Source organism: Hyperolius riggenbachi, chromosome 1 (genome assembly GCF_040937935.1).
Source record: "Hyperolius riggenbachi isolate aHypRig1 chromosome 1, aHypRig1.pri, whole genome shotgun sequence".
In the NCBI taxonomy this organism is placed as follows: domain Eukaryota; kingdom Metazoa; phylum Chordata; class Amphibia; order Anura; family Hyperoliidae; genus Hyperolius; species Hyperolius riggenbachi.
Genome location: NC_090646.1, coordinates 488,825,036 through 488,969,214, shown reverse-complemented (window position 1 = coordinate 488,969,214; position 144,179 = coordinate 488,825,036). Strand labels below are relative to the sequence as shown.

Below are 144,179 nucleotides of genomic sequence, written 5' to 3'. Positions count from 1 at the left end.
GAGTCATCGCCCCCGCCTCCAACTGGGGCAAGGGAGGCGGGGAAGAGGCCCTTGTCCATGGATTGGACAAGGGCTCCGGGGGAGAGGGGGAGGCTTGGCCGCCCCTCCCCCCAGAGCCCCCCCATACCATGGACCATGCAGGCTGGTATAGCTCAGGGTTTGAATCCCCATGCGGCAGGGGCTCCGCATTCTTGCTATCCCAGCATGCATGGGGGACAAGGGGTTAAAAATGCTCAAAAGGGGGGACCCCACATTTTTCTTTTTTTTTATTTCAAACAATAAAACACATGTATTAATATATATATATATATATATATATATATATATATATATATATATATATATATATATATACACATATATACACACACACACACTCATATATGCACACATATGTGTATATATATATATATATATATATATATATATATATATATATATATATATATATACTGTATATATATGTTAATATTTATTACTTTATTGTTTATGCATGTGCATATAACAAATGGTACACGGAGCCGCCGCTAAAATGTTCCAAATGCTATTTTGCATTTTAATGTTAAAATATTAAATAGCGTTTTAACATTGAAATACTATTTAATGTTTAACATTAAAATGCAAATTAGGGTTTTAAACACACGCGCCAGAAAGTTAAAGTTAACAACGGTAAATAGTGATTTAAAGTGAACCTCCAGACTAAAAATCGACTCAGCAGCACTGAAAAGGTCTGGTGTTTCTTTAACAGTTTCAGAACATCAGAACTTTGTTTCTCTTATAAAAGCCTCATTTTTAGCTGCACAGAAGAAAACTGCCCGGGCATTTTTCCCCTGATGCTGTGCAAAGCATGATGGGATTTCTGATGTTGTTGTTCTCGTTCTGCTGTTTTGGTGCAATTTTTTTTTACATTTTGAATTTGACATTTGAAGCCTAGCGCATGCAGCTGGGAGGGGTTATCAGGACAAAGGACAATTGGAACTGTGTCTTATGCTCCCTGTCACCTCCTTTCAATCAAAAAGATGGCTGCCCCCATGACAAAGATGGCAGTCCCCATGACAAAGATGGCAGTCCCCATGAATCAAAAACATTTGCCTGTTCTTTTAAAACGGTGGGTAAAAAATTATATTACCTATCTATTCTAATTAACATAACTAATGTAACTTAATGACAGTATGTTTGTTTAGGCTGAAGTTCCCCTTTAACGTTGTTCTGTATGGCGAGCCAGAATGTTACACTGGCTCCATGCGCCATTTTTTCCTGTCCCGCTCTATATGTGCACTGCATAGTGGTAACAAGCTGTTTGGCCACTCTACATCTCTCTGACACTGCAGCTGCCCTTGGTAGGTTTTAGGGCTCCATATCAATAGAGTGCCCCATGTAAAACTTGCACTTGGCCCTCAAGCTCCTTGTTATGATCTTGTCTGCAGCGTTTACTGCTGGCTGCAGTGGTATTGTAACCCAAGCAGTTCTGATGTCATTACATGCATTTTCTTGCATAGTTTGGTTTGCACTTAAACTAGTTGCTGATTCCATCTGCAGTCACTCTGAAATTAATGACAGTTTAACCACTTCGCCACTGAGGGGTTTTACCCCTTGACCACCAGAGCAATTTTCACCTTTCAGCGCTCCTTCCATTCATTCGTCTATAACTTTATTATTACTTATCGCAATGAAATGAACTATATCTTGTTTTTTTCGCCACCAATTAGGCTTTCTTTAGGTGGGACATTATGCCAAGAATTATTTTTTTCTAAATGTGTTTTAATGGGAAAATAGGAAAAATGTGGGGAAAAAAATAATTATTTTTCAGTTTTCGGCCATTATAGTTTTTAAATAATGCATGCTACTGTAATTAAAACCCATGAAACATATTTGCCCTTTTGTCCCGGTTATAAAACCATTTAAATTATGTCCCTATCACAATGTTTGGCGCCAATATTTTATTTGGAAATAAAGGTGCATTTTTTTCAGTTTTGCGTCCATCCCTAATTACAAGCCCATAGTTTATAAAGTAACAGTGTTATACCCTCTTGACATAAATATTTAAAAAGTTCAGTCCCTAAGGTAACTATTTATGTATTTTTTTTAATTGTAAATTTTTTAATTTTTTTTTAATTACAAAAAAAAAAAAAAAATGGGGAGTGTGGGAGGTAATGAGTTAATTTTATGTGTAAAAGTCATTTATTTGTATGTGAAAAATGTGTAGGGTGTAGTTTACTATTTGGCCACAAGATGGCCACAGTAACTTTTTGTTTTAATGCGACCTCCAAGCTTCCTTCCGGAAGCTTGGAGGAAGATTAAGGAGGCTGGACACGTGAGTTTTTTCTCACAATGATCGCGCTGCCCATAGGAGAGCAGCTGATCATTGCGGGGCTTAGATCAACGAACGGGAATGGATTTTCCCGTTCATTGATCTCTGGGCGAGCGGGCGGCGGCGGTTTTACTAGCGGCGGGCGGCGTGTTTACGAGCGGGAGCGCGGGCAGCGTCGGGAACGCGGAAAGTACGTGTTTCTCCGTCCATGGTTTTTAAAGGATGGAAAAAGGGGCGGAGAAATACGTACGCGCGGGGGTAAAGTGGTTAACATGCTCTTGTGTAAACAAACATTGTCTGCTGCAGTGGAGGGGCAGTCCCTTTCTTGCAGGCTGCATATCATTGTCTGCCTTTTCCTGCTATCAGCCTGTGATTAATTACCATTCACTTGTGTGGGAATCTGCAGGTCTGCTCCCATTGGATGACCTCAGTATAAAGAACTGCTTCCTGCAATGTCTCATGGGCTACCATAGTCTCAGATCCTGTCTGTTACTCTGCCCGTGCCCCACCTCGTTCCTAGTCCGTGTGGACTGCGCTGACTCCTGCGAAGGGGTCAGCGAGTCCTCCTAGTTCTGCTCTTGTTTCTAGAAGTTTACTTTGCTTGTCTTGTGTCATATATTGGTTCATCGCCAATATATACGCATACTTGCACGTTTATTATTTTCCTTGTATTCGTGTTACGTTGATACATCAGTGTCGCTGATATATACGTACACGAACTGTTTATATCCTGTATTCCGTTAGTCAGCGTTCCAGCACGCTGAGCTAGTTATCCTGTTCCTGGTCCTGTTTGTGGATTGCGTTCATCTCTGCGAAGAGATAGCGAATCCTTCTGAGTCCTGTTCCCTGTATTACTCTAGTCTTAGTCAGAGTTCCTGCTTATGTCATATATCGGTTCATTGCCGATATATACATATGTTAGTCAGACGTTACAAATAGTTTCATTGATAGCTGTAATTGTAATACGCTAGGAAATCATACTTATTGTATATTTATCTGTGTTACGTTCATCTATCTTGATCCTGCTATTTTCTGACTATCCTGTCCTGTCTTTGTGAGGCACGCCATCGCCGCAACGCATTGGCTGCCTCATTCCAGTCTGTGTTTTTGTGGACGCTTGCTGTCACTAAGTAGTGGCTAGTTTAGCAAGCGTTCATTCTGTTTACCTGTCCTGATCTCCTCAGTTCTGGTTTGTGCGCTCAGCGCTACTTTGCGCTGAGACGTTATAGCGAAAGCACTGGCTCTGTGCGCCACAATCTCCTGTTGGAGTCAGTCCTCCCCTCCACTAAACTGGGGATATCCTGATTCCTTGTGCTGGTGTGTGTACCTCCTTCACGTCAGCTTATGCATCACGAGCTGACCGTGGAGAATACACCTCCAAGCGTGACATTATGGTAGCCCCATTACCAATCCCTATTGTGGGGGGAATTTCCAGAAATTATGACACTGTTTGTCAGGGGTCCTGCTCCTTTAAAAAATTTGAAAAGCTTGGTCCTGAAGTTACAGACAAATTTATATCAGAATTGGTTAAAGTTCTGGCCAATCCCGACTTTCGGGCTTCTGCAATTTCTACCTGGTCTGATTGGATCGTTTGTGCTCTTTTTAAGGGCAAACTTTTCGATTGGGCAATCGATGTCTTAGATCACACTCAGTTTAGACAAAGTCCTTTGCAATTTATAGCTTTTGTAATTCACAATTGGTTGCGCATAGATCCATTGCCTTTTCCTCTTAATGAACTCCTGGCAGCAGGCCAATCAGCTGCTCCTTCAATTGCTTGCAAGAATGAGCAGCAAGCAGAAAGTGTTACTGATAATTTTCCTGCAGCTTTGAATAAATCACCAAAAACAGCAAGGTCAAAGGCAAAACGCAAACGTTCTAAGAAACGTGTTCAATCTGCAGAATCGTTATGTTTAGCGACTGCGCATCAGACCTGCAATGAGATTCTGCCATTAACAGATAATGAAATGCAATTGTCTTTCAGGGGAGTTAAATGGACTTATGAAACTACTAATGAACTTTCATCACTGGCTAGGGAAAATAAAGATTTTTGTTTAAAAGAATTATCTGAGTATGATTATGAGGATATATTACAGAGTATTGAACAAATCAATCTATTCGTGCAGCAAGAAAAATTTGCATACACTACAGTCCAAAACTTGCTACAGGTATTGGAAATCCTTAGGAATAAGAAATCTGCCAATCGCCTGTTAAATAATCCAATGTATGTTTCCGCCAAAACCACATTTGCAAACTGTGATCTGCCTGTTAAGTATGCTTGGAATCCTCCATTTGAGAAAGGAGAGATGGAAGCTCTGGTCGATGAATGGAAGAATGATTCAAGTTCATTTTGTCAATTTTACAGTGCAAAAAGTGAATTAGTATTGAATGCATGCATTAAGTCTGCCTATAACCTAATAAAAACTGGTGTGTGTGGGTATGACCTTGTGGCTCCATTGATCGATGTGTGGAAAATGATTTTGGACGATTTTTATGCGATTCAATCTGTTGATACCAGGGAAGACACACTGTCAATTGGAGACTGTCCCACTTCTCCAGTTACTGAGTCACTGCCATGTCTTGTGAATGTTCCTGTAACTCCACCCTGTACCATGGATAACTCAGTGTTACTTCCCAGTAAAACAAAAGCCACTGATACTTTCTTAACTTTGCCCTGCACAAATTTCTCAGCAGAGAATCCAGAGGTCCTGCTGACTTCTGAGTCCAGCCTAGCCAGTACTCATGAGTCTTTGTTCAGTGAAACAGACACCAGAAAAATCTTGCCTATCTCTGCAAAGACTTCTGCAGAAATTACCTGTGTTAATAAAGTTCAACTCCTGTCTGATCCAGCAGATGCCAATAGATGCACTACATCAGTTTCCGAGTCCCAGCAATCCTGTCCAGAAACCTCAGAACCCCAGCATCTGAATTTTCCAATTTCACAATTGAATGGTGATTCAGATGCGCAAACATTGTGTTTTGATCTTCCTGTTTCTACACCTCACTCTAGTTTCATGAATAACTCAGAGCGTATGCTATGTGAATCCGAAATCGCAGAATTATTACCGTGTTCAGAAAATGTTCCAGTGAACTTGCCCTGTACCATGAATTGTGCAGTAGATCTCTCCAATGAAACTCAGGTCACAGAATCATTATGCTGTCCAGCAGGTGCTTCCATGGTTTTGCCCTGCAATATGGACTGTTCAGTGATCCTGTCCAGTGAAGCTGTGGTCACAGAGTCTTATGCTTCACCCAGTACTTTGGATACTTCAAACCCTCTAGCAGAGGAGTCTGAGGCACTGCTTACCTCAGTTGGTGTTGCAGTAATATTCACTTGTCTAGCAGCTGTTTTGGAATTACAGTCTGCTCTAATAAAACTTGATGAATTTCTGCCCAGCGAAGCAGAAGCCATTGAAATATTGTCCTCGTCAGCAAGTGTGTTAGATACCTTGCCCTGTACACAGTCTGATTTAACCAATGTTGTTGAGTACCTCTCCAGTGTTGTAACAACCGAGGAACTCCAGCCCTGTCCTCTGAATGTTTTAAAAGTCTTGCCCTGTAACATGGATAATTCTGACTCGCTGGAAAAAATAATAGAAATCTCAGAATTTCAGTCCGGGTTAATGAGTGTTTCTGAAACCCAGCCCTGTATCCTGGAAAATTCTGGTTCTCTGGCCGGTGTGGCAGAAGTTCCAGTGTCCCCTTTCTGTCCAGTGAGTTACTCAGTTTTGCCTAGTTCAGTGGGGATTGCTGCACTACTGACTTGTTTTGCAGCCCTTCATGAGCTCCAATCCAGTGTATTTGATGAGTCTCTGTCTAGTCCAGAAGAAGTTATGGGAACCCTGTCTAGTTCGGTGCATACATCAGAAGATTTGTCCTGTCTTGTAAATGCCCCTGAACATGATTTGTTAATAACCTTGCTGGAATCAGAGACATCTAAGTCTGATCCTGCATTTTTTAGTGAGAATCCAGTAACTGTGAAGTCTAGTCATGATGATTTTTTTTTGCCCAGTCCTGGTTTCGGTCCTGCCTTGACTGACTTTGAGGTTCGCAGTTCCTTGACATGCCCAGAAGTCTCTCTTGTGCCGGTGTGCCCAGATGTGCTTCGTATGCCAGAGTGCCCAAGTGTGTCTGTGTTGGCGTGCTCACACGCTTCCCTAGTGGAGACATGTTCTGATGTTGCCGGTTGGCCTGCATGCCCGGAGATGGTTCTGGTCCCTAAAAACCCTGATCTTGATGTTTGTCCTTGTGACCCTGACTCTAGAGTTGCCCTGGGTTCCATAGGGGTTCTTGATGGTTCTCCATGTGAGCCTAAGGGGCGTTCTGACCTGTGGGGATCTCTTTGGAGCTTCCAAGTGTTCTGGGAGATCTCTGAGGAAACTTGTCCTGGTACCTTGGACTGGTTTTGTGTTGGTAGGGACAGTTCCGGTGGGCATTGCAAAGGCTTTGGCGTTTTTGGACAGTCCCGGGAAGGCAGTGGGTATCGCTCAGAGAGTTTCTGGGGGCTTTTTTCTGGAAGTCGTGGTTCTGATGGGTATCACACTGAGGCTTGTAGTGCTGACGGGCATGGTTCTGTAGGTTCTGGTTCTGATGGGTCCAGTCTTGTGGGGCCTGATTCTGGAATTTGGTCTTGCCGGGCTGTCCCGGTCATCATGAATTATCAGTCAGATTGTTTTGTCGGGAATTTCAGTTTTGAAAAGCGTCTGGTATCCGCTTTTAAGGGGGGGGGGTTATGTTATGATCTTGTCTGCAGCGTTTACTGCTGGCTGCAGTGGTATTGTAACCCAAGCAGTTCTGATGTCATTACATGCATTTTCTTGCATAGTTTGGTTTGCACTTAAACTAGTTGCTGATTCCATCTGCAGTCACTCTGAAATTAATGACAGTTTAACATGCTCTTGTGTAAACAAACATTGTCTGCTGCAGTGGAGGGGCAGTCCCTTTCCTGCAGGCTGCATATCATTGTCTGCCTTTTCCTGCTATCAGCCTGTGATTAATTACCATTCACTTGTGTGGGAATCTGCAGGTCTGCTCCCATTGGATGACCTCAGTATAAAGAACTGCTTCCTGCAATGTCTCATGGGCTACCATAGTCTCAGATCCTGTCTGTTACTCTGCCCGTGCCCCACCTCGTTCCTAGTCCGTGTAGACTGCGCTGACTCCTGCGAAGGGGTCAGCGAGTCCTCCTAGTTCTGCTCTTGTTTCTAGAAGTTTACTTTGCTTGTCTTGTGTCATATATTGGTTCATCGCCAATATATACGCATACTTGCACGTTTATTATTTTCCTTGTATTCGTGTTACGTTGATACATCAGTGTCGCTGATATATACGTACACGAACTGTTTATATCCTGTATTCCGTTAGTCAGCGTTCCAGCACGCTGAGCTAGTTATCCTGTTCCTGGTCCTGTTTGTGGATTGCGTTCATCTCTGCGAAGAGATAGCGAATCCTTCTGAGTCCTGTTCCCTGTATTACTCTAGTCTTAGTCAGAGTTCCTGCTTATGTCATATATCGGTTCATTGCCGATATATACATATGTTAGTCAGACGTTACAAATAGTTTCATTGATAGCTGTAATTGTAATACGCTAGGAAATCATACTTATTGTATATTTATCTGTGTTACGTTCATCTATCTTGATCCTGCTATTTTCTGACTATCCTGTCCTGTCTTTGTGAGGCACGCCATCGCCGCAACGCATTGGCTGCCTCATTCCAGTCTGTGTTTTTGTGGACGCTTGCTGTCACTAAGTAGTGGCTAGTTTAGCAAGCGTTCATTCTGTTTACCTGTCCTGATCTCCTCAGTTCTGGTTTGTGCGCTCAGCGCTACTTTGCGCTGAGACGTTATAGCGAAAGCATTGTTTGTGGCTGTCAGATCTGCACCGGCTCTGTGCGCCACAATCTCCTGTTGGAGTCAGTCCTCCCCTCCACTAAACTGGGGATATCCTGATTCCTTGTGCTGGTGTGTGTACCTCCTTCACGTCAGCTTATGCATCACGAGCTGACCGTGGAGAATACACCTCCAAGCGTGACACTCCTTAGTTACGCCACTGGGACTCAAGAGAAGTGGCCATGAGTACAAATCCTAGAGCTTCATAGAAAATTCTTATTCCACCCCAACCACATGCTTGATGCATCAGATCAACATAGATTTCATACCGACTACTGTTTGTAATAGTAAGAAGTAAAGGCACTATAGGCACACAGTCGATTGATTAAACTTATGAGCTGCTGGATGGTAACATATAGAAGCTATCAAATCAATTCATCAGCACTGCATCAACTATATTTTCCTACACTTTGATAAGATATTTCCTGCACACAAAAGTGTCCACCACCACAGAGATAAATGATGGGATTTGCCCCTGATAGAGGCGGAAGGCTGAACCCAGGTCGGGGGTGGAGAGAGTGCAATTGTGGTGTAACTTTACTGAGCACTTTCCTGTGATGATTTGCACATAAATGCAATATGATCCTGTGTAAAAGGACCTGAAATGTAAGTTTTTACGCTATGCTTTTACCAATGGAAATGAAAGGACAACTGTGGTGAGAGGTATATGGAGGCTGCCATATTTATTTCCCATTAAACAATACTAGTTGCCTGGCAGACCTGCTGATCTATTTGGCCCAGAAACAAGCATGCAGCTAATCTTGTCAGACCTGAAAATAATGTCAGAAACACCTGATCTTCTGCATACTTGTTCAGGGTCTATGGTTAAAGCATTAGAGGCAGAGGATCAACAGGACAGCCAGGCAACTAATATTGCTTAAAAGGACAAAAACATGGCAGCCTCCATCTCCCTCTCACTACAGTTGTCCTTTAAATGCTTCTTACTTTGAGACATACTGACTAGTCCCATGCAAGCGTCTGAATTCAACCACTTTACTATGCGCAGTGCTGCTAGATTACAATAGTAAAGATCCGGCAGCTACAGTTATGCCATAGTTAACACATAGAGTAACCCGCCCCCCCCCCCCCCCCCACAATAAATACTTGGTAGGGCCCCCTCACTGCCCCAGGCCAGGGTGATAGTTACGCTACTGGATAGTGCTCATTATATTTGTGCTCCTTTTTATACTTAGGCCTACTATAACGTCCTTTATAATACTGCCTCTATATCCTTTTTAGTGTAATGTCCCCCAGTCCTCCACATAACCCCTGTACCAGTGTACAAGTACGAAGGTACAAAGAGGTTGAGCAGTGAAGAGGAGCCAAGGAGATATTTTTTAACTTTCTCACTATGCAAGCCAAGCCAGCACCTGAGTCTTCAAAGATTCCTGGAACCCCTGCAGGGGCCCCAAGGAACCCTGGGGATCCAGCTGTGCTAAGCCGTGGGAGTGCAGCAAGTTTCTTCTTAGACTCCCTGCTATGTTTATCTATTGCAATGTACATCCTATTTGCAGGATGCTAGAGTAGGTCCCACGGGCTCCACCAGAAAGTGGTCATACTCCTTGAGCGTCTGGTTCACAAACGCCTGACCCAGTACCTCAATGCCAACTCACTGCTAGACTCACTGCAATCTGGATTTCGGCCTGCCCACTCAACCGAAACTGCTCTCACCAAAGTGGTCAACGACCTTGCCTTAGCTAAAGCTGAAGGTAAATACTCCATTCTCCTCCTCCTTACTCCTGTCAGCAGCTTTTGACACAGTAGATCATCCCCTACTCCTCCAGTCCCTCCAGTCTCGCCCTGTCCTGGCTTTCATCCTACCTCTCCAACCGCTCCTTCATGACCGCCTGCAATGAGTCCTCATCCACCCCCAACCACCTCTCGGTGGGAGTCCCCCAAGGTTCGGTCCTTGGCCCTCTACTGTTCACCCTATACACATCCTCCATTGGCAAGGTTATCTCCTCCATGGGTTTTAACTATTTTAACTATCATCTGTATGCAGATGACACCCAGATCTACCTCCACACCCTTGACATATCCACCACTACCATGGACAAGGTCTCCTCCTGCCTATCAGCCATCTCCTCCTGGATGTCTGCTAGGTTACTGAAACTAAATCTAGACAAAACGGAATTTATGATCTTCCCACCCCGGCCATCCACGAACCTCCCAGATGTGCATGTCACTGTTAACCACACTACCATTCGCCATACCTCTCAAGCCCGCTGTCTGGGTGTCACCCTGGACTCCGCACTCTCCTTTACTTCCCACATCCAAAACCTCACAAAGTCCTACAACTTCCACCTTCGTAACATCTGTAAGATTCGCCCTTTCCTGACCTCTGCCACCACCAAACTCCTCATCCACTCATCCATGCCCTCATAATTTCCCGCCTTGACTACTGCAATGCCCTGCTGTCTGGTCTCCCTATGACCCGAACAGCCCCACTGCAGTCCATCATGAATGCGGCAGCCAGAATTATCCACTGCTTCCATCGCTCCACCACGGCAGATCCCCTCCTAGAATCCCTCCACTGGCTTTCTATCCAGTCCAGAATCAGATTCAAGATACTGTGTCTGACCTACAAATCTGTCCACAAAACCTGTCAACCTACATTTCCACTCTTACTCAGAGGTACACACCTAGCCACTCACTCCGCTCTTCCAATGAACTTCGCCTAACCGCCCCCCGCATCACCCAGTCCCATGAACGCCTCCAGGACTTCTCAAGAGCTGTTCCAAAACTATGGAACTCCCTACCTCCACCCATTAGGGCAGCCCCCTCCTTCAGCATCTTCAAAAAAGCCCTCAAAACTCACCTTTTCACTCTGGCCTACTACCCCTCACAAGTGCTCTAAACCCACAGCTGAACTCTGGTCCCTACCTTTCGTGTCCTTACCTCTCCCTCTAGATTGTAAGCCTTTGGGCAGGGTCCTCCTCCTTTTGTGTCCTACCTGATTATGCACCTCCATTACTGTGAACCCATGCTATGCATCTGAGTGAACCTAACTTGCCTAATCTCCATGCTCCATCCAGTGACTGACTAAGCATTACCTGGTACTCATACTGTGGTTTTGGTTCTGATTTTCTTGTATTCCTGTATTGTCATATTGCTGTATGTCACCCCTAAATATTGTCTGTAACCTAAATTAATGTCCAGCGCTGCGTAATATGTTGGCACTTTATAAATACAATAAATAAATAAATAAATATGTTTGCAAATACATGCAACTAATGCCTTTTATTAATGACAATTAGACACAGAGGTCCATATGCAATTAACTTTTTCTTCTGAGTTTTCTCCTAAGTATTTTTTCAAACTTGTCAATGAAATGCCATTTCATTCACCAACAAGCAAAAGAAAGTCGTTTTGATAGGACTTTTTCACCTACCTTTTGGTACTTTTTCAATTGCTAAGTGCTGAAAAGTTATTCTAAATAGGAGATGAAAAATGATCTCCTAGAAGAAAACTCAGGAGAAAAGTTAATTGCAGATGGGCCAGAGACCTTTTTATAGACCTATTGGAGGTGAATGATCTTCCTTTCTGGAATGAAAGTAATGGTGAAGGTCTAACCACCATACAAACATGTGCTGTATTCTTCTCTGCACAGGGCCTTGTTTAAGAGCAGCTGGGACAAGAGAGAGAAGAACTGTTATAAAATCCCTGGCATTGATGTGGACATGATGCAGCAGATAATTGAATATGCCTACACTAGAGTTGTATCCATAACTCCTGACAATGCAGAAAGACTCTTCATCGCAGCGGATCAGTTTAATGTTCTAGGTATAATCCGTCTGTGCACTGAGTTCCTCATCGGCCAGTTGTGTGAGGAGAACTGTCTTGGACTCTACAAGTTCACAGACCATTACTGCTGCCCAGATCTGCGTCAAAAGTCCCACAAATACATCCTTCACAACTTCAAAGACATTGTGAGCGCCTCTCAGGAGTTTCTGGAGTTGTCCCCAATGGAGCTCCGTGATATAATTGGCAGCGATGAGCTTAACGTCAAGGATGAAGAGACCGTCTTTGAAGCCATCATAAAATGGATTGCGCACAACCCAACAGAGCGCCAGCAGTGTATCTCAGAGCTGCTTCCACAGGTAGCACACAAGAGATAGCTATGCAGGTTCTTTTGTTTATTTAAAACTGTAGTTGCAATTTACCATATTTGCTGCTGTATAAGACACACTTTTTCTCCCCCCCAAAAATGGGGAGAAAAAGTCCCTGCATCTTACACAGCGAATACAGGGAGTCCCGACTTACGGACACCCGCCGATACAAACCGCCGACGTGCCGCGACGTTGGGGACTCACTGCATTGTCCCCCCTGTGTGTCTCCCGTTCCCCCATCTAGCTCCCGTGTGTAAGTAGGAGAATTGGCAGCTTGTCTCACCACTTCAATAGCTCCAGCGGGGATCACAGAACTCTCTTTCCTGCGCGGCTCCCCAGTGACGGATTCTGCTGATCACATTATCAGCAAAAGTCATCACTAGGGGGAGCCACGCAGGAGCCAAGAGGTCTGTGTTCCCTGCTGGAGCTATTGGTGAGGTGAGCAGCACTGGCTGGGTGGCATTAGGTGAAATCAGAGAGCCCCCTTAAATAATAATGGTACTTTCAGATGTCCACTGCCTTCCAGATATATAATAAGAAGCCATCAATAGCACATCATTTTTTTTATCTGTACACTTCTGTATTCTCCCCTATAACCTTACAACTTTTCTGTATACTGTACAAGTATCCAGTGGCATCACCTTCTTCTAAAAACTTCTATCTTCTTCCAGCATTTATACCTCTAAACGTCTTTCTTCTCCTTTAAAAAAAACAAAAAAAACACCTCAAATTCTTCCAGTCTTTTTTCCTCTATTCTTCTTACTTCTTTCCTCTTAAACCTTGTCCCTTTCCTGCAGCCACCACCCCATATCATGCATTATTTGAACTGGTACTATATAGGACTATACAGGAGGTGGAGCCTCCTCATTTACTAACAATGGAGCATCTGTGTGATCTTGCAGACTGTGGATGGACTCTGAAACATTTTCTGCTGTTAAAGTGCCCATTAGCAGTACAATTCCACGGCCGATCCTATTGTTCCCGATTATGGCAGTTATCAATCAGAAAATATTGGTCATGCCCATTAATTAATGGAATCCACAGTCAAGTGTAGGTTCAGGTTAACACACCAGCTTCAGGATGCAAACAATTCTGTTTATTGCTTCATCAGCACATATATATGACAATTGTTTTGGGGCCGTGGCAGGTCCCCTTCTTCAGATAGTGTCTGCACTAGGGTAAGGTGTGCCACCTCTGCGACTCACTTGCTTTGTAATTAATGGAATTGATCAGTCTTTTGGATCAATTCCATGGGCATGACCGATTGTTTGCGATTGATTACCACGATTAATCTGCTGCAGAATTGTACTGTCAACTGTCACCTGATCATTGTAAGGAACGCCAAATGGTAAATTAAATAATGGTTAAAAAATTGAAGCAGCACCATGCTGCACTTGCAGTGCAATCTTTTTCACTATCTATACAAAACAAGTGCAGTTAGTGTTTCCCTTGAGGCCCCCTCACATTTGCTACTTGCTGGTATGATGCGATTGTTCTTTTATTGCACTGCAGTGGTCCCGGAAAGTTTCACCACAAGTTAACGGTGCATTGCAGCCATACAGTGAGGCATACGGTACCATTCCAGTATTCCCCACTTCCGGGGGAAATATGCATGTCGTACTGTTAGCGCACTGAATGCAGTGTTGTATTTCCTGGGTACCACAGCGATCAATGTAATTGCTTCTGCGCCGCAATGCACTGATTTTGTGCAACACAATGGTGGAAGTGCGAAAGAGGCCTTAACACAAAGACATCTATAGGCATTTCTGTGTTTCCGCATCCATATGCCATGGACATCTAATGGTGTTTCAGTACAAGATACGTCTACAATCGTTTTTGTTTCCCCATATTTCTGTGTCGCAGACATCTAAAGGCATCTAAAGGCATTTACTACAAAGTTTTGGCTCAGAGACAACTTTCTACTTGGCTTAAGATATGCAAATTATATAAACACAGATCAACCTTGAAAGAGGAAAAATAAACTATAATTTTTAATGAAAGATCGTCATTCATTAGTATCACCTTCCACTATTTTGTCATCAAACTAGTATGTGTTAGCAGTGCTACTACATTTTTATTTTTGATCTTTCATTAAAGGTTATGTTTTATTTTTATTTTTCTTCTTTGAAGGCTAATCTGTGTTTAAATATTTAAATCAGGTGTGTGTTCTGTATGCAAATTATACAAAGTTGATGCAGAATTATGCAGATGTTACTACTAATCTTTGCAGTGTAAGGTCATATTCACAGTGGGACGTTGCATTGTAATGCGACGTTAAAGTCGCAACGCAGCATTACAACGCAACACAAAAAAAAGGTGGTAACGCACATTAACGCTGCATTCCCGTGGCATGCAATAGATACAGTGAAGCATACAGGCAATTAAAAGTATGCCTCTCTGTATCTGTTAACGTCTGCGTTTAGAGGTAACAGACTGCAAGCAGTGAGTTACCATAACACAACATTTACAACGCGACGATAACATCACACTGTGAATGTTGCATAGGCTTAACATTACATTGCGTTATCCTGCGTTATAATTACTTTATAACGCAGGACAATAACATCCCTCTGTGAATGCGACCTAAAAAGTGACCAATCAAATGCTTTTACTGCAAGGTTTGATTGGTCCCTTTACATATTAGATTTTTATAATTAAACAGTAGAATAATTGACTGTTGTGGGCTTTGGTACATGTAAATTTGGGAAAGACATTTAATAAACACAATGCACACATAGCTGGAATTGGATTGTAGCTTCTTAAAAAATATACTGGCAGTCTAAGGGTTAAAGAGTACATGTAGGGTAACATCAAATATTACAGTGACAACATTTTTGTAACCCCAAAGGGAAACCTGAAGAAAAACATATATCCAGGCACATCACCTCTAGTTAGGACATTAAATAAGTTATCAAGGAAAGGGAGGTGCCGAAGGGGGTGTGGACAGAAAACTAGCAAAAATCAGTAACCCTTCGCACACTCGCATGCAAATGTTCAAACAAATGCATTCACAAATTCACTCATCCAGGCACCACTGTTATCCCTACAGCTAAGTTAAAAGCCGGTGTCTTAGTTCACAGAAGAATGCATTCTTATGCTTAGTCACCTATACTGCGCAGAAGTACCCAGGTAAACATAGGTGTCCTAACTCTGGCCCTGTAACATGCATAGTGCAGACATGCAAACACATTCATTGCATCAAACCTATCAATGGATTAGGAGCACAGATCCTGACGTCCTCTCCTGGGACAGATAGTGCATCTTATTTTTTTCTTGTTACTGACCCCTGTGGCTAGGGTCTAATTAAGTGCACTCCCTCCTTCCCCTGTATGTGTTTGTCAGCATGCACACAGCTTATGCTGGTGTATGTGCATGGTGCACATGGATACATTACGTTAGCTCCCTTGTGCGATTGGTAAGATGCACTATCTGTCCCAGGAGAGCACATCAGGATCTGTGCTCCTAATCCATTGATAGGTTTGATGCAATGAATGTGTTTGCATGTCTGCACTATGCATGTTACAGTGCCAGAGTTAGGACACCTATGTTTATCTGGGTACTTCTGCACAGTATAGGTGTGTAAGCATAAGAATGCATTTTTCTGTGAACTAAGACCCCGGCTTTTAACTTAGCTGTAGGGACAACAGTTGTGCCTGGATGAGTGAATTTGTGAATGCATTTGTTTGAACATTTGCATGCGAGAGTGCGAAGGGTTACTGATTTTTGCCAAAGGGAAACCTGTCTATCCACTCTAAAGTAATAAACAGGTGTTTCTACTAATCTAAAGGCCCTCCAGCGAAATGCCTATGGTGATCCCCAACATTCTTCTATTTTTCACCCTTGTGAGGTCTTATATCAAGTGTGGCCTCAATGATCCCTTCCCATAATAGTGCAGCCACCATGAGTACCTCCACCCATTTTAAGTGAAGCTCCAAAAACATTTACTATGGCAGGAGGCCCCTGTATCAGAGGGAGAGGGAGTGGCTGGGACCTCCTACAGTCTTAGGCCCCCCACCTAGTAGTGACATCTCTGGGTATAAATAATGGACTGGCAACATGACCAGAGCACAAGGAAGGACACAGGATGGGTTTGGATTGTTACTCTGAGCTCAGTTTTAATCATAAAGTTCCAGAGCTATAAGATATACTATTTTCTATTCATCTTGTATGATATTTTATATTGTTCTTTACTAGGTTCGACTTGCTTTGATGCCTATTGAGTATTTTATGAACAACGTAAAGTCCCACAACTATGTACAGAACAACGATGGATGCAAGAATATCATTATTGAGGCATTGAAAGTGATATATGATCTGAACGTGAATGTTGATTTCAGCAATCCATTCAAAAGGCCACGTCTTCCCTTCTCCGTTCTTTTTGCTACTGGTGGATGGAGCGGTGGAAGCCCCACAAATGCCATAGAGTGCTATGACTCTAGAGCTAAACGCTGGAAAAATGTGACCTATGATGATGAAAGTCCCAGAGCCTATCATGGAGCTGCATATTTAAAGGGTTACCTGTACCTGATTGGTGGGTTTGACAGCATTGACTACTTCAGCAGCGTGAAGCGATTTGACCCGGTCAAGAAAATATGGCAGCCTGCAGCTCCAATGCACTATAGAAGGTGCTATGTCAGCGTTACTGTCCTGGATGACCACATTTATGCGATGGGGGGCTTTGACGGCCATGTTCGCCTTGACACCGCTGAACGGTACGATCCAGAGACCAACCAGTGGAATATGATTACACCAATGAACGAACAAAGGAGTGATGCAAGTGCCACTGCATTGCATAATAAGGTAATATCTTACTTAAAGGAGAACTGTCATGAATACATAAATAAAAATAAAGTTTTTTTTTAAGTAGTATAAAAATAGTATAATGAATAATTTTATTTTTTTTAAAAACATACTCTGTGTCATAAAATGTATTGTAACATTGGCGTTTGCTGGGCTAGAGCTAAACTAAGTAAATAAGGAGAGTTAGGTAAATAGGGAGGCCCCATTTAATGTTGATGCTTTTCTGAATGGTCCTGAACATGGCGCTATGTACATATTAAGGAATATATTAGCAAGTTCATTACTTAATTTATTTCTGCAGGTTTACATATGTGGCGGATTCAATGGCAATGATTGCTTATTCACTGCAGAGGTCTTCAACCCCGTCACAGGCCAATGGACACTGATTGCACGCATGGGCATCAGACGCAGCGGTGTTGGAGTAATCGCCTATAAAGACAAAGTCTATGCGGTATGTTCATGCATGAATCAAGAATGTTGGTTTCACGCTCCTCTCTTCTCATAAGCATGCATGCTGAACAATTTACCCAGTAATGTTTATGCAGCAGTCTATTGGAGCACTACAGAAATGGCCACCTTAGCAGTGCATTGCCTTCCAACTATTTTTGGCATCATTGGGCTTCAGGTGTAATGGTTTGAGATTAATTATGTTCTGAATGACAAACTAAACTCTGTTACCCCTAAATGATTCTAATCATCCTTTTCACATCTAGCTGTAACCTCATTGCCTGGCCTGGGCCTATTCCCAACCTCCTACTGTGTCTACTACCGCTAACTCTAAGTACATGATTACTGCTTTCCGATTGTACACGGCTTTCACTATTTCCTGCCAAGGGACTAATCTTAGCCCGTTATCTATTTTATATTTTACCTCCAGTCTTTAGGCAATGCTTAACCCTAACCTATTTAACAAAGTAGTACATTTGGAACTTTCCCCACCCTTATCCAGAAAATAATTGCTTAACCATAAGGTTGGCTTTAATTAAAAAGCCTTATTGTTGTTTCATTATTTCTATTTATAAATTGTAGTGATGATTGACCACAGTATGGTCAGATCTGCAGCACATCCCAGTCTCTCTGCTACCTTCCTTCTCGATAGGACATGCCGCCTGCAGCTATGGATGTGAAGAGACAAGACAGCAGCACTGTGTGTTCAGTGTACTCTCAGAGTGGGGTTAACATGTTAGTAAGTAGTACGTCACAGCGCTGATGATCATTGCCTGCAGGCACAGAATAGATCCATTCCATACCAACTCCAGTGATCCCTCCTATAGATCCTCAGACCTGATATTACACTCAGTGCACCAAAAGGAAAAAAAACTGCTACAGAGCTGTCATTGCTGAGATGATCCGGGGGAGTAAAATGGCTATTTTTTGGTTTCTTGATATTTTGGGGAATTTGTGTAGACTCTGAGACAGAAGTCAAGTACAGCAGCGTATTTGGAGCACTGTGTTATGTCAACTGTGCATCAATCAAAGCTGACTTTATAACAGTCTTGTATTATAGGGGTGGGTGGCTGCATTAAGTCCATCAGATAGATTGTTCATACTCTTTCTTTCCTTTACAGATCGGTGGCTTTGATGGTAGCAACAGGCTGCGCAGTGGAGAGGCATACAGCCCAGCCACTGATACATGGAGACCAATATTAGCCATGAACACTACACGCAGCAACTTTGGCATTGAGGTGGTGGATGATCTCCTTTTTGTTGCTGGGGGATTTAATGGCTTCAACACCACCTCCAACGTGGAGTATTATGATGAGGAGAAGGATGAGTGGCAGGACGCACAGGAGATGGAGATCCACCGCAGCGCCCTCAGCTGTAGTATTATTCCAGGACTTTCCAACATTCGGGATTATGTGGCTGACCGTAACAGCGCATCCATACTGGAAGCCTTTTCATCTTCATCTGATGATATGCAAATGTAACAACGCCACTCTCCAGAAATGCCAAAAACTGGGCTTTTACATGTTTATTGAAATAGAAAATAGAACATGGTACAGAAAATACTGGCAATGTCCTTATACAGAAGAGTAGAATAGACGATTAGCATTAGTTTAAACCAAAGTCTCAGGAATTGCAAGACATTGAAGGAAATGTTCCCTGGCATACCTACAATAACTCTGGTATGCATCAGAAAACCTGAGAAACTGGCATTTCTGACAATAAAAAAAATCAGTTACAGAATCATAATCATTAGTTTGTTTTCCTATCTCTGAATTGAAAAACTATTTTGACACTGCTAGGATGAGTCTCACCATGCAGTCCTAAAGCGCCATACACACGCTCAACAGCAGTCTTTTATGCAGCACAACTATCAAACAGTTTTTGTTGTGAAACAAGTTGAAACAACCAAAAAAAGTTGCTTGCTTTTGTTCACACAACTGATAAGACTGATAAGACGTCAGTCCAACTGTTGGATTGACGTCTTATCAGTTGTGTGAACAATAGCAGGCAACTTTTTTTAGTTGTTTCACAACAAGTTGTTGTTTGATAATTGTGCTGCATAAAAGACCACTGTTGAGCATGTGTATGAGGCTTAAGATGTCTCAGTTGTGGTAGAATGGGATTGTAGGGTTGATGTGTAAGGAAACGCGGAAATGCCGCCATCTCTCAAGGTGAGGCGGCTGTTTCCGCGTCCAGCATGGCGTCACAACGCGGAAAAAACGCTGCATGCCGCATAGGCAGTGCGGCGGAATCCGCATCAGAGGCGGCCCCCGCACTAGATACATTGCATGACAGTACTGGTGTGGCTGGGACTGATAGTCCACCAAGATTCAGACTTACACGCGCGCGAGCAGAAAGGCAGAGTTTAAATAGCAGTTAGAAGGGTGTCGGCTGACCAGCTGGGTCAGCTGACAAATTCCACTGCTCTCATTGGACCAGCAATTAGGGAGGTCCTGGAAAGGTCCTAGAGTATATATACTGCTGGTTGTTCACTTGCTCTTTGTCTGGCGTGCGATCACATACGTGGGAGCACCCAGATCCGTAGTCAGATCCTGAAGTGTGCCGGGACCAGCTGGAGCTGTAATCCTACACTTAGCTAGATATTTGATAGCTAAAGTACTAGTTTGATTGTGATTATATGTTATGACTTTTGCCTGCCTCGACTATCCTCCTGAACTCTGACCTTGTACCTCGATATTTCTGATACTCTGTTGCCGAACCTCGGCTCGTTCCTAGACTCTGTTTCTGCCTCCTGATTTTGTACCCCGATATATCTGATACCCCGTTGCCGAACCCTGCCTGTACTTTGACTCCGCCTTTGCCTACTGTATTTGTACTTTATCTGTCCGTGTGTGTACGACCTGGCTTGTCTGACCTCGAGAACCGACCTCACGATTGGAGGCGGTTCCCAGTCCTGTTAGTGACACTTCTTCCTGAGTGTCACTCTCGGACTTTCCTTCCTACTGTCAGTCTGACTCCTCCCGTCTTGGAGAGCTCAGGTCTGCGGAAGGAATCCGTGCAGTTCTCCTTGCTGCACTGAGGCCTAGGCCTCCTAGTGTTACTGTTACTCCAAAACACTACACTCTACTCAGGCGAACAGAGGTTAGTTTGTATATCGGATTATCGGTGAGACTGCAGATCACTTATAATCTGGTATATATCTGTATTTCCGGCGATACTGCAGATCACCGGTAATCAGATACTCTCTGCGCCCACCGATCGTTACAGAACGCCAGACCTAAAAAATGCAAATGGACGCACATACTGACCGTCTGGGCGCACTTGCCACTTCGGTGGAAAACATCAACCAAGTGCTGGGTAGCCACAAGACTATGATTGATGTCCTGTCAGGCTCTGTGCAAACCCTCCAGACGTCAGTTGATTCAGTGCGATCCTCTCCTAGTACTGACATACGTATGCCTGTACCTGATAAATTTTCCGGCCACAAGTCTGACTTCCGGAATTTCAGGAGTAGAGTGTTATCGTATTTCGAGTTGAGACCCCGATCCTCGGGGACTGAGACCCAACGGGTCACCTTTATTAAAACTTTGCTGTCTGGTGACTCCCAGTCATGGGCATACAACCTGCCTTCTACCGATACTGCTCTGACCTCGGTAGAGGAATTTTTTAAGGCCATGGCCGTAATCTACGACGACCCTGACCTTGCTGCATCCTCTGAGCGGAAGCTCAAACTTTTACGGCAAGGCAGGGGTCCAGTCGAGGATTACGCGGCCGAATTTCGTAGGTGGTCAGTTACGGCCAGGTTTGGCACTTATGCCCTGTTAGATTACTTCCTGTCTGGGTTGTCAGATGAGGTCTCCGACCTAATGTTAAGCCAACCCGAACCCAAAACAGTCGACGAGGCCATCTCATCGGCCATTCGAATCGACCGTAGGCTACGCCATCAGAGACAGACTAGGGGCAGTCATCGGCTTAGGCCGACCTCTTACACAGTGCCTCCCGCTGCACCCCTAGTAACTCCGTCTCCTTCTGTCTCATCATCTCCGGTCTTGCCTCCACCTGAGCCGATGCAGATCGGTCGGTCTAAATTGACCCAAGTGGAGAGAAGACGGAGATTGTCGGAACAACTATGTTTATACTGTGGTGAAGGGGGGCATAGGGTACGAGACTGTCTCATTAAGCCTAATAAGGATAAGCCGGGAAACGCTACCGCCTAGGAGTGATAAGGGGTGACACCCTAGGCGCCCAGCTCGCACCCCTGAAAGAAAGACGATTGCTCCTCCCCTGTACGATTACATGGGGGGACAAATCTGAAGCCACAGAGGCCTTTATTGATTCAGGCTCCGCGGCTAACTTCATGAGTTCCGAATTTGCAGAGAAGTTGGACATTCCTCTCACCCCAGTAAAACCACCTATCCAGGTTACTGCCGTGGACGACTCCCCGTTACAAAGGGACCGTCCGCTGTCCCAGACACCAGAGGTGGAAGTCATTACTGGGGTACTGCACAGGGAGAGTTTACGTTTTTTTTGTGTTACATATGACCACCTCCACCATTGTCCTAGGTATGCCTTGGCTGCAGCTTCATTCGCCACAGATCAATTGGGCGACAGGACAATTAACCAGTTGGTCAGACTTCTGTTCCCAACAGTGCCTAGGAAAAGTGGTATTAGGTCAGACCAAGGTACATGTGGAGGGTGTTCCCGAGCAATACTCCGAGTTCTCGGATGTATTCTGTCCCAGGGCTGCTGATAGGTTACCTCCTCATCGCCCTTTCGATTGCCCCATCGATCTCCGTGCCGGTTGTATGCCCCCTAGGGGTCACCTGTATAATTTGTCTGGACCAGAGAAGGTGGCTATGCAGGAGTACATCCGTGACAATCTGGCCAAGGGGTTCATTCGCCCCTCCCGCTCGCCTGCAGGGGCCGGTTTCTTTTTTGTTAAGAAAAAAGACGGAGGTCTTCGACCTTGCATCGATTATCGGGGCCTAAATAAAATCACGGTGAAGAATCGTTATCCGTTGCCATTAATAGACGATTTATTCACGCAGGTCACAGACGCTAAGATCTTTTCGAAATTGGATCTGAGGGGTGCATACAACCTGATCCGCATTAGAGAGGGCGATGAATGGAAGACGGCCTTCAACACACCCGATGGGCATTACGAGTACTTAGTGATGCCCTTCGGGTTGTGCAATGCGCCAGCCGTCTTCCAGGAATTGATTAACGAGGTATTCAGGGAGGTGTTGGGTAGGTTTGTGCTTGTATACCTTGACGATATACTAATTTACTCCAACAACCTCTCCGAGCACAGGGTCCATGTCAGATTTGTGCTAAACAAGTTGAGACAAAATCTGCTGTACGCCAAGTTGGAAAAATGTATTTTTGAAGTTACATCTGTCGCCTTTCTGGGGTACATAATCTCCACCTCGGGCCTGTCTATGGACCCTGCCAAGGTATCCGCTGTTCTGGAGTGGCCTCAGCCGGTGGGGTTAAAGTCATTGCAACGTTTTCTGGGTTTTGCAAACTATTATAGGAGGTTCATAAAGGGGTACTCCACCGTTATTGCACCTCTCACCAGTCTCACTAGGAAAGGGGCGGATACTACTCACTGGTCGCCTGAGGCCCTACAGGCATTTTCGACCTTGAAGGAGCTGTTCTGCACAGCACCCATACTAAGACATGTAGACACTTCCTTCCCTTTTATTGTTGAGGTAGACGCCTCAGAAGTCGGGGTGGGGGCTGTGCTGTCTCAACGTTCAGGTTTACAGGGTAGATTGCACCCATGTGCCTATTTTTCTCGGAGATTCTCTCCAGCAGAGAGAAACTACGATATAGGCAACAGGGAACTCTTAGCCATTAAACTAGCCTTTGAAGAATGGCGTCATTGGTTAGAAGGAGCGGAGCATACTATCACGGTTTTTACCGACCACAAGAATCTAGAATACATCGAGGGGGCTAAGAGGTTAAGCCCTCGTCAGGCTCGATGGTCCCTGTTTTTTTCAAGGTTCACATTCGTGATTACGTACACCCCGGGCAGTAAGAATACTAAGGCAGATGCGCTATCCAGGTGCTTTGAGCCAGAAACAGCACAGGCCTCCGTCCCTGAGACGATTGTTCCGCGAAAATTGGTGCTGGCTGCAATTGATACTTGGGAAGACTGGAAGGAGACGTTGAGCCCCTTCCAGCAGGACATCCCGGAAGGGAAGCCTGAAGGGGTCATGTTTATTCCCTTGCCCTTTCGTCTTCAGATCCTTGAAATGTTCCACGCACATAAAAATGCTGGACATCCTGGAGTTGCCAGAACACAGGATCTTGTAGCCAGGTGTGCCTGGTGGCCTTCCCTGTCTGTTGATTGCAGGGAATTTGTTAGGGAATGCGCAGTATGTGCTAAGAGTAAACCCTCCCGGCTGGTACCTTACAGCCTTTGCCCGCCCCAAGTGAGCCATGGACCCACTTGTCCATGGATTTCGTGGGTGAGCTCCCCAGGTCTGAAGGCATGTCGGTCATTTGGGTGGTAGTCGACCGCTTCAGCAAGATGGCCCATTTCGTGCCCTTAAAAGGACTCCCCTCGGCTCAGGAATTGGCCGACCTGTTCATCATCCACATTTTCCGGCTGCATGGCATTCCGGAAAACATAGTGTCGGATAGGGGAGTCCAATTCATTTCTAGATTCTGGAGGGCATTTTGCCACCAAATGGGCATGAAGCTGTCTTTCTCGTCCGGCTACCACCCACAGACTAATGGCCAGACTGAAAGGATAAATCAGTCTCTAGAACAATTTTTGAGATGTTATGTTGCGGAGGCACAAGACGACTGGGTCAGATTTTTGCCCTTCGCAGAATTTGCTCAAAATAACTTGAGAAATTCCTCCTCCGGATTTTCGCCTTTTCAGGTGGTAACGGGGAGATCGCCCAAGTTTTCCCCCTTGCCAGTTGCCTCCTCTCCGTTTCCAACCCTGGAAGCCTGGCACAGGGCATTTAAAGTCATCTGGGGGAAGGTGAAGAGTAATCTGGAAAGGGCATTCCAGAGTCAAAAGGGTCAGGCTGACAAAAGACGCTCATTGGAGTGGAAGTTCCAGCCAGGAGACTTGGTCTGGGTGTCCACACGTCACTTAACCCTGAGACAGCCCTCAGATAAACTGGGCCCCAGGTTTGTGGGTCCATTTTCAGTGGCCAAGAAGATCAACAACGTTACGTATTCCGTTGATCTTCCCGCCAGCATGCGTGGGGTAAAGTCCTTCCACGTATCCCTGCTTAAACCAGCAGTCCATGTGGGTCCCACTCCTCCTCCTCCTGTGGTGGTGGACGACCAACCTGAGTACGAGGTAGAAAAGATATTGGATTCACGCATGGTACAGAATTCGGTACAGTACCTCGTACATTGGAAAGGGTACGGCATTGAGGAGAGACAGTGGGTACCGGGTTCACGCATGCATGCAGACGAGTTAAGGAGGGAGTTTCATGCCTTACATCCCAAGAAACCTGGTAGGAGTTGTCCGGAGTCCACTCCTCGGGGGGGGGGGGGGGGGTACTGTAAGGAAACGCGGAAATGCCGCCGTCTCTCAAGGTGAGGCGGCTGTTTCCGCGTCCAGCATGGCGTCACAACGCGGAAAAAACGCTGCATGCCGCATAGGCAGTGCGGCGGAATCCGCATCAGAGGCGGCCCCCGCACTAGATACATTGCATGACAGTACTGGTGTGGCTGGGACTGATAGTCCACCAAGATTCAGACTTACACGCGCGCGAGCAGAAAGGCAGAGTTTAAATAGCAGTTAGAAGGGTGTCGGCTGACCAGCTGGGTCAGCTGACAAATTCCACTGCTCTCATTGGACCAGCAATTAGGGAGGTCCTGGAAAGGTCCTAGAGTATATATACTGCTGGTTGTTCACTTGCTCTTTGTCTGGCGTGCGATCACATACGTGGGAGCACCCAGATCCGTAGTCAGATCCTGAAGTGTGCCGGGACCAGCTGGAGCTGTAATCCTACACTTAGCTAGATATTTGATAGCTAAAGTACTAGTTTGATTGTGATTATATGTTATGACTTTTGCCTGCCTCGACTATCCTCCTGAACTCTGACCTTGTACCTCGATATTTCTGATACTCTGTTGCCGAACCTCGGCTCGTTCCTAGACTCTGTTTCTGCCTCCTGATTTTGTACCCCGATATATCTGATACCCCGTTGCCGAACCCTGCCTGTACTTTGACTCCGCCTTTGCCTACTGTATTTGTACTTTATCTGTCCGTGTGTGTACGACCTGGCTTGTCTGACCTCGAGAACCGACCTCACGATTGGAGGCGGTTCCCAGTCCTGTTAGTGACACTTCTTCCTGAGTGTCACTCTCGGACTTTCCTTCCTACTGTCAGTCTGACTCCTCCCGTCTTGGAGAGCTCAGGTCTGCGGAAGGAATCCGTGCAGTTCTCCTTGCTGCACTGAGGCCTAGGCCTCCTAGTGTTACTGTTACACCAAAACACTACACTCTACTCAGGCGAACAGAGGTTAGTTTGTATATCGGATTATCGGTGAGACTGCAGATCACTTATAATCTGGTATATATCTGTATTTCCGGCGATACTGCAGATCACCGGTAATCAGATACTCTCTGCGCCCACCGATCGTTACATGATGTACTCCATATGGTCACCCTGGGATTCAAGGTGTGTGCTCAGACCATGGCACTGGATAGACAAGCTAAGATACTACAAGGTGCCTGGCTCTTCTACTGACCACATATGAAATCTATAGAAGACTGAGTTATATGAACAAATAATGCGAGGAGGGATGACCCTTCATTGGAGTAGAATCGAATTAAAACTGTATCACGGAAAAACACTGAGTTCTAAGAGAGCCCTGTGACTTTAAGGAAAGGACAGAGGGAGGAGCTTGTGTACTATATGAGGATGATGTCTGGGACTTCTTGACCAATTCCAATCATTCTGATGAAGACACACGCTTAGTGTCGAAACATGTTAATGAGGTTTTAGTGGGGCGCCCCATTAGATCTATTGGAACTAGCTGCTACCGAACCGACAGTTTCCTCACAGGACCAGTGGATATCGTATGACTGGTGGAGGTTGGAGCGCAGGGAAGCAGCGGTGAGACGCACGGAAGTGACGTCTCTGGTCAGAACCCTGACCTAGGAAGTGCTATTGGCGTCTGCCGCGGAGTACGAGGAGTGACGAGCGGCTTCTGGATAGGACCCACTACCTTCACCTGGCTATTGCTACGGCGGGTGGATACGGACGGGAAAATCGATGATAGTCCCCCTCCTCTTGGATTACTGCTGCGGGAGACCCGGGTCAGAACCATTATCGTCAAGACGTATAGGAGCGGACTGAGGAATATATTTCACCTACCAGTAAGCGCCTTTATGGTTATTAGGAATAAGCTGGCGTATTGTGACTGGATATCCTTATGTGGACATTTGTGGGTTCAATTTGCAAACCTTATGTATATATATTTATTTTTATTTTTTATATACACTAAAACTTTTTTGATTTTAGATTTTTGATTACTTTTTTATGGGTGCACCTATACTTTTTTGAGAACTCATCAGCAAACTCTCAGGTTGTATGAAAAAGTGAGTGCAGAGAGATTGTGTGTGTCATATGTATTCCACCAACTCAATTTATTCATTTTATAATTCATTTATTTTAATTGATCAATAAAAGTTAAATATAAAAAGATACGTTAATTACTGTGGAAAGTGTCAGCGCTTCTTACATATTGTTTGAAAACTTTTTTTAGTTGTTTCACAACAAGTTGTTGTTTGATAATTGTGCTGCATAAAAGACCACTGTTGAGCATGTGTATGAGGCTTAAGATGTCTCAGTTGTGGTAGAATGGGATTGTAGGGTTGATGTACTCCATATGGTCACCCTGGGATTCAAGGTGTGTGCTCAGACTATGGCACTGGATAGACAAGCTAAGATACTACAAAAGTAAGGAGGTCAGCACTACAAGCAAGATCAGCACTACAAGCAACACATTTTCTTTATCAGGAAAAAGTCACTCATCACTGGGTAAAGAAGTGAAAGTGGGAATGTTACTAACAGTATACACATTTCTCAGTGCGCTCGGTGTTACAGCCTCTAAAACCTTCTCATATCAAAAGTAAGCTATGCAGGCCCAGATTTACATCATAGGAGCCTATAGACACAAATGTCCTGGCACCCTAGACTTCGCCCCCCTTGAACCTACAAAGCCCCACCAAACTGCACCACAAGTGTGCTGACTGGCCCAGCTGTCACTTCTTTCTTATGTCCCTTGCCTGTCTTATCTAGCTACAGGTGCCCCTTATTATTGAGGGTACTTCTGGCTACCTAATACTAAGTATCTATAGGTGCCCCCAAGTAAGTAGCTAGAGCACCCTCAGTATTAAGTAGCTAGAGGTGCCACCGAAGGAGATCTTGTCGGTGGAATGCCCAGAGCAGGGTGAGTAACCCCTCCTCTACACTCTCATTAGGACTTTGCATAGGTAAGATGAGAGCAGGGCACTTGGGGACGGGAAGGTGCTGCCTTCCATCATCTCCCTTTCCATCATCTGGTGCCTGTAGGCACATGACTACAGTGCCTTATAGTCAAACCGTCCCAGAAGCTATGCAAAGTATATCAGACAGTTGGTAGAGGGTTATAAAGCATGCTGGCTGAAAAGGGAAGAAAAATGTTCTCTTTTTTACATATTAACACAGGAACAGACTGTCAGGTTTTAGAGGCATTATAACACTTAAAGGGTACTGTATTTGAAGTGACATGATACGATAAACATGTATGTACAGTCCAATTGCTACATAGAACTAGACAGTGTTCCTTTTTTATTTTAAGAATTAAGAATTCAGGTTAACAATTCAGGTATGCAAATGATAATTTGTCTTCACTGAGAGTTGAGTCTTACGACTATATCGTAGCTCTCACTAATAACTAATTACACGCCATAACACCAGTGGCGGCTTCAGCTGCAAATTTTTTTTAGGGGGGTGGCACAAAGGAGGCACGATGGCTGGCTAGTGGAGCTTATTTGGATGATCAAAATAGATGTGTATATTGTGAGCTTTAGCAATTGTTTGCCTAACTGGGTGATAAAATTAAAGCTAGCTAGTTTAGCAATGATGGGGACCAAATGTAAACATCACAAACAGAACTCAGGTTTTTCAGCAGAACAGTTGTCCATATGATGGTGCTATTATTGAAGATACGTTCTCTGCAGATGTATTTGGCTAGTTGCCTGGCATGCCTTAAAGGACACCCGTGGCGAAAATAAACTAATGAAATAAGTAATTGTATCTATCTTCCTTCTACTAAGCCATGATGTGCGGTACATTGCGGTATCTTTCAGCATAGTAGAAGCAGTAAAGTGTTGTACCGTGTTAGCCAATGACTTTTTAAGATATTCCACAGTTTTATTTTATGTTTAAATCTATTTTTAAGTTGTTAAGTGTTTTATTGTTTTTGCTCAATGACACATTCATTGAAGTATGCCAGAGCTAAAATTTATGAACTATTGACCATTTATATCTCTTTTCTGCTCTCAGACGCCATTTTCTGCTAGGAAAGTGTTTTATAGTTGGAATTTCTTGTCAGTGAGGGTCACACTGTAGAGTCAGGACTGAGTCAGCCACTTACATACCTAGGGCTTGATTCACAAAGCAGTGCTAACTGTTAGCACGCTTGTGAAAAGTCCCTCTTCACTCAGTTTAGGCGTGTAAAAATTAACTCGCGCGCAAAGTACCGCGTGCAAAACTATGACGTTTTCGTCGCTACCCATGCAACCTTATAGTCGCATCGGGTGCGCCATGTTTGTCGCACCGTGATGTGAAATTGCGCGCACACCGCTTTTTGCGCGCGGGACTGCACGCGCGAGTTCATTTTAAAAACGGTGCTAACCTAGTTAGCACCCTACTTTACACGCCCAAAGTCTTCAGGCGTGCTAACTAGGTTAGCACCGCTTTGTGAATCAAGCCCCTGATATTTAACTCTTTCAGGCAGAGAAAGAAAAAAAGGAACACAGCATAGTCACATGTCACCTCGGGTATCCTTTAATCCTTACTTGCTAGCAAGCTACTCCTCTGTGGACAGATCACAGACAATTCCTAGCAGCCCCCAGCCTGTGTCTCATGACTCTAGGGACAAAATCCACTGGGGTTAGGGGGTCTGGATGCTCCACTGGGGGTGGGGGTCTGTGGGGACACTCCACTGGGGGTGGGGTCTGTGAGGACTGGGGATGCTAGACTACTGAGCGTGCAGGTGAGTGAGGGAGAGAGAGAGGGAGGGTTTCTTACCCAGGCTTCGGTCTCTACCCATTCACGTCATGTGACTACAGGGGAGGACTGGGACCTTTTGGCCTGGGGGGACAACACAAACTAGAGGCCCGTTTCACGGCATCCCCAGCCCAAAGCCATATCTTTCTTGTGTGCAAATCTTCAAATTGTGATGACTAACAGCCCCACACACACTATGTACCTGATGCCTAACCCCATTTCTCCACACAATCTACCTGTCTGTGTCTGATGCCTAACCTTAAAGGAGTTATCAGGCTTTTTTTTTTATGAAAATAAGTGCTACTTACCCTGGGCTCGTCCAGCCCCAAGCTCCCAGCATGTCCCTTGCCGCAGCTCTGCAGTCAGCTGTTCGCTGCCGCTGCCTCCCAGCCCCCGGCGATGACGTCAGGCCGACTGCGCCTGTGCGAGCGGCGCTGTCAATCACCGCCACATGGACCAGAGCGTACTGTGCAGACGCAGAACTACTGCACCTGCGCAGTACACTCCGGTCCACGTGGCGGTGATTGACAGTGCTGCTCGCACAGGCGCAGTACAGGCCAAAATCCAGTTCGGACTGGTGCCATCGCCGGGGACTGGGAGGCAGCGGCAGCGAATGGCTGACTGCAGAGCTGCGGCAAGGGACATGCTGGGAGCGTGGGGCTGGAGGAAGCCCCGGGTAAGTAGCACTAATTTCATGAAAAATGCCTGATAACTCCTTTAAACAACCCCCCCCCCCCCCCACACACACACACACACACGCACACACACAAACCTACCTACCTGGTGATGCCTAACCCCACTCCTGCCCACCCACCATACAAACTACTTGTCTGACACCTACCCCCCCCCCCCCCTTCCAACTACCTGTTTGACAGTGCCTAACTGCCTGCCTCCCCCCTTCCCCTGCCGCCAATCACACCACAAGAAGAAAAAACGTTCCCCCTCAGGCCAGGGTCAGAATGGGGATGATTATCACACACAAAAAACTCAAGAGGGCACTGGCCTGGGCAGAGAATTGAATTTGACAGCAGTAGCAGGCAGGCAGCAAAGTGTGAGTAACTCAGTGACAAGAAGGGAGAAGAAGTACAGAAACGAAATTTATAAAAACCACCTTCTCCTCTGGCAACCTGGACCCGACCTCATCTATCCTCCTGTCTCCTCAGTCCTACACCTCCTCCTCCTCCACAGCAGCAAGCAGCTATAGGTGGCATCTCCGACTCCCAGCCCCCAGAGTGTCCAACTCCTCCAGCCAGGACAGCCAGCCAGCCAGCCACTCGTAGCCGCAGCTCCAGGCTCCCAGCCCCCCCAGCACAGAAAGCTGAAGAGTGAGACAGCTCACTCCGACGACACCTCAGGCACAGCAGCACAGGGGAGGACTGTGTCCGACTCCTCCAGCCAGCCACTCGTAGCCACAGCTCCAGGCCCCCAGCCCCCCCAGCACAGAAAGCTGAAGAGTGAGACAGCTCACACCTCAGGCACAGCTGCACGTTGCGGGCGGCAATGGCTCCAGGCGGGGGGAAGAGTCAAACAGGGTCAACCCACCTGGCCGGAGAGGACCTAAGCTATTTGTGTCCTTGTGCCGCTCACATATACCGCAGGCGCAGCCACGCACAAGGGCACACCACGGCCGGCCGCCTCAGCCCCTTCTTTGATTGGATACTTCAACTTGCCGGGAAATATCGCGCGAGGTTGCGATCCCCACTGCGAACCTGTCACCTGTGGTATGTCTGCGGCCACTGCGTATAGCAGCAGCCGGCCCTAATTACTTAAGATTCGGACGGCCCGGGGGGCAATTGCCCCCCGTCCCCCTGGGCCAGTCCTCCCCTGTGTGACTACCACTCTTGGTCACGTGACGAAAGGGGAAGAAACGGAAGCCTGGGTAAAAACCCTTCCCCTCTCTCTCTCCCTCACCCACCCACTCAGCAGACCAACGAAATGAAAACTGATCCAATCGACCGGTGATCAGATTCGTTTTCACAGATCCGTTTGCCAGTGTGCACCAAGCCATCCGGATCCGGTGAAGCGGAGACCGGATCTGCTTTACCAGATCCGTTTGGCTTTAAAACACAGTGTGAACCGGGCCTAAAGCTTGACCCAAGCAGGGCATGGTGGTTTGCAGGTCTCCTATAAATAAACTGAGCAGCAGAACCAACCCCTACAGGAGTTACAAAGCTAGCAGCATATTAATGGAGATAGGGAGAAGCTGTCACAAACATCAGTGGACCCTGTATCTTAATTAGTTTGACTTTGGTTCCCCTTTATTTGTTTACTGTAACATGCAAATCAATTGCAAGCAAATACAATAATTTGGCACACAAAAGAAAAATCAATGTCCACTTGTGCAGGTGTGGAAAAACGGAATTGTCATTCCACAGTGTGGCCAGCAGAGGGACGTGAAGGCGAGAGCTTGTCCCACCCCACGTGTTTTGTCTTCGGCCTGCTGCTCTCTGTTCCTCATCTCACTCGCTGCCTGCTGCACGGCCACGGAGACATCATGCCTACCTTTGAGCTCTCCACCAACGTGTGCAAGGATGCCATTCCTGATAGCCTTCTAGGCTCCCTGACCGAGCAGCTGGCCAAGGCCACTGGCAAGCCGAAAGAGGTGAGCGGCGAGACGAGATAATGACAGGAAGCCTGGGGTGGGAGGGGCTGGAGCGTTACAATGCTGGCGGTCAGTGTCTCGGAGGGAGAGACCTGTGCTGTATAGATAGATATTTCTCCGCTGTCTATCTACCTTTTTACTTCAGTGTTTATTGGAGTTAGGAAGTGGACAGCTGATTTGTACAGCAACATGAGCGCAATTACCGTCAGCCCCCTCCCGGTATTAAGGCTCCTACATGCATAGCTCTCAACTGTCCCTTTTTCGGAGGGACAGTCCCTTTTTGGGAGCCCTGTCCCTCTGTCACCCTCATTTGTCCCTCTTTCAGGACTTTGTGCCTCTTTCTATATAAATATGTATATTAATATGCTAAAAATCTGTTTAATTGACTCTAAACTTTATTTCCATCCTTTAAATTGATACATTACTAATTTTAAAATGTTTCTATGAAGGAAAATTAACCTAGATAGAGAGGACCAGTGTGGGTTGAATTATAAAACAACATATTTTTTTATGAAATCTTTATGGTATGTGTGACTAGGGGCATGGTGGGGGCGTGACAAGGGGTGTGGCTTAAGTGTCCCTTTTTCTCATATCTCAAAAAGTTGGGAGGTATGTACATGTCATGTCAATATTAGTGTCGGGGTGGCCAATCTGGTACTTCTATTTCTATGCAGATTTCAGTAGGGAAAAAATCTGAACGCTTAGGAAGGGGAGGGGGTCTGCCAACGAAATCTCATTCATTACATTGCCTTTCCTGTCTCCTACTCTCATACTAACCTTGCTGTCTTTTGCCACTAGCCTGTTCTCCTCCTGTGCCTAAAGGCCCGGTTCACATTGGCAGGTAAAATGGGCCATGTAGCGGGCCGTACCGAAACAGGTCCTAACGGATCTGTTCACATTGTTCCATTAGATAGGATCCGTTCAGCACATTATGCTGAACGGACAGCAAGTCTGGGGTGGCTGCGATAATTCCGGAATAATGGATGCGTTGCACTGACCGCTCGCTAAAGGATCACAAACTGAAGCCAAATAAAAATGTATCCATTTCTTGGATCAGTTTTTGGTTATTCCAGTGTAAACCAGACCTAATGCTTAGTACACACCATGCAATTTCCTGTCCGATTGATAGGAATCGGACAACTATTTTAGACATGTCCGATCTGGTTTTGATCAATAATGGGAAAATCGATCCCATTATTGATCGGATGCAGTTTGGACATGTACACACGATACAACTTCCCGTCAGATTACCTGTCGTTCGGACAGTAAATTGAATTGTGTGTATCCGGTGTAAAAATTTACGCATTAAACCACTAACGCGTAAAAACGTATGTGTTAATGTTCCTGCCCTAGCGGGAATGCGTAAAAACGTACGCAATGCGGCCCGCCGACCTCCGAGGTCGGCATGCTGCCAGCGGGGGACTGGAGCAGCAGTGAGTGACTACGAGGGCACAGGATGGCTGCATGGGGCTGGTAGAAGCCCCAGGTAAGTGAAACTCATTTTTTTATTTTGCTTGGACATTCCCTTTAAGGTTTACACGATTCAACCAAATTGATCTATTTTCAATTTTTTAGGGGTTTTTTTTTTTATAAGATTTTTTTTTTGATAAATATCTGATCAAAAAAATGGATGTCATGTGACAGGTATGATATATTGACTTTTTTGGGGGGGCATGGGGCACTTACTTTCGGAGGGCTCCTCCCTACATATCTCCCCACAGCTAGGTGAAGCCATGATGATATTGTTGAACAATTGCAAAACAAGGTAGAAGCCAACATCAATTAATAATTGTCTTAAACAAGAATTGGGTCTATAAAATATAATTTCATCATTAGGGTACAATTGCAAAACAAGGTGCTGCGGTGAAATTGCACGTCCCCGGGTGCCACAGTGCATGATTGTCAGGAGATGTAGTCTATGACTAGATTTCCCGGCATGCCTTGCAGCATCTGGGGCCACACAACATCACTGCGAGTACGTCGATCTGCTTCACCTGCAGCTGAGGCACACGAGATGGAGGCCTGCATACAGACGGGGGACTAGGGAGCACTCCTTGAAGGTTATTATAATATGCTGTGCGTTCAGCAGATGTGCATGATTTACAGTTGCAGTGAAGCATAGTGCTATGTACTGTATGCTTCACTGTATGTTTTACATCGCACTTGTGAACTTTTCAACACTGTTGCATTAACCCTATTTCTTAGGATATGCAACGTATATAGTACAAAAGCATCCTCACTGTGTGATCCCCACGGTTGTCTGGTAAATCAGCCTTATAGTGTGTTTTGGAGTATTTGCTTAGCTGCAGTGTAGAGATGAGCCAGGAATGCAGAGATGTGGCATAGAGGGGAATGTTGTCTGGGCACAGACATATTGTTTAGACAGGAAGCTACAGAGGCAGACATTGGAGGGGTACAGAGAGGCACCAGGATTAATGAAAATGCTTAGTGTCAGCATATTGTCATATCATGCTTTGCTGACAGAAATCCACCTAGAAATCACTGACATGAAAAGAAATATGCAGCAGCGTTGTGTATTTGTAGAATCTACTGCACGGAAACTGTGCTAGTGGATTTCATAAGTTCTCATTGTTTCATGGCTGTATGCTCAAAAGTAACTTGGTAGGGTTTTGTAAAAGCTGAAGTGTGATGAGGTAATCATCAGTGGAAGAATGGCCATAGTCTATCATTGCGGTGAGAGCAAATCAGTGTGCAGGATTCAGAATCAGATTGCGGCACCCAGAATTGTTTGTGGTACACACTGCATTGAACATAGTGCAAATTTACATACAGTGAATAACAGACATTTAATAAATACATACAGATATCAAAGTATAGGTAAAGGCCCATACACACGTCGGATTTTAGCGAACGACCCGTCGTTTGAACGTTCCGTCGTTCGGACGTTTTCGCGTCAAATCCGACGTGTGTACAGACTATCGTTCGCGTGATAAGACTGGTTACCAACGATCCGCCGGGCGGATCGCTGGTAACCAGTCTTATCACGCGAACGATAGTCTGTACACACGTCGGATTTGACGCGAAAACGTCCGAACGACGGAACGTTCAAACGACGGGTCGTTCGCTAAAATCCGACGTGTGTATGGGCCTTAACAGTAATGCATTGGTACCGGGTACCATGCTAGGAGGATTTGCTGTGTTGCTCGAGTTCAGAAGGAGCACAGTTTGGGGGGAAAAGGTGTTTCTGTTCCTGGAGATATTGGTGGGGATGGTTCTGTAGTGGAGGCCTGAAGGTAGGAGGTTGAAGAAATGACTGCCAGCGTGGAGGGGGTCGTGCAAAATCCTGTTGCCTCTAGTTCTCAGCCTGGATGCGCGGAGGTGGTTTAATCTTAACGTCTGTACTTGTCACTTGTGGTAGTGCCTGCATACCATATGATAATAGAGGAGCAAAGGATAGACCAAATGGTGGCAGTGTAGAAGCTGGTCAGCAGCTCCTGCGGCATACCAAACTTACTCAGTTGTCTCAGGAAGAATAACCTTTGCTGAGCTTTCTTTCAGCATTTGGAGTTATTCTCGCCCCATCTCAAGTCGATGGTGGTGGTTGTACCCAGGAACCAAACGTTTGGTACTCTGGTGACTTCAGTGGCTTCGATAAAGACCGGTTTGAGCAAGGGAGGCCCATGAAGTGGGTCCAAGGTATTACTATTGGAAGCATGTTCCATCTATGGTAGGCATATAAGGCATTGGAGCTAATTGATAGAAAAAATATTAGAATTTTGCATGTAGCTGATATCTGCTTACCTTGTTCCTAATACTGAGAACAATTTTCCTTCATAAAACAGAAGAGAAGGCATTTGAAAATCTCCATGTGAGTGAGACATCACACCTGTAAGGCATCGCTTCAGCACAGAGGCAGATTATGTAAAACATTCTTTTTCATGCCCCCTGTCACAGGACCCCTAGTGGCCAGACCGCAAATTGCCTTTCAATCGGTTTCAGCACACAGACCATGCAAGCTGTGGTCGCAGGCGGTGCGCAGAAACCGCTGGAATTTTGGCAGCAGACCGACTAGAAGGGAGCCTGTGAGTTACGGTAATTACAAATTACACACTATTTCAGGGTATAACTGCCACCCACCTCTGTTACCATAGGACAGAGGAGCCCACTGACTGGCTAAGTCTAGACCTGCAAATAAAAACTGTTAAACACACTCTATTCTGTCTAGCTAGCGACAATAGTAGCATCTCTTCAGAAGCCTGGGTTCAGTTTCGGTGTGGCTGAATAATAGGGTAGCTGGACTAACAACTGACGATAGCGTCGGTTTATTGAAATGCAATATAAATAATATATACAGAAAATTATTAAAATCAACAATTATAGAAACATTAATAGCCAGTATGAATACAAAAAGGGACGAAAATACTTAGTTCATGGAAAGTTGTCCTTTCTGGGAAAATCATAAGGTTCTTGGTTTCAGTTCAGTTCAGTTAGGAAAAAAGTTCAGACAAGATGGCCACCACTGTTCCTCAAAGTTGCAGCAGGCTCCCATGAAGGTGGAATGTGGAGGAATGAGGGAGGAGTCCCTCGCAGACACTTTTGAACAATGTACATCTTTGGGTGGAGTCTCAAGTCCAGCCCAGGGGCTGGACAGGGGCGGTAAATCTCCTGGGTGGGTTTCCCATGCCCACCAAATATGACATTTGTCATATCTCGGCTTACGCTTTCCGCACACACATGACCATCACAGATTCAGATACCAAACTTGGGCATGTTTGCATGCCCGTTACAAAACAGTGGAATACCTCGAGTTCTGGTTATGTTAGTGGCTCCAATTTAATATCAAAATACTCACAAGATCCAGACCAGCACAATGAGATAACTTCCACATCTCTCCTATGAATGATATTTCTAAAACATGCTAAAGATCAAAACTCCATGCTTTCCTATTCTGGCTGAATGGCTCCGGCCAGTCTGTGGGAAGCAGTTCTTTGAATAGGCTCACCATTTGGTGAGCCTATTGACATCTATCTGAGGTAATTAAAAGTAAACACTAGCCTCTTGGACACAAGCATAGTTCCTGTTCATTAGAAAATCAAAAGACACCCTACACCTAAGTTACTGCTAGTTCTCTGCTGAGAGGAAGAGAGAGCCCAGATTGTATCGATCCTAATCGCAATCGATGCAGAGAATGGATTACGATCGCATTTTCTTCACGGGCGGTTCAAGGACGCGTCTGCAGCCACGCAACCGTCCGTGACACCCCCTTCAGGTGCTTCTCCTAGTATGGCTGGTTTATAGCCCACCTGTAGTGTATTAGATTGACACATAATCCAGCTTGCACCCATATGTTTTAGGTTGTTTGTCTTCCATCAGTGAAAGGTATGGCTTTGTGGTAGCAAAGTTGAGGAGAACCAAAACCTCTTGGATTTCATTCCGTGCACTAGCCATAGCTATGTGATGACCGCTATCCAGTTGCCTGTTGGTTGGACCGTGCAGCAATCACATGTCTGTGGAATTGACTGGGTGACTTCATAAGGTAAAGATATGTTGGACAAGTTTGTAAGCCTTATCTATTCGCTATTTTTGCCTCATTGATGAGTGGCACTGGGAACGTCTAGCTGCTTCTGTTTCCTTACTCTTTGTTATGCTAATTGCACATGAAGCAATTTCCCATCCGATCCACTGGTTATCTGACAGGAAGTTGCATCGTGTGTACATGTCTACACTGCTCACGATCGATAACGGGATTAATTTTCCTGTGATAACGTTGTAAAATCCATTCTGTTAGCAAATAGGAGCAGATCAGACATGATGAAACTAATCGTCCGATTCCCGTTGAACTGACGGAAAATGTAATTGTGTGTACCCAGCATTATTAGAGGACACACAAGATGAGTAAAAAAAAAAAACCCTAATGCTGGGAATACTGTTCCTTTTTTAGGTGATTAGATGGTTCGATAGATAACTTCCGACATGTCCGATATCCCTTTCGATTCTTTGGCCGCTTGTTTTCTGATAGAAGTGAATGGAAAAACATAAGAAAAACGAGCGGAAGAAAAGAGAATCGACTGCAAAATCGAGCGGCAAAAGTGATCGAGAGGAGAAACGCATGGCAGAAATGAACCGTGTATTCCCAGCATTATTTGTACTTACCTGAGGCTTCTACCAGCCCCTACAAGTCACATGTCCCTCGCCACAGCTCCGCTCTTCCTCCCTCTCTCGCTGGCAGCCTCTGAAGGTCACTGGCACCAGATGGATCGCAGCCTTCTCCTGCGCAAACATGCCTGCGTAATCGGGAGCGTACTGCGCAGACACTGTTTGCTCCTGGTGACACGGGCGCAAGCGCAGAAGACACCGACCCATCCAGGGGTTCGGCAATCTTCAGAGGCTGCCAGTGGGAGGCTGAGTAAGACCAGAGCTGCGGTGAAAGACACACGTGACTGGAAGAAGCCCCAGGTAAGTAAAAATGTTTTTGTTTTTTTTTGTTTTGTTTTGTTTTTTACTCATCTCGTGAGTCCTTTAAAGGGAAGGTCCAAGCAAAAAAAAAAAAAAATGAGTTTTACTTACCTGGGGCTTCTACCAGCCCCATGTAGCCATCCTGTGCCCTTGTAGTCACTCTCTGCTGCTCCAGTCCCCCACTGGCAGCTTTCTGACCTCGGAGGTCAGGGCCACATTGCGTACATTTTTACGCATTCCAGCTAGTGCAGGAACAAAAATGTACTCGTTGCACCACTAACGCGTAAAAATGTATGCGTTAATGTTCCTGCACTAGCGGGAATGTGTAAAAATGTACGCAATTCGGCCCTGACCTCCGAGGTCAGAAAGCTGCCAGCGGGGGACTGGAGCAGCAGTGAGTGACTACGAGGGCACAGGATGGCTGCATGGGGCTGGCAGAAGCCCCAGGTAAGTGAAACTCATTTTTTTTTTGCTTGGACCTTCCCTTTAAGGTAGTTAGGCTGAGGGAAGAGTTTGTGCTGAGTACTGTGCTATACAGTAAGCAACTGAAAAAGAGCACCCACAAAAGGAAGAAGGGAGAGATAGCCAGCAAGCTGAGGAGTAATCTCACCTGATGGAGGTGCTGATGTGCCCATATGGGGTTATCAGCTTTCAGGCTGGTGTCCCACTTTACCCGGGCACCAGTCTGCTGTAAGCAAGTCTTATGACTGTACAGTCAACAACCGTTACCTCTGTGGCCATCTCCAATTACACTACAGAAACCTACAGGTGTTGGACAAAATAATGGAAACACCTTGAAAAATCAACAAAATATATTTTAATGTGGTGTAGGTCCACCTTTTGCGGCAATTACAGCCTCAATTCTCTGAGGTATTGATTCATACAAATTGTGAATTGTTTCCAAAGGAATTTTAGCCCATTCTTCAGTTAAAACACCCTCCAGTTCTTTTGGAGACGATGGCGGCAGAAATAGACTTCTTACTTGAATCTCTAATAACGACCATAAGTGCTCAATAATGTTGAGGTCTGGGGATTGTGGTGGCCAGATGAGATGCTCAACTTCATTACAATGTTCCTCGTGCAATTCTTCAACAATTCTAGCTGTATGGATTGGGGCATTATCATCTTGAAAGATGACATTCCCCTCCGGAAACAGTTCTTGAACCATAGGATGAACTTGGCCGCCTAAAATTCCTAAATAGTCTCGGCTGTTAATTCTTCCATGAAGAAAAATCATTGGCCTGGTGGATTTCCAAGAAATAGCACCCCAGATCATCACAGAACCCCCGCCATGTTTTACGGTTGGGAGAAGGCAGCCTGGATGAAAAGCTTCTTTCGGCTGTCTCCAAACGTACACTCGGCCGGAGGTCAGAAATATGGTAAACGATGAATCGTCAGAGAAAATCACATTTTTCCACTGCTCGAGGGACCAATTCTGGTGGTTTCTACACCACTCTAAACGCTTTGAAACATTAGTCTTTGAGAGCAGAGGTTTTCTAATTGCAGTTCTTCCGTAGAATCCAGATTTGTGCAGCTCTCGACAAACAGTTTTTGTGGAAACTGGGTTCTGTAGGTGTTCATTTAGCTCTGCAGTGATTTTAGGAGCCTTGGTCTTGCAAACTTTTCTAACAATTCGATTTAGAGTCCGACGGTCTCTCTCAGATAACTTCGACTTTTGGCCACAACTGTTCTTTGCTGAGGACGTTTTTCCTTGTCTTTCAAAGGCAGTCATTACTTTTGAGACAGTACCTCTTGAAATGCCAAGCATTCGGACAGTTTTTGTTACAGTAGCGCCTGCCATACGAGCACCAACAATTTGGCCTCTTTGAAACTCTGAGAGATCTGCCATTTTTATAAATTATAACCAACTGTGGCTTAAATATCTGTAAAAAACAATTAATTTAAACATATCAAATAACAAAAAAATAAACAAAACTTTTAACATATGTCAAGTTTTGATTGCTTAAAACATGGATTATGGTGCCAGAATGTTAGGAGTTTCCATTATTTTGTCCAACCCCTGTATATTAAGTAAAAGTATATCAGCTTGTATTGCTGACCAAAAATAGTCACTGAACCAGAATAAGCAGCAGCCAGGGAAGCCAGAACATCTTCACGGCAAACGTATTCTTTGTCACTGGTAGTCGATCAGTTCAGATTTTTAGAAGTCGTTTAGCAGTAATTGTCACCGTTACAATTTTCATATAGATTTCCTAGTCGGTATACAAAAACTAAGGGCACCCTTTCATGTTATAATACACCATTATTTTGGTATAATAGTGCTTTGTTTGCTCCCTGTGCTTTCCTGTATTTCTGTGCACTTCTGGATATAGAAGCCTGGCACCACCATCAGTTGTCTAATACAATGGCCTCTGGGGAGGTGGCATCGGGTTCTTATCAAACCCCATTTTATGTCTATGATACAGGTTGCCTAGGGTTAAGCCCTGTACACAGGGTAGATAAAACTCTGCCGAGGTGGCCGATAACAATCGCCTCTGCCGAGAATCCTGCTTGTGTACAGCAGCTCTTGACCACCTGGCCAGTTATCCGCCTGATGGATCGATGGTTCCAGAGCTCGTGAAGAAGCATGTGATTAGTTTTGATCAGCTGATAGATTTGCAAGGCTCTGATTTTCTTTGAGCGCTACCTGTAGTAGCACGCATCCGCAGTTTTCGTCGCTCTCGCCGCTGTCTCCCCACCGTGTCCCGTCGCAGCTCACTTGCTCTGCCTGTCTCCATGACGGCAGAGCCCTGTGAGCCAGTCAGGAGCCGATTTCATTGGCTCCTGGTCGTGTCTATCAATGTAAGCATCTCCCATAGGCTGACATTGATAAACACGGTCAGGAGCCAATGAAAGCTGTTCCTGACCAGCTCACATGACTCTACCATCATAGAGATGGCAGAGTGGGTGTCCTGAGAATCTTGGTGTGCGGCATGGATGGCAGTTGGGGCGGGTATATGCGGCGATTTGTTGGTATTCCGTTGTTATTGTCAGGGCTGTGGAGTCGGAGTCGAGGAGTCGGAGTTGCAGTCGTTGATTTCATAAACTCAGGAGTCGGAGTCGGATTATTTTTGTACAAAATCCACATAAGTCAGGGCTAAAAAATGAGGTTAATTTACCTGGGGCTTCCCTCAGCCCCCTGCAGCTGATCGGTGCCCTCGCAGCTCCGGTCCGATGCTCTTGGACCCGCCGGCGACGACTTCCGGTTTCGCCGTCACCGGCCGACAGGCATGGGAACGAGAGTGATTCTTCGCGTTCCCAGCCACAATAGCACCCCCTATACTGCTATTGCGGAAAGAAGGTTATTGTACCAGCTGTCTCTGGTCCTTAAGGGGGCAGAGGCCGCTGGTACTTAGGTGGTTAAGCTGGCCATACACTACTCCCCCCCCCCCCCCCCCCTCCCCCTCCCCCCAATATCGATATACATCAGATTCGATCACTGTGATCGAATCTGCCTGAAATATGTAATGCAAATGTTAGTTGATCAATTTCTGTCCGAAATCCTTCAGGACAGAACATTTTACCCAATCTGTGTCAGGTCTAGAGTGCGTCACTAGTGGTGTTTCGATTTGTCGACTACTGATGCGGAAAAGCTGCAGTACTAACCTGTCCTGCTGGTGTGTGTCCTCCCGGGTCCTGCGGTTTAACTCCATGCTGCAGGTCTCCTCCTCCCCATGTCCTCTTCTCTTCAAACACTAGAGTTACGGCAGCATACATGCTGGAAGTGTTTGAACTTAAGCTTGTGTCACATGATGTGGCACAGAAGAGGACACAGGGAGGAGACCTGCAGCATGGAGTAAAACCAAACGGACCCGGCAGGACACACGTCAGCCAGACAGGGGAGAGCGCAGATGGTGGGCTCTTTGAGCTGCATAACAGATGGCAGCTCCCCAAATTTTGAATCCATTTCATTCTGAAATAGATTCAAAATCTGTGTGCGGTGTATGGGCAGCCAATAGATCGCTATCTGATCAGATTCAGTCAGGGAGGGATCTATCTAATGGTCGATCTGGTGCCCATCTGTAGGTGGATGGCCACCTTAACAAATCTATCAACCGCTCAAAATGCTTTCTCCATGAGTTCTGCTACACTTTAAAAAAAAAAAAAAAAAAAAAAAAATATATATATATATATATATATATATATATATATATATATATATATATATATATATATATATATATATATATATAATATATTAGTTATATAACCAGTTAATGTAGTGTTTGCAGTAAATATTGTTTTGGGTGGAAACAGATGCTGCTAACATATGTTTTTGTCTTTTTAGATGTTGTTTTATACCTTCTGTAGATTTTGTTTATGAAACTTTCTTATATTGTTTGTTTGTTTTCTTCTTCAGTATATTGCTGTGCATATTATGCCAGGCCAGATGATGAGTTTTGGGGGCTCCACAGACCCATGTGCTCTTTGTTCCCTGAAAAGTATTGGCAAGATCGGAGGACAGCAGAAGAATTACACCAAGATACTGAGTGATATACTGTCTCAGGAGCTGTCTATCCCTGCCGACAGGTATGTCTTCTGGTCACTGCACAGTACTGGCTCCATGCACTTGTCTTACTGTTGCCTGACTCGGCACATGGCATCACGATATTACACTGAGGACACTTATGACAACCTGTTAAAGAGGACCGAGCAACAATTTTAACAAACATATAAAGCAAACCTCACTAATGCTGCTGGCTTTTTTGGGGCATAGGAGGGGGGTGTTGGCATGCATTACAAATGGGGGACTGCTATATGCTAGCCTCCATCTTGGTTGTTCATGTGCCGAAGTCCCTGCAGCACAAAGTAGCTGCATTGTTGTTGCGCACCCCAGGCCACCACAGTATATGCCAGAGATGTGATCATATCTCCCAGCGTGCACTGTGGTGGCTGGGGACACGCAACATCCCCACAGCTACTTCAAGCTGCATATAGATTGTGGCCATAGATAAGTAAATGTACACTGGACTTAACCCCTACGTCCTTTCCCAAAAGCCCACAGCACTTACGAACCTCCTTTAGGGGAAGGGTCTTTTATATATTTGTTTAGTGTAGGATCACCCAGTAGCTCAGTTTCTTTTAACTGTGCCCCAACGCTTACTGAGAAGTCCAGGTTCTCATCTTTTCAAGCTTAGGTGCCACCGTCAGTATTATATCATTTCTAGGATAAGCCATATAGCAGTCCATAAAGATTATATAATATATTTCTGTTAATACCAAAAATCCTATGTCCTGACCTGTATATAAGGAAAGTGTTCAGTTTACATAGTAGGCGGCAGGTCCCTGGCTGGCACTGAAATCCCACCCTTCAGTACTGAGGTCTGCTGCAGCACCACAACAGTCCACATTATAATTTCAATGCTGCTAGCAGAGGTACTTCCTCCAGAGATATCACACCTATCTCCTTAGCTCTGGACATTTGTGTGACCAGACCTGTACATATTATGCAGCAAATCAGAAATTTGAAAACAATGTGAGCCTTCCGGCCTTCCTTAGCTGTTCATCATTTGCGTAGTGTCTTTATGTACAGTACCAGCATGACCCATACTTGGTTTTCTTTTTTTACTGTATGTGGGTAATTTCCTGATAAATGCTGTACAGGAGGTGTGTGCACACAACACAGCTGTCCTAAAACTGCATTGGAACCTAATAAATAAATAAATGGGAACAGAAAATAGTCCAAAGGGGTCAGGCGAGTAGGGGGGTGGGGTATCAATTATAAAGTGTTCCGTTTGGCAGCCACAACATTGGACATGTGCACAGTTGCATTGTCCTGAAATGAATAGATCTTTATGGTCAGCTTTCCACGGTGTTTCATCTTAATTGCTTCAGTCAGCTGATCCAAGAAGTAAGCATAATATTGTCTAGTGATGCTAGAGCCCTAAGGTAGGTTGTCCACTAACAGTACACAGTCTTTGTCCCAGAAAATGGACGCTATTACTTTTTGGGACGGTTACAGCGCGCAGAACTTCTTTGGTTGTGGGGACACTACTGCTCCATTCCTTTGACTGTTTCTTGCTTTCAGGATTATAGATGTGGAGCCATCTTGCATTCTCAGTCACTAACCTAGATTAAAAGTCCTGGGCAGATTCAAAATGGGCTTTGGATGATTTGGATTTCGCCACCCACTTCGCTGAACGCTTGAGCATGTTTAGTACAGTGGTGATAAACCCAACACACTCCTTTGTGATGTCCAGTATCTGGGCACAAAAAAATCTTTTTGTATGGATATGTTTGCTGGTCCTCAATCAGCTCATGGACAACATTGCAGATTGGGGTGTCAGTTGAGGTTGGGGACACCCACTCCATGTCTCTTTTTCCATAGTGAAATGCCCAGTATAGAATCGAGATATCCAGGTTTTGGCAGTTCTGTAGGAAGGACACTTTTCCTCCAGTGGTTTAAGATGAACACCTGATATGTGCACAGTTACATACTAAGATCTTAGGCTGTCATATGCCCAGACCTCATTTTTCTATTTCATCTGTAAAGGGGCAAAGCCAGGACCTTATCAGCACCCTCTGAACAATAAATGATTCCAGTAACTGTTGAATAGGCCTACATATTGTCTTAGGGCCCATTTCCACTAGCTGCAAATACGCAGCTTTTCAACGCATTCCCATTAACTTGAATGAGAATCGCGATAAAATCACTATGCTCAAATTTGCTGTGATTCTCATTCAAGTGAATGGGAATGTTCTTTTCAAAAGGCAACGGAAAAACTACGGATTCGCAGCCAGTGTAATGCTGGGTACATGCCATACAATTTTCAGGCAGATTTATATGCCAGATCGATTATTTCCAACATGTCCGATCTGAATTTTGATTGATTCTTTTTTTTTAATAGTTTATCGATTTCTGTTCAGTTCTATGAAAATCAATCACAAAAATCGATCGAAATTATGATTGAACATGTTGGAAATAATCGATCTGGCAGGTAAATCTGCCAGAAAATTATATGATGTGTACCTAGCAATTGGGCTTTTTTTGCATGTATGGCCTGCTTAGTCTTGCCATAACCTTTCACTAGGTTAGGGTGCATAATCCAACTCGGCCATTCCAGAACATGAACTTCCTTCCACTTTACACATGCTTTGCTAGACTGTCTGCTTATGGCTTATGTTTTCCTGCATGACCCAGCTTCAGTTCACAGAAAGATACTCCTGGGTCATTTGCTACTTCAATCAGAATTTAAATTGTTTATTTTCTTGCTGTCATGTCTTAACATACAGTATTTCCATGTTTTTATTTTATAGGGTCTACATTAATTATTATGACTTAAATCCTGCAAATGTGGGCTGGAACAAATCTACCTTTGGCTAAGTGAGTGTCTGATGCCAGATGAACCTACAACCATGACTGTTGAGTAACAAGTCTCCTGTCTATGTAATACATTCCCAGTTAAATAAACTTCATACGTGAAATAAAGTGATTTCTTTTGCGTAAACTGCATTTTTTTTGGTGATGTTGAATTTGCTAGCTTTTCAGAAGGTACAAGTGTGTAATATACCAGAAAAGAAAAGGGAGACCCTGGTTGTCAACTAAGCATCCCTTGGAGCCAGAGCAAAATTTGAAGGGACTTTTGTTGGTTCCACAGATAAGTGGGTGAGCCCCTGTGCAAGCGTAGCTGCCAATCTCATTCAGGGGTCCCTATACTAGTGATGGATACAATCGCTTCCTACATGTACAATGAGCATATCGGACATATATCTAATTGGAATAGAAAGCTTGAAAAATCAAAGGTATGTGGCAGGGACTTGGGCTCCAAACCTTGTTTGGTGCAGCTATAAATCATGGAAGGTCCAGCAGCAGAATTCCTCTTCACACTCGGTACCACAAATTGTAATCGCCTAGCGACTGTTATTTTTGCATTGCAATTTCCCGCAATTGCATCTTGTGATTCTCTTTCCAGAGAATGAGAATCATGATGCAGTCCCCGGGAAAATGCTGCATTAAGCACGTTTGTGATGGTCAGAAATCGCAAATGCACCGCAATCTCTGCAGTGTGAGTAATCCCGTAGGATTACTTGTTCTACAGTGCTTTGCTGTTTGTCGGCAATCAGCAAATCGTGAAACATGGGCTGAAAGGGAAAAAAAGTGCCCCGGGTGGCACTTGCCTAGGGAGGGCCTCTGGATCCTAATGAGGCTTCCCCCATCCTCCTCAGCCAGCTCGTTCCAGTGCTGGCTCTCCCTCAAGTGACACTGACAATAATATCTACATCTGGCGATGAGCTCATGCGCACTAGCGGCTTCCCGCTCAGGCGGAAATAGCAAAGCCAGATTGGGTCTGCTCTACTGTGCAGACATACACTGCCTGCACAGTAGAGCAGACCTGATCGGGCTCGGCTACTTCTGCCGGACCCCATTGGAAAGCAGCTACTGCACCTGCGCGCACCGCCGACAAGTGGCGACAATGGATTTTTCAGTGGGGTGTCAGAGCTGGATCCACTTTGCTGAGGAGAACGGGGGAGCTTGTCATGACAGGCTCTGTCTAAATGATGGAGGATGGGTGGGGCTTCAGGGTTAAATACTTACTTGTCCGGATGTTATCCTTCCAGTCAGGTGACCGCTTCGCTCCAAGTTGGGCCCTGGCAATTTATTTATTATTTTTAAACTGGCCACCGCGACTGACTACGCTTGCCTGTGTGGCCACCACCCTCAGCCGTCAAATTGGTGGGGGCTGGGCTACTGCCACGCAGATGAACGTTTCCAAAGATCTTCGCCAGTCTTCTGAAACATGTCCGCCATTGCACTGCCAAGGAGGAGGGCGGAGTTTCTCCTGTACCCCAAAGACGTCAGGACAGGTATGTTTTTATTCCCATGGCCCTCCCCATCTGTCTTTTTTTATTGAGACAGAGCCTGTCATTTTCAGCTTAAGAATATAACCCTGCATTTCAACTTTGCTCTAAAACATTATTTACAGCATATTATATGCAAAAAGCATTTTTTTTTTACTAGACCAGCATTGGAAGAGTTAAACACAGAGGTTTAAAGTTCCGAGAAATATGCAGAAGTTCAGATTGTTACATTCTATTTAGTTAAATGTATCTATTGAGAAATGTTACACACTCTCTGTCCTCCAACTCCTCCTCAGTCAGAGAGATGAGTCACATTCAACACTTAGATACATTTATGTAAACAAAATGTATCTATGTCAGCTTCGGATGCGTCTGCAGAAATCTCCAGGAACTTTAAAGCCCTGTGTAACCCTTCCAATGCTGGTCTAGTACAAAAAAAAAAATGCTGGTTGCATATAATATACTTTAAATAGTGTTTTAGAGCAAAGTTGAAATGCAGGGTTATATTCCGCTTTAAGTACTCTTAAAGGGAACCAGAGACGAAGGCACTTAAAAAATGAAAAAAGATTTTACACATACCTCGGGCTTCCTCCAGCCCCATCAGCATGGATCGCTCCCACGCCGCTGTCCTCCACTGCCTCTATCGCCGGTACCGGGTCCCGTCACATCCACAGGGGCTCCCTCCACTCACCGGCGCCTGCTTTATGCATGCGCCTGCGCAGTACGGAGGGAGCGCACTGCGCTTGCGTCGACTGGTCGAAATGACGGGACCCGGTACCAGCGGAGAAAAGCGGCGTGGGAGCGATCCAGACTGATGGGGCTGGAGGAAGCTCCAGGTATGTATAAATCTGTTATGCTCTTCCTCTCTGGTTCTCTTTAAAGGACAACTGTAGTGAGTGGTACGTGGAGGCATATTTATTTCCTTTTAAGCCTTTTATTTTTAATACCAGTTGCCTAGCTGTCTTGCTAATCCTCTGCCTTTAATACTTTCAGATATAGACCCTGAACAAGCATGCAGCAGATCTGACATTGTGAGGTCTTACGTGATTAGCAGCATGCTTGTTTAGCAGCATGCTCAGACACTACTGCGGCCAAATAGACCAGCAGGGCTGCCAGGCAACTTGTATTGTTTAAAAGGAAAAAAATATGGCAGCCTCCACATACCTCTCACAACAGTTGTCCTTTAAAGTGGACCGGAACTCTTGCACAGGACAGGTCAAGGAAAGCAGAGAAAATTCCACCCTGTATGTAGAGAGTTAAGCCTGTCTAATTCCCCCTCATCTGTGACTCACAAGTGTAAATTGATCTCTCAGCTGTGTCCGCTCAGGAATCTCTGCAGAGCAGTTAATTTGTAAACAGGATATTAACCCTATGTCTGCTTTCATGAAAGCAGGAAGTAAACATACTGCAGATTTATTGCAGGATTTCTATCAACTTTAACAAAGAAGTTTTTCCTTTAAGTTTCTGAGTTCAGGTCTGCTTGAAGTGTCCGACTGAGCTGGTGTGAAGTTGAGAAAATCCACCTGCTGGCCATGCAGCAGAAAGCATATGCTATCACTCCCAATAGAAACCTGTAGCAAGTCTTCACTGTGAGCAGCAACACATAACTGTTGCTTGGCCAGCAAGTTGATTTCCTCAGCTTTACAACAGCCCAGTCCACACTGTACAATACTTTTAAAGTGAGTGAGAAAAAAAATACACACCTATCCAAAGGGAAGGCTCTGGGTCCTATAGAGCCTCCCCATTCCTCCTACAGTCCCTTAGGCCTCATTCACATTGTCACATGTAGATGGCCGTGCGATCGGAACGCACCGTTTATGATTGCGCGCCATCTGCGTTTGTATGCATTGCGTGGCTGACCCTGTAGTGTACTGTAGTGAATGGGTTAGCCGTATGTTTTGCAAAAAAAAATGTGTGCAGCATGTGTTCGCGCAACGCATGCAATGTGAACATCAGGCAGAGTAGTCTATGAGCTTCTGATGTTTGTGCGTGTCTGCCTCCTGCACACGTTGCCAAAACACATTACACAACAAGGCGTGTAATGTGAACGAGGTCTTAGTTCTAGAGTTGTGTCCCCTGTTAGCAGTCTCCTCTCTGCCACTGCGGAAGGCTTCAGAAGTCCTTCGGAGCCAGAGTCCTCCTGAAGACAGACTGCTCCGTACTGCGCATGCACAAACACACATCCTTGCGTATGCGCAGTATGGAGCTGCCTGTCTTTGAGAGCACTCGGCGTCTTGAAGCCTCCTGCAGCGGGGGATTTGAACGGGGGAGCCATGAGGGGTACCGGAAGGCTCTATAGAACCCAGAGCCTTCCCTCTCCTTAGGTAAGTATTTGTTTATTTTATTTCTCTTCTGACTCAATTTAACCAGCTGAGCGGTCTGGACGAGCTCAGCTCGTCCAACACCACCAGCGGCTGCCGCTCAGGCCCTGCTGGGCCGATTTTAATGAAATAAAAAGCAGCACACGCAGCCGGCACTTTGCCAGCCGCGTGTGCTGCCTGATCGCCGCCGCTCTAGCGGCGAAAGAGGGTCCCCCCAGCCGCCTGAGCCCAGCGTAGCCGGAACAAAAAGTTCCGGCCAGCGCTAAGGGCTGGATCGGAGGCGGCTGACGTCAGGACGTCGGCTGACGTCGATGACGTCACTCCGCTCGTCGCTATGGCGACGATATAAGCAAAACAAGGAAGGCCGCTCATTGCGGCCTTCCTTGTTTATTCTGGGCGCCGGAGGCGATCGGAAGATCGTCTCCGGAGCGCCCTCTAGTGGGCTTTCATGCAGCCAACTTTCAGTTGGCTGCATGAAATAGTTTTTTTTTTATTTAAAAAAAACCCTCCCGCAGCCACCCTGGCGATTTAATCAGAACGCCAGGGTGGTTAAAGGACAACTGACCTGGGAAGGATATTGATGCTGCCATATTTATTTCCTTTTAAACAATGAAGAGTGCCAGGCTGTCCTGCTGATCCTCTGCCTCTGCTTTCAGCCATAGACCCTGACAAGCATGCAGCTCAGATGTTTGACTGCGTTTTATGCTCCATATCTCTCAGGTCAGTTTTTTTTTTTTTTTTAAGCTGAACTATCACAAATACCTTTTGTTTTAAGAAGGCAAATTATATTCAGCATTGCTTTTTAGTAGGACGACTTTTCACCCTCAGGCTAGGAGCTCACCAGGGACTTGATTCACTAACCGGCGCTAAGTATTAGTGCCGGAGTAAAAAGCCACTTAGTGCCTGAAAAGTAGCTTTGCAGGCAGTAATAGCCACGCAAAGCTACACCGCGCACAGCCCAGTGCAGTTCACGCGCAGCTGTTAATAGTGCGCAGTGTGACGATAACGTCGCACCCGCTGCGCTGTAAACGAAACCGGCACATCGGGTGCCCCCGAAACGGCGCATCAGTTTCGTGGCAACCGATGCGCCGTTTTCGTAGCACCGGGTGCGACGTTATCGTCGCACCGTGCACTATTAACGGCTGTGCGCGATGTGTGGGCACAAACCACTTAACTCCGTGGTTTACGCCCACTAGGTCTTAAGGCACACTGACCAGCATAGCGCTGGTTAGTGAATCAAGGCCCAGGTATAAACACTAGCGTTGAAGCGTAGAAAGTCTATTGGCTGCTTGTAAAAATGCATTTATGTGCGTTTTACATTGTGCATTTTTGAAGACTTGCTGCATAATTTTCTAAAAGGCATGTAAAACTTTCATAATGGAGACGTAGAGGAATGCACTTTTACATGCATTTTCTTTTTTTAAAATATGGTACTATATTTTATTTTATTTCATTAATTAAGAAAGTTAATAAAAATGTAAAATGCACAAAAAACACATTAAAAATGAAAAACTGCAAATACATCAAAAACTCAGTAGTAAATTAAAAATGCACAACACAGAAAATGGATGTTTTTCTGCACTGCCTAATGTACTCCCAGCCTCCCCATACTTTCTAGTGGTTCTGGGTCACCATGAGCTATCTGGGTATTCTGTGTTACCTGACCTAAGTGATGCAACAAATGTCTGTTGGGAACCTCCAGTTTTGTTCTCGAAGATTTATTAGGGCCCTGTTGCAAGTGTGATGGTCTGCCTAAAGATGCCCATTAATGGTACAATTTTTCCTGCAGATTCCATCTTTCGATGCAATTTTTTATAATAGAATTGTATAGAAAACTGCACCGTTTGTGGCGCAAATCGATATGATACGATTTCTTTGGTGGATTGTAAAAGGAAAAAATATTGATCCGAAATAGCAACAAAACATCAAATCTGACCGGAATCTATGTGGCTAAAATTTACTAGAGGTTTGTGCAGTTTTACTAATGACTTAATAACACTGCACGGCGATGTCCATTTTTGGCATGGTGTAGATCAGTAAGGTTACGTTCACACTGAATCTGTTGCATTTATTCTAAAATTGGTGTTTTGTGGGTACATAAATGTCACACGTGCCATCGCTATTCATTTACAATGTGGGCATCGCATACATTAAGCGGAAGTGCACAGCTCAGATTGCGTTATAGCAATGGAACCCTATGCACTGCGGATCCAGTGTGACAACGTGAATGGGCTCATTGAGGGGCTATAGCACAACATTGCATGTTAAGGAGTCACTACGTTGTCCATAGACAGGCACCTTTATTCAAAGCTCGGTACAGACATAGGGGTACAACAGTGGGGTTCATAAAGCCTTATCTCAACCGCTGTACTTCTCCCCCCCCCCCCCCGCCCCTCACCAACCTATGTAACCCCATGTTTGTACCCAGCTTTGAATATAGGTGCCCGTCTATGAACAACGTAGTGCCTTCTTCACTTCTGGTCTTCTGGAGCCCATACTCTGTCCAGGCACAAGCTCAGCTGCATATCCTCACCTAGCCCAGCCTCTAGTGCCTGGCTTTGTCTACCCTAACAAAACCTATTACACCACAACGTAACCCGGATAGCAATCTTGAAGCCTTAATAAAAAAAAAAAACGAGATGGATCCCTCTGATTGAAATCTGGTCATTGAGGGATCTACTTCCTCACTCTGCCAAAAGATTTTTGATTGATTTCACCTTTAAATAAAAAGATTATGGATCTGTCACCACTGCTGCCATGCAGACCTGACTGGCAGGCTCTCCAGGTGTTCCCCAACTAGTGCTTCTCCTGGGCCCCTGCAGAGTGTTGGCAGTGGAGGGCTCTCACCTTTCCTCTGGTGCGCTCCTCCTATGTCATGTCACCATCCCCGCCAGTCGCCTGTTCACAAGACCCCATGGCATGTATAGTATGTAGTCACGTAACCTATATGCTGCCTGGTCGGGATGGAGAACAAGACTAGGGATGGGCCGAACCTCCGATTTTAGGTTCGCGAACCTACCGCGAAAGTTCAATAGACTTCAATGGAGAGGTGAACTTGGAAATTTAGAAAAAAATATGCTGGCTAGAAATATGATGGAAAAGATGTTTCAAGCGGTCTAATACCTGGATGGAGACATGGTTGAGTGGGATACACGTCAAAAGTCACAGTATTTGACGCAAACCACTGTTTTAAGGTCAGAAATCACATTAAATGTTGAATTGCAGGCCTAAACTGCTTTACAACATCTACATCTATCAGGAAGTGTAATTCCTTCCCTTCCTCCTCCTCCTCCTCCTCCACCCCACAAAAGCTTCCTCCTCCCTTCTCCTCCTCCGGAGTCCGGAGGATCTTGTCTTCCAGGGATTTGTAGGATGTCAAAAGCACGCTCACATACATTGGCCAGGAATCAAACCCAGGTCAACTGCTTGGAAGGCAGCTATGCTCACCACTATACCACCAACACCACAGGCTGAAGCCAGCCTAGCTGGCCTGGGAAGGATGAAAAGCTAGGTGGCCATGTAACCATTCCTGCTAACCTAAAGCTTACTTGTGTCTTACAACACATTGGCTTAAGACTTTACCAAATCCAATGCTCCAATATGGGGAAACTTCTCTGTTTGCTGTTTTTTTTTTTAAGTGTGGTGTCACAGTTCACTCATCTCTTCAACTACAAGAAAGGCCCAGGAGTAGTCTTAGCTACCGTAATATCTGTTACGGCAGGGCCCTTATTACACTTTCACTTAGAGGGCTATGGAAACCGTTTTGCCCATGCGATAAAGCGAGGTGCAAAAATGAAATCATGCCTAGCAGAGGTTGGTTACGATCCATTAACCTTTGGGTTATGGGCCTAGCACACTTCCACTGCGTCACTCTGCAGTCTGCTTACATTTGTATACAATCTTCAAGTTTAAGAAGGGTACATTAGTTGAAATAGTTACAATACAATCTATGTTACAGCAAGGCCCTAATGACACTTTCTCTTAAGGTGCTATGGCCGCCATAGCCCCTTAAGAGAAAGTGTCATTAGGGCCTTGCTGTAACATAGATAGTAGTGTAACTATTTAAACTAATGTACCCTTGTTAAACTTGAAGATTGTATACAAATGTAAGCAAAGTGGCGCAGTGGAAGTGTGCTGGGCCCATAACCCAGAGGTCGAAGGATCAAAACCATCCTCTGCTAGGCATGATTTCATTTTTGCACCTCGCTTTATCGCATGGGCAAAACAGTTTCCATAGCCCTGTAAGAGAAAGTGTAATAAGGGCCCTGCCGTAACAGATATTACGGTAGCTTAGACTACTCCTGGGCCTTTCTTGTAGTTGAAGAGATGAGTGAACTGTGACACCACACTTAAAGAGTAACTGTTAGCCCCCAAATTGAATTTTAAAACACTATTGCAATGTTTTATTTATTATATAAGTGATCCAAAAAGTCAATGCACAAGTTAAAAATCAATCTAATTTTGTTACTATCTAACCTTTTCCCCCAGCTCCGGACGCAAGCCGCATATCAGATGCTATAGCATGCAGAGCATGCCTATGTCTGGCCGACCCCCCTCTCCCCCCCAGGACCAGGTGCCAATATATTCTCCCCACCGCAGCTGACCGCTCTGACACGGAGACAGAGCGGCAGCACTTCCAGAGCAGCACCGCAGAGCAGCCGTCGCCGAGTCACATGTGAGAGAATCACATGTGAGAGAGATGCACGGCGCTGGCTGCTCTGCGGTGCTGCTCTGGAAATGCTGCCGCTCTGTCTCCGTGTCAGAGCTGTCAGCTGCGGTGGGGAGAATATATTGGCACCTGGTCCTGGGGGGGAGAGGGGGGTCGGCCAGACATAGGCATGCTCTGCATGCTATAGCATCTGATATGCGGCTTGCATCCGGAGCTGGGGGAGAAGGTTAGATAGTAACAAAATTAGATTGATTTTTAACTTGTGCATTGACTTTTTGGATCACTTATATAATAAATAAAACATTGCAATAGTGTTTTAAAATTCAATTTGGGGGCTAACAGTTACTCTTTAAAAAAAAAAAAAAAAAACAGCAAACAGAGAAGCTTCCCCATATTGGAGCATTCGATTTGGTAAAGTCTTAAGCCAATGTGTTGTAAGACACAAGTAAGCTTTAGGTTAGCAGGAAGGGTTGCATGGCCACCTAGCTTTTCATCCTTCCCAGGCCAGCTAGGCTGGCTTCAGCCTGTAGTGTTGGTGGTATAGTGGTGAGCATAGCTGCCTTCCAAGCAGTTGACCTGGGTTTGATTCCTGGCCAATGTATGTGAGCGTGCTTTTGACATCCTACAAATCCCTGGAAGACAAGATACTCCGGAGGAGGAGGAGGAGAAGGGAGGAGGAAGCTTTTGTGGGGTGGTATTTAAGGAATAACAATCAGCCAGGAGCAAGCTAACGAGCCTAACTAAGCTTTCCCTAGCACAGTCTTGTCAGCAGCTTTCCCTTCGCTAATTACTGTAGGCAGACAAGTGAGTAAAACGGCCGGAGAACCTTGCCTTTTTCTAAGGGGGGTGGGGCTCCAGGAGTGAGTGTAGTCTGATTAGCGACAATGTGCCTGCTGACTGTGATGTAGAGGGTCAAAGTTGACCCTAATGGAGCATTATGGGGGCGAACCGAACTTCCGCAAAAGTTCACCGGCGAACACACCAAAGTTCGCCTGGAACCGTTTGCGGGCGAACCGTTCGGCCCATCTCTAAACAAGACACAGGAGGAACAGTCCAATGGACAAGTGAGTACACTCAACTGCCTGCATTCTGCTGGGGCCCGAGGGAGCACTATATTAGTTGGGGAAAGACCTGGGGGGGGGGGGGGAGGTGTTCATCGATAGTCCGCAAATCTTACACCTCTACCACTGTGCACCCAAGCCTTTCCCTTTCCAGCAAGATATTTCTGTCCAGAGCTATCAATCATTTTGATTGATTTTGGACAAAAAATTGAAATTGCGATTGGATATGTTGGAGAAAATCGATAAAGTGCATGGGCACCTTAAACAGCTGCTGGTCAGGTGTGGGTATAGAACCCATCAGCAAAGTGAGTAGGGGCTTGAGTGTGCAGCAAGGTGGGTGGAAGCTGCAGTGTGGGTAATGAGTTGTCAGGTATATGTTTAAAATATTAGACCAATGTAGGTCTCTACCGTGTGAAGGTCAACAACAACTCTATCTAGGGCATACATTTGAAATCGGCGCCGGGAGACTTGGGAGCAGGATACAGCCGATACATGGCTTATCCTGCTGCTGCACAAGTCCCGGCCGCGTTAATTACTATACGGTGACCATACACCCTGCTTTACTCGGCACAGATCCCAGATTTGGGGTACTCTGTCCCAGGTTCGCTATGTCCCGGGAAACATCCCGTTTTTAGCCGGGAGACTTCCCGGCCTCGGGACTTTGGCCACCGACCATTGCATGAACTGGCCGCGGCATCTTATAGACGCCGCACCTGTTCATAGCCCGCAACCCCGCTCCAGCCTGCATAGTCTTCCGGCAGGCAGAGCAGGAGTACGGGAAGATGGCTTCCAAAGCCCTGTATTGGAGACTATTTGTGTCTCCAGTACAGGGCTTGGGGCGCCATCTACCCGTAACCCTGCTTTTCTATTCAGCGCGGGAGATTGGAGGAGCAAGATGGTCCGGGGAGCTGCGCGCCAGAGGCCGGCCGGGAGAGGAGACTTCTGTCAGGTGAGTAAATTCCTTTTTTTGCAGGTGAAATGTTGCCCACTACGTTATTTTCTGCTAATATGTTGCCCACTGCGTTATTTTCTGCTGAAATGTTGCCCATTGCGTTATTTTCTGCTGAAATGTTGCCCACATTGCGTTTATTTTCTGCTGAAATGTTGCCCAAACATAGTTTGTTTTCTGCTGAAATGTTGCCCACATTGCGTTTGTTGTCTGCTGAAATGTTGCCCAAATTGCGTTTGTTGTCTGCTGAAATGTTGCCCAAATTGCGTTTGTTTTCTGCTGAAATGTTGCCCACATTGCTTTTTTTCTGCTGAAATGTTGCCCACATTGCGTTTATTTTCTGGTGTCTGGGATAACTACTGCTGCATTTTTGATTTAATGGTCATAGTTGGCTATATTTGCTGCTTTGGGGTTACGGTTACAATGTCATGGCCACGCCCAGTTTTCAGCACGGCGAACGCCCCCCAATCCCCCCACGCCCATTTTTGATTTAATGGTCATAGTTGGCTATATTTGCTGCTTTGGGGTTACGGTTACAATGTCATGGCCACGCCCAGTTTTCAGCACGGCGAACGCCCCCCAATCCCCCCACGCCCATTTTTGATTTAACCCTCCTGGCGGTTTGTAAAAATCCGCCACTGGGCAGCAAATACATTTTTTTTTGAAATTTTTTTTTTCATGTAGCGAGACGAGGTCTCGCTACATGATAGCCGCTGCTCGGCGGCATCCCCCCAGCCCCTCCGATCGCCGCCGGCGATCGGAGATCAAGAGATCCCGTTCAAAGAACGGGATCTCTTGGAGGGCTTCCCCCGTCGCCATGGCGACGGGGCGGGATGACGTCATCGACGTCGTGACGTCAAAGGGGACTCCGATCCACCCCACGGCGCTGCCTGGCACTGATTGGCCAGGCAGCGCACGGGGTCTGGGAGGGGGGGCAGCTGCGGTGACGCGTATAGCGGCGGATCGGCGGGTAGCGGCGGCGATCGGACACTGCACGCAGCTAGCAAAGTGCTAGCTGCGTGCAGCAAAAAAAAAATTATGCAAATCGGCCCAGCGGGGCCTGAGCGGTGCCTCCCGGCGGCATAGCCCGTGCTCAGCACGGGCTTACCGCCAGGGAGGTTAATGGTCATAGTTGGCTATATTTGCTGCTTTGGGGTTACGGTTACAATGTCATGGCCACGCCCAGTTTTCAGCACGGCGAACGCCCCCCAATCCCCCCACGCCCATTTTTCGACGCATGCCCCCCTCCCCCCCCCCCCACCACCCCCATTTCCCAGGTTGGACGCAGAAAAATCTGGTCACTGTAATTACTATTCCCCCTTCAGGCCGCCATGGATGGTAGGGAATGATATAATTTGGCTTCCAGCTATTGCTGGAGGCCAAATTATTGTGTTTTAAAAGCAACTTCAGCTCCGTCTTCTGACGGCACCGACGTTACTCACTGAGCGCTGCTATTGCTGTAATTCCTATTACAGTCTATGGTGGCACCAGCTGCAGTCAAATCTTCCTGCGCTGAAAAGCACTGCTCCGCTCTCTAGGACCTTTGACTATCTGTCCTGTACTCTGGCAAACACAACAGCCTTTGTACAGCCCCCAAATCTGCTGTTTTTTGTAAGTATATCAGTGGAACAGATTATTGTGACCTCAGTGTGGACAACATCTGCTGACAGCCTATGTATCGAATCAAAATTTTACGAAGATAATTTCCATTCTGTATAATTTCACAGTCTATGCCATGAAACAAATTTGCTTTACTCCCCGTGTCACTGAGAAAAGTCATGTGACTGCCTGAAGCAAAAGGACTCTGCAAACGAACAGAGCGTGTCTTTACAGTACTGTATTGGGTAAAGTACTAAGTGTACATTTACTTTATTAGCAAACGTTTGGTGTGAGGAAGAGACGTTTTGCAGTGGTCTTCAAAATTCAGCTACTACCACGGCTTCTGCCAAAGCTTAGTACTTGTATCGACTGCCTGCTGTTCCTTGCTGACCTCATCATGCCCATATTCACCTTGTATACCAATGTATGCCAGAGTGATGTTCCTCAAACCCTAGTGTTTGATTTGTACCAGCTGCTTGAAAAGGCCCTGGATGTACCAGCTAAGGTAAGTTAGGCTGTTTCTTAAATTGCTCTTCTTTCTCTTTATTTTCTATTTCCATCTATTTCTTATATAGTATTATAGATATTCCATGGTTTTATTTTATATTTAAACATTTACAAAGTAGATTTAACATTTTATAGTCTCTGCTCAATGGCAGACTGTTAAGTGTCCCAGATTTAAATAAAAAAAACTATTGACCTTTTTCTATCTCTCCCCTGCCCTCAGGAGTTGTATTCTGCCGGGAAACAGGGATGAGCAGAAACTACGCCAGTGCGAATTTTCGCTTCGTAGTTCGCATCTACGCATCGTAGTTCGTAGGTGACGTCTCAAAACTACGCGTACGATTTTACGCGTAGCGAAGTACCGTTTACGCCCCTACGTGTAGTTCTCATGTGTATTGCGAAGTAAACTACGAATGCGTTATGTGCGTCTATTTTTCCGCGTACGATTGTATGTATACAAAATTACGCTTTGGAAAGGGGAATGTATGCATAGAAGAGTTACTGGTACAAGCAGTTTGCATAGGAATTCATGCGTACATTTTTATGCATAGTGGCATAAGCGTCCGCATGTACTATGCTACGCACTACGCGTAATTGCGTATTTTAACGCGTAATCTATGAAATGCATGCGAAGCAAATATTTTATTTTGAAGCCGTAGTTTGGCGAAGCGTAATTGCGTAAAACTACGCGTAGTTCCAGCGTAGCGAAGTTGGCTGACTACAACCATCCCTGCCGGGAAAACTTTTATGGCTGTAATTTGATTATCAGGGATGTTCACTATATTCCCGACAAGGTACCGAAAGGTCAGAAGTTGTCACTTCAATGCCTGAAAATTAACTCTTTCAGACAGCAAAATAAATATAAATATATATATATATATATATATATATATATATCGCAACAGACTGGTTATTAATGTTTTGTTCTGTACATGCACATTTATCTCGTTTCACACTTTGCATTATGTTATAACATACACATAACTCAATCCAAAACAACATTTACATGCAAAGCAGCTGACCAATGTGCACCTTCAGTCTAAGTTCACAGCGGGAGTTGCCTTGCTTTCCTTGTGACAACAGGGATGTAACACAACAGACTGGGAAAGTACCTATTATGATGAGGTGTGAACTGGTAACAAACCTTGATGCATGGGATCACAACTGATGAGGTGTGAACAGGTAATAGACCTTGTTGCATGGGGTCACAACTGGTGTGGTGTGAACTGGTAATAGACTCTGATGCATGTACAGCTGATGAAGTGTGAACTGCTAATAGACCTTGATGCATGGGATCACAGATGATGATGTGTGAACTGGTAATAGAGGCTTATGCATGGGATCACAGCTGATGAGGTGTGAACTGGTAATAGACCTTGATGCAAGGGATCACAGCTGATGAGGTGTGAACTGGTAATAGACTCTGATGCATGGGGTCACAACTGATGAGGTGTGAACTGGTAATAGACTCTGATGCATGGGGTCACAGCTGATGAGGTGTGAACTGGTAATAGACCTTGATGCATGGGGTAACAACTGATGAGGTGTGAACTGGTAATAGACCTTGATGCATGGGATCACAACTGATGAGGTGTGAACTGGTAATAGACCTTGATGCATGGGATCACAACTGATGAGGTGTGAACTGGTAATAGACCTTGATGCATGGGGTCACAACTGATGAGGTGTGAACTGGTAATAGACTCTGATGCATGGGATCACAACTGATGAGGTGTGAACTGGTAATAGACCTTGATGCATGGGATCACAACTGATGAGGTGTGAACTGGTAATAGACCTTGATGCATGGGGTCACAACTGATGAGGTGTGAACTGGTAATAGACTCTGATGCATGGGGTCACAACTGATGAGGTGTGGACTGGTAATAGACCTTGATGCGTTGGATAACAACTGATGAGGTGTGAACTGGTAATAGACTCTGATGCATGGGGTAACAACTGATGAGGTGTGAACTGGTAATAGACTCTGATGCATGGGATCACAGCTGATGTGTTGTGAACTGGTAATAGACTCTGATGCATGGGATCAGAGCTGATGAGGTGTGAACTGGTAATTGACTCTGATGCATGGGGTCACAGCTGATGAGGTGTGAACTGGTAATAGACTCTGATGCATGGGGTCACAACTGATGAGGTGTGAACTGGTAATAGACTCTGATGCATGGTGTCACAGCTGATGAGGTGTGAACTGGTAATAGACCTTGATGCATGGGATCACAACTGATGAGGTGTGGACTGGTAATAGACCTTGATGTATGGGGTCACAACTGATGAGGTGTGAACTGGTAATAGACTCTGATGCATGGGATCCCAACTGATGAGGTGTGAACTGGTAATAGACCTTGATGCATTGGATCACAACTGATGAGGTGTGAACTGGTAATAGACTCTGATGCATGGGGTCACAACTGATGAGGTGTGAACTGGTAATAGACCTTGATGCATGGGATCACAGCTGATGAGGTGTGGACTGGTAATAGACTCTTATGCATGCAGTCACAACTGATGAGGTGTGAACTGGTAATGGACCTTGATGCATGGGGTCACAACTGATGAGATGTGAACTGGTAATAGACCTTGATGCATGGGATCACAACTGATGAGGTGTGACTGGTAATAGACCTTGATGCATGGGGTCACAGCTGATGAGGTGTGAACTGGTAATAGACCTTGATGCATGGGGTCACAGCTGATGAGGTGTGAACTGGTAATAGACCTTGATGCATTGGATCACAACTGATGAGGTGTGAACTGGTAATAGACATTGATGCATGGGATCACAACCGATGAGGTGTGAACTGGTAATAGACTCTGATGCATGGGGTCACAAATGATGAGATGTGAACTGGTAACAGACTCTGATGCATGGGATCACAACTGATGAGGTGTGAACTGGTAATAGACCTTGATGCATGGGGTCACAGCTGATGTGTTGTGAGCTGGTAATAGACTCTGATGCATGGGATCACAGCTGATGTGTTGTGAACTGGTAACAGACCTTGATGCATGGGATCACGACTGATGAGGTGTGAACTGGTAATAGACCTTGATGCATGGGGTCACAATTGATTAGGTGTGAACTGGTAATAGACTCTTATGCATGGGATCACGACTGATGAGGTGTGAACTGGTAATAGACCTTGATGCATGGGATCACAACTGATGAGGTGTGGACTGGTAATAGACCTTGATGCATGGGATTACAACTTATGAGGTGTGGACTGGTAATAGACCTTGATGCATGGGGTCACAACTGATGAGGTGTGAACTGGTAATAGACTCTGATGCATGGGATCACAGCTGATGAGGTGTGAACTGGTAATAGACTCTTATGCATGGGGTCACAACTGATGAGGTGTGAATCAGAATCAAGTTTATTCGCCAAGTACGGCAGTTGTCGTACCCGGAATTGGTTGTGGTACACATGGCATCTTTACATGACAGACAGAACAAGAACAGGAATTACAATGAGACAGGTATAGCAACATGCAGATACTGGTGAACATTTATGGGAGCTCTGGCACACTCATGGGAGCACTAGCAGCTAGGGTGTGGGCCAGTACTGCCCAGAGTGAAGAGAGTTCGGAGATCGGGGTGCTGGCTAGGTGATAAAGTTCAGGTGGGGAACAGCTTGAGGGAAGAATGTGTTCCTGCGCCTGGTGGTTCTGGCGTAGATGGTCCTGTAACGTCGGCCTGTTGGCATGAGCTCGAAGTGGCGATTCCCCGGGTGGGAGGGGTCGCCAGAGATCTTGGAAGCCCTCGACCCAAGTCTCGCCATGTGGAGTAGGTCTAGTGGAGGCAAGGGTGATCCTATGATTTTCTCTGCAGTGTCAATTACCCTTTGAAGTTTGTGCTTGTCCTTGGCGGATGCTCCTGTGTACCATACTATGACAGAGGAACAGAGTATGGATTCTGTGGTAGCGGTATAGAAGCTGGTCAACAGTTTGCGCGGCATGCCGAATTTCTTTAGTTGACGCAAGAAGAAAAGCCTCTGCTGGGCCTTCTTCTGTATCTTGGAAGTGTTTTGCTCCCACCTAACGTTCTTGGTTATGGTTGTGCCAAGGAATTGTACATCGGACACACTGGAAACCGCAGTATCATCGATGAGGACAGGGGAAAGCACAGGGGGGTGCTTCCTGAAGTCTATAGTGAGCTCCACAGTTTTTATTGCATTGAGAACGAGCTTGTTCTCCTTGCACCAGCTGCTAATCCACTCGATCTCGCTTCGGTAGGTGTGCTCCCCTTTGTTGTCAATAAGGCCTATGATAGTTGTGTCATCTGCGAATTTAATGACCTTCACAGAGTCCGCAGATGTGGTGCTGTTGTTCTTATACAGAGAAAAGAGTAGAGGAGACAGCACGCACCCATGCGGAGCGCCTACATTGGTGGTTCTTTCGTGGGAGAAGCAGTTGCCAAGCTTAACTCGCTGTGTTCTGTTGGAGAGGAAGTCCCTGACCCATGCACGCAGAATGGGATCTACCCCTAGCTGCCTGAGATTGTCGAGCAGGATGACCGGGCAGATGGTATTGAAAGCGGAGCTAAAATCCAGGAACAGGATCCTGGCGTAAGAGTCCGGTTTGTCGAGGTGCTCTGTGATGTAAGCCAAACTGACATTTATGGCATCCTCCACAGATCTGTTTGCCCTATACGCGAATTGGTGTGGGTCAAGGAGGGTGTCGGTGGAGCGCTTCAGGAGGGTGAGAACGACGCGTTTGAAGATCTTCGCAATGACAGGAGTAAGGGCTACAGGCCTGAAGTTGTTGAGATCTGTATTCCCTGGCTTTTTAGGAACTGGAATAATCAAAGATCTTTTGAGGCAGGATGGTACCTTTCCTTCTGCTAGGGACCTGTTGAAGATGGGTGTCAGGGCGGGGGCTAGTTGGTCTGCACAGGATCTCAGACAGGCCGATGACACCCCGTCTGGACCAGAGGCCTTCCTGGGATTAGTCCTTCGAAGCAGACTCCGTACGTCCGCTTCCTGAATGACGACTGGTGCAGGGGGATCGTGACCCAACGGTGGGATTGGGACGGATGGAGCCTCCTTTGGTATAGGTGTGGGGGAGCTGTACTGCCCGAGTTGGTGCTTGAATCTGCAGTAGAACTCGTTGAGCTCCGCCGCCAGTTGGGTGCTGGCGGTCGCGTGATGTGCAGGTGCTTTGAAGTTCGTCACTGCCCTAAAGCCTTTCCACACCTCCCGTGGATTGTTGGACTGGAGACTAAGACCCAGTTTGTCGGAGTAGGCCCTTTTTGAAGCCCTTATTTCTCGGTTTAGGGAGTTCTTTGCTGCCCTGAACTCTTCTGGGGTGCCGGACTTGTGCGCCTCCTCCTTGAGTTTCCGCAGGCGGCGTAGTTTACTGTTGAACCAAGGTTTGTTGTTTGGGAAGACCTTGAAGGATTTGGTTGGGATGCACGATTCCTCATAGGAGGTGACATTATCTGTCCACTCCTCCAGGGTTGGTGCCTCCAGGGCCGACCAGTTGGTGCAGTCGAAACATGCCTGTAGCTCAAGCTTTGCCTCCTCCGACCATTTTCTGACAGTCCTGGTGGTAGGCTTCGAGGACTCGAGGAGCCTTCTGTAGGAAGGGATCAGGTGGATAAGGTTGTGGTCAGAGTTCCCTAGGGCAGCGCCCTGAGCAGCTTTGTAAGCGTTCTTTAGGACAGTGTAGCAATGGTCTAGCGTGTTATGATTCCTGGTGGGGCACGTGATGTGCTGCTTATACCGGCGCAGCTCCTGTCGCAGATTTGCGTTATTAAAGTCTCCCAGGACAATGAAGAGGGCTTCCGGGAGTGCAGTTTCCCACCGGGAGATGGTGTCGCTCAGTGTTTGAAGGGCACTGGCGGTGTTTGCATCTGGGGAGATGTAGACTCCGAAGAGGGCAAATGAGGAGAATTCCCTGGGTGCATACTGTGGCCTGCAGTTTATGGCTAGGAGCTCCACGTCTGGTGTGCAGATCTTGCTCAGAGTTACTGTGCTAGTGCACCAAGCGGAGTTTATGTAGAAGCATATGCCGCCTCCCCTCTTTTTTCCTGAAAGGGACTGATCGCGGCCCACACGGAAGAGGTCATAGTCTGGCACGTGGAGTGAGTTGTCCGGTACATTGTCGTTCAACCAGGTTTCAGTGAAGCAGAGGACTGGAGTGTTTTTGGCGATGGAGGGTTTGCTGTCAAGCAGTAGGAGTAGTTCATCCACTTTGTTTGGAAGGGAGCATATGTTCACCAGGAGGATGGCCGGGATAGGAGATCGAAGACCTTTCCTTTTGAGTCTCACCCGTGCTCCCCCTCTTCTCCCCCTGTGTCGAATTTTCCTTGGAAGGGCATTGGCACCGCCAGTCAGCTGTTCAAAGTGGGCACAGACTAGGTCCCACAGTGGAGGTCCTGATGATGGGTCGCACTGGGATATGAGTTCCCATTCCAGTATCGCCTCCCTGGACAAGGGGACAGAGTACCGGGTTGCCATGGAGTGGAGTGGTCAACAAGGGGTATGGACGGACGCGCAGCGCCCAGACCGTGCGCGGTACGTAGGCATCCCCGTTCCTGCACAGTGCAGAACAGTCTCTGAGCAGCACAGTCCCTAAGCAGAGCAGAGGAGCAGGGAGTGGTCAGCAAGGGGTATGACACCGGTCGCGCAGCGCCCAGACCGTACGCAGCTCGTATGCAGCACAGTCCCTGAGCAGAGCTGGACAGTCCCTGAGCAGCACAGTCGCTGAGCAGAGCAAGAGCAAGCGGTGAGCAGCACAGTCGATGAGCAGCAGTCTCTGAGCAGAGCAGGATAGCACACAGTCCATACACAGCACAGTCCATAGCAGAGAAGCAAATCAATCAATGAGCAGCACAGGCAGTAAGCAGGATAAAGCAGCCATAAGCACGCGTCCATAGCAGCATGAGTGAGCTGGCACAAGGAGGAGGTATATAAAGTTATGATGCTCACCGTGTGGCGTTGTTCAGGGGTCGGTGTTCAGCAAGCTGATGTGGAGCAGGCCCAGAGATACCAGGTGGCTGACCTTGCAGTCCAAGAGGCCGCGACTGAGCAGTATAGTGGATGGATGGAGCCACGCTGGGCTGGTCGCAGAGAGGGTCGGTGCTGCACAGGGATCCCGTCCCAGATGAGCCGGCTGAGGAGATGGAGCAAAGCCCACAGCAGGCTGGAGGAGCCGTTGGGGACCACTAGTGTTGGGCGAACACCTGGATGTTCGGGTTCGGGAAAGTTCGCCGAACATGGCCGCAATGTTCGGCATGTTCGGGCCGAACCCCGAACTCCCCGAACATCCCGCTTTTGGGGGCCCTATGGGGTCGCAGGCATAAGGGGGGAGCATGCCCCGATCGCGGGGGGGGTCGGAAATTCCCCCCACCCCCTCCGCTAGCGCTCCCCCCTCTGCCCGCTTCCCCATTCAAAAGTTAGGAAGTGAAACTGTACCTGTGCGGCCGGTAGTGGGTGACTGGCAGTGTGCGGCACTATGGAGAGACTGAGGAGGAGGAGGAGTCCGGAGAGTGACGCGTTGAGGGAGGCCGGGCAGTGGGCGGATCAGCAGTAGTACGGTACTACTGCTGATCCGCCCACTGCCCGGCCTCCCTCAACGCGTCACTCTCCGGACTCCTCCTCCTCCTCAGTCTCTCCATAGTGCCGCCCACTGCCAGTCACCCACTACCGGCCGCACAGGTACAGTTTCACTTCCTAACTTTTGAATGGGGAAGCGGGCAGAGGGGGGAGCGCTAGCGGAGGGGGTGGGGGGAATTTCCGACCCCCCCCGCGATCGGGGCATGCTCCCCCCTTATGCCTGCGACCCCATAGGGGGCCAGTATTCGGGCGAACAGGGCCCTGTTCGTGCCGAACAGGGGCCCTGTTCGGCCAGGCAATGAGCCGTTCGGGCGAACCCGAACAGTTTGGCCGAACACCACCAGGTGTTCGGCCGAACGCGAACATCACCCGAACAGGGTGATGTTCTGCAGAACCCGAACAGTGGCGAACACTGTTCGCCCAACACTAGGGACCACACACAGATGTGCGGGAGCTGAGCTGATGCAGGCCGGAGGGACCACGTGGACCCCAGACGCAGAGACCCCCAAGCGGCAAGAAGGAATCTGAGCGGCTGGAGGGCTGCGGGAGCGAGGGCCCTGGAGGAGTCCGCGGTGGCCGCAGAGAGCTGACTGGGCCGGAGGAGCCAGGCACAGGGATGCAGAGGCCCTCCTGGGGCAGAAGGAAGCTGAGCGGCTGGAGGACTGCTGGAGCGAGGGCCCCGGAGGAGACAGCGGTGGAAGGCAAAGTGGTTCCGGAGGAGTGCTGCGGATGTGCAGGAGCTGAGCGGGCCGAAGGAGCCACGTGGGAGCCAGGCGCAGTGATGCAGAGGCCCTCGGAAGCTGAAGCGAGGGGCCGGCGGTGGCAGGCAGAGTGAATCCCGGATGCAGGTGATGATGGAGAGTCGGAGCGGAAAGCCCAGGTCCGTTGCGCTGTCCTCCGCTCTAACACCCTCCGCTATACTGGCACTGAATACTGTGAGCTATAGCTACAATGTAAACTAAACATAAAAAACATAGACTGCACTAGACTAACTATCTACATATACACTAATATACACTAAACTACCCTAATCTGTGCAATGCCGGGAGCCGATGTGACCGAGGCGCCTGCTCACGGCGCCATCTTAGATGAGGTGAACTGGTAATAGACTCTGATGCATGTACAGCTGATGAAGTGTGAACTGCTAATAGACCTTGATGCATGGGATCACAGCTGATGAGGTGTGAACTGGTAATACACTCTGATGCATGGGGTCACAGCTGATGAGGTGTGAACTGGTAATAGACTCTGATGCATGGGGTCACAACTGATGAGGTGTGAACTGGTAATACACTCTGATGCATGGGGTCACAGCTGATGAGGTGTGAACTGGTAATACACTCTGATGCATGGGGTCACAGCTGATGAGGTGTGAACTGGTAATAGATTCTGATGCATGGGGTCACAGCTGATGAGATGTGAACTGGTAATAGACTCTGATGCATGGGGTCACAGCTGATGAGGTGTGAACTGGTAATAGACTCTGATGCATGGGGTCACAGCTGATGAGATGTGAACTGGTAATAGACTCTGATGCATGGGGTCACAGCTGATGAGGTGTGAACTGGTAATATACCTTGATGCATGGGATCACAACTGATGAGGTGTGAACTGGTAATAGACTCTGATGCATGGGGTCACAGCTGATGAGATGTGAACTGGTAATAGACGCTGATGCATGGGATCACAACTGATGAGGTGTGAACTGGTAATAGACTCTGATGCATGGGGTCACAGCTGATGAGGTGTGAACTGGTAATAGACTCTGATGCATGGGATCACAGCTGATGAGGTGTGAACTGGTAATAGACTCTGATGCATGGGATCACAGCTGATGAGGTGTGAACTGGTAATTGACTCTGATGCATGGGATCACAGCTGATGAGGTGTGGACTGGTAATACACTCTTATGCATGGGGTCACAGCTGATGAGGTGTGAACTGGTAATAGACTCTGATGCATGGGGTCACAGCTGATGAGGTGTGAGTGGTAATAGACCTTGATGCATGGGATCACGACTGATGAAGTGTGAACTGGTAATAGACCTTGATGCATGGGGTCACAACTGATTAGGTGTGAACTGGTAATAGACTCATGCATGGGATCACAGCTGATGAGGTGTGAACTGGTAATACTATGATGCATGGGATCACAACTGATGAGGTGTAAACTGGTAATAGACTCTTATGCATGGGGTCACAACTGATGAGATGTGAACTGGTAATAGACTCTGATGCATGGGGTCACAACTGATGAGGTGTGAGTGGTAATAGACCTTGATGCATGGGATCACGACTGATGAGGTGTGGACTGGTAATAGACCTTGATGCATGGGATCACAACTGATGAGGTGTGAACTGGTAATAGACCTTGATGCATGAGTCACAACTGATGAGGTGTGAACTGGTAATAGACTCATGCATGGGATCACAGCTGATGAGGTGTGAACTGGTAATACTATGATGCATGGGATCACAACTGATGAGGTGTAAACTGGTAATAGACTCTTATGCATGGGGTCACAACTGATGAGATGTGAACTGGTAATAGACTCTGATGCATGGGGTCACAACTGATGAGGTGTGAACTGGTAATAGACCTTGATGCATTGGGTCACAACTGATGAGGTGTGAACTGGTAATAGACTCTGATGCATGGGGTCACAACTGATGAGGTGTGAACTGGTAATAGACTCTGATGCATGGGGTCACAACTGATGAGGTGTGAACTGGTAATAGATTCTGATGCATGGGGTCACAACTGATGAGGTGTGAACAGGTAATAGACCTTGATGCATGGGGTCACAGCTGATGAGATGTGAACTGGTAATAGACTCTGATGCATGGGATCACAGCTGATGTGTTGTGAACTGGTAACAGACCTTGATGCATGGGGTCACAACTGATGAGGTGTGGACTGGTAATAGACCTTGATGCATGGGGTCACAACTGATGAGGTGTGGACTGGTAATAGACCTTGATGCATGGGATCACAACTGATGAGGTGTGAACTGGTAATAGACCTTGATGCATGGGGTCACAGCTGATGAGGTGTGAACTGGTAATAGACTCTGATGCATGAGTCACAACTGATGAGGTGTGAACTGGTAATAGACTCATGCATGGGATCACAGCTGATGAGGTGTGAACTGGTAATAGACCTTCATGCATGGGATCACAACTGATGAGGTGTGAACTGGTAATAGACTCTGATGCATGGGATCACAACTGATGAGGCATGACTGGTAATAGACTTTGATCAACACAGTATTAGGCCTCTTTTCCACAGACTGTTGATAGGCAGTGAAATGCCTCTCAAACTCTCACAACTGCTCACTGCTGCCTGGTAACTGCTTGCTGAGCACACAGCACAGCAGTCCGTGGAAAAGCAGGCGTTTTGCGGGCGTGATTTTTCCGCAGTTTAACGCGGAAAAATCACTGGACACTGCAGCGATTTTTCCGTGATCGCGTTTAGCGTTTCTATAGCACTGAAAGGCGATCGCCAGGAAATCGCCTGAAAATGGTGCAGGCTACACGTTTGCATTTGGTGATTTGCGTTAATCACTGGCAATTAACGAAAATCGCCCAAGTGAGAACGGTCCCATAGGGTAACTTTGTACTAGCGCTTTTAAGCGTTTTGCCGAAATCGCCAGCAAAACGATCTACTATGAATGGGCCCTCACAGTGCCTCAAAACATCTTTGCATGGTCTTATTGTACAAGTTCCCTAACTGACATTGGTGAGAATAGACACAATTTATCTTAGATTTTACAATAAATTTGATTTCTTTTTCCCCTAATAAACTGTTTATAAAACTTAAACTTGTTTATAAGTTTAGCTTTTATCTATAGGAATTTGGGCATGCCAATAATTAATTTAAATTGAATCTGAGGTGAGAGTGATATGGAGGCTGCCATATTTATTTCCTTTTAAACAATCTTAGCTTCCTGGCAGCCCTGCTGATCAATTTGGCTGCAGTAGTGTCTGAATCACACCACAAACAAGCATGCAGCTAATCATGTCTGATCTGACAATAATGTCAGAAACACCTGATATGCTGCATGCTTGTTCAGGGTTATGGCTAATAGTATTCGAGACAGAGGATCAGCAAGATAGCCAGGCAACTCAGAATCAGAATCAGAATCAGAATCAGAATCAATTTATTTTCGCCAAGTAAGTTTGCACCTACAAGGAATTTGTCTTGGCAGTTGCTTAACAAACACAAACAAAAAACAATACAAGGACAGACAGTGTGAATATTACAAGTTAAGGACATATAGATCAGCCTCCATGTCTTTCTCACCTCGGGTTCACTTTAACCACTTAACGACCAGCTAAAGCCGATAGGCGGCGGCTGGTCGTTTGGGGTTTTGCATGGAAGAGGCCGCTCGTGCGAGCGGCCTTTCCGTGCCAGTTCACGGAGACTGTCTCCGTGAACAGTGTGCGAGCCGCCGATCGTGGCTCGCATGCATAATGTAAGCACACGGGGAAGAAATCCCTGCTGTTTACATCAATACGGCGCTGCTGATTGGCCGGGGATCGCCGTCATTTGATAGGCTGAAGCCTATCCTATCCAGCGCAGGAAGGATATCCGTCCTGCGCAGCTCATAGGGGAAGAGAGAAGGAGGTAAGGGAAGGGAGCGCGCAATATCGCTGCGGAGGGGGGCTTTGAGGAGCCCCCCCGCTTGGCCACACGGAGCAGCGGCGATCAGACCTCCCCAGCAGGTCATCCCCCTAGTGGGGAAAAAAGGGGGGAAGTCTGAACGCCCTGCTGTAATGACGATCTGTGCTGCGGGCTGGAGAGCCCACGCAGCACAGATACTCTGCAGACAGCCCGGTATTAAAGAAAACCTGAACTGAAAATTAAAAGTCAAAATAAGCATACACAAGTCATACTTACCTCCGGTGTAGTCTACTCCTCAGTCTCTTTCTCCTCTCCTGTGTCCTGTTTGTCCACTGTGATCAATGGAATTCTCCGTCCTCCATTTTGAAAATGGCTGTTACCCCATAACAGCTTTCTGGTCAGCACACTGTTAACTGTAACATCGCCCACTTGAGCCATAGGGAAACATGGACACATCAGTTCTCCTCTCAGCTGTAACTGACAGCTGCTGATATATAACTGACAGCAACTGATATATTTCAGTTCTGACAAAATGTTGTCAGAACTGGAAGGGAAGAAGAAAATGGCGAGCTTCTGAGAGGAACTGATGGGAAGATAACTATGTAATGTTCATTTGAAGTTACCTCACGTGTTTATTTTAAATAATTTTACTCAGTACAGGTTCTCTTTAAGCATTGTCCATAAAAATGAGAGCTACAATACTCATGTATATGTTATCCTTCATATTCTTGTTCCCCGTCTCTGTAGCATTTTGCTATCATGATTCATGCTGAGCAGCAGCTGACATTCGGAGGGACGAGTGACCCGTGTGCTGTGTGTACTCTGCAAACCATTGCCAAGTCTCAGAATGAAAAATACTCCAAGCTTATTTGTGAAATTCTAAGCAAAGAGCTGCACATAAATCCCGAAAGGCAAGTCATTACTAGTTATTGTCTATTCTTTTATGATCGAGAATAATTATGTTCTTCATGAATGTTTTTACATGATTGCGAGTTCAGCACAATCTGATCTGTGTGCTCCGCAATCAGTTACCAGGCAGCAGTGGGTGGTTACCAGGCAGCAGTGGGCAGTTACCAGGTAGCAGTGGGCAGTTACCAGTCAGCAGTGAGCAGCAGCAGTGGGCAGTTACCAGGCAGCAGTGAGCAGTTACAAGGCAGCAGTGGGCAGTTACCAGGCAGCAGCAAGTAGTTGTGAGAGTTTGAGAGGCTTTTCACTGCCTATCAACTGCTCATGGAAAAAGGGCCTAAAAGGAATGTTTAGTGATTTTTATTTATTCTATCATTTTGTTAATTTTCTTCAGGTTTACATTTTTTTCATTAAAAATGATTCATTTTTGGTTAGGCTATGTTCACAGAGGGCATTGCATTGTGTTCCCTGTAACATCAGAAAGGCAACACCACAGCACAGGAATGTTGCCTCACACGTTATCTGCGTGTTGCGTCACACACAGTGAAGCACAAAGTCAATGAAAAGTATGCAATGAAAAGTATGCTTCACCGTCACTGTTAAAGCAGACTGTTAAAATGTACCTGAACTTAGAACTTCCTCTCTGCTTTAAAAGATAAGCAAAAGCATTATAAACTTTGTTACAGCTTGCAGAACTCTTGCAATAAATTTGCAGTTTGTCTACTTCCTCCTTTCATGGAAGCAGACAAAGGATTAACATCCTGTGTTTACATATTAGTTGTGTCTGTGAGGACTGCCAAAATTATATGCTGACACAGCTGAGAGATCAAATTACACTTGTGATTACTTGAAGATGAGTGGGAGTTCGACAGGCTCTTCTCTCTAAAACCACACCGGGTACATTTCTATCTGTTTTCCTTATGTCCTGTGCCAGAGTTCAGGTCCACTTTAACATGCATGTTCCATGGTAACACACTGCATGCACTAAATTGGGATGCCACACAACATTAATCTGCAGCCGCCTAGATAGTGCTTTACATTGCTGTAAGCTGCGTTACAGTGCAACCGCTATGCCACTCCCCAATGCAGCACTATGAATGTGGCCTAATGCAATAGTAAGGATCAATTTAAAAAAAGAAGGCATAAGAAGTATACCTGAAGCATTCCTGAACTGATGTGACATGGATTCCCTAATCTGCATTCAGCACACAGAATAATGTGCGTAAAGTCTTACCACATGATGGGCTTGATTCACTAAACCGTGCTAACTCATAGCACGGCCACGCTAGCGAGGCTGTGCTATGAGTTAGCACAGTTTAGTGAATCAAGCCAGATGAGTAGAGCAGAATGCAATACATTATTTGCAAACTATTATTCTCTACCTCTAGTCTTCTTGTGTAAGACTTTATGCAAGTCATTCTGCTCACCGCAGCTTTGAGAATATGTCCCATGATGAAATAAACAAGGGTATATCTCTATATATAAAATCGGATGTATGTACAGTGGGTTGCAAAAGTATTCAGCCCCCTTGAAGTTTTCCACATTTTGTCACATTGCTGCCACAAACTTGCATCAATTTTATTGGAATTCCATGTGAAAGACCAGTACAAAGTGGTGTACACGTGAGAAGTGGATCGAAACTCATACATCATTCCAAACATTTTTTACAAATAACTGCAAAGTGGGGTGTGCGTAATTATTCGGCCTCCTGAGTCAATCCTTTGTAGAACCACCTTTTGCTGCAATTACAGCTGCCAGTCTTTTAGGGTATGTCTCTACCAGCTTTGCACATCTAGAGACTGAAATCCTTGCCCATTCTTCTTTGCAAAACAGCTCCAGCTCAGTCAGATTAGATGGACAGCATTTGTGAACAGCAGTTTTCTTGCCACAGATTCTCGATTGGATTTAGATCTGGACTTTGACTGGGCCATTCTAAAGGCCCATACACACGTCGGATTTCCGCAAACGACGGGTCGTTTGAACGTTCCGTCGTTCGCCCGCTAAATCGCGCGTGTGTACAGACTGTCGTTCGCTTAATAGGGGTGAGTTTGATATGTTTTGTTTTAAACCATTCCATTGTTGTCCTGGCTTTATGTTTAGGGTCGTTGTCCTGCTTTAAGGTGAACCTCAGCCCCAGTCTCAAGTCTTTTGCAGTCTCCAAGAGGTTTTCTTCCAAGTTTGCCCTGTATTTGGCTCCATCCATCTTCCCATCAACTCTGACCAGCTTCCCTGTCCCTTCTGAAGAGATGTACCCCCCAAGCATGATGCTGCCACCACCATATTTGACAGTGGGGATGGTGTGTTCAGAGTGATGTGCAGGGTTAGTTTTCTGCCACACATAGCGTTTTGCATTTTGGCCAAAAAGTTCCATTTTGGTCTCATCTGACCAGAGCACCTTCTTCCACATGTTTGCTGTGTCCCCCACATGGCTTGCGGCAAACTGCAAACGGAACTTCTTATGCTTTATGTTAACAATGCCTTTCTTCTTTCCACTCTTCCATAAAGGCCAACTTTGTACAGTGCATGACTAATAGTTGTCCCATGGACAGAGTCTCCCACCTGAGCTGTAGATCTCTGCAGCTTGTCCAGAGTCACCATGGGCCTCTTCACTGCATTTCTGATCAGCGCTCTCCTTGTTCGGCCTTTGAGTTTAGGTGGATGGCCTTGTCTTGGTAGGTTTACAGTTGTGCCATACTCCTTCCATTTTTGAATGATCGCTTGAACAGTGCTCCGTGGGATGTTCAAGGCTTTGGAAATCTTTTTGTAGCCTAAGCCTGCTTTAAATTTCTCAATAACTTGATCGCTGATCTGTCTTGTGTGTTCTTTGGACTTCATGGTGTTGTTGCTCCCAATATTCTCTTAGACAACCTCTGAGGCCCTCACAGAGGAGCTGTATTTGTACTGACATTAGATTACACACAGGTGCACTCTATTTAGTCATTAGCACTCATCAGGCAATGTCTATAGGCAACTGACTGCACTCAGATCAAAGGGGGCCGAATAATTATGCACACACCACTTTGCAATTATTTATTTGTAAAAAAAAAAATGTGGAATCACGTATGATTTTCGTTCCACTTCTCATGTGTACACCACTTTGTGTTTGTCTTTCATGTGGAATTCCAATAAAATTGATTCATGTTTGTGGCAGTAATATGACAAAATGTGGAAAACTTCAAGGGTGCCGAATACTTTTGCGTGTGTGTGTGCGTGTGCGTGCGTGTGCGTGTGTGTGTGTGTGTGTGTGTGTGTGTGTGTGTGTGTGTCAGTCACTCGAAAACACCTTGACCGATTTGAACGAAACTTGGTATACAGATCCCTCACTACCTGGGATGATATGTTCTGGGGGTCTCGCGGCCCCCCTGCACAACTGGGCGGAGCTACAAACAGCAAATCAGATTTCACCTATTTAAGTCAATGGAAAAAAGGTAAAAGGCTGCCATTCTCACAGTAATCAAGCCAGAGTCCCCACACTTGGCACAGTTGGTCACTTAGTGACTGAGTTTACATATCCATGAAAAGTGGGCGGAACATAAAACAGCCAATCAAATTTCAGCCATTCATTTTAAATGGGAAAATGTAAACTGCAGCCATTCTAAGACTGAAAATCACAGGGGTTTTAAATATGCCACACTTGGTCCCTGGGCGACTGGGACTAATATTCAGTGAGTGGCGACTACAGCCTCCAATCAAAATTCACCTATTGATTTTAAAGGGGATTATTTAAACTGCTGCCATTCTTACACTGTTAATGCCAGAGGCCTGAAACCTGCTACACTCGATCATTAGGTCACTGGGGTTCAAATTCACTACATGGGCGGAGCAACAAACAGCCAATCAGATTTATTTGCTGCATAAACTGCTTCCATTCACACATTTTGATGCCAGGAACCTGAAAGCTCATAAACTTGGTAATCGAGTGACTATGTCAAGGTTAAAAAAAGTGGGCAGAGCCAACAACTACATTTTTTCCAGGGGAAAATATAATCTGCAGCCATTCTTACACTGTTAATGGCAGGGTTCCCAAACTTGACACAGTGGGCCACTGGGTGACTGGGATTAATATTCAGAAATGTAGGTGGAGCCAACAACAGCCATTCACATTTCACCTATTGATTTTCAAGGGGAATATTTACATTGCAACCATTCTTACACTGTTAATGGCAGAGGCCTCTTACCTGATAGGGGACTGGGGTCCAAATTCACTAAAGGGGGTGGAGCCACAAACAACCAATCAGATTTGTTAGATTGATTTCAGCCATTCTGTTATTGGCAGGGTTCTCAAACGTGACACAGTTAGTCAATGGATGACTGGGATTAATATTCAGGAAAGTGGGTGGAACCTACAACAGCCAATCAAAATTCACCTATTGATTTTCAAGGGAAATATTGAAACTGCTGCCACTCTTACACTAATAATAGCAGAGGCCTCAAACCGGCTACAGTCGGTCATGAAGTGGCTGGGGTTCAAATCCACTAAAGGGGTGGAGCCACAAACAGCCAATCAGATTACTTTACTGGATAAACTGCTTCCATTCACACAGTTTTGATGGCAGAAACCCAAAAGCTTAAAACTTGGTCACTGGGTGACTGGGATTAATGTTCAGAAAAGTGGGTGGAGCCTAAAGAAAATCAAAATTCACCTGTTGATTTTCAAGGGGAATATTTAAATTGCTGCCATTCGTGCACTGGTAATGGCACAAGCCTCAAACCTGGTACAGTTGGTCATTGGGTCACTGGGGTTCAAATTCAGAAAAGGGGTGGAGCTACAAACAACCAATCAGATTTGTTTAATCTCACTGGTAAATTACAAATTATTGATGCCAAGGACCTCAAAGCTCACAAACTTGGTCATTGAGTGACTGTGTGTCAAGGTTACAAAAAGTGGGCGGAGCCAAAACCAAATTTCACTAGGAAAATATAAACTGCAGCCACTCTTACACTGTTAATGACAGGGTTCTCAAACTTTGCCCAGATAGTCACTGGGTGACTGAGATTAATATTATGGGAAGTGGGTGGAGCCTATAATAGCCATTCAAAATTCACCTGTTGATTTTCAAGGGGAATATTTATATTGCTTCCATTTTTGCTCTGTTAATAACAGATGCCTCAAACCTGCTACAATTGGTCATTGGTTGACTGGGGTTCAATTACCAGCCCCGCAACGCGTACAAAAATATGCGTTGCCGCATTCCGCACGCGTAGATATGCGGCAACGCGTATTTTTGTACGCGTTGCGGTCCGCAATAGCGCTAATTGCATTGGTGAATGCGTCCAATAATACGCATGGCGGCCGGCGACTGGTGAGTCGTCAAAAACAAAACTAAGTGACAGCGGGGGACCAGAGGATTCCAGAGCGGCGCCGAGGGCACAGGACTGCTGCAGGGGGCTGGTAATAGCCCCAGGTAAGTAAAACTCTATACCCCCCGTTCAGTTAAGGTTCCCTTTAAGGACACAAGCTTAAAACCTGGTACAGTTGGTCATTGGGTGACTGGGGTTCAAATTCAGAAAAGAGGGTGGAGCCACAGCCAATCAGATTTGTTTCATTTCAATGCAAATTATTGATGCCAAACACTGCAAAGCTCACAAACTAGGCCATTGAGTAATTGTATGTTAGGGTTAGAAAAGTGGGCGGAGCCAACACCAGCCAAATACATACCCGGGCAATCAGCTAGTATAGTAATAATTATTTCAATATCTGTAATTCTCTTTTCTCCTGTTGGACTCAAAGCACTTGAGAGCTGCAGCCACTAGGGGTGGGCTCAGTAGGCACTAGCAGGGTTAGGGAGTCTTGCCCAAGGCCTCCTTACTGAATGGGAACTGGCTTATAGAATAGGAAGAGCCGAGATGTGAACCCTTAACCGGCCACTATCCAGCCACTACTAAGTACTTAGGCTACATAAAACTTGCCTAGGTTCCCTTTCTAATTTTTCTTTTCATTACAAGGATTAATAAACCAGTACATTAGCTATGCAAATGAGGCAGTCAACTTGAAGCCCAATGAGGTGGCCACACTCCTGAAGTGTAGGGGTCCTTTCACACTGTGCATGTTGCATCGCGCTACCATCACAAGGCAACACTGCTGAAAAGTCGCATTGCACATTAGACATATAGTGCCACTTTGCAGTGAAGCATACAGTACAATGGAAGTATGCTTCACTGCCACTGTAAACGTACGCATTACCCGGTTAAGGCACAGCATGAGGTCTCTTGCTCCGTCAGAGCACTTTATGTAAAATCCCCATAGGAATACCATTGCATTGCTTTGTGATGATATTGACCATTGCCATGCGATGCAATGATGTAATATTGTTTTGCGCAAGCAGCACACAGAGAGCACAGCAAAGCCCACAAACAGTCTAGGAAGTTGGCCCTCACCCAGGGGCGTAACTACAAATCATGGGTCTCCCCAGCTAAACTTTGACAGGGCCCCAATGTGTACACCCTTTCCCTTGCCTGCTGCTGGTGACCCTCACAGCCTGGGGGCCCATCATGCAATGGTCATAAAACAAGTGCGGACATCATGATCTTCTCAACCATTACAAGTGTGGCCACAACAGCAACTGATCTGAAGGATGGACCCTTTTAGCAGAGGGAGTAAATTAATAGGCCCCCTTACAGCTCAGCCCCCCGCAGTGATAGGGGCTGCTTCCCTCTAGTTTAGGGTTGCCAGGTCGGCTGATGGAGAAAACCGGACAGGGGGTGGAGTTAGGGGCGGAGTCAGAAGCGCACTTTTATGTAGAGTGGGGCTAAGCAATGGGCTTTTTAAAAAATGTTTTTTACAGTATTTATATCGCACTGACATCTTCTGCAGCACATTACAGAGTACATAGCCATGTCACTAACTGTCCTCACCAGTACATGCACATAAGAGACCACTTTTCACCAGTAAATGCACATAAGAGACCGCTTTTCACCAGTAAATGCACATAATAAGAGACAGAGCAGAAAACTATTACAAAACTGGAAAACTATGCAAATAATGCAATAGTTGCCCCCAGCATAGGTTAGATAGGTAGGTGCCCCCAGTATAGGTCATTTAGGTAGGTGTCTCCAATATAGGTAGCCAGTATAGTTGTCACCTGTATAGGCTAGCTAGGTAGGTAGGTGCCCCCAATACAGGTTAGATAAGTGCCCCCAGTATAGGTTAGATAAATAGATGCCCCCCCCCAGTATAGGTTAGATAGGTAGCTGCACCCCAGTATAGGTTAGATAGGTAGGTGCCCCTCAGTATACGTTAGATAGGTAGGTGCCCCCCAGTATAGGTTAGATTAGGTAGCTGCCCCCCCTTCCAGTATAGGCTAGATTAGACATGTGCCCCCCAGTATAGGTTAGATAGGTAGCTGCCCCCCCGCATAGGTTAGATTAGGTAGGTGCCCCCCAGTATAGGTTAGATAGGTAGCTGCCCCCCAGTGTAAGTTAGATAGGTAGCTGCCCCCCAGTGTAGGTTAGATTAGGTAGGTGCCCCCCAGCGTAGGTTAGATTAGGTAGATGCCCCCCAGGATAGGTTAGATAGGTAGCTGCCCCCCAGCGTAGGTTAGATTAGGTAGGTGCCCCCCAGGATAGGTTAGATAGGTAGCTGCCCCCCAGCGTAGGTTAGATTAGGTAGGTGCCCCCCAGGATAGGTTAGATAGGTAGCTGCCCCCCAGCGTAGGTTAGATTAGGTAGGTGCCCCCCAGGATAGGTTAGATAGGTAGCTGCCCCCAGCATAGGTTAGATTAGGTAGGTGCCCCCAGGATAGGTTAGATAGGTAGCTGTCCCCCATAATGGAGGGGGGAGCCGGAGCCGCGGGGAGGGCAACCCGACCTCTCCCTCCCTCTCCCGGGCCGCCCTCCGTGCTCCCCCCTCAGATGTATAGTGAGCAGCAGCAGCCAGGGAGGGAGCGCTGTATACAACATACCTCCCTGGCTCCAAGCGCTGCTCTCTCGTCGCCGGTCTTCTCCCATCTGCCTACACGCGTATACATACGCTGCTTCCGGCTAAACAGGAAGCAGCGTGTGTATAAGCGTGTATGCAGAGAGGAGAAGACCGGTGGCGAGAGAGCAGCGCTTGGAGCCAGGGAGGTATGTTGTATACAGCGCTCCCTCCCTGGCTGCTGGGGCTAGAAACGGGCATGGGCAAAAGGCATAAAACCGGACATCATAATTGTCCGGTTTAACATGCCTTTTTGGACAGGACACAGCGGCCAAAAAACGGACTGTCCGGTCTAAAACCGGACACCTGGCAACCCTACTCTAGTTACACCCCTGCCTTCACCACTGAGTACTGCCAGCGATTTGTGCTGGTTGGTTGAGACTGCTGGTTAGTTGAGTCCTGGATAACCGGGACTCTTCTGTATAATGTCTGTAGTTCAATTCAGTTCCAGCATTTGTATAGTGTTTCTACAGTATCTTACTAATACTATACATGCGAAAGTTTGGATGTTTGTTACTCAATCATGCAGCAATGGCTGAATTGATTTGAATGAAATTTGGCACACATAGTACATTACCTGGAATAACATATAGGATACATTTTATCCCCATAACCAAAAAGGGGGCGGAGAAAAATACAAATTTCCCTGGGAAAATGTAAACTGCAGCCATTCTCACACTGTTAATGGCAGGGTTCTCAAACTTTGCACAAGTGGTTACTGGGTGGCTGGGATTAATATTTAGAAAAGTGGGTGGAGCTTACAACAGCCAATCAAAATTCACCTTTTGATTTTCAAGGGGAATATTTAATTGCTGCCATTCTTGCACTGTTAATGGCACAAGCCTCAAACCTGTTACAGTTGGTCATTGGGTGACTGGGGTTCAAATTCAGAAAAGGGGGTGGAGCTACAGCCAATCAGATTTGTTTCATTTCAATCCAAATTATTGATGCCAAAAACCACAAAGGTCACAAAGTAGGTCATTGAGTAATTGAGTAATTGTGTGTTAGGGTTAAGGGGCCTATACACCTAACGATTTTAACGTCGATATACAGCAGATTCGATCACTGTAATGCTGTGAAATCGTCGCGCAAACGCTGACAGAACGATCGATTTCCGTCCGAAATCAATCGTTCCCGTCGATACGCCTGTGCAGAAGATTTTTCTCTATCGCCGGCGGGTCGGGAGTGCGTCGATAGCAGCGTTCGAATGCCCGACAACCGACGCAATACAGCGGAGATACGTTACCTGTTCCAGCCGGGGCGACTCCCCGGTCTCCGCTGTCTTGTTCTCCTCTCCAGGCTCCAGGGCTGCAGCTTCACTGAACTTCCTGTCCCGGCAGGAAGTTTAAACAGTAGAGCGCCCTCTACTGTTTAAACTTCCCCTGGACAGGAAGTTCAGTGAAGCAAGCCAGCCGGACCGGAGACCAGCACGGAGAAGAAGACAGCGGAGACCAGGGGAGTCGCGCCGGCCAGTTAAGGTAATGTATAGCTGGCGGGCAGGCGGCAGCTCCACAGATTGTGATCGGTTTCATGCTGAAATACAGAGGCGGGACAAGGTCCTCCAGCACCCAAGGCTGAGACACCAAAATGCGCCCCTCCATCCCTCTCACCCCAGCCGTCACACACTAATTGCTATTAGACTAAGAGGTGCCACAGGGCCCACAACCTCCCCAACACCTTAATATCTAGTTATCTGACTTGCAGTCACTGCTATGTATCCCCTTTTCTTATTTCTTTCTGCTTAAAACCCAATTAGGGATGACAGCTGAATGAATAGTGCGCCCCCTCCTACACTGCGCCCTGAGGCTGGAGCCTCTCCAGCCTCTGCCTCGGCCCGGCCCTGCTGAAATAGATTCACAATCTGTTTGCAGTGAAGGCAGCCATATGAATCCTCTCTGATCAGATTCGATCAGAGAGGGATCTATCTGTTGGTCGAATCTGATGGCAAATCGACCGGTGTATGGCTACCTTTAGAGTTAGAAAATGTGGGTAGAGCCAACACCAGCCAAATACATACCTGGGCAACGCCGGGCCATCACCTAGTAGTATTGTAAATGCGAGTACTGCAAGGCAAGACCAGCACTAAACACTAAGCTACTATTATTGTTACTATCATGTTCCTTATGCTCGTACTTATGAGGTGAATATAACTCAGAGGTTGCATCCCTGAGGAGGTCACACATAAAGCATCCATAGTACCATGCTTTGTACACTGTCCTGTCACTGTGAAAATCAGATCACGTCTGAAAAATTGCTGCATTTCACAGTCGGTCACATTGCTGCAGCACGGGCTAACAATGTTTGTGAAGGTCTGACGTTTCTTGCTCAAGCATTACGGTGTCAGAGTCATGCAGAACAAGGAACTGCCCTTTATCCATTCAGTGTGCACCCATTAAGCAAGTTCTTGTGAGTAATATCATGTTTCACAGCTAAAGAGTCCTTTAACACTAAACCCATTGTGTTCCATGGCAACAGACAATATCATCGCATCCTTACACAATGCAATAATATTTCTATGGTATGTTCATTTAGGGTGCAGTGCGGTCCTGTCAGAGTAATGCATAGTATGCTGTGTGTTTACTGGACAACTTGCACATTTACAGTCTAGTCTAGTGTGCGGTGCGACTTTTTAGCACCATGGTGTTGCAATGGTGTTGTGAGTGTGGAATGACGCTAAATCAGCTATTGTGTTAGACTGGGCTCACAGTGGTCAGTTGCATAACGCACATGTTATAATGAGTGTTCACTGCAATGGAGACTGAACAAAGTCTGCATGCAGCGAGTTAGAATAACGCAATCAGTTACAATGCAGTTCTCTTTTACAGGCCCATAGAATTGTATGGGCAGTGAGGTGACATGCAGAACATGGCCTTATCAATAGCGGGAGCGCGTGTAATTTTTTCCTGCTTCCAGATGCTACTACTAGCAAAACACTTTCTGCTGCCATTCGCTGGCTGACGATAACATGACCAGCATAGGGTTCAGGGACTAAGGGGGCCCTATGCTATCACTTTTGCAGGGGGGGCCCTATTAAGATTAATTATGCCACCGATGCAGAATTGTTCTGCAATGCAACTGAGCACTGTGAACTAGCCCTAAAATGTGTCATTTTGTACTCAGTATTGGAATAGGAAGCAGCTGTTATGGCCCTACGTCATTAAAGCGAACCCAAGGTGAGTGTGATATGAAGGCTAGCATATTTGTTTCCTTTTAAACAATACCAGTTGCCTGGCAGCCCTGCTGGTCTATTTGGATGCGGTAGTGTTTGAATCACACACCTGAAACAAGCATGCAGCTAATCTTGTCATATCTGGCAATAATGTCAGAAACATCTGTTCTGCTGCATGCAGGTGTAAATTTTAAATGTATGTATAGGTCTTTTTATTGAAAAAAAAATGTATGTAGGGGTAATTTTACTATCTGGCCACAAGATGTCCTCACTCCATTATTTTTCTAAGCCTACTATTTGTAGGCTAATAGGATGTAATGCGCGGATGTGATACTTTTGTAATTACAATGACTGCAGGCATCTCATTGATGCAGCGATCATTGACACGGGACTTAGATTAATGAATGGGAACTGCGTTCACATTAACTCATCTCCCCTCTAATGATCGTTGCTGAGAACGTGCGCAGGTGCAAGCAGGAGTGCACGGCGGGAACAGACGAGTATCTACATCCCTGTGAGCTGTAGTGGTGTTTTGCAGGGGCATAGGTACTAGCCACTACAAGTGGCTAAGATGTAATGGGCTCTAGACAAGGTAGTAGGTTTAGGGCCCCCTTGTGGTCCTTTTGACAAGCTGAAGTAAAAAGAGGTCAAAGAAGGTGGCAGTTGGGCCCCTTCACACCCAGTAGGCCCCAAGCACCTGCCTAGCTTGCCTGGTGGATGATCCTACTCGGGTCCAGACTACTGAATACATGCTACAATACCCAATTTTATATTTTGGGACCATTCAAGTTCTCCTTTTCCAAGGAGCACACAATATACGTACACATTTTATGTGATCCTGGATAAAGGGGAACCTATGTGGCCTCAAAACCTCAATGATATTTTGTGGCTCGGATATTAAAACTGACCTAACATGTGAGTTTGCAAACTTGTACACAGTGTATATTCCCATTCAGCTGGGAGACATTGATTTCATGTGACTTCCAATTCAGCTTGATAAAGAGGCGTGCAGCCTTGAAACGTTGTGTTTATGATTGAAATACAATAAAAGAGCAGAAGAAATAGATAAGACGGTGCCGGCTTCATCTTCTTTATTGATTTCATGTGTTAGATTAATGCTGTGTTTTTCTTTTTCAGGGTTTACATCCACTTTATTGACGCGAACCGGGCTAACGTTGGCTGGAATAGCACCACTTTCGCCACTATCACATTTTGACACGCCATGGAAATGACTTCTATGTCCTGTTATTCAGGCTCATGCTAATGCTTAGCACTCCCTATTGAATAAACACAATTTATCATAAAATCTTCGGTTATGTGATTATTAATAGCAGCTTCCTGAATACTAGACATGCCCAAGAGGGAGAACATTCTAAAATGACTCACTGCATTATAGAAAAAAGTGGGTGTGATTGGTGTGTAAATTGGCTTGGTTCAGAATGACACTGAACAAAGAACAGATAAACAACATGTTAAAGCGGTGCTCCGGGGACCAACGTAAAGGCCCTGCTGCATTGCCCATTGACAGCAGATTTGCTGTGGCCCAGCCAACAATGACAGGAGGTCTTCAACAGCCTGAATTTTAGGTTGAAAATAATAGTCACATGATCTATACTCTCTGTTCTTCACCATGTTCTTTACACTTGGGCACTGTCTTTGTGCACCCAGGGTAAAGCAACAGTGTATGGAGCCCAGTACACTAACCACGCAACAGAAGTATACGAGTCGCCGCTAATTTAACAGCGCGTTGCTGTGCGACTTCTGCATTGGCAGCAGGAAAGAATTGAAGCCAATACCCGATGCAAAAATGTTACATTTATTGGCGGCGGCGGTGCATGTGCGGAAAGACACAAATAAGTCAGGGAAGCTGAGAGTCCCAATGAAGTATTTGGGGCTTGATTCACAAAAGAGTGCTAACTGTTAGCACGGCCGTTTTCGCGCGAATTTTCGCATTGCGCGTGAACGCCAATTTTCGCACGAAACGATAACGTTTTCGCGCGCAAACACAAATTTTACCGCGAAATCGATATCGTTTTTGCGCGAAAATTCGCGTTTGCGCGCGAAACCGTTATCGTTTCGCGCGAAAATTCGCGATCGCGCGCAATGCGAAAATTCGCGCGAAAACGGCCGTGCTAACAGTTAGCACTCTTTTGTGAATCAAGCCCTTTGTGTCCAGCAGGGAGTCCGTCATTGGGCAAGGGCTCTCAAAAGGCATGCGTGCGGCGTGTGGGGAGGTACACTCAGTTGCAGATATAATTCGATTTTCCGGTGTTGCGATACGAGGGGGCGGAGCATCGCACTGCAACGCTCTGGCAAGGTATCGAACCACCCTCAAGGTGCTCGACATCACATCCATAAGGAAAACCTACTGCTGTTCAAGTGCACTAAGCAGGATTATGACATTCTGGGCATGTCCTAAAACCTCGTGTGCAAGTCTCTCACTATGTGATCAATTGGCCAGCACTTCCATTAGGGCAAAGTCACCTCCCATTCAGTGGCATCACTATGGGAGTGCAGGTGTGTGGAGTCACCATCAGAAAGGTGACACCTGGGGGTTAATGCAGAATGAGCACAGCGGGCATACTATCTCACCTGTCCGGTCAGAGCACGCCTCCTCCTGTCTTCCTCACCGCATGCTCTGGCCTCTCCCATGACAAGGGGGTATGTTAAGTCAGTGCATGTAAGTGAATGGAGTAGAGGCGGCAGCGGGTAGATATAGGAGGCTGGAGAGCGCTGAGGAAGTAGGAAGGGGGAGTGCAGAGAAGGACGGGTAAGATATTATGCTCTGCTCTGCTTGCTTTGTATTGTTGGTGGGTTGAACAGAGGTAACTGGATACTGCTATTTGGGGTGGTGAGGGGAGGAAGGCCATCTAAAACTGCTAACTAGGGATGGGAAGGTGGGGGGACAAAAAGGCCACCTAATACTGTCAGCAGGTATTATGTGGGGTGGCCCCTGTTATTTTTCACCTTCAGGGTAGCACTTGATCAGATCATGTTTTCCTTCTGCCTATGTGAGCCCCCAGCAGCCTGAATTGTAGTCAGAGAGGATAGTCCTCCCTGATTCATAATCCATTTACACTGTCACATTATGAATTGCTCTTCAGTTCTTTATTTCTAAACAGATATATGGAGATATCGGTCATACTGTACATCTGCTTGTGGTCAGAGTGGATGTAAGATGGTTTCAGGACAAAATGACACCTCAGAATGGGTTGAAGATACGCAGAGTAAAGGAATCTATTTATTAATCTATGCAAGGACAAAGAGTCATTGGAACAAAATTAAAACATATTTTGTATTATGAACAAATATTTTAAAATACTGAAATAGCTCAGGCAATGTACTGAAGGGAGGACACAAAATATTTCACTTATCTTACATGTATATGTACCTACTTTTTATTCCACTAGTTATGTAGCTAGAATGAGTCCTTCTGTTTGACATGGCTGGCCAGGGTTTTAAGACTATGGGCTTGATTCACTAAGACAAATAGCATGCCTTATCAAAGTTAGCATGCCTTATCAAAGTTAACATGCCCTATCAGAGTGGCATAGCGAGCACTACGAACCCGCAGGGGCTCAGGGCAGGACGAGTGGAGCTCTCGTCAAAGATTGCCAGTTAGCAGGCATAAGGTTCGCTATGCTACTCTGATAAGGCGTGTTAACTTTGATAAGGCATGCTCATTTTGATAAGGCATGCTATTTGTCTTAGTGAATCAAGCCCTATGGATTTACTATCATGATACTTGCTACATAAGGGTGTATGATGCTGTTCTGCCCCCCTTAAAGTAGACCTGTAACCTTAAAAAAATTGATACTTACATCTGTAGGGGGAAACCTCTGGGTGATCCATAGGCTTCCCCGATCCTCTCTGACCCCTTTACCACCAACCAAGACCCTCTTCTTCTTCGCGGCTGTCCTCCCCTCCCTGTATGAACGCGACCACAACGTTGGGTTTTGCACCTGCACAGTAGCATGGAGTCGCTTGTGCACAGAGAAAAAAAGGCATGACCAAGAGGCTCCTGCACAAAAGGGCCGTACTTTGCGCCTGAGCAGTGTGGCCACGCTCGTACACGGAGGGGCAGCAAGCAATCTTCAACATTAATGTTGAAGATTATTTTGAGGGTTCCAGCACAGGAGGGGTGCAAGGACACTGAGAACGCCTCTGGACCATCCAGAGGCTTCCCCCTACTGAGGTAAGCATCTAACTTTTCTTTGTAAGGTTACAGGTACACTTTAAGGCACTTTCTTTGAAGTTGGCACACACGAATCACATAGGATTCTGGTAATAGGTTTTGGTGGATCTGCACAGCTGCTAGGTCTCTGCCTGCGTATTACCCTGCTGATAAGATTTTAGTGCTGAAAAGCTTAAAGAGTCATTGCCTCAGTTGGTTTTGCAAGCAAATGAAGCGTTGCCTCTAACAGCAGGAATACAACGATCGGGAAAGCAGCGCTGCATGCTACCCGGGATACAGGTATGCATACAGTCAATGAAAAGTATGCTTAACCTTTAACTGTTAATGAGCTCATTTTGAGGTAACGCACTGCCTTACACTGCAACACACCTGCCGCACTGTGAACAATGCATTGGTGGTGCATTCAATCGTGGCAAGTCGCGTGGTCGTTATGACACAATGCACCAACTGTGAATGGGGCCTAAATGGATGAGAGAGAGCTGAAAATTCAGTAACACAGAATGAGATAATTTATAGAAATAGGGGGAGAGTGGGGATTTCCATAGCTGGGCCAGGGATTTCCGTTAGTGGGCAGAGCTCTTGTAGACAGATAGTAAGCCTGTGGCAGGGCCCTCCCCCTAGTAATTTCCGTGAGTGGGAGCAAACACACCAGAGGTGAGGGGGGCGGGGCGCAGAAAGGCCCCCCAGGCGCTGCCACCGCTGGGCAAGCCCATCCGCACTCCCCCCCCCCCCCCCCCCCACAACACCCGGTGAAGAAAGAAACACAATTGTATGCTACAGAAGAAAATAAATAATACTAATAATAATTCATACCTTGTATTGGTAAATGCTTGGATGCAATTTTTAGGCATTTGGAAGCCAGTTGCCATTACTTATAAGATGGCTAATTGCTATTTAACTGCAGAAACACATTTACTATAACAGTACTATAATAGTACAATGAGTGTATGAATGAGGACCGTTACTGTGGACAGCATCTTTTTGACCATCCTCAGCCCAAATGCCTTATAAACATGTCCATGAAGATGCCATAGGACAATACAGATTTTTTTTTGGGGGGTGCTAAACCACAATCTTTGTGTTAACGAGGCTTCAGGGCATGTTGCCAGGGGCAGTACATCATTTTACAATATACCAAGTGTAAATAAGTATAACAAAAATGAACATAAGAACATATACATATGCTAGATTTCTGCAAAAACCACACAAGGCCTGGTTCACACTTGCAATTTAGTTCCACGCGGATCCGTGAAAACGCTCAGCTGTTTCCAATCCACTTCCCTACATCCACCCCCCACCCACAAAGAGGACTTTTCTCCTTAGAACAGTCTGTTTCTTCACTAGTATGAAGAATTTAAAATTGCTGCAGGAGGAAACTTGCGATCCGTTCAGCAGATCGTGCAGAACGGATCCGTTCAAATGGACGAATGTGAACGGATCCATAGGTTAACATTGGATTCCATCTGTTCCGATCCTTTCCCTTCCGATCTGGGAACTGACCATTTTGTAACACTAATGTGAACCAAGCCTAAGCCTTAGTGAAGGGGAGCTGTTGTTCAGGGGGGAGTTGAACATGGAAAATGGAAGCTGCTGAAAATGGAATGAGAAGGCTGCACAATGAGAAACTCCTTAAATAGAGTGACCATATTTTTGTGGGTCCAACCTGGGACGGGGGGGGGGGGGGGGGGGCGAAAAGTGGGAAGGAGTGAGGAGCACGCAGCGGCGAAGACTGGGGGAGGGGGGCCGCGCCGCGCCGAAAAAATGGGCGTGGCCATGACATTGTATGGGCGGAGCTAACGTAATGATGTAACAGCGAGGCATAAGAAAGCAGTGTTTACGCCATGATGTGGACAAACGAGACTTTGTATCATGGGTGTGCAGAAACTGTGTGATGCTAATAGTATACCGTAACCACAAAGCAGCAAACATAGCCATCTATGACCATTAAATAATAAATGCAGTAACAGTTACCCCGGACACCAGAAAATAAACGCAATAGGCAACATGTCAGTATAAAATAAATGCAATGCGGGCAAACATGTCAGTACAAAATAAACGCAATGCGGGCAACATGTCAGTACAAAATAAACGCACTGCGGGCAAACATTTCACCAGAAAAGAAACGCACTGCGGGCAAACATTTCACCAGAAAAGAAACGCACTGCGGCCAAACATTTCACCAGAAAAGAAACGCAATGCGGGCAAACATTTCGCCAGAAAAGAAACGCACTGCGGGCAAACATTTCGCCAGAAAAGAAACGCAATGCGGGCAAACATTTCGCCAGAAAAGAAACGCACTGCGGGCAAACATTTCACCAGAAAAGAAACGCACTGCGGCCAAACATTTCACCAGAAAAGAAATGCAATGCGGCAAACATTTCGCCAGAAAAGAAACGCACTGCGGGCAAACATTTCGCCAGAAAAGAAACGCACTGCAGGCAAACATTTCGCCAGAAAAGAAACAATGCGGGCAAACAATAACATTTCACTAGAAAAGAAACAATGCGGGCAAACATTTCACCAGAAAAGAAACAATGCGGGCAAACATTTCACCAGAAAAGAAACAATGCGGGCAAACATTTCACCTGGAAAAGAAACAATGCGGGCAAACATTTCACCAGAAAAGAAACAATGCGGGCAAACATTTCACCTGGAAAAGAAACAATGCGGGCAAACATTTCACCAGAAAAGAAACAATGCGGGCAAACATTTCACCTGGAAAAGAAACAATGCGGGCAAACATTTCACCAGAAAAGAAACAATGCAGGCAAACATTTCACCTGGAAAAGAAACAATGCGGGCAAACATTTCACCTGGAAAAGAAACAATGCGGGCAAACATTTCACCTGGAAAAGAAACAATGCGGGCAAACATTTCACCAGAAAAGAAACAATGCGGGCAAACATTTCACCTGGAAAAGAAACAATGCGGGCAAACATTTCACCTGGAAAAGAAACAATGCGGGCAAACATTTCACCTGGAAAAGAAACAATGCGGGCAAACATTTCACCTGGAAAAGAAACAATGCGGGCAAACATTTCACCTGGAAAAGAAACAATGCGGGCAAACATTTCACCAGAAAAGAAACAATGCGGGCAAACATTTCACCTGGAAAAGAAAGCATTTACTCACCTGGCAGAAGTGTCCGGCCTCTGGCGCGCTGCTCCGTCCCGGGACCGTCTTGTTCCTCCTGCTCTGGTCTCCCGCGCTGACAGGGCTACGGCAAGATGGCGCCCGAAGCCCTGTACTAGTGACACGAATAGGTCTCCAGTACAGGGCTTCGGCAGCCATCTTGCCGTAGCCCTGCTCGCCTGCCGGTGTCGGAAACAGACACCGGAAGAGGAGGCTGGAGCGGGGCTGCGGGCAATGAACTGGCACGGCGTCTATAGACGCCGCTGCCAGTTCATTGAGGAGAGAGTGGCCAGAGTCCCGAGGCCGGGACGTCCCGCTGCTGAAAGCGGGATGTTTCCCGGGACCTCATTAAGCCTGGGACAGCGGACCCCGAATCCGGGACGTGTCCCGGGCAATCCGGGACGTCTGGTCACTCTACCTTAAATAATGGAAGACACAGAGTCATTCATTCACCCAAGAAGGCTGTACCAGGAATAAGGGTCTGCTGTGTACAGGGGGAATTCTAGGAAATTGGTGGTTGCGTAAATATAAGGCGGCTCCAAATGTTTTGGGAGGGGTGCTGCACATGGCAAGTTCAATATGGTATGAGCACTCTTGCTTGACATGGAGAGACTATGGGCTCTTTCACACCAAAAAACTCGTTTTGCATTTCGCGATTTGCATTTAGTGAATTTCACTAGCTTGGCCTCAATTGAAATGCAGGAAAAATGCAGCAGAAGTACAATTACCTTTTTAGAAAATCCCATGATTCCAATTGTAACATTACTGTACTTGCATTTGGGAAGTCGCAAGCCTTTTCAAAATCAAAATGGAACACAGACGGTGTGAAAGGGTCCAATAGCACATAAAAAGGGTAGTTCCTTTACATGGAAGGGAGCAGTGGAAAGGTGTAATAGCGCCCTTTGGAAAAAAGAAAAAAACACACATTTGCCCCTGTACTGAAAGATATTGCGACTTGCCGTACAGAGCATGCTTGCTGTATGGACTGTGCATAACTGCGCATGCACGTAATCTTTCACTTATCCTGGCTGTAATTATTTACAACCACCAGTGTTTACTTCCCTTCATGGGGGGTTATTAGTTAACCACCAAGGGGGGGGGGGGGGGAGTTATTTCTTCCCTCCAAGGAGGGTTTTTAGTTGCCCACCAACGGAGGGGGGGAGGTTATAAGTTCCTTCCGGGGGGGTTATTAGTTGCCCACCAAGGAGTGGGGGTTATTAGTTCCCTCCAGGGGGGTTATTAGTTGCCCGGTAGAGGAGGGTTCAGTGTGAGAAATTAGAATAGGGTTAGGATGGGTTGCATTTTCTGATACTAATACCTTTAAAGGAAACCAGAGACAACTTAAGTTAAAAGTTTTATACATACCCGGGGCTTCCTCCAGCCTCATGCGCACGGATCACTCACACCAGGGGCGTAACAATAGACCCTGCAAGGGATGCCTCCGCAGGGGGCCCCAGAAGCCACAGGGGCCCCCGTGGGGGAAAAAGTTTTAGAGACTGACAAGCAACTAAGGGCATGGAGAGAAAATGTATTCTACTTTCGTACCATTGTTATGTTGACTGCATGTGTCCACCACACAGTTAAGGAATCATACACACTTTGGAATTTGTACACTGTCCCTGCTTCCTCCTAGGATTCGTAAAAAACATCTGTCTCACACTGCAGCAGTTCTGATGACTTCATGTACACAGAGGCGTAGCTAGGGTTTTCAGCGCCCGGGGACAAAGACTATTAATGCGCCCCCTAAGGTGAAGGGTCGTGACCAAATGTGGGCGTGGTTATGGGTGCTCCACATTTGGTCACGCCCCTTCAAATGTACATGGAGGTTAGCAGGCTCACGCTCACCCACCCTCCCTCAGTATGTACCTTCCAGCATGTTCCAAGACAAATTCAGCAATCATGAGCCCCCCCCCCCCATCAAGACAAATTCCACAATCATGAGCAAACATGAGGCCCCCAACATGACCAACTCAGCAATCATGAGGCCCCCAACAAGACAAATTTAGCAATCCTGAGGCCCCCAACAAGACAAATTCAGCAATCATGAGGCCCCTAACAAGACAAATTCAGCAATCATGAGGCCCCCAACAAATCATGAGGCCCCCAACAAGACAAATTCAGTAACGATGAGGCCCCCAACAAGACAAATTCAGCAGTCATGAGGCACATAAATAGACAGCATTTCACATAAATAGGCAGAATGCCCCCTTAATATGGTAGACACCTCTCACCTGGCAGCAGTTCCCCAAAATACACTCAATCTGACAGCAGTGCTTCCCCAAAAATAGGTAGCCCCAGGTCTATAGGTGTCCCCAGAATAGGTGGCCAGCAGTATAGATGTCCCCAGAACAGGTAGCCAGGGGTAGAGATGTCCACAGAACAGGTAGCCAGGGGTATATGTGCCCAGTATATGTAGGCAGGGGTATATGTGCCCAGTATATATAGTCAGGGGTATATGTGCCCAGTATATATAGCCAGGGGTATATGTGCCCAGTATATGTAGCCAGGGGTATATGTGCCCACTATATGTAGTCAGGGTTATATGTGCCCAGTATATGTAGCCAGAGGTATAATATGTGCCCAGTATATATAGTCAGGGGTATATGTGTCCAGTATATGTAGCCAGGGGTATATATGCCCAGTATATGTAGCCAGGGGTATATGTGCCCAGTATATGTAGCCAGGGGTATATGTGCCCAGTATATGTAGCCAGGGGTATATGTACCCAGTATATGTAGCCAGGGGTATATGTGCCCAGTATATATAGTCAGGGGTATATGTGCCCAGTATATATAGCCAGGGGTATATGTGCCCAGTATATATAGCCAGGGGTATATGTGCCCAGTATATGTAGCCAGGGGTATATGTGCCCAGTATATGTAGCCAGGGGTATATGTGCCCAGTATATGTAGCCAGGGGTATATGTGCCCAGTATATGTAGCCAGGGGTATATGTACCCAGTATATGTAGTTAGGGGTATATGTGCCCAGTATATGTAGGCAGGGGTATATGTGCCCAGAGTAGGTAGCCAGGGGTATATGTGCCCAGAGTAGGTAGCCAGGAGTATATGCCCAGTATATGTAGTTAGGGGTATATGTGCCCAATATATGTAGTCAGGGGTATATGTTCCCAGAGTAGGTAGCCAGGGGTATATGTGCCCAGAGTAGGTAGCCAGGGGTATATGCCCAGTATATGTAGTTAGGGGTATATGTGCCCAATATATGTAGGCAGGGGTATATGTGCCCAGAGTAGGTAGCCAGGTGTATATGTGCCCAGAGTAGGTAGCCAGGGGTATATGCCCAGTATATGTAGTTAGGGGTATATGTGCCCAATATATGTAGGCAGGGGTATATGTGCCCAGAGTAGGTAGCCAGGGGTATATGTGCCCAGAGTAGGTAGCCAGGTGTATATGTGCCTAGAGTAGGTAGCCAGGGGTATATGCCCAGTATATGTAGTTAGGGGTATATGTGCCCAATATATGTAGGCAGGGGTATATGTGCCCAGAGTAGGTAGCCAGGGGTATATGCCTAGTATATGTAGTTAGAGGTATATGTGCCCAATATATGTAGGCAGGGGTATATGTGCCCAGAGTAGGTAGCCAGGGGTATATGTGCCCAGAGTAGGTAGCCAGGGGTATATGTGCCCAGAGTAGGTAGCCAGGGGTATATGTGCCCAGAGTAGGTAGCCAGGGGTATATGCCCAGTATATGTAGTTAGGGGTATATGTGCTCAATATATGTAGGGAGGGGTATATGTGCCCAGAGTAGGCAGCCAGGGGTATATGTGCCCAGAGTAGGTAGCCAGGGGTATATGTGCCCAGAGTAGGTAGCCAGGGGTATATGCCCAGTATATGTAGTTAGGGGTATATGTGCCCAATATATGTAGGCAGGGGTATATGTGCCCAGAGTAGGTAGCCAGGTCAGGTGTCCCCCTCCCCAGCAGGAGGGGAGCAGCGCAGAGAAGAGTAAGAGCTGCTCTCTCTCCCTCACTCGCTCTCCCCTCCAATGTCCGGGTGGCTGGCAGCGGCGGGCGGAACTTACCTTCGTCTCGTCGCAGTGCCGGATGGATCTGCCACTACTCTGGTCGGGTCCAGACCAGAGCAGCGGCTGCGCACCCGAACTTCCGGCCGGCGCTGGAGCGAGACGCAGAGGCGTAGCTAGGGTTTTCAGCGCCCGGGGACAAAGACTATTAATGCGCCCCCTAAGGTGAAGGGTCGTGACCAAATGTGGGCGTGGTTATGGGTGCTCCACATTTGGTCACGCCCCTTCAAATGTACATGGAGGTTAGCAGGCTCACGCTCACCCACCCTCCCTCAGTATGTACCTTCCAGCATGTTCCAAGACAAATTCAGCAAAAATGAGCCCCCCCCATCAAGACAAATTCCGCAATCATGAGCAAACATGAGGCCCCCAACATGACCAACTCAGCAATCATGAGGCCCCCAACAAGACAAATTTAGCAATCCTGAGGCCCCCAACAAGACAAATTCAGCAATCATGAGGCCCCTAACAAGACAAATTCAGCAATAATGAGGCCCCTAACAAGACAAATTCAGCGATCTTGAGGCCCCCAACAAATCATGAGGCCCCCAACAAGACAAATTCAGTAACCATGAGGCCCCCAACAAGACAAATTCAGCAGTCATGAGGCACATAAATATACAGCATTTCACATAAATAGGCAGAATGCCCCCTTAATATGGTAGACACCTCTCACCTGGCAGCAGTTCCCCAAAATACACTCAATCTGACAGCAGTGCTTCCCCAAAAATAGGTAGCCTCAGGTCTATAGGTGTCCCCAGAATAGGTGGCCAGCAGTATAGATGTCCCCAGAACAGGTAGCCAGGGGTAGAGATGTCCACAGAACAGGTAGCCAGGGGTATATGTGCCCAGTATATGTAGGCAGGGGTATGTGTCCCCAGTATATGTAGCCAGAGGTATATGTGCCCAGTATATGTAGCCAGGGGTATATGTGCCCAGTATATATAGTCAGGGGTATATGTGCCCAGTATATATAGCCAGGGGTATATGTGCCCAGTATATGTAGCCAGGGGTATATGTGCCCAGTATATGTAGTCAGGGTTATATGTGCCCAGTATATGTAGCCAGGGGTATAATATGTGCCCAGTATATATAGTCAGGGGTATATGTGCCCAGTATATGTAGCCAGGGGTATATATGCCCAGTATATGTAGCCAGGGGTATATGTGCCCAGTATATGTAGCCAGGGGTATATGTGCCCAGTATATGTAGCCAGGGGTATATGTACCCAGTGTATGTAGTTAGGGGTATATGTGCCCAGTATATGTAGGAAGGGGTATATGTTCACAGAGTAGGTAACCAGGGGTATATGTGCCCAGAGTAGGTAGCCAGGGGTATATGCCCAGTATATGTAGTTAGGGGTATATGTGCCCAATATATGTAGGCAGGGGTATATGTGCCCAGAGTAGGTAGCCAGGTTTATATGTGCCCAGAGTAGGTAGCCAGGGGTATATGCCCAGTATATGTAGTTAGGGGTATATGTGCCCAATATATGTAGGCAGGGGTATATGTGCCCAGAGTAGGTAGCCAGGGGTATATGTGCCCAGAGTAGGTAGCCAGGGGTATATGCCCAGTATATGTAGTTAGAGGTATATGTGCCCAATATATGTAGCCAGGGGTATATGTGCCCAGAGTAGGTAGCCAGGTGTATATGTGCCTAGAGTAGGTAGCCAGGGGTATATGCCCAGTATATGTAGTTAGGGATATATGTGCCCAATATATGTAGGCAGGGGTATATGTGCCCAGAGTAGGTAGCCAGGGGTATATGCCCAGTATATGTAGTTAGAGGAATATGTGCCCAATATATGTAGGCAGGGGTATATGTGCCCAGAGTAGGTAGCCAGGGGTATATGTGCCCAGAGTAGGTAGCCAGGGGTATATGCCCAGTATATGTAGTTAGGGGTATATGTGCCCAATATATGTAGGCAGGGGTATATGTGCCCAGAGTAGGTAGCCAGGGGTATATGTGCCCAGAGTAGGTAGCCAGGGGTATATGTGCCCAGAGTAGGTAGCCAGGGGTATATGCCCAGTATATGTAGTTAGGGGTATATGTGCCCAATATATGTAGGCAGGGGTATATGTGCCCAGAGTAGGTAGCCAGGGGTATATGTGCCCAGAGTAGGTAGCCAGGGGTATATGTGCCCAGAGTAGGTAGCCAGGGGTATATGCCCAGTATATGTAGTTAGGAGTATATGTGCCCAATATATGTAGGCAGGGGTATATGTGCCCAGAGTAGGTAGCCAGGTCAGGTGTCCCCCTCCCCAGCAGGAGGGGAGCAGCGCAGAGAAGAGTAAGAGCTGCTCTCTCTCCCTCACTCGCTCTCCCCTCCAATGTCCGGGTGGCTGGCAGCGGCGGGCGGAACTTACCTCCGTCTCGTCGTAGCGCCGGATGGATCTTGCACTACTCTGGTCTGGTCCAGACCAGAGCAGCGGCTGCACACCCGAACTTCCGGCCGGCGCTGGAGCAAGACGGAGGTGAGTTCCGCCCGCCGCTGCCAGCCACCCGGACAGCGAGGGAGGGAGAGCACCTAAGGTGAGGGAAGGAGGGGGGAGATGGCCCCCCTTCCCCACCGTCCGCACAGCTCTCCCTCTTCTCTGCGCTGCTCCCCTCACCCCCCCCGCAAAAAAAAATTTTTTTAAAAAAACCCCCGAAGCTCAGCTGGGCGCCCTTGGGGACCAGGCGCCCCGGGGCACTTGTCCTACCCCGACCCCTCCTAGCTCCGCGCCTGCATGTACAACATTACAAAGGAGTCACAGTTGGAAAAAAAGTTGTAGACCTTCCCTAAGAAGACATTCCTAGATTCTTATAACACACAGGATAGTGACCTGACCTTGTGGTGTCTGATTACTGGACACAGTGGAATGGGAAAGATTGATGTCTGATTGTTGCTGCCTCATTGAGAGCTTGTTGTCTCATACTGAGTCCGAGATCCCCTAATAACAGTATCAATCAGTGACATTCTGAATGTTTTGCCAAAGTTACAGTGAATACTATATCTTCTGTTCAGCATGTCATTGTTGTTCCTCCATATAGCATGTGCTCTTATGTAGTAAAATAATACGGCTGTGTGTGTATGTATGTACTGGGAACAGAGCTGCAACAAGTCCTTGCCAGCTGCAAGGGGCTGGAGGAAGTCCCGGGTAAGTAGATCTGGGGGTAGCATAGATTGCCTGACATTTCCTTTAAGTATAAGTGTTTTTCCCTGCATGGGGAAAACACATTGGTCCTTTTCCTGTGCAGTAAGCGAGGGGGGTCTAAAGTTTTGCAGGGGGCCCAGTGATGTCTAGTTACGCCCCTGACTCACACGCCGCCGTACTCAGTCTTCTGTAACTTCGGGCAGTCTACGCAAGAGAAGTGCGCCCTCTACATATCTCTCCAGCAGCACGCCGGAGAGATACAGTGGGTTGCAAAAGTATTCAGCCCCCTTGAAGTTTTCCACATTTTGTCACATTACTACCACAAACATGCATCAATTTTATTGGAATTCCACGTGAAAGACCAATACAAAGTGGTGTACATGTGAGAAGTGGATCGAAAATCATACATCATTCCAAACATTTTTTACAAATAAATAACTGCAAAGTGGGGTGTGCGTAATTATTCGGCCCCCTGAGTCAATACTTTGTAGAACCACCCTTTACTGCAATTACAGCTGCCAGTCTTTTAGGGTATGTCTCTACCAGCTTTGCACATCTAGAGACTGAAATCCTTGCCCATTCTTCTTTGCAAAACAGCTCCAGCTCAGTCAGATTAGATGGACAGCGTTTTTGAACAGCAGTTTTCAGATCTTGCCACAGATTCTCGATTGGATTTAGATCTGGGCTTTGACTGGGCCATTCTAACACATAGATATGTTTTGTTTTAAACCATTCCATTGTTGCCCTGGCTTTATGTTTAAGGTCATTGTCCTGCTGGAAGGTGAACCTCCGCCCCAGTCTCAAGTCTTTTGCAGTCTCCAAGAGGTTTTCTTCCAAGTTTGCCCTGTATTTGGCTCCATCCATCTTCCCATCAACTCTGACCAGCTTCCCTGTCCCTGCTGAAGAGATGCACCCCCCAAGCATGATGCTGCCACCACCATATTTGACAGTGGGGATGGTGTGTTCAGAGTGATGTGCAATGTTAGTTTTCCGCCTTACATAGCGTTTTGCATTTTGGCTAAAAAGTTCCAGTTTGGTCTCATTTGACCAGAGCACCTTCTTCCACATGGTTGCTGTGTCCCCAGAGCAGGGACAAGGTCCTCCAGCACCCAAGGCTGAGACACCAAAGTGCGCCCCTCCATCCCTCCCACCTCAGCTGTCACACACTGATTGCTATTAGACTAAGAGGGCTACAGGGCCCACAACCTCCCCAACACCTTAATATCTAGTTATCTGGCTTGCAGTCACTGCTATGTTTCCCCTTTTTTTATTTCTTTCTGCTTCATACACAATTAGGAATGACAGCTGAATGAATTGTGCACCCCCTCCTACACTGCGCCCTGAGGCTGGAGCCTCTCCAGCCTATGCCTCGGCCCGGCCCTGTGTGTCCCCCACATGGCTTGTGGCAAACTGCAAACAGGACTTCTTATGCTTTTCTGTTAACAATGGCTTTCTTCTTGCCACTCTTCCATAAAGGCCAACTTTGTACAATGCACGACTAATAGTTGTCCTATGGACAGAGTCTCCCACCTGAGCTGTAGATCTCTGCAGCTCGTCCAGAATCACCATGGGCCTCTTGACTGCATTTCTGATCAGCGCTCTCCTTGTTCGGCCTGTGAGTTTAGGTGGATAGCCTTGTCTTGGGAGGTTTACAGTTGTGTCCTACTCCTTCCATTTCTGAATGATCGCTTGAACAGTGCTCCGTGGGATGTTCAAGGCTTTGGAAATCTTTTTGTAGCCTAAGCCTGCTTTACATTTCTCAATAACTTGATTCCTGACCTGTCTTGTGTGTTCTTTGGACTTCACAGTGTTGTTGCTCCCAATATTCTCTTAGACAACCTCACAGAGCAGCTGTATTTGTACTGACATTAGATTACACACAGGTGCACTCTATTTAGTCATTAGCACTCATCAGGCAATCTCTATAGGCAACTGACTGCACTCAGATCAAAGGGGGGCGAATAATTATGCACACACCACTTTGCAGTTATTTATTTGTAAAAAATGTTTGGAATCATGTATGATTTTCGTTCCACTTCTGATGTGTACACTACTTTGTATTGGTCTTTCACGTGGAATTCCAATAAAATTGATTCATGTTTGTGGCAGTAATATGACAAAATGTGGAAAACTTTAAGGGGGCTGAATACTTTTGCAACCCACTGTACGTAGAGGGTGCACTGCTCTTGCGCAGACTGCCCTGACTGCCGATACAGAGGAGTGAGGACGGCGGCGTGGGAGCGATCCATGCGCATGGGGCTGGAGGAAGCCCTAGATATGTATAAAACTTTTAACTTAAGTCGTCTCTGGTACACTTTCAAGAGGAACTGTAGTGAAAATAACATAATGAATAAAATTGCTTATAGTTTACAATATTTATTTATAGATTATTTAGTCAGTGTTTGCTCATTGTAAAATCTTTGCTCTCCTTGATTTACATTCTGAAATGTATTACTGGTGGTGACATCTTTATTACTGAGAGTTCTATGCACAAAGGGCGATATTGCTTGCTTGGCAGTTGGAAATAGCCATTATTTCCCATAATGCAATGAGGTTCACAGACAGCAAAATGTCAGCACCGAGGTCATGATATCACACTGCGGAAGGGGTTTCACCACAATATCCACAATACAGACTCTCTTGATGATCTAGAGAGAAGGTAAACATTTCTCTTAAAGAAAACCTGAACTGAACATTAAAAGTCAAAATTAACATACACAAGTCTTACTTACCTCCTGTGTAGTCTACTCCTCAATCTATTTTTCCTCTCCTGCGTCCTGTTTGTACACTGTGATCAATGGAATTCTCCGTCCTCCATTTTGAAAATGGCTATTACCCCATAACAGCTTCCTGGTCAGCACACTGTTAAACTGTAACATCGCCCACTTGAGCCATAGGGAAACATGGACACATCAGTTCTCCTCTCAGCTGTAACTGACAGCAACTGATATATAACTGACAGCAACTGATGTATTTCAGTTCTGACAAAATGTTGTCAGAACTGGAAGGGATCACTGTAAGAAGAAAATGGTGAGCTTCTGAGAGGAACTGATGGCAAGGTAACTATGTAATGTTCATTTGAAGTTACCTCATGTGTTTATTTTAAATAATTTTACTCAGTACAGGTTCTCTTTAAGAAAAGGGGGTATCGGCTTATGATTGGGATGAAGTTCAATCCTTGGTTAAGGTTCCGCTTTAAGTCAATAGTTAGGTTGCACTTTATGATACTAATACATATAAATTATTAATTTACAACCGGTTGAAAAATCTAATAAAATTGTAAAAACTTTCACCCCCCGCAATTATCAAGTGCAATAATGTATGTTACAACTGTGGCTGCACGTGTCTTAATTCAATAATATAATACAAATACATACAAATAAAAAGTAATCCAAATGGTTTTGGAGACAAGAACGTTTTAAAAGCTGATTCTGCAAAGTACTGCAATGCATTTGAATTGTAATGCCTCAAGAATGAAGAATGGCAGAAGGTTTGGAAAATATTCCAACAGTCCAGCAGAGGGCGCTTCGAGCATCCCAATCTCACTAGCCACCCTCTGGCACTCTATGCTGGGAATGCGGACGTCACTTTTGTGCGACGCTGCATGTGTGTTCCCATGTGATGGAGCAGTGTTGCTGCATTGCAGCGAATTAGCCGAGCATCCAGAATCAGAATGTCACTGTTTGTCATTAACAGGTACTGTGTGTGTGTTTATATAGACCTTCCCCATCCCTACTGTAACCAGAATCACCACGTAGCATGTCTTCTCTCTACAGTGCATGGTGACTGGGGCAGATGTGCCTGACTGTATATCAGTTCATTATGTCATCTCCTCGGTCCATTATCCATTACTTAATTTTGTCAGAGAGAGGACATATATATCTTGCTCTGTACAGAAGGTGCTTACATAGCATGGCTGGAGTTGTCTTAATGTATGCATTTCTGGGCTACCAAGTTACATTACATGGCATGCTGTTTTCTTGAATCTGGGACTCCAATGGTAAAAAATGTGGCTAATGTAAAGTTTTTTTTTCTTGTCATTTGGGGCATTTGATACCTCTTATTGCATTGCACTTACTATTTTATTGTAAGATTATTATAAAATAATGGAGAATAGGCTAAGGCAGTGCATCACACCTGACCACTTAGAAATTTTGGTACTTATCCGTTAGCCGGGCGCATCCGGCAGGTGGCGACAAAACTCCACCAGAGTTACATCTTTCCCTACTATCCATGTCGGCCTGGAGGGGGAATAGTAATTAGCGCCACCTGCCGGATGCGCCCGGCTAACGGATAAGTACCGAAATTTATTTATTTTTTTTCTCACATGAACTAACCAGCGTTTCAGCAATTCAAACTTTTCCTACCAAGTTTATTTCTCCCATCGGAAATAACAAATGCACTGCTGTACACCCGACAGATGCAGTGGCGGACATACGGCCGTGCAGTCGCACGAGGGCCCCTGAAGTTCCGTTTTCTTCAGGGGCCCATTAAGTATTTTTTTTTTTTTATTAATATTTTTTTCCCCCGGGGGGCCCCGACTCCTATCCTCCCTCACCTCGGGGGGCCCCCCTCCCGGTATGCGCGGCGGGAGAGCGGCAAATCCGGGTCTCCAGGCATGCGCTAGAGGGCTCAGCCTCTTGGTCTCCAATATGTCGACAGAGTTGGAGACCAAGCGGCTGAGGCTCTAGCGTCTGCCTGGAGAGCCCTGAAGACTTCCTGTATTTGCCGCTCGCTCTCCCGCCGCGCATATCGGGAGTGGGCCCCCCGAGGTGAGGAAGGAGGGGAGGGAGGATAGGAGTCGGGCCCCCCACCCGGATAGCTACTCAAAGGGCTACCTGCCTACCCACCAGGCTACCTAACCACCTACCCACCCGGCTACCTACCCACCCACCAGGCTTCCTACCTACCTACCCACCTGACTAACTAACCACCCACCTGGCTTCCTACCTACCTACCCACCCGGCTACCTAACCACCTACCCACCCGGCTACCTACCCACCCACCAGGCTTCCTACCTACCCACCCGGCTACCTACCCACCCACCAGGCTTCCTACCTAACCACCCACCAGGCTTCCTACCTACCCACCAGGCTTCCTACCTACCTACCTACCCACCCGGCTACCTAACCACCCACCAGGCTTCCTTCCTACCTACCCACCCGGCTACCTAACCACCTACCCACCCGGCTACCTACCCACCCACCAGGCTTCCTACCTACCCACCCGGCTACCTACCCACCCACCAGGCTTCCTAACTAACCACCCACCCGGCTACCTAACCACCCACCCGGCTACCTACCCACCCACCTGGCTACCTAACCACCTACCCACCCGGCTACCTACCTACCCACCAGGCTACCTACCCACCCGGCTTCCTACCAACCCACCAGGCTTCCTACCTACCCACCTGGCTACCTACCCACCCACCAGGCTTCCTACCTACCTACCCACCCACCCGGCTACCTACCTAACCACCCACCCGGCTACCTACCGGGCTAGTTACCAACCCACCCACCAGGCTACCTACTCACCCACCCGCCTACCCACCCACCAGGCTACCTACCTACCCACCCACCAGGCTACCTACCTACCCACCCACCAGGCTACCTACCTACCTACCTACCTACCTACCTACCGGGCTAGTTACCAACCCACCCACCAGGCTACCTACCCACCAGGCTACCTACCCACCCACTCACCCACCCACCAGGCTACCTATCCACCCAACCACCCATGGGAGCTGCACGCCGGATGGAGGCTGGGACAGGAGGTCTGCTGCTGCAGGTGAGTAAATGGTTTTGTTTTTTTATTTATATTAGCAGGTGTATGTTCTGGGCAGGTCTGCCACATGATTGCATGTATTTTCTGCGCAAATCTGCCGACATGATTGCATGTATTTTCTGGGCATATCTGCCAACTTGATTGCACGTATTTTCTGGGCATATCTGCCGACTTGATTGCACGTATTTTCTGGGCATATCTGCCGACATGATTGCATGTATTTTCTGGGCATATCTGCCGACATGATTGCACGTATTTTCTGGGCATATCTGCCGACATGATTGCACGTATTTTCTGGGCATATCTGCCGACATGATTGCACGTATTTTCTGGGCACATCTGCCGACTTGATTGCATGTATTTTCTGGGCATATCTGCCGACTTGATTGCACGTATTTTCTGGGCATATCTGCCGAAATGATTGCACGTATTTTCTGGGCACATCTGCCGACATGATTGCACGTATTTTCTGGGCATATCTGCCGACATGATTGCACGTATTTTCTGGGCACATCTGCCGACTTGATTGCATGTATTTTCTGGGCATATCTGCCGACTTGATTGCACGTATTTTCTGGGCATATCTGCCGAAATGATTGCACGTATTTTCTGGGCACATCTGCCGACATGATTGCACGTACTTTCTGGGCATATCTGCCGACATGATTGCACGTATTTTCTGGGCATATCTGCCGACATGATGTGTATTTTCTTGAGAAAACCTGCACAATTATGTGAATTTTCTGGGGAAAGGGTCACCAAAACTCGGGCCCACTGTCTTTGCGTTGCACTTTTCAAGGGAACCTGAGGTGAGAATAATCTTGAGGCTGCCATATTTCTCTCCTTTTAAGCAATACCAGTTGCCTGGCTGCTGTGCTGGTCCTCTGCCTCTTATTCTTTCAACCATAGACCCTGAACAAGCATGAAGCAGGTCAGGGGTTTCTGACAATATTGTCAGAACTGACAAGATTAGCTGCATGCTTGTTGCTGGTGTAATTCAGTTTATTACTGCAGCCAAATAGATCAACAGGGCCGCCAGGCAACTAGTATTGTTTAAAAGGAAATAAACCCTCACCCTCACCCCGGGTTCGCTTTAAGTTAGTTAGCTCCGCCCTCATCCGGTCATTGCCACGCCCATTTTTTGCCACGACGCTACGCGCCGCAGGTTCTATCCACACCTCTTTTTTGTGCCGCAGGTTGTAGCCACGCCCATATTTTGCCGCAGGTCGTAGGGGGCCCACAATTACAATTTTGCACAGGGGCCCACTGCTGGCTGTGTCCGCCACTGGACAGATGGGGTCACAATCGTAGTAAAACCACAGCTGTGGAAATATAAGGTAATGCAATCGCACATGCCTTTGCATTTCCTAGTTGAAAAGGGTGCTTAGTTGGGATGGACTGATCTTAAAGGGAACCTTAAGGCTGCTTTCACAGTAATATGTTACAGGCACACGTTAGTGCAGCCTGTAACGCAGCCCAACTCACAGTAAGGTAAAATCAATGGGCTGTTTACTGTGCCCACGTTGCATTACATTGTAACGCTGCACGTTCAAATAAAGTGCAGCATGCTATGTGTTCTACGTAGTTTTAGCCGCGTTAAACTGTGTGCACTTGCTCAGTTATGTTTTTTTTTTATATTTTTGGGCCGGAGAGGAGGCGGGGAGAGTCGGCTATTGTAGCCAGCCACATGGCTACTTAATATTCACTGCACTGCAGTGTATACTGGAGCGGCCGCTGATTGGCTGGCGGGACCATGTGATGCGGAGTGCTCCGATCACGTGGTCTCCGCAGTGCATAGGACACAAAAGGCGCACCAAGAGCTGCATAACGCAGCTCTAGGTAGCGTCCTCCTCCAACACTACCAGGTGGTACTTACCGGGGGTTTCCTCCAGGCCCTAGCTCCCAGCATGTCCCTCGCCGCAGCTCCCCCCGCAGCCGTTCGCCACAGGTCCGTCCCGGTCCCTAGCGATGACTGGAGCGGACTGTGCAGGTGCAGTAGTTCTGTGCCTGCGCAGTCCGCTCCGGGCCGATGTGGTGGTGATTGACAGCACCGCTCGCGCAGGCGCAGTACTGGCCGACCTGGAGGTCGCTCTGACGTCATCGCTGGGGACCGGGACGGACCTGTGGTGAACAGCTGCGGGGAGAGCTGCGACGAGGGACATGCTGGGAGCTTGGGGCTGGAGGAAGCCCCTGGTAAGTACCACTTATTTTATCCTTTTTCCCCTGATAACTCCTTTAAGTGAGAGGGATATGGATGTTTCCTTTTAAACAATAACAGTTGCCTGGCAGCCCTGCTGGTCTCTCTAGCTGCAGTAGCGGCTGAATCACACACCTGAAACAAGCATGCAGTTAATCCAGTGTGATGCATTGTTCACATTGCATTCCAATCACGTTTACGTTGGGCTTTTTTTGACATTTTTTTTTGCGATTTGTGTGTTGGGGTTTTTGGTAAGCGTTTTTCTAAGAGCTTTTTGGGCGTTTTCTGATTTCTAAGTGTCCTAGGCCTTATGTTTAAAGGGAAAAGGACCTAAAAATCCCGGAAACACTTCACATTTAAATTGACAGGGGAAAAAAATGCCCACGAAATCGCTGGAAAGAGCTCTTTTTCTAGCGCTTTGCGCTTTTTCTATGCCTCCCATTATTGCAAAATTGCCCTGAAAATGGTCCATGCAGTGTTTTTTTAGATTGGAAAGCGAACGGAACGCCTCAATCTGAATTAGCACATAGGAAAGCATGGTGTAAGCGTTTTCAGGGCGATTTTGAAAAATCACCAGCACTTAAAAACAATGAAAAAGTGCCTCTAGTGTGAACAAGCCCTGACTTCAGTCAGAGCACCTCATCTGCATGCTTGTGGAGGAGCTGTTGCTAAAAGTATTAGAGAGACAGGATCAGCAGGAGAGTCAGGCAACTGGTATTATTTTATAAGGAAAAATCCATATCCTTCTCAGTTTAGGTTCCCATTAAATATGGTGTATTTGTCTTGCTGATTTTTCCTCCATAATCCCCCACCCCATATGAGCCAAAACCAATTCCGAGTGCAACACCACCCTTTGTACTTGGGGAAATCAATTATTCTGATTGCCCATTTTTCTTGCTTCCAACATATCACCTTTAATGGACTTTCAATGTGAAATACTGCATGTATTTTTTTACTCACTTGGGGCTTCTTCCAGCCCCCCGCAGCCATCTCAGTCCCTCGCCTCAGTCCCAATCCTCCGTGTTGTCCCGCTGGCTGCCCGTAATGATAGGGATCCTGCCAGCAGGTCGAGTCTACTGTGCCTGTATACATCATCTGGCGCGTACTGCGCCTCTACAGTAGTTGAACGCAGGCACACTACGCGCCAGATGACCCGACCCGCCGGTGGGGTCGCAATCATTACGGGCGGCCAGCTGAACAACGCAGAGGACCGTGGCTGCCGCAAGGGGCTGAAAGAAGCCCCAGGGCTCATATGCAATTCACCTTTTCACCTGAGCTCCTAGGTGATAATTTTTTATCTTCTATTTAAAATAACTTTCCAGCATTTTTCAACTAAAAAGTATCAAAAAGTAAGTTAAAAAGTACTATCAAAACTATTTTGAGTATTTTCTTGCTTTCTGGTGGCTTAAAAGGCATTTTATTGACAAATGTAAAAATATAACCTAGGAGAAAACTCAAGTGAAAAAGTGAATTGCATATGGGCCCAGGTGAGTAAAAAAATAGATGCAGTATTTCACATCGGAAGTCCAATAAGAACTGTTCAGTTGGTGTTTAATATATCCAGCCTCTTGACATATAGCAAAGTTGTAATGAGATATTGTTATTCAGTTTATCCGTCAGTGGTTTTAATGTCACATACCCATTTCCTTTTTTAACAAAGGTTTTGTGTTCTTAAAGAAAACCTCTGAGGAAGAAAGGGTTACAAGTGTAATACTTTAGTAGTGGGGGGCCTCTGGATGGTCCAGAGACTTCCTAGATCCTCCACAAGCCCTCTACTGCTGCCCTCTTTTCCTATGTCTGCCCTCCCAAGTACAGGCTTCTACTGGGCTTGTGCGAGTAAGTTACATGCATGATCAGTCAATTGAAGCGCTCTTGCACGTAGTATGGATATGCTTGTACATAGTGGGAACCCAGCTCTGGAACAGCGGGTAGTACTGAGGTATTATATATATATATATATATATATATATATATATATCAGAATCAGAATTTATTTCGCCAAGTACAACGGTGGGTTGTACCCGGAATTGGTTTTGGCGCATACAGGGTCATTGATGAAAAACAAGAAAAATAGCACGGTTAAGCATGGTACAAACGTAGACATTGGACAAGCATACATAGGACAACATTACAGTTTGTGCGTACATTTAAGCAGAGCGTCGTATACAGGTAAGCATGGTACATACGTATAAACAATAAAAGCAAAAGCAAAAACAGAGCATTACAGCATACCTGTACGATTAAAGGACTTACGAGCCCAAAATGTCTAAAAAAGCAAAGTACCTGTAAGCTGTTTAAATGCACGGAGGACGCCGTCCGCGCCCTCCGTGCAGTTCCGCCGGGTCCCCTTCCTGAGATCGCCCCCCGCGCCGACCCCGACCCCCCCAGGCCGGGTCGGGCTCTCGTGCCGCTCTCAATATGGCCGCTTCCATTGGCCGCGGCTGCGCAGTCCGCCTGGCTGCGAGTGCGGCTGCGCAGCTCTACGGCCAACCCCCCGAACCACGCACTGTACCGTGGATCGGAGGGGTTGGCCGTAGAGCTGCGCAGCCGCACTCGCGGCCAGGCGGACTGCGCAGCCGCGGCCAATGGAACCGGCCATATTGAGAGCGGCACGAGAGCCCGACCCGGCCTGGGGGGTCGGGGTCGGCGCGGGGGGCGATCTCAGGAAGGGGACCCGGCGGAACTGCACGGAGGGCGCGGACGGCGTCCTCCGTGCATTTAAACAGCTTACAGGTACTTTGCTTTTTTAGACATTTTGGGCTCGTAAGTCCTTTAACGTAATACAACATTGCAACATACACTGATAGCAGGAACAGAAAAAGAGTGGGACTGGAGGAGCAGCCTGAGAGCTGATATGAACGCTGCCATTTTCGGCACTGGACGCTACACAGCGACACGCTCCCAACTAGACAGGTGCTACCGATTGTCCGCGAAAAGTAGAAAGGAAGCTGGGGGGGGGGGGGGGATCTTGATGGAGGCAGACGGCAGAGTTCACATGAGCCAGGTTGCTCGAGGAGAAGCGCTCCTAATTTCAAAGTCGGCACGGCTGGGTAATGAGGGTGCAGACGCAGTGCACAGACACAGTGGGGGCCCTGTGGTGCCAGGGCGCACCCTTACTGGGCAGCAGTGGTGGACGTGGGGCCTGGGGCCACCCTGGCTGGGCAGCAGGGGTGGACATGAGGCCTGTGGGCACCCCGGCTGGGCAGCATTGGTGGACATAGAGCCAGCGGGGAGCACCCTGGCTGGGCAGCAGTGATGGACAGGCCAGGGGCAGCATACCTTCTCTGTGGCTGCGATGCAGCAGCCATAGGCCCTCCATTTACAGGCCCTCCATATATATATATATATAAGTAGATAAGAATTATTTATTTTTTTATTTATAATGTGCCAACGTCTTCCATAGCACTGTACAAAGTACAAAAACACACAGTAACGGGAAGCATAGATACATCAGCAGTTTGATACACTACAATCTGGACAACCAGTGACAAAAATGCATACAATTGATGTGTAGTTTGAAAACATGACCAATACTGAAACATTATTTCACACTTTGCCACACCGGCTTGACCTTTTGTGTACCATACAGTTTAATAAAACATTTCCCTGTTAGACATGCGGTTGTTCATGGTGTACATGTGCAGACTCAGGGGTTGACTACACCTAGCAAACTGACACATTCATTGATGATTAGCATATAGTAGTGCACTGGTTTGTTTATATTGGTCACTTGGTGGTATAGACCCGCGAGGGTCTTTGCTGATCCCCCCCACAACTAGTAGTCTAGTGGGGTGTAGCTATCTCGCAGATGATCCACCTGTAGGTGACCCCAAACAATTGTAACCAGTGCACTTGCTGCAATGTGTGGTCAGATTTAACAGCTAGGTAAAATACATATGTGCATGCGTTATACGCCAGCACATATACACTGGTGAGTGTTTAAATTTATATCAGAACGTCCCCATAGGGGACATGAATTCCTTCACAGAAGGTAGCTGGGTGAATAGGTGGTCACCAATAGGGTGTTTAGCAGTGGAATACAAAGAAGCAAAAGAAGTGCCACTCAACAATTGTTTCGCCTATTAAAACAAGGCGTCGTCAGGAGATTATGTAACACAGCGTCAAAGTATATACAATATGTACAAATCCTCCACCCAACCGATAAAATTTCCCCCAGCAACCTGCTCAAGTCAGAGCTGGTTTGTCGAGTGGTAGCCAGGCTTAAATAGTCGCTATAGGTACGCCCCCTATGGGTGCCGCCCCCTCACCTCATATTGATGTATGCAAATCACCTGCCGCCTTTATTCCCAGTGTGCGTCCACACTCTGTATAATTGGATGCATCTACAACCCGCAGTACTCGGCGCGCTGGACGCTTCCTGGTTCCAGACGTCACATCCTGTGACGTCATCTGCGCTCTATGTGTATTGTGCACGCTAGGCATTCCCCCTGTGTACAAATCCACGCCCACTGGTTACCATGGAGACCCCCGTATGCCATCCTCTTCTATAATCCGCCGCTTGTTAGTGTTTTATGTATACAGTACATCGGGCAGGCAATGTAGCCAATCATAACACAGGCATCTTAGCATTAGTGTCTGATTGCGTATGCCGTTTATTCCCTATATGTACTGCCTCATTGTATTTACATTCTACAGGCCTTCCCATTGTATCGGACTCCGCCCCCTGGTTGCCACAGTGACCATCATACACATCACTGTGGCAAAGGTGCAGGCCACCCATACCAGCCAGATCGTTTTTACTGTGCAGCACAACCAAACAAACTTGGGACTAATCATAACCCAAATAATCTGACATCCATATCTGGATGCACATAGCATTCCTCTATAGATCTTTTAGCAACACCGTCATAGTGTGGCACTCCCATATACGGATCACCATCATCCCTGTATACCTTTGGCACATATGTGCATACACGTGATGACCCGTAGTATGCGAGACCTGTTATCATTAGGGGGCAATAAAATACATTTGTGGATCATCCCACGACAGTGAAGGTGCATGGGTAGAAAGTCATGACACAGGGGGGGGGGGGGCGGGAAGAGGACAATGGGGGGGGGGGGGGGGGAAGAGCCACGCATAAACAATTTGTAGGCGCTCTTGAGGATTAGAGGTTCATCACCTCTATAAGGGGTGCAGTGGTAGGGGTGGGGGGGGGGGAGAGGGGGGGAGGGAAAAAGGAAAGAGGGGGGGGGGAACGATTAGATTGTGTTAGAGGGGGAAAATATTCATATTGGTAACATTTTCAACATATGGGGGGGGGGAGGGGGGCTAGATGAAACCCTTTATGGAGAATTCCTCGTTTAAGCCCCTAGGGGCTAAACAATCAAGGCGAAAGATCCATGCTAGCTCTAGCTGTAAAAGCTTCTTGTCCAGATCACCACCTCTCTTACCCTGCCTCCATTGTTGTACCCCCCAAAAGGAGATTGCGAACGGATCTGATATGCTGGGCAGCATTGGTGGACATAGAGCCAGGGGGGAGCACCCTGGCTGGGCAGCAGTGATGGACAGGCCAGGGGCAGCATACCTTCTCTGTGGCTGCGATGCAGCAGCCATAGGCCCTCCATTTACAGGCCCTCCATATATATAAGAATTATTTATTTTTTTATTTATAATGTGCCAACATCTTCCATAGCACTGTACAAAGTACAAAAACACACAGTAACGGGAAGCATAGATACATCAGCAGTTTGATACACTACAATCTGGACAACCAGTGACAAAAATGCATACAATTGATGTGTAGTTTGAAAACATGACCAATACTGAAACATGTTCATTTGATAAAATTCACAGAAACTAAAAAAACAAGGGAAAGCTTACAAATTAGAGCAGGCCTGGGCAAGTTTACGCAGCCCGGACTGCATTCCTTAAATTCCAGCACCCCCTTCCCTCCCCGCAGAGTTGCGAGTGGGCATCGGGTGGTTTGAAACTCACCTTACTCAACCATGTCCTGCGTCGCGTCTCCATGGTGACAGGATTTCACATGACGTGACGTCAGGGTGCGCCAGTGTATTACAACGCCAGATGTGGGCTGTAGTTTGCCCAGCGCTGACCTAGAGGGTAGTGAGGTGGAAACACTAGAGAGGTAGATGGAGTCTGTGTTTTATGATCCAGTTTTCGTTTCAGATATGCTTTAATCCTTTTGAATCCATGTAGATACCTTGGGGATGAAGTGGATTCCTCTGAGGACCGCTCTAAAGCCTTGTTAGAGCAGCTGCGCCAGCGTGCCAGGGAACGACAATCAGAGCTGCAGGGTAAGAAACAGGAACCAAAGGAGGATATTCAGTCAAGCAATCAGGATGAGAATGTGGATAACTCTTTATCCATTGACTCTACTAAGAAAAAGAATAAAGCAAAGAAAAGGAAAATATGTCACCATGAAGATACACAAGCTGAGGAGAACAAATCAAGCAGTTATGCTGAACCAGAAGAATGTCAGGAGACTACAGAAGAAGAGAAGCCACGCAAGAAGAAAATCCATGCCAAACAGCAGCAGCAGGGTAGGGAGCCTGAGGAAGAGAAGAATAGAGATATGGAAGAGAGGAGTCCCGCTAACAAGTCTTCAGATCCAAACTCGCTACTCCTAGGAGGCTTTGAGGCACAGCCAATTCACAAGGTAGGTGAGCATGTTGTATAACATCTAGCCTTCTCTAGATGTTATATGGGTTACTCAGTGCTTGGGAGCTGTTAAAGCCCATCTCCTTAGGTTTTTAATTTCAGCTTCGGATAGCGTGAAATGGGCTTAGAAACATTTTGGGTTATTTTATTGCTGTCTGTGTCCATCTAGACTACCGATGCATCTGCATAGAATTTAGCTCATAACTGTCACCTGATCCTTGCAGAAGACTGTGAATGTGTGTACGATGCTTTACTGTATGTGGATGACTTCAATAAGTCTCTGAGATGGAAAAAAGACAGCATTACATGTACCTGGGGCTTCCTCCAACCCCCTTCAGGCCGTGAGCTCGCCATCCTCCCGGGCTGCCTTGATTCTTCTCTAGCCAGATTAGTAAATCTTCCATTCGCCCTCTTTCGCAAAATTATACCTTTATATTTGAAGTACATCATAACCGCCAGGTTGAACTTTTTTATATATTTAAAGAGGGCCCGAGGTGGGCTCACATAATAATAAAAAAGCCTGTGCTATCCGGGGGGGCTTTGAGCAGATCAGGTAGCCGCCATCCTTGCCGCTCTGCGCCGCTATATAAGCCTGGAATTAATCATATTTGTTTTCGTGACCTCTGGGTCACGACGCTGGAAAGAGAGAGATCTCTCTCAGCGTGCAGGGGGTGCAGCCAGGGAGAGAGAGCTGCCAAATGGATGCTCTGGAAAGCCTGCAGGGAATCCCTCTACTCTCATTACCCACCGAGGTAGGGCAGCATAGGTAACCAGGGATAGGTGTAGCCAGTAATAGGTGGCCGCAGCATGTGTAGCCAGTAGTAGGTGGCCGCAGCAATAGGTAGCCAAGGATAGGTATAGCCAGTAGTAGGTGGCCGCAGCATAGGTAGCCAGAGATAAGTGTAGGCAGGATAGGTGCCCGCAATATAGAGAGCCGGGGGGAGGGGGGTGTAAAGCAGCAGTGGAGGTACTAATACTCAATTGCCGGCGGGTCCTGCACGCTGTTCTAGCTTCATTCTTCTTTCTGAACTTGCATTTCATCTCCTTGGAACAGCGCCCAGGGGTGCTGTTTCAGGGAACTGGCATGCAAGATCAGGAAGGAGGAAGAAGCCAGTACAGCATGCAGGACTTGACAGCAAGTGAGTATTTTTTTTATCCCCACCGCTGTTCGTGCGCACGCAGCTGCATCGTATCCCTGCCGCTACGTCGCCCTGCCCCCCGAAAACTGGTAAAACGAGATTGTGCACGGTATGCATACCTTTTACAATCAAACCGCAGTATACCGTCATACTGGTATACCACAACAACCATAGCCTCAGGTTCTTTAAGGCATTTTATTTTTTTATAGCATATTTGTATGTCAGCTGGTAGGCCTGGTGCACACCAAAAACTGCTAGCAGATCCGCAAAATGCTAGCAGATTTTGAAACGCTTTTTGGCCTAGTGCACACCAGAGCGGTTCTGCTGCAGTTAGCGATCTGCTTGCGATTGCGGATCCGCTAGGGTAATGTATTTCAATGGGCTGGTGCACACCAGAGCGGGAGGCGTTTTGCAGAAACGCATACTCCCGGGCTGATGCAGATTTTGGATTGCGGATGCGTTTGTGCCTCAATGTTAGGTATAGGAAAAACGCAAACCGCTCTGAAAAACGGCACTTCAGAGTGGTTTGCCAGCCGTTTTTTGTTACAGTAGCTGTTCAGTAACAGCTTTACTGTAACAATACATGAAATCTACTACACCAAAAACGCTTCCCAAAACCGCAAAATGCTAGCTGAAACGCTACAGAAAGAGAAGAAAAAGCGTTTCAAAATCTGCTAGCATTTTGCGAATCTGCTAGCGGTTTTTGGTGTGCACCAGGCCTTTCTTCTTTTTCTGTAGCGTTTCAGCTAGCATTGTGCGGTTTTGGGAAGCGTTTTTGGTGTAGTAGATTTCATGTATTGTTACAGTAAAGCTGTTACTGAACAGCTACTGTAACAAAAACCGCCTGGCAAACCGCTCTGAAGTGCCATTTTTCAGAGCGGTTTGCGTTTTTCCTATACTTAACATTGAGGCAGAAACGCATCCGCAATCCAAAATCTGCAGCAGCCCGGGAGTATGCGTTTCTGCAAAACGCCTCCCGCTCTGGTGTGCACCAGCCCATTGAAATACATTACCCTAGCGGATCCGCACCCGCAAGCGGATCGCAAACCGCAGCAGAATCGCTCTGGTGTGCACTACGCCGTATTGTTGGCCTTTCAGAGGAGGAAATCTGCCACAGAATTTGTGTCTTAAATCATAGTGGATGAAACTGATTACAAATATATTGTTGATATTTAGGTGATGCCAGTTCTGCCGCAGTGGTTAGCAAAGCCAAGTCTAGTTCACAAAGATATCAAGCAAAACCTCATCGCTATTCACGATGTTCCTGGTTTGCATCCCAAACTGGCAAAGAAACTGGAAGCGAACAAGGTGAAGACATTCTTTCCAGGTAAGTATAACCATGTAACAATCCATTTCTGTTTAATTGTTTACTATTAATATTGTTGTTTAGAATTTGGTTCTGCATTATTGTGAATTCCCTGACTTCCATGTATGGAAGAGCACTATTCCCAAAAAACGTAATTTTAAGAATGCTGTTACCATAGTCGGATGTTGGCGATAATCAATGAGATGCTAATAATTTTGAGTTGATGCAGCATTATGCAAATTTTGTATGCAAATTTCTGCAGCTTGAAAGTGAACCAATCAATTCCTGCTCAGGTAAAATTTGATCAATTTACAAGCTGCATAAATTTGCATACAACATTTCTGCATTCATTCATAGTGATTTTCATCTCATTGACTATCCCTAGATGGCAATAGTGTGCTTGCTATAATGGTCAATAACAGTATTCTGTAATAGCAGTCAGGTAATTCAGGCTAAATTAAAGTAGAGTTTTTTATATTGCATTAAAGAGAAACTCTGACCAAGAATTGAACTTTATCCCAATCAGTAGCTGATACCCCCTTTTTACAGGAGAAATCTATTCCTTTTCACAAACAGACCATCAGGGGGCACTGTATGGCTGATATTGTGGTGAAACCCCTCCCACAAAGAAATTCTGAGTATGTACTCTTAGCAGTTTCCGGTCTGTGAACCCTGTTGCATTGTGGGAAATAGCTGGTTACAGCTGTTTCCAACTGCCAAAACAGCAAGCAGCAGCTGCATCACTTGCCAGCAGTCAAAATGTCACCATGTAATAAATGTCAGAATATAAATTAGGGATTTAAAATATTTTACAATTGGCAAACACTGACTAAATCATTTATACATAATTATTGTAAAAATGAAGCACTTTTTTTATTACATTATTTTCACTGGAGTTCCTCTTTAAATCTTTTAGCGGTTTATGATTTTGTAAAGCTCTTTCTTCTTTCTTCCTACTCCTCAATGCCTATCAGTGCAAGCTGAAGTTATTCCAGCCATCCTGCAGAGCTGCACTGGTGGTTTTCTCCTTGGCAGAGGTGGATATCGGCCCAGTGACATTTGTGTGTCTGCGCCCACTGGCAGTGGAAAGACCTTGGCATTTGTCATTCCCATAGTGCAGGTGAGACAGCTGACGTTAATAGAAACTTTCTGCTGTTTTAAGTGTAAGTTTTTGATGACCTGACTTCTTCTGTATCCTTTTTTCTGCGGGTGAAATCATGGAGAACCTTGCGATCAGTTTTGATGTCTCTGGCAGGTTGCAGTTATGTGTTCATGTGTCACTTTTGCCCTATACCTAGCCTACACTAGAAGCTACACTCTTTGCGACCAGCCAGTCAGAGACTGGCAAACTGACTCTGTTTCTTCGTAATTTCTCAAATAGAATACATTATGTAGGAGAAATCCATTCTCTACTTTAGAAACAGTTTTGTTCGCCAAGCACAACTGGGTCATGCCCAGAAATGTTTTTGGCAACAACAGGGCTTAAAAAGGTAGTAAGACAACACAGATTGTCAATGACGACAATAACAACAGGTTACAGCGGCTGCAGATTGACAATAAGCAGATAACAGTAACCATAGCGATAACATTTTCCAGTAGCAACAGCGCAGGTGCAGCAACAATAGATTAGCCTTAAGGTCCGTACACACGCCGGACTGGAGGCAACGACGGGTCCGTCGTCACCTCCCGCTGGGTGGGCGTTCCAGCGACAGTCTGGCGTGTGTACAGTCTGTCGGCGGACTGATACGGCTGTTTCTGAGCGATCCGCCGGGCGGATCGCTCAGAAAGAGCCGTATCAGTCTGCCGACAGACTGTACACACGCCGGACTGTCGCTGGAACGCCCACCCAGCGGGAGGTGACGACGGACCCGTTGTTTCCTCCAGTCCGGCGTGTGTACGGACCTTAAGAGGGAAGTGGGGGAGAGCAGGGAGCATAGAAAGAGTTCCGAAGTTTTACAGCAGAGGGGAAAACAAAGTGTTCCTATGCCTTGAAGTCCTGGTGGAGATTATCCCCCCCAAATAATCTACAAGTAAGCAGAGTCATTTTTCTATTTCATTCAGTTAAAAGCTAGTTAAGGATCCCATATTTTAATTCCAGTGATGGTAAATTTGCATTACTATATTGAAAGTTCTTGGCTGGCTAGTTTCTTACTGTCAGGGAAATGGGAGTTGCTTCCCCAGCACAGAGCTGGTTACCTGATTTTGCCAGTGTCCTCTCTTTTCCTGTTTTTATTAGCAAAGTTTTATCTTTCTGTGCCTGCTCAGTGTTTGTGATAAAGCATGTAATACTTTCCAAGCCTTCTTCAGTGAAGTGAAAGCCTAATGCATTTTTCAGGCATTACTTGACTCTGGCAGGCTGCTCCCTAGCCCTCTTTCTGTGGTTTTCCATCTAATCCAGGCAGACAAACAGCTGTCACAGTTTCAAGGACCCACAGCAGTGTTGTGTGTCTCCGACCTTTACTATGCACTGTTGCAGCCGAAAGTGCAGGACACACCTCCGCAGGCACTTAAACCTGCTGCAGGTGTGCCTGGAGAAGAGGGACAAGTGCCTACAGATGGGGGACTAGGGAGCAGCCCTTGAAGATAATAATGCTTGTCATCCCATCCACCACCACCCCCAACAGTCCACACTATTTATGAACCTCCCATATATGATGGTTCTTTTGTATATTTTGTGAAGTAGGTGATTGAGTTGATTTTTACTTACCGGGGGCTTCACCCAATCCCTAAACCCGCTAGTCCAGGCATGGGCAAACTCGTCCCTCCAGCTGTTACCGAACTACAAGTCCCACAATGCATTGCAGGAGTCTGACAGCCACAGTCATGACTCATAAAGGCAAATGCATTGTGGGACTTGTAGTTCCGTAACAGCTGGAGGGTCGAGTTTGCCCATGCCTACTCTAGTCTATCTTGCCCCTCACTGTCCTTTTGCTGAGTTGCTGTCCCAGCCACAGGGGTGTGCCTCCTCAATAGGGAGCATTCTGCGCTTGCGCAGCTTGTAAAACTTGCAACTGCGCAGGCACAGAGTACTACTGGCCCCTGGAGGTTGGCGGGCCGGTCCCCGCATGCACAGTAGTCCCCACTCAGTCGGGAACTTTACAGAGGCTGACAGCGGCAGATTGGTGCTGATCAGGAAGACCGCGAGAGACCAGAGAGATTGCAAGAGGCTGAAAAAAGCCCCAGGTAAGTAAAAATCATTTTTTTTTTCTTTTCATTTAAGGACGCCTATAACAAGAAAACAAACTACAGGATCCAATCAGTCGAGTATTTTCTAAATATTTATTGCAAAATGTACAGACAGACATGCATTACTATTTTTTTTTTTTAAAGATTCTTTATTTCAACAAAGAGAAGACATAACATAACAAGACAGTGTCCTTATAGATCCTAATGATAAGTTTAACAATATAAGCCAGACAGCTAGCCAGTGCTGTCCAGCAGCTTACACATAAAGCTGCCAATAGGACCAATTACATTTTGCAATACAGTATATCAAATCACAGTGAAATCAAAATAGCATGTTTACATATAGCCATGTTATGTTTATACAGGAGCCATCTAGATTTGAATATGCTTATATAACTGGGTAACCCGGCGCCCATAGGGATCATACAACCGAGTACCAGCTATAGTAATCAATTGACGACTCTAAAAGACATGCATTACTATTTAATGCAAATGTACTATCAAATGCATTTTAAACAAGGACAGGCTGTAGTGTTCTATGTATATCTGCTTGTTCATTGTAAAAACTTGCACATTATCTTTATGCCTAACCCACCAAAATGTATAGTTCATTCATTTCATGCCTGTTTGTCCACAGCTTCTACTGAATCGTGTTGTATGTGAGGTTCGTGCACTTGTCGTTTTACCAACGAAGGAGTTGGCGCAGCAGGTAAGTGGACTTTGATAATGTGGCCACTGATGATGTATATTTTCTGTATTATTTATTCTTTCCTTGTTTTTTGCTAGGTCTGCAAGGTGTTTAATATTTATGTTGATGGTACCGGACTGAAAGTAGTCTTGGTAGCTGGTCATAAATCATTTGCCAAAGAGCAAGAGTCTCTAGTACTTGCAAAGTAAGTTTTTTTAGGTTAACAGTTAGATTGTTCACTTATTGTTTCATTTTTCCTCCTGTGCCAGCATTCAACCGAGGCAGTAGTGCTGATTAATCATCTCTGATACTCTCGCAGGTCGTCTGGCTTCTGCAGTTTGGCTGACATTCTCGTGTGCACACCAGGAAGGCTTGTTGACCACATTCAGCAAACAGAAGGATTCACTTTAAGGCACCTGCGCTTCTTGGTAAAGTTGTACTTATACATTTACTGCCCCCTTAGGTTATGAGAACACAGACTTTGTAGTTAAGAGTCTGTGCAGCATGGTGTATGCATCATGTCATATTTATTCTGCAGGTTATTGATGAAGCTGATCGCATGATTGATTCTATGAATCAGGACTGGCTACCCCATGTTACAAAAGCAGCCTTTAAGACAGATCCCGATTCTCATCCTGTCCTTTTTACCAGGAAGGACAATGTAGTGACCACTGTCGCCAAGTAAGTACCTTTAAGAGTATAAACTCCATGGAATGTCATTGGGATTGCACAGTCCACCTAAAATCATTAGCTGCAAAAATGTTAGTGGACCTGAACTCAGAGCTCCTCTATGCTCTAAAACCTAGGTTCTCAACATGCGGTACGCGTACCCCAGGGGGTACTTCTGATGGGTCCAGGAGGTACTCGGGCTTGATATACTTAACTAAGAATAACAAATTTAGAGATATAGAAAATTATAATTCTTATTTAAACAACACCAAATTAGTATTTTAGCTACCGTATATACTCGGCTATAAGTCGAGAAATTTAGGTCTGATCTACTTTTGTAAAGTAGGGGGGTCGACTTATACTCGTGTCAGACCTAAATTTCTGACTTGTAGCTGAGTATCAATTGACCCCTCTGCTCTGCATCTGCTGCAGTATGATCCCACTAGTGCTGCCAGCCAAGCGGATTTTATCCCCCTGCTCTATGATTCCTAGATGCCACAATGCTGTGCCCCCCTGCAAGCAGGAGAATGGACTAACCCCCGCTCATTACTTATTCTCTCAGACGGCAGCTGAGAATGCTGGTCCCCGCTGAGCATGTGATGCTCCGGCGGCTGCCGGGGTAGGAGCCGCTCACTTTTCCCCATTAAAATGAATAATACAGCTCTCTCCCTGGCACTCGCTGTATGTGCTGACACTTCAGGGAGGAGCAGCAATTAGATGGGCATGGGACAATGATGAGAATGGCGGGGGGCGGAGATTAAATCGCCGGTGTCCTGTCATGAAATGCTGCTTGCATCAGGGATAGGCAGGTGAGGACAGTGATCGGTGGCTGGAACGGAGGGATTTAGAGCGGCTCCTACAACCGCTGCGGGAGTAGAAGCTGCTCTAAAAATCCTTCTGTTCCAGCCACCGATCACTGTCCTGACCTGCCTATCCCTGATGCAAGCAGCTTTTCATGACAGGACACCGGCGATAAAGCTTCATTGACAGTGCGGTATCCTCTATACTCCCTCCTTTCCGCTCTCTGTCCAATAGTACAGCGCGACTCCCGATGTCACATGACACATGAAGTCACATGACATCAGGAACCGGAGCTGTACTATTGGACAGAGAGCGGCATGAATGGAGAGTGTATAGAGGATTCAGCGCTGGCAATCGAACTGTAAGTGTTGGCTTCTGCTGCAGTGCTCACTGTGATCGCACAGAGGGGGGGGGGAGAGGATGGAAGCACAAAATAGTTTAGCATTGCGGGGAAGGGGACAGAAAGAAGCTGCCTTCCCAGCGCATAACATTACAGAGTTGTGCTGGGAGGGAGGGGGGATTTTCAGTGTGTTGCAGGTGATTTAGCACTGTGGGGAGGGATAGAGAGATGCTGGCTGCTGGGGCTCTGGGAAGGGTTTATTGTTTAAAGCAGACCTGATCTCAGATCTTTCTCTCTGCTCTAAAAGATATGCAATAGCATGATATCCTTTAAAAGAAAAATGCCTTTTGTTTGCAGATGAATTGCAGAATTTGTATCAGCTGTAGTGTGTCTACTTCCTGCTTTCATGGAAGCAGGCATATTGTTAACATCCTGTGCTTTCAAATGAGTTTATCTGCCTTGTCAGGTGACACAGAGAAGAGATCAAATTACAACTTGTTATTAGACACAGATGAGTAGGGATTAGACAGGCTAAACTCTCTTAATACATACAGTTTGCATTTCTCTATGTTTTCATTATGTCTTGTGCAAGGCTTCAAGTCTACTGTGCAGCCATTAACTTTGCTAGATAGACCTATACTTGAGTTATTAAAAAATTCCAGCTTAAGAGGGTCAAATAGTGGGGTCGACTTATACACGAAGTCGACTTATATCCGAGTATATACGGTAATTAAAAGCAATAATAAATGCTTGCACATTGTTTAGAACCAATTATCATGTACGACAATTAAATATATATTTGTCAAGGGGTACTTGTGATCATGTTTACTATGCTAGGGGCTACTCGATGAGTACAGGGTTTTAAAAAGGGGTACACACTTATAAAATGTTGAGAAACACTGCTCTAAAAGATACACAACAGTAGTCTATGTCCGATTATGCTCTTATTCAATTATGATGACTCTAAAAATGCCGACCCCACTGTAACCAACAACCCTATACCAAGCAAGCTATCACATTTGATCATCATAGCCTCACGCAAGGTTATATTCAATAAATGGATCTACCCAAGCATCCATACTGTGTGGGATGTAAGGGAAGAATTGTTTCATTTATATAACTAAGATAGACTTAAAGCAATCATTCATAAAGACAAGAAGACAGCAAGTTTTTTCAAAAAGTGGAAAGGCTTTATTCTTGCATGTTTCACAAACAGCGAGATAGGAGCACTTATGGAGCACTTCAAATACACTAAATGGTATCTTACGGAACACTTGCAAGGATCCTTGGGATGACTTGATATCACATAAGTGGACTAACTAGTCATTTTACTCTCAGAGATGACAGAAGGGAGGGTAGGGGATAGGGGAGGTAGGAGATATAAGATGTTAGAAACCTGTTCAATTTGAAACAAACATCTGGTTACCACCGATGCTCTGGCCCCGCCTCCGGTTCACTTCTGGAATTTCTGACTGTAAAGTCTGAAAACCACTGCGCCTGCGTTGCCGTGTCCTCGATCCCGCTGATGTCACCAAGAGCGCACAGCGCAGGCCCAGTATGGTCTATGTCTGCGCTGTACGCTCCTGGTGTCATCAGCGGGAGTGAGGACACGGCAACGCAGGCGCAGTGGTTTTCTGACTTTAAAGTCAGAAATTCCAGAAGTGAACTGGAGGCGGGGCTGGAGCATTGGGGAGTGGCTGCGCCAACACAGGATGTCTGCGGGGGACCATTAGAAGCCCCGGGTAAGTTCAACTCATTTTCCCACGACCCCCCCTACAGTATCCCTTTAACGCCATGCATGCCCTTGTAATGATGCTGTTTGTTTAAATGCTGTTCATAATATCTTCTGCCTGTTGGGAAATATAATAAAAAATGTGTTTAAAAAAGATACATAACAGCATAATAACCTTTAAACAAAAACATTTCTTTGTTGCAGCTGATACAAATCCTAAAATACATCTGCACTGTTTCTACTTCCTGATTCATGGAAGCAGACATATTGTTTACAGCCTGTACTTTCAAATAGACTTTTCTGCTGCAGTCATGTGACACGGGAGAGATCAAATTACAACTTGTGATTACACTCAAATGAGGGGGAATTATACAGTCTAAACTCTCTAAATACATACAGAGTGCATTTCTCTATGTTTTCCTTCTGTCCTGTGCAAGAGTTCAGGTCCACTTTAACACTCCTCTTCAGACAGCTGTCATGCTATTAGAAGAGGTTATCGATAAAGAAACAGGTTGCTTAGTGACCAACTAATTATTTTCAGAGGCATTAAAATGATAGTTCTCTCCTGGGAGGAAACTCTAAAACACTGTTAATCAGGTGGATGTGAATCACTATGAAGGCCCATGCACACTCTAGATTAAAGTCAGCTGAGGCAGCCAATAACGACTCCTCTACAGATAATTCAGCGTGTGTACAGTAACTCCTGACGGCCAGCAGGTGGATCAATTTGGCTGAACGTTGGCTGACAGCTTTGCTCTCCCCGCTCATCCCGCCCACCATCTACAGCCTCGGCTCAGCGATGTTGCCAGAGGGATTGGTTCCTAACCTTGTTCATCTGGCGTGTGTACGGGCCTTACATTTCAACACTGAAGCCACATCACATGCCAAATGCCGGCTCACCCTGCTGCCGCTGAAAGCGTTAATACCTTTCCCTCTCCAGGTCGTAGCTACTGGTATGTGGGGGAGAGAGGGGGGTAAGGGAGGGGGGAGGATGGAGTTAATGACACGTGATTCGTGGTCCAGCTATTGACGGCACCCAAATTACCGATGTGTGGCAGTAGACTATATAGCATTGCAGCTATAGCCCATGCGAAGCATAGCGTGCGCTGAGATGAGCTGTTTCGCTATATGGTAGAGAGTAAAGGTAACCTCAGTCCCAGGCTAGTGATAGTCATCATAGTCTTTCCTGTGTTGAAGAGAGAGCCACACTTCCTTTGCTTTTGTAGTTATAAATAAAACACTCAGATATAAAGAGCTGCACAGCCTAAATCTGAGCTTATAACTTGCTAACTATCGGCGAGTATGTGTCCTCCTGAAATGAGTGGCTAGCTTTCTGTAATCACCGCCTTACCCATCAATGTATCATACCCCTTCATACATGACTGTGCATATCTTTCTCTAATGTTTGCCTTCTGCAGTTCCTGCCAGTGTCAGATACCACTGCAAAAGCTGCTCTTCTCTGCCACTTTGACTCACAATCCAGAGAAGCTTCAGCAACTAGGACTGTACCAGCCCCGCCTCTTCACGTCTTTACACAAGCAACCCCCAAAAGCCACTGCTGAGGACCCAGATGGGCCTGTCTCTGCTGGAAACTTCTCCCTGCCAGAGGGGCTGACGGTGAGTGGCTCACATATGTCTTGTAGACTGTAGAAATGCCTGGCCTGGCTTATATTAAGGATAACTGTGACAAGGGATATGGCGACTGCCATATTTATTTCCTTTTCAGCAATACCAGTTGCCTGACAGCCCTGCTGGTTTATTTGGCTGCAGTAGTGTCTGAATCACACCAGAAACAAGTATGCAGCTAATCTTGCCAGATCTGACAATAATGTCAGAAACACCTGATCTGCTGCATGCTTGTTCAGGGTCTATGGCTAAAAGTATTAGAGGCAGAGGATAGCCAGGCAGCTGGTATTAAAAGGAAATAAATATGGCAGCCTCCATATCAGTCTCACCTCGGGTGTCCTTTATGATTCAAATTTAGTAGTGCACATAAGGAGAAGAAAGTTCTATGCATTAACTGGTTGAATACACCTGAAATACCAGTAAGCGTATGTAATAGCCCTATAAATGTAGTACTATGAACTGCAAAAAAAACTCCTCAGAATTGCAAACAGTTATGTTACATACAAAAGTTTAGATGTAGCCTAGTCATCTTGGTAAAACCAGTGTAGTTTGCTTCCTGCTAGAAGAGGTATGGGGCCCATCAACAGGCATTGTGGACATATACCGCTAATTCTTAAAGTGGAAGGAATTTAGCATATCTACAGCATATGGTCCATTGCAGTGTATGGCATTCACCACAGTGAAAATCGTGACTGCTTTTTGGTGACTTATAAAGTGACAATAACGCCACTTTATAGATATTGTGACCAGCACTTATTGCCAATAATTTTTGGAAGAAGAAATGATCATAAGGAGCTGGTGATCATTTCAGCTGATTGCCGCTTTTATAAATTTAGTGATCTTAAGATTTCCACGAAAGTGCTGTTATTTCTGCAGAAACAGCAGTCTAAAGATTGGCTCCGTTATAAACAGTTTCTGTAAATGTTTCCTTAAAGGAAGGTCCAAGGTAATCAAAAAACAAAAATCTATTTACCTGGGGCTTCCTCCAGCCCCTGGCAGCCGTCCTGTGCCCACAACGCAGCTCTGGTGGCTCCCGGTCGGCTCCCTTGCCAGGTCAGCATCTACTTTGCTTCAGCATGCAGCTCATGGAGCACAAGAAGGCTGCAAGGGACTGGAGTAAGCCCCAGGTAAGTAGATTTTTGTTTTTTAATCACCTCGGACCTTCCCTTTTAACGCACTGCTCTTACTGTGATATGAAACAAGTGAGGTTGTATGGAACTTCTGTAGTATACTCAAATCTGTCGACGTTATTGACTTGTGGGAGCTCAAAACAATATCCAGCCAATAATGGTGTGTTTGGGCTCACTTTATAGAGTTAAAGTGTTTACAGTATTTAAAGGTCAACACTCTTATATATCAGGCTCCATCCTGTAGGTTACGCCCATCAAGCTTCTCTAAAGTCTGCTGCTGGGATTAGAATGAAGCAAAGTTTTTTTTTTTTTTTTTTCTTCCCTCTGTCTCTTTTCCTGCGCAGATAAAGTAGGGTATAAGCAGATTCTGTGTGTGTCAGAAATATGAAGATGTGACAACTTAGGAAGTCTTTCTGATGGATGGGTCATTTCCTCTTGTTCAGTGAAAGGGGATTATCCTATCAGAGCATGACTGGAGCAACAAAATATAATTGCACTAGAGCTAAATGTTTTCCAATCCCATTAGTAAGAGCAGAAGCTTGTCCATGTGACATATTAATCTGTATGGCTTTCACTGTTTGTTAACACTACTTCCCTGTCTTGAATGTTATGTGTGGCGGAATTATGGAAGAAACTACCATAATACATTTCTGTGATCTTCTTCTCCAGCATTATTATATCCCCTGCAACCTCAACTCCAAACCTTTGATTCTCCTTCACTTCCTGCTGACTCTGCGCTTCTCCCGTGTGCTGTGCTTTGCCAATTCCAGAGAGTCTTCCCACCGGTGAGTCATTGTTATTTTCTAAGATACAGAGTATCTGAATGAGAGGACCTCTATACCAGGGGTATCAAATTCAATTACGTATGGGGCCAAAATCTGAAACAGTCTTAAAGGGAAGGTCCAAGCAAAATAAAAAAATGAGTTTCACTTACCTGGGGCTTCTACCAGTCCCATGCAGCCATCCTGTGCCCTCGTCACTCACTGCTGCTCCAGTCCCCCGCCAGAGGCTTGCCGACCTCGGAGGTCGGCGGGCCGAATTGCGTACATTTTTACGCATTCCCGCTAGTGCAGGAACACTATCACATACATTTTTACGCGTTAGTGGTTCAACGCGTAAAAATTTACGCATTGAACCAGTAATGCGTAAAAATGTATGTGGTAGTGTTCCTGCACTAGCGGGAATGCGTAAAAATGTATGCAATGCGGCCCGCCGACCTCCGAGGTCGGCAAGCTGCTAGCGGGGGACTGGAGCAGCAGTGAGTGACTACGAGGGCACAAGAAGGCTGCATGGGACTGGTAGAAGCCCCAGGTAAGTGAAACTCATTTTTTTATTTTGCTTGGACCTTCCCTTTAAGGCCAAATTGTTTAATAAGATTTAAACAGTCTCAAATAAAGTGGTGTAACTATAGCGATCATGGTGGCCCACACCTACTCCTTCTTCAGAGTAGCACCGTGGAGCAGTTTAATATTTACCTACTCCAGTGCTGCTTTAGGTCTCCTCTGATCTTCCTGACAGCCACACGTGCTATGCTGCATATCTCTGGCTCAAAATGCATGTCATGTGATCGGAAGTGAACCTGGAGGTATGGAAGCAGAGAGCATACAACTGCCGAAAAGAACAGAAGAGACACAATGCCATGCTGGAGTAGGTAAATATTACACTGCTCTTCTGCGCTACTCTGCTATGTGGGGAGATGGAGTCAGGGGGGAAAGGTGAGTGTCTGTTACTTACAACATGGATAGTTGGTGGTTGGATCTGTCGCATCCGTCACTCGTCAACCGTTGTTACCTTTAAACGCTCTCTAAAAACTAATTTGTTTCCGACAAGCATATGCGCTACCTTAGGCCACTTCCCTTTGTCCTAAGACCAAACTGCACTACTACTAGATATCCTAAAACACATTGCCTCTATATATTTGTTGTATACTACTCCTCCTCTTGTATGCGCCCCCCCCCCCCCCCCATTCCCTTTAGATTGTAAGCTCACAAGGGCAGGGCTCTCTCCCCCTTTTGTGTCTTGGAAATCATTATACATTTTATTTATCATGTTACTTTTATCAATGTCATTACCAATTCTGTATTTTGTATGATTTTTTTTGTAGTGTCACTAATTCTGTATCTTGTATATTAGTGTACACCATTGTCTGTATTATTATGTACTCCATGTTGGTTTCTTACTTTGTACAGCGCCACAGAATATGTTGTCGCTTTATAAATCACTAATAATAATCCCAGGAGGAGACCCCATGGTATTTTTGCTGGAGGGAGTCCTATAGGTTGTTGCTCCAAACTGGTTCAAACTGGCAATGCTTTGACCATAAACACTGTCACCGATGTGCTTCTTTGGATGGGAAGGTACTGAGCTGTTGTTCTTTTACTACTTATGATGATGCGCATTTGAAGTTTTTGAGGGCCGACAGAGTGGCACAGATGTGATGTCACAGGACAAGAGGGAAGAACAAAGCTATAAGTCTGGTGGATAGCTGGCCAGGCAGGAGCCTGGGGCTGCTATACACACACCGGATTATTGGCAGAGGCTGTTGTACTCGCTTGGCTCAGCTGACTTCAATACAGAGTGTGAATAACACACTGGTGGGGTTGATGCAGAAAAGTCTAGTAGGGATGCAGTGTTCTGTGCATTAATTACTGCAGGGAAGAGACCCTACAAGCACATAGGTCCACTTGCACTCTTCTGGTGTTTCCATACTTTAGTATTTTATATTTTAATGCAAGCATTGTTTGTCCTTAGTACTGATTCTTGCTTCTCTGTGTTTCTCAGCCTCTTCCTGCTGGTAAAGCTCTTCGGAGGGATTGGGGTTGCTGAATTCTCCTCCCGTCTCAGCCCTGGAGAGAGGAAGAAGACTCTGAAAGAGTTTGAGCAAGGAAAGCTACAGCTGTGAGTTGCAGTAGCTACGCAGGGGTTTAGATGGAGGGCACAGCTAATAGTTTTCAAATCAGCTAATGAACTTAAAGTGAACTTATCGTTGTTCTGGGCATTTGCAAATGAACATTGCAGCCTTAGACTCCCTACCCCAGGGTACCCTGGACATATTTGATATGCTATTCCTTTACACCTTTCAGATCCATACTGATAGAATCCTTGGCCTGTGACTTGGAGATGTGTATTGCATTAATATTGGTGACTGAGGTGCTTGTGTGGTTTATGGAAGGGACAGGACAGAACGCAAAGTTTAAAAAAAAAAAAGTTTAACAATGGACAGCAATGGTTTGAAAAGCTAACTGACAAGTTTGCTTAAATTACATGAAACAAATCGCATCTCGCCTCATCCATAATTACAGTGGCGTGGGAAAACAAATATTTGCCCTTTTCATGTTTTCCTCTGCATTATAATTTCAGAACATTGTAAAGGCAAGATAAGTTCTTTTCCCTTTTAAAGAGAATCTGTACTGTGAAAATCCTACATAAATAAACGTACCAGCCTGTTTGTTGTCTTCTTCTAGCCCCCTCTGTGACATTTTCGCTGCCCCCTGCTGCTTTCTTGGTGATAAACTCACTGTTTTATGCATTGTTTTTGTAAACAATGAAGATGGCCGCCAAACAGGAATAACATTATCAGAGCAGGTGCCTGTTTGCAGAGGCTCCTCTCAAACGTGATTTGATTGCTGGAATGTTACACCACTTGTTGCCTTAGCTGCTTGTCTGAGCTCTGAACTGATCTTTCTGCACTCACAGCTGTTCACAAAGTCACAGCTCCTGAGCCTGCAGACGCTGGCTGTGAGCAGAGACCTTGTCTGACTCCTACACACAGCACACACACAGAGCCTGCAGGGAGCGTGGAGGAGGTGTGTATAACTTCTCCCTATCACAGCAGAGCAGTGCATTCCTCTCTGCCTTCGACAAAGGAAAAAGATTAGATTTATTACAGAGACAGTGCAACTAGAAAAGGCTGCAGCAAGCCAGACCACATTAGAACAGGTGTAGGAAATTATAGGATAGAAGAAATAAGGCTGAACATTTTGTTACAGAGTCTCTTTAAACTGTGTAAAAGGGGTTTTCTATATATGGGAACTAAGGATCAGTCCACCAGCCCCCACTGCTGTTGAAATGGCAGCTGCAACTATTGAGCCCTCCATCCACTATCACTGCGAACAAAGGGAGCTGGGGCTACAGTTAGGTTTGTGTTCTTTCCCATGTAGAATCATTGGAAGCATCACAGTTGGGTCACCCTTTAACTATATAGAAGCTGTAAAGGACAAGTTAACTTATTATTTAAACTAAATGTAGTGTAATGCTAGGTACACACCATACAATTTTCTTTTAAGCCCAATCTACACGATACGATTCTTTGTGCGATTCGATTACGATTCTATTTACGATCCGATTAAATCCAACATGTCCGATCGGAATTCGATTTGCCACTGCAAAACCATTGCGAATTGAATTGAATCATGATCGCACATGTCAGATTTAATCGTATCATAAATAGAATCATAATCGAATCGCACAAAGAATCATATCGTGTAGATGGGGCTTAAGAGTTCCTGGCCCGTGGCTTAAAAACTTAATTAACTTAGGGTTGGCCATCGATCAGCAAAGCGCTGTTAATAATGTATCCCTACTTGGTCAATCTCACTGCAGCATTTGCATAAATCACAAACGTGCTGTTTGGGGGGGGGGGGGGGTTGCAATGTGATTCTCGACTGTTGAATGGGTATCACCAAGAAAATCGCGACAATATTGCAGCTGCAATCGTGATTCACATTTTGCGTTATATGGGCTCGATTCACTATGCTGTGATAACTGCTCACAGCAGTTATCAGGCGAGCTGCCGCGTGCAAGCCTTTGCACACGAACAGCGTTACTTCTCGTGATAAGCGAAGGTTTGCACACGATCGCATGCACTCCTTACGTGAAAAGCGCACGTGATCTCACACTAACCTTCGCTTATCACGTGAAGTAACACTGTTTGCGCACAGCAGCTCGTGTGATAACTGCTGTGATAGCAGTTATCACAGCATAGTGAATCGAGCCCCATGTGTGAACTAGCCCTTAGGGCCTTTCTCCACTACACAGCTAAATTGCTAGTGATTTTTAAATTACTAGGGTTGCTACTTTATCATACAAATCATGAGAATTATTTTCCACTATAGTGATTCGATTTGCAAACTGCAATCGCTTTCTGGAGCGATTTTAAGAGGTATAATGCATGCAAATGAAAAATCGCATAACAAAAGTCAATGAAAAATCGCAATCGCTGGCGTTTGTGATTTGTGATTGCAATTGCTAGTGGAAAAGAGCCCTTAAGTATTATTGTCGTTTAACATCCTTATCACCTTCAGCAATGTGAAAGACTGACCTCAAATTACAGGAAGTAATGGGGTAATCTGTCATGGACCTTTCACTTTGCTTTGAGAAAGAAACACAAAAACCCTGTAGGGAGAAAAGCATATACTCCCGTTCCAGCAGGTTTCCCTTCTATCACCAGGGCTGTCTGCCCACTGCTTCCAGACCCTGCAGCTTTGGGGAAGGTTGGAGAGTAGACGTGCTGTTGGTTATAGCCATACCCCTCACATTCCAGTCATGCCAGTAAGGCCTCGTTCAGACTATACGCGCTGCCGTGCGCATTTTGGCAGCGCGTATAGTGTGCGACACGCAAGAACCGTAGAAGGGCATAGACAGCCCTTCTACCGTTCCCATCATATGCGCTGCGTGGCAGCACGATTGCGCTATCGCGTACTGCACGCATTTTTGTGAATCGCAGCGCAGATCCCATTCATTGTAATGAATGGGATCTGCAGCGCAGCGCATAGGAGCGCAGATGGCGTGCGATTGGACGCGTAGCGTTCCGATCGCACAGCCATCTGCGCTAAATGATGTGAACGAGGCCTAAGGGTGTGATATAGCAGCTATCCTGGAAGATATTGTGGGAGGATTCTACACTGCTGCCACTGCAGTGACACCTGTGGGAGATACAAGAATTGTAAACCTAAAAATTTCCTCAAACTACTAACCCATTGTACCCCTACCCCACCCCCTTCCATGTCCCTCATTCCCCCTGCTTTGGCAATGCCTGTATGAATCTTGGTCCTGCCAATAAAGCTATCTTTGACTTTTAGAAGAGCAGTACTGGGAACCAGGGGGAGTAAAGTGATTATCTCCAGATGTTTTGCCACATAAATGTACCTGCATCTGCTGATTGTCGTTTCTGTATACCTTTACCTGTGGTGATTTAGTCTCCAGGTTCTCTGCAGTTATCCTTTAGAAAATAATGATTTCCAGGAGCCTGTTCTTTTCAGGAATGATCTTTTTTCATATAGTGTGTTAGTAAAATATCTGTCACTTGTCTTTTGTTTTCTTCCTTGGTTCCCCCCTCCTTTTCTATCTGTACATTTATTCTTTCTCGGTCTTTCACAGGTTAATCAGTACAGATGCCACGGCTAGAGGAATTGACATTAAAGGAGTGAAATGTGTGATAAACTACGATGCTCCACAGTACATCAGGACGTATGTTCACAGGTGTGTTTATTTCTTAGCAAGCATATTGTCACTTGTACCTTAGATAAACCTGCCACATACTACAAATGAAGTGGGTGCAAGCTTCCTTGAAGCTTAACTACAGTCAAAATTCCCTTTTATGCTCAAACAGATAAGCCAAACTGATTTTTTTTTAAGTGGCTGTCTTTACTGGGCTGGATCTCTGCACTGCAATTGATTCTAAAGCCTCGTAAACACACTGGATGAAAATGGTCCGGGGCAGCCGATAGCAACCCCCTCTGCTGAGACTCCAACATGTATGTAGCAGTGCCCCTCCCCTTTCCCACTTGCTTGGCCAGCAATCAGCCTGCAGGGTAGTGAGACATCCCCCACCCCTTCCGATCACCTCCGGCGATCAGAGCAAACAGGAAATCCCGTTCAGAACGGGATTTCCTGTTTGGCTTCCCCGTCGCCATGGCGACGATCGTGATGACATCATCGACGTCGTGACATCAGAGGGAGTCCCGATCCACTCCTCAGCGCTGCCTGGTACTGATTGGCCAGGCTGTGCACGGGGTCTCGGGGAGGGGGGCCCTGTTACGCGGCGGGTAGCGGCGATCGCGTACAACACGCAGCTAGCAAAGTACTAGCTGCGTGTTTTAAAAGAAAAATATGAAAATCGGCCCACCAGGGCCAGAGCAATCCAGTGCGGCGGTCATGGACGAGCTGAGCTCATCCATACCACTAAGCTGGTTAATATATGTCGCATCGGAAGTCCTTTAAGGGTTCCGGAGGTTAGGGGGAGCGATTGCTTACCTACAGGGGGCTGCTCCTGTCGCCCCCTCTCCGTGTGCCGTGTGCCATCACTATCCACCGCAGTAGCAGTTCAAGGATTCCGCCTTTGGAGGTTGCTCCTGGGCCACAATGCATGCTGGGAGATGTATGCCGGGAGCTGTAGTATGTAGATGTAACTCTCCCTTCAGGACTACAGCTCCTGGCATGCATTGTGGCCGGGAGCAACCTCCAAAGGCAGAATCTTTGTTCTGCGGACGGTTATGGTGCACTCCATGCTTTACTTTCCTCCCTGATATTGAGGTTCATTGTAAAAAAAAAAAAAAAAAGTTTAATGGGTACTCAGTGCCCTTTAAAGGAAACCAGAGTCGGCCTGACAATCAAGATTTGATACTTACCCGGGGCTCCCTCCGGGCAAGTATCCGGCATAAGCACGTCTGAGTCCCTCACCATCCTCCCACGGTCCGCCATTCAGCCGCAATCAGCCCCAGTAACTGGCTCAGTTGGGGTCTTCTGCGTATGCGCAGACCTTCCGCGCATGCGCAGAAGACCCACACTGATGCGACTGAGCCAGTTACCAGGGCTGATTGCAGCTGAACGGCAGACGGCGAGGGACTCAGATATGCTTATGGGGCTGGAGGAAGCCCCGGGTAAGTATCAAATCTTGCGTTTCAGCCATCTCTGGTACACTTTAAAGTGGCACTAGTTAGCCAAAAAAAAAAAATCGGTTACTTTAGCACTGCTAAAAATCTACCATAGAGAGACCCAAAGCAAGTATGTGAACTGGTTGTTTTTTTTTTTTTTTCAACACAGAGTGGGCAGAACGGCACGTGCTGGGAAGGCAGGTTTGGCATTCACAATGCTTCTGAATATCCAGGTATGTTGAATTCGTGTACTACAGCTTTGAGTATGACTTCAGTCAACTGGCTGGGGCACCGCAGATTTCAGTGTGGCATATTTGAGGAAAAAAAGTATTATAAACACCCTGGTTTGTGGCAAAAATAATTTTTTTAGCTTTTGCTGAAGTTGCCTCACTACCTGACCTGGTGGTTCCCAGTGACAGAATGTGGTGTAATTCTACACAACTGGACCATAATACAGGCAGATCTTCATCTTCCTCTGCCCAAAATGTCTTAAAGGGAAATTTCACTTTTGTTAAAGAGGACCTCCATTTAAAAAAAGAGCTTTTAATGATCAGATGGTCCCAGGCCTAAAACCTTACCCGGCATCAGGTCACAGGTGAGGCTCCACCCCCCCCCTCCACCTCTTGTGGAATGCAGTTGTGGCCATGTTTTCAAAGTCTGCCGAAGCTCTTTGGGAAACTCCTGTCTGAGTTGCCACAGCCCCAGTTGCACAGACACCTCTTAGGCTGCAGCTGCCAAGCTGGAAGTGGGCTGCGGCAATGCAGATGGGCATGGCCAGAGAACAGGTTGAGTATTTAACCCTGGCACCCTCCCAAACAAACCCAGATAAAAATATGTTTTGCCATTACTCCTTGCTGTATTCAGAAAGAAATGGAAAGCACTGAGATTTCTTCAGTTAAAGCGGACCCAAACCAAACATTTTTTTAATTAAAAATATTTAGTTGCACCACTCTGACACATACAAAGATAAATAAACACTCCTTCAAACCTATGATAATTTCAGTGCATGCTTTTCACCCTTCTCTTTTCATAGCTAGGGTTATACTGGGGGCAGCCATTAGCAATTCCTCCATTGCCGGACACCACCTACTCCACCAGTTTGCCGGAAAAATCCCGGCAATCTGAAAGGAAGGGAGGGGTTCCTCCAATAAATGTAAAAAAAATTATATTTGTCATCATGCAGCTGAAAAAAAGGCTGCTATTTATTATTATAATTCAGAAAATAGATTTTATTTCTGAAATCTTGTATTTTTAATTTGGGTCCACTTTAAGGAATGGTGTTCCATTCTAAACAAGTTTTACAATCTTTGTTGCTGGATTTGTGGTGATAGTTATGACATTGAATACCTTCCAGTGTTGATATTTTTTCCATACACAGGAGGAGAGATACTTCAACATGTTGAAGGAGGCTGGAGTACCAAAGCTCCAGAAGCAGCTGGTGAAGAGAGAGAACCTGAGGCAGTTTGAACAGAGATATGAAGAGGCCCTGTCTCAGCTGCAGAGGGCTGTGAAGGTAATGCCTTGTCAATCCACCTATGAAATAATAATCAACAGTGAGGAGAAAAAAATAACCTAACACATTCAGAAAAGGGATTAAATTAAGATAATTAAAGCACCTAGCTGTTGTTTAATTATCCAGCTGCTAGACAATTGATCGGCAGTTGCTTACTTTGACTTAGTTAAGAGTACATTTGAATATTACAATATTTTTTCCCAGGTCATCTCAGGACAGCACCCTCTCCACCCCAATCTGGACAGGAAGTAGGATAAAATATTCAAATTAGCCACAGAGTACACAGTATATGTGCTGCAATCCCACACACTCTTGTTTATTTCCTGTCCATTCAGGAGTAACATTGTTGGGCTGGAGAGTGCTATCCATGTCAGATGGCAGTGGCAGCAGCCAGTGTATGTTCCCCCTGTCAGGCTTCAGACTGGAATGGATCTGAACGCCCCGTTCAGATCCATTCCTGCATGGCTACAGGAACAGCCTGGTGTCTTTAGATCTGGAGCCATGGCTGACCCTCCTCATAGTTTGCAGGAGACTGGCCTGCCCACCACATGACCTGCTGCCAGAACTTAGATGTGCATTGGAGTGGGGAGATTCACAGATGCAGGATGCTATGAGCCAGTGAGTTTATACTGCGACATATTGGTAGGACTACATTTTCCAGCGTTGTTGTGGTGGGGCACAATTGTATAGGACACATGAGTGTTTGGCTTAAGAAGTTTAAACCTGGTTTGAGGTCTGCTGAGTGCTGACATACTTCTGAACATGAAGCCAGCTGGTGGTCCTAACGCCCAGGATTCTGTGGAGTCAGGTTCCTCTTTCCCTCCTTAAGCAGCTCCCCCAGTTTACATATGGAAGCTCCTTAGTTATACTTTTCTGTGGATTGTACGTCTTTGCCACTATTTTGTATGACTTTTTTTTACCAGCCAAAAAAGATGCCCAAGGCTGATAAGGAGAAAAGCATTGATACACTGGCAACTATTTGAAAGACCTGAGCATCTAGATCAGGGGTAGGGAACCTATGGCTCAGGAGCCAGATGTGGCTCTTTTGATGGCTACATCTGGCTCACAGACAAATCAGTAAGGGTTCATTCACTAAGCTATACAGCTCAAGCAGCACAGCTTAGTGTGGCAGCGCAAATAAAATTTTCAAAGTAGGCACGCTACTGCTGTAGCATGTACTACTAACTTACTTACGCTCCCCCCAAAATTAACAGCTGCTCCAATTGTTCCACTCTGGACCTGACAGTGACTTTGTAGGAAGAGATCCCTGCACTTTGATTGTCCCAGTAGGTGGTCTGTCACGTGACAGGCAGCCTATTGGGCCAAAGTGCGGGGATCTTGTCCTACTAAGTGAATCAACCCCCAAGTCAGCTAGCTAATTGTACAAGCTGTTAGTCTGTATTTCTCCTGTCTGGCTCTTGGGGAAATTGCTGATGTTGCTGAAACCCAAGAGAAGCTGAAGACGTGTCTGACACTTCCTCTGCCCGGCGAATCAACTGTGTACACATCACCATGGCAACAGGGACGTGAGCTCTCTGCTGCGCATGCGCACTGTCCCAGTTTGAAACATATTGTATGGCTCCCACGGAATTGCATTTTAAACTATGTGGCATTTATGACTCTCTCTAGATCATCTTTCATAAGATGTACTATGTATTCCCTAAGATTTCCACTTTTTCTCTATAAAACCATGTGACAAATGATGCAAGACGGATATGGAGACTGCCATATTTATTTCCTTTTATACCAGTTGCCTGGGTATCCTGCTGATCCTCTGCCTGTAATGCTTTCAGCCATAGACCCTGAACAAGCATGCAGCAGATCAGATGTTTGAGAATATAATGTCAGATCTGACTCGATTAGCAGCATGCTTGTTTCTGGTGTTATTCAGACACTTCTGCAGCCAAATAGACCCACAGAGCTGCCAGGCAACTGGTATTGTTTAGAGGGTAATAAATATGGCAGCCCCCATATTTTTCTGAAGAATCTGAAGCTATCTTATATGTAGTAGGAGGCCTTGACTGTACAAGGAGTGGGAGATATGCTGTGAGAAGGAAGGAAAAGAATGAACTTATTGCTATACAGTTGTGTAAGCTACACAGATTGCATGAATCAAGAAATGTTCTGAACATCCGGTGTATCCTCTTCTCTCTCCCACAGGAGGAGAGAGCTCAGAAACGGTGCTGAGTTATGGATCTGGTACTCTGCTTGGAACTGCTCTTGGATTGGCCTCCCCGGCAATTCTTCACGTCTTCTAATAAGAGGGAGAAGGATCAGTTGTACCTGAGGCTGAGCCTTGGTGGTGCACCAGGACGTTGCTGCAGACGTGTGGGACTCCTTGCAAAATCCTATTCAAAGGCTTATTTTTAAAACTAAGACATTGTGTAAATACTTTTCCTTTTGTAGTCATAAAATTCTATTATTTAACAGAAATGCATGTAGAGTCACTGTTGTTAAGAAGTCACTGGTAAAATAGTTTTCATGCAGGATTATTTACCGTTTTCTAACTTGTTTTTTTTTTTAGTAACACTGTTGTTTGCAGGGGAAAAAAGCTAGTCAAAAAATAGTAACCTCACTGGTTGAAATAACTACATGGCTATAGGAGAGTGAAAGATGAGGTGCAAATGTGTGCCAAACAATTCACCCATGTTCCGAATGGGTGCGCAGGGTGTAAGCCAGTCACCAGTAAAGTGTGCAATGTGACGGGGTGCTGAGCTCGCCGCCTCTCGCCTAATACTATCGCAGCTCCTTCCACTTCATCAGAGGCTGGTGTATGATGCTATAATGTGGATCTTTAAAGTGAACCCGGGGTGAGAGTGAAATGGAGGCTGTCATATTTATTTCCTTGTAAACAATACTAGTTGCCTGGCAGTCCTGCTGATCTATTTGGCTGCAGTAGTGAACTGAATTACACCAGAAACAAGCATGCAGTTAATGGACCAATCGAATTTTACCTCAGCAGGATTTGATCGTTTCATTTTCAAGCTACATACATGTGCATAAAAAATTTACATAATGCTGCATCAACTCGAAATTATTTTCGTCTCATTGACCATTCCTACTAGTGACATCCCACAATGTTAAATCAGCTGCAGTATATCCTATAATATAAATTCAAAAATGCAATCATTTTAAAAACGTATGTAATGAAACAGTGATGATATTAACCTTAATGAAATTACAAGTCAAGGCTCACGGAACACTCCCAGGACTTGTGTATTGTTCAGACTTAGTGAAGTATCTGGCTTAGAACACTAAGTGAACACTTGTGAAAACCCTCCCATTGTAACAAAAATATTTAACTATTCCCTTCTGTGGCAGGAGGTTTTACCACTTACGTGCTTATCAATCTAAAGCCTGATACACACTTTATGATTGGCCAATCGCTGACCAATTTTACTACCTACAAGTAGTATGAGGGTCAACAGATGTTGAACACTATTAACAGATTGTGTAGGTAAACCCTCATACTACACGGAGGCAGTAAAATTGGCTAATCATAATTGAAAAGGCTTCATAGGAAAACAAGAGCAAATGCTCAGAGCAGGCAGCACCTGACATATGGTTGCAGGAAAGGCTTCTCAGCAATTTTGAAGGCACACACTTCTATTACATCTCCAGCACAAATACAGCAGGAGCTGAATGCAAGAGACATCAGTCCCACATATAGGTATTTCTGCTTCATATCTTTTCGGAGCACTTCGAAGTATAGTATAAGGCACTCTTGCCTGATGGCTTATCCCAACTTCTACTGTAAAAGACAGGTGCTGATGAAATTTGTGAAAACTTCAGTATGTCAAACTGAAGTAAGACAACAGTGCCCAAGTGTATATATAACACCCAAGGAGCAGTATATAACTACCCCTGGTGAAGCCCCATTTGTTGCTGTGTGAGGGGGTGTCTCACTAGCCTGTCACTGGCCACTGTTTGCGGTGGGGATGTGTTGGGGGTGACCACAGTCCCCAGGGATTATTATTTCCACAGAGAAGCAGTCACACAATATATATGTATATAAATTACCATGTAGGGCAGTGATAGCGGGGAGGTACTGTAGGTTTACCATTATAACTGCAGGCCATACTTGAACCCGTCTAACAGCACTCACATATGTATGTGTGTACATTTGAGCATTGTTGTCTAACTTCAGTGTGATACACTCAAATGATCTAAGTTCCCACTGCAAATAGTCTTTTAATAGATTTCAGATTGAAATCTAAAAAAAAAAAAATTGGGCCGACAGGAGGGCCTCCCTCTGGTTCATATTCAAGTTCAGCCAAGCCCTTCCATAAAAAAACTGTACAGCCGTTCTCTTTTAATATGGCAGTCCGCTACACCTCCACCAGGGTCACCCTGTGCGATCCGAACTCACCAACTGCAATGGGCCATGTATTACAGTGGCCTAACACGCCTCTGGGGCATTAACAGGCTCCCCTCGCCCTCGAACTCTCCTCTTCTCAGACAGTCATCAGCGCAAGAATAAGCAGCAGCATACATTTCCACAAGAATGTACCTCAATGATAATAAACCGCCTTCATTGCGCAGCAAGTTTAAAAACAATATACTTTATTGTGCTATTACACTCATGTTTAGCAGATGTTTTTCAGGCATATGGAGTTACTAACGGGCTCCCTCCCGGGCTGACCGCCGTTATGTTGTTATCCAGGGTACGAGCTCGCTTCCACCGCCAGCCTCCCTTCGCTAAACGCAAGCCTTCCGCATGTGGGAGGAGCCACATGCGGAAGGAGGTTTGCGTTTAAGGTTTGCGTTTTTTATGGAGGCGCTTGGCTGAACTTGAATATGCTCTTAATGGAGGAAATGACTCAATCCTAAACAGCAGTGCACCTAATAGGACTCTTGTGCTGGGTCTTTTGATGTCCCAAAATCTGAGGACTTTGTTGATATAAGGAACATATAGACCATATTGGCCGTGCTGGTTTAATCATATTGATATAAGTATTTGTAACTTTCCTTCATATCATATTGATAGTGGTGTATCGGTTAATCCCAAGCGCAGTGTATCTTGTGTATGTGCTCGCTCTGGTTCCCCCACATCTAGTGTTTCTCCAGAACTGCACAGTCTCTATCCCCGCTGGGCGCCAGTTCCCTTGTTACCAAGCGGCATGTACATATTCTCACACCCCCAACCTGCCCTCTTCTGAGAGAAAGCTTTCTGTAGAATCTGCCTGGGAAAATCAGTAAGTGTATAAGTACCTTAAATTGGCCCTAGGCCAATGACTGTACATATGACTATGGCAGGTACCGTGTTTCCCCTATTATAAGACCTACCCCGAAAATAAGGCCTAGCTGGGACGCTTTGTGTATGGGGAGGTGTGTGGTCTCTTACTGCACCTCCCTTGTGGCTGCGTCCCCCTCCGTTCTAAGTAACTTCTCCGGTGTCAGCGGCGGCATATTATTCAATCTGTGAGGGCACCCTTTGACCCTCACTCTGACACTACGCAGTACGCGTTGCAGGCTCTGCGCTGTCGCTTTCCTTATGTCATCATGTGCGCCCGGCTGATGCGTTCCAGGCGCACATGATTATGACAAGAGGAGAGCGTCAGCGCAGAGCCAGCAACGCGTACTGCGTAGTTTCAGAGTGAGAGTCAAAGGGCGCCCTCGCAGCTTGAATAATATGCCACCGCTGACACCGGAGAAGATACTTAAAACGGAGGGGGACGCAGCCACAAGGGAGGTGCGGTAAGAGACCACACACCTCCCCATACACAAAGCATCTACCCCTCTCCAGAGAGTAAGACCCACCCCCACATTAGTGTTTGTCTGCTTCCTGATTTGAGGTTACTTCAAAATGTTTAAGCACATTTTCAAAGTAGGTAGAGCAGAAAAAAAACAGACTCATGGGGCTTACTCATTTCTAACTGGCTTTTTACTATACGAGGCAAGCAGGGTCCATGGCTTGTGCATTACTGCTTAGAATAGTATTGGCAGTATTCTGAACATGTAGGGTTCATCTTGCCTGGGATAAGACAGAGAGGCCTAGAACTGCAAGTCATTTTCTGGGCTTATTCTGTCAACAAGGTTTGTAGACTTTTGGAGGACAGACTGTTAGACTTGTTACAAACAAAGGGACACCAAGGTGCCAGTTGTTAGCTGGAGGTTAAGGAGCAGCAATATTTTATTTGGTTGAAACAGGCACAGGGAAGACATGGCAAAAATGGTATGGGCATTCAATGATTTGTTTAATGGATGTGGCTGCCTGGATCCTACTGGGCTGGCAAAAAATAATGAATGAAGCATTTTTACAATTGCTTCAAATTTTGATTGAGGGGAAAGATGGTTTCTTTCTGATCAGATAATATGACTGTGGTGTTGGCTATTCAAATATTGATGTTGTCTGATTTAGGGTGTAGGGAGATCCATGTTAGATAATTTGTGGAGCATAGGATGTCAGGTATGGGGGAACTACCTAAAGGGCTGAGTCCCACTAGAGCGTTTTTGGATCGGGCATGATTACAAAAAACGCTTTGCCAAAGTAAGTGTATAGAGTGGGACCCATAGGTGCGATTGCAATTACAAATACCATACCCAAGTCCTGCAGCATTTTGGAAGAAATTGTGTTCCAATATAAAGTATTGTTGCACAAATATAATCTAGTGTAACAAACTATCAATATGTTGCATCATTCCTGCTGTTGTCGTGGTTAAGTGTAGAACGCAGCATTAAAGCCTCATACACATTTTGAACATTGGTTTATCACACACAAAAATGTATGGATCATGTAAATCAGTTGCCTGGTTTCATATCTAATGCATTTTTTTCACACATAAAAAAAAGACAATATTTTTTTCCGTCACTCAATGGTCCAGAAGTTTATAGCCTTTATTAAATATCAAAAGTAGCAATCAGACAGCACAACATGTTCACTGACGTTTCGGACACACACTGGTCCTTAGTCATTGCATGAATTCATGTTAAAACAATGAGTATAAATACATAAAACCACACCTCCTTCTAAGGCAAATTAGGGGAAACGCCCGTATAGAAAAAAGGGGGCGGTCCCCTATGCTGGGGAAGGACATAGTGCATGTTAAAAACAATGTAAAGAACAGAACATGACCATCAAGGAAATGTCACTATGGATCACACGCAGCGTATTCTGTGACATGTACAATCAGGGTAATGAAGAAGTAATAAAGAAAGCAATAGAAATTAAAATTTATATAATGCGACTCAGATTCCAATCTGGAATTCAAGCCTTTAGGCATAAGTGTATCCAACTGGAAGATCCAGAAGGCTTCATGTGTGAGTAAAGTTTTATACAAATCACCCCCTTTGTCCCCCAGCCGCCCTATCAATATGGAACGGAAACCTCCAAATCTGCCTGCGGGGCCCAATTCTACATCGTGCAAAACTCAAATGGCAACAAGTGAGCCTTCGAGTGGTGGCTCTCTGGGGTCTGGTTGGGTGGCTCTTCTGCTGACTTTGCGGTGGTGAGTGTGTGCCGCTCTGTGTCGGCTGGAGCCACGGCCGTGGGTTTGTCTGGCTCTCTGCCCACGCCTGCTCTCCCTTCTGCGGGGTCTGGTGCACTTCTGGTGGATCTTCCGTGCCTGCAGCTGTGACATCACTGGGAGCTCACCCGAAGGGTACAGCGAATCCCACGCTGCCAGCCGCTGACTTCTCACGTCAAGTCCAGCGTTCAGCTTTCCAGCCCGGAGTGGAGATGTTGCTGGGCCTGCATGACTCTGCACCTGCTGCACTCCTAAATGCCAGCCATCCGCAGTACTTGCAGTTTCCAACTCCTATAAGTGGCTGGATGGTGTAATGGTTAAGGGCTCTGCCTCTGACACAGGAGACCAGGGTTCGAATCTCGGCTCTGCCTGTTCAGTAAGCCAGCACCTATTCAGTAGGAGACGTTAGGCAAGTCTCCCTAACACTGCTACTGCCTATAGAGCGCATCCTAGTGGCTGCAGCTCTGGCGCTTTGAGTCCGCCAGGAGAAAAGCGCGATATAAATGTTATTTGTCTTGTCTATAAGACGCCAGATTTTCGGGTAGAGTAAACTGGGGGGAGCCTGCGACCTCTCCTTTCAGATCCCTGGATGCATCCTCAACTGTTCGCCCTCATCGTGTAGGATAGGTTAAGGGACTCCTGGATGACCTGTAGGGAACTGATGTCTCCAGAGATCAACAGTATGAGGTAATTACTGACTCTCAAGCTTCCAGTTCACCTGTGCTTTGTTCTGACACAAGTGCAGTTTTGTTGCATGTCTCGCAGTCCCAGTCTCCTCTTACTGCACTTGAATATAAATCAAGAGCTGATATAGTCTGTGATTCTGCCACATCTGAGAACTTTACTTCAAGTAACTGCAATGCAGGTAATATACAACAGCCTGCTTTATCATCTGCTACAGATGGACATTTGATTGAATTAGGAGAGTTAGATTATGATCCTGAACGATCATCTAAATTTGCAGCAGTTTTTTCCAGACAACCAGGAATTTTTGTGGTACATTCAGAGACAAATTTAAAAGCTGCCTTTATACAATTAGAAGATCTTATGCAGAAAGAGACTTAAGCCGTATCTACATGCGTAGATGCGGCCGCGATGTTCCTTATCAATCGAGCCGCTGATGCGGCTCGATTGATAAGATCCGACAGGACGATTACGCCGATTACCTGCTCGCTCCCCGCGAGGGGACAATGGCAGGGAATTGAGCAGAAGATAAGCGGCGCCGGCGGGGACTCGAATGCGGCGAGCGGGAACGCGCGGGGCCGCGGAAGAGGCGATCCGGCGGCTAATCAAGCCGCCGGATTGCCGCCTCATCTACACGTGTAGATGAGGCTTAAAGTTTGGTGGGACTTGACGAGTCTCATGCAGTACGTAGCTGATCGCATTATTCCTCGTGGCTTGAGAATTAAGAAGGTCCCTATGACTATTTATTCGGACCATTTTGTTCTGGAATGGAATGCCATTCTATCTGATTGTTCCATAAAGTTGATGAAGTTAATTATTTTCTATGAGGAACAACGTCTGGTAGATTAGCGATTGCAGGTGTCAGAGGTTAAGAAAACTCTATTAAAATGTAACACTCTTCAACAATATGAGTTGAACAAAAAATTACTAGATAATATATTAAAACTGGAGTCTCTAATCACGGACACCAAATGTATAAAATATCTGCGAGATGTGGAAGATTACAAGAAGGGAGTAGTATATGAATGGGGACGGTGGGAGGGAAAGTTTAGATCCCCGCAGCAAACCACACGTTGTGGCAAGCCGGGACCCACTAAAAAGGTAACCGTTAGTTCCCCTGAGACTTCGGACTCCCAAACGGATTGAGTGTGAACTCACGGGGCTTCAGCAGGCACAGTGGGTGCTCATTCTTCCACTAATGATGTGTCAAAAAACTTGCAGGCTCCTCCACCTTCTGGGTATTACAGGAAGCAGAGGAGGTTCAGAAAGCGAAGGGGCAAAGGCACACCAGACGGGCGGGTGTAAAACACAGGAGATTCAGATCCCTAAGTACAGAGAGCACCTCTGCAGACACTTGCATATGGGCTAAGGTCTCTATTAAATTTGGAGCATCTGCTCACGGAGACTAGTCCTATTATATCCGAACATGATGTTGAGCCTTTCTCCACGCGTAACCCCACACTTTACCCTGCATCTGCATACAGTACTCCAGTTGATGTTTTCCAGAATCGGGTGGAACAGCGACTCCTTGAGCTAGCTTCTAGTATTGTCTCTAGTAGGGGCACTAAATGTAATCTCACCTCTGGTGAACGTATGGCCATTGCTTCCCTAAAGGACAACACGTGTTGTAATTAGAAATGCCAATAAGGTGGGAGCGGTGGTCATTCTTGACACTGAGGACACTTAGAGACACTAATACTTATATTCCCCTTAATAGGGATCCTACAGAAAATTACCAGAAGCAGCTCTTCTCCCTTTTGTCTTATGAAGAGAGTCTAGGCATTTTGCCTAAAAAGTTGGTGGAGTACTTTGCAGTTCAATCACTGGTTGTTCCAGTTTTCCACCACCTCCCTAAAATTCCCTGCAGGGTAGACCCATTGTCGATGGCATTGGGTCCCTGGGGGAATGACTGTGAGAGTGGGTGGACGAACATCTTAAACCATTAGTAAGGCGTTTGCCTGGCAATGTCCGTGATACCAAGCGTATTTTAAGCAGTCTTCGTGATTTCAACTGGCAGGAAGG

General features: G+C 46.1%; 4 protein-coding genes across 5 annotated transcripts in view; all 4 read left to right on the top strand.

The window, feature by feature from the left end:
- LOC137555310 (kelch-like protein 10) overlaps positions 1 to 19,299 on the top strand; it is a 62,293-nt gene extending 42,994 nt beyond the window's left edge. The window contains exons 2-5 of the mRNA XM_068271559.1: positions 11,808 to 12,297; positions 16,501 to 17,106; positions 17,408 to 17,557; positions 18,675 to 19,299. Coding sequence (XP_068127660.1) covers positions 11,808 to 12,297; positions 16,501 to 17,106; positions 17,408 to 17,557; positions 18,675 to 19,034 — 1,606 coding nt within the window. The 3' untranslated portion in view covers positions 19,035 to 19,299. The remainder of the gene's footprint in view (positions 1 to 11,807; positions 12,298 to 16,500; positions 17,107 to 17,407; positions 17,558 to 18,674) is intronic.
- Positions 19,300 to 32,173: 12,874 nt separating this feature from the next.
- LOC137522510 (macrophage migration inhibitory factor-like) lies at positions 32,174 to 46,222 on the top strand. Its single transcript, XM_068242587.1, has 3 exons — positions 32,174 to 32,372; positions 43,150 to 43,319; positions 46,047 to 46,222. The coding sequence occupies exons 1-3, from the start codon at positions 32,265 to 32,267 to the stop codon at positions 46,111 to 46,113; spliced, it is 345 nt and encodes a 114-aa protein (XP_068098688.1). The 5' UTR covers positions 32,174 to 32,264; the 3' UTR covers positions 46,114 to 46,222.
- Positions 46,223 to 58,412: 12,190 nt separating this feature from the next.
- On the top strand, positions 58,413 to 84,185 carry LOC137522496 (macrophage migration inhibitory factor-like). Of its 2 annotated transcripts, none has more exons than XM_068242570.1 (3): positions 58,413 to 58,692; positions 71,638 to 71,801; positions 84,017 to 84,185. In XM_068242570.1, exons 1-3 carry the CDS (start codon positions 58,585 to 58,587, stop codon positions 84,093 to 84,095), a joined length of 351 nt encoding a protein of 116 aa, XP_068098671.1. In that variant the 5' UTR covers positions 58,413 to 58,584; the 3' UTR covers positions 84,096 to 84,185. The 2 variants fall into 2 exon arrangements, with proteins under 2 accessions (XP_068098671.1, XP_068098679.1); XM_068242578.1 differs by lacking the exon at positions 58,413 to 58,692 and adding an exon at positions 59,822 to 59,873.
- A 16,785-nt stretch (positions 84,186 to 100,970) lies between these two features.
- Positions 100,971 to 136,440, top strand: DDX51 (DEAD-box helicase 51). Its single transcript, XM_068242559.1, has 15 exons — positions 100,971 to 101,078; positions 111,542 to 112,001; positions 114,319 to 114,469; positions 115,423 to 115,568; positions 118,272 to 118,343; positions 118,421 to 118,527; positions 118,642 to 118,750; positions 118,861 to 119,003; positions 123,283 to 123,481; positions 125,290 to 125,405; positions 127,402 to 127,518; positions 130,999 to 131,100; positions 132,664 to 132,727; positions 133,873 to 134,007; positions 136,168 to 136,440. The coding sequence occupies exons 1-15, from the start codon at positions 101,056 to 101,058 to the stop codon at positions 136,192 to 136,194; spliced, it is 1,971 nt and encodes a 656-aa protein (XP_068098660.1). The 5' UTR covers positions 100,971 to 101,055; the 3' UTR covers positions 136,195 to 136,440.
- Positions 136,441 to 144,179: the final 7,739 nt, after the last annotated feature.

What these genes read in the sequence shown, in the direction of transcription:
- LOC137522510 (XM_068242587.1), top strand. Translation starts at nt 32,265, where the DNA reads ATGCCTACCTTTGAGCTCTCCACCAACGTGTGCAAGGATGCCATTCCT. An exon ending in CCACTGGCAAGCCGAAAGAG is followed by an intron (nt 32,373 to 43,149) that starts GTGAGCGGCGAG and finishes TTTCTTCTTCAG; the next exon opens with TATATTGCTGTGCATATTAT. An exon ending in CTGTCTATCCCTGCCGACAG is followed by an intron (nt 43,320 to 46,046) that starts GTATGTCTTCTG and finishes TTTATTTTATAG; the next exon opens with GGTCTACATTAATTATTATG.
- LOC137522496 (XM_068242570.1), top strand. Translation starts at nt 58,585, where the DNA reads ATGCCCATATTCACCTTGTATACCAATGTATGCCAGAGTGATGTTCCT. An exon ending in CCCTGGATGTACCAGCTAAG is followed by an intron (nt 58,693 to 71,637) that starts GTAAGTTAGGCT and finishes CCGTCTCTGTAG; the next exon opens with CATTTTGCTATCATGATTCA. An exon ending in CTGCACATAAATCCCGAAAG is followed by an intron (nt 71,802 to 84,016) that starts GCAAGTCATTAC and finishes TTTCTTTTTCAG; the next exon opens with GGTTTACATCCACTTTATTG.
- DDX51 (XM_068242559.1), top strand. Translation starts at nt 101,056, where the DNA reads ATGTCACTGTTTGTCATTAACAG. An exon ending in CGAAGGAGTTGGCGCAGCAG is followed by an intron (nt 118,344 to 118,420) that starts GTAAGTGGACTT and finishes GTTTTTTGCTAG; the next exon opens with GTCTGCAAGGTGTTTAATAT. An exon ending in GTAGTGACCACTGTCGCCAA is followed by an intron (nt 119,004 to 123,282) that starts GTAAGTACCTTT and finishes TGCCTTCTGCAG; the next exon opens with TTCCTGCCAGTGTCAGATAC.